At 49.4% G+C, this 122,617-nt stretch overlaps 4 protein-coding genes and 1 long non-coding RNA gene across 7 annotated transcripts; 2 read left to right on the top strand and 3 right to left on the bottom strand.

Annotated features, from left to right (window-relative positions):
• Positions 1-9,902: 9,902 nt before the first annotated feature.
• GJD3 (gap junction protein delta 3) lies at positions 9,903-10,748 on the top strand (the record flags this gene model as incomplete). Its single annotated transcript, XM_080924329.1, has 1 exon — positions 9,903-10,748. One exon carries the CDS (start codon positions 9,903-9,905, stop codon positions 10,746-10,748), a length of 846 nt encoding a protein of 281 aa, XP_080780455.1.
• Positions 10,749-15,482: 4,734 nt separating this feature from the next.
• RARA (retinoic acid receptor alpha) lies at positions 15,483-49,525 on the bottom strand. The gene is made up of 9 exons (XM_080924179.1): positions 49,359-49,525; positions 37,391-37,940; positions 23,319-23,467; positions 21,735-21,876; positions 19,648-19,808; positions 19,302-19,478; positions 18,252-18,456; positions 17,549-17,707; positions 15,483-16,914 (listed from the first exon to the last, which is right to left on the bottom strand). Exons 2-9 carry the CDS (start codon positions 37,566-37,568, stop codon positions 16,697-16,699), a joined length of 1,389 nt encoding a protein of 462 aa, XP_080780305.1. The 5' UTR covers positions 37,569-37,940; positions 49,359-49,525; the 3' UTR covers positions 15,483-16,696.
• LOC308426436 lies at positions 48,165-49,835 on the top strand. Of its 2 annotated transcripts, none has more exons than XR_013975207.1 (3): positions 48,165-48,406; positions 49,076-49,239; positions 49,697-49,835. It is a non-coding gene; the product is annotated as an uncharacterized lncRNA (long non-coding RNA). The 2 variants fall into 2 exon arrangements; XR_013975208.1 differs by having other exon boundaries at positions 49,076-49,314; positions 49,697-49,827.
• A 15,584-nt stretch (positions 49,836-65,419) lies between these two features.
• CDC6 (cell division cycle 6) lies at positions 65,420-77,495 on the bottom strand (the record flags this gene model as incomplete). Of its 2 annotated transcripts, none has more annotated exons than XM_080922751.1 (11): positions 65,420-65,509; positions 65,788-65,928; positions 66,850-67,052; positions 69,209-69,273; positions 70,865-70,965; positions 71,985-72,124; positions 74,349-74,455; positions 74,844-75,019; positions 75,509-75,708; positions 75,805-76,086; positions 77,302-77,495. In XM_080922751.1, 11 exons carry the CDS (start codon positions 77,480-77,482, stop codon positions 65,420-65,422), a joined length of 1,686 nt encoding a protein of 561 aa, XP_080778877.1. The 2 variants fall into 2 exon arrangements, with proteins under 2 accessions (XP_080778877.1, XP_080778878.1); XM_080922752.1 differs by having other exon boundaries at positions 74,844-75,016; positions 77,302-77,482.
• Positions 77,496-82,144: 4,649 nt separating this feature from the next.
• On the bottom strand, positions 82,145-120,894 carry WIPF2 (WAS/WASL interacting protein family member 2). Its single transcript, XM_080922754.1, has 8 exons — positions 120,758-120,894; positions 101,256-101,387; positions 95,792-95,924; positions 94,996-95,112; positions 92,935-93,591; positions 89,294-89,500; positions 86,327-86,428; positions 82,145-85,621 (listed from the first exon to the last, which is right to left on the bottom strand). The coding sequence occupies exons 2-8, from the start codon at positions 101,316-101,318 to the stop codon at positions 85,581-85,583; spliced, it is 1,320 nt and encodes a 439-aa protein (XP_080778880.1). The 5' UTR covers positions 101,319-101,387; positions 120,758-120,894; the 3' UTR covers positions 82,145-85,580.
• Between the last annotated feature and the right edge of the window lie 1,723 nt (positions 120,895-122,617).

Here is a 122,617-nt window from a genome sequence, read left to right as displayed (position 1 = left end):
GTGTCTGTTTTCTTTGGTCTCTAAAGTCTGGCTTGAATTTTTTTTTTTTTTTTTTAAGATTCTACACAATTATATGCTTACTTCAGCACAACAGTATTTATCAATCATTTATTAAACTAAAGTGGAAATGTTTTCAAAAGCACTTCTGCCTCCTTTCCTACTCCCACTGAATCTGAGGTAACATGGTCCCTGTTTTCAGTTTTATAGGTAGAATTCGGTCATACAGAGCTGGTTAGTTCTAGTGCAGATACAATGCTCAACCTATTACATGATGAATTTTTGTCTAAGCCATGAGGAATTGCTCATACCTTTTGAACATCATCAGAGGCTGGAAGAAGTCACCTTGACAGTCTCTTTATAACTCAGCACAAGCAGCAGGGTGAAGAAAGTTAGGCCAGTTACAGGAAGTCTTGACTTTCCTTGAGGATGCTTTCAAACACAAGATCCCTGGGAGGAGGCAGGACTGCTCAGGGTTCCATCTCCACACTCAGCCAGGAAGTATAATCCATTGAAGATCTGCATAATTTCAATTTGTGAATGCAGAGACCCTCTGTGATATTGTATTGTTTCTTAAGTGCTGTTATCAATGTCCTTTGTAAATATTTAATATGTCTGTCTATCCAGCTTAATTCCAATTATTTTGTACTTTAATAAATGTTGTAAACATCACACGTCATCCATTCCTCTTATTTAAACCCATATTACATTGTCTCCTAGAGTCAGGTCTCTTACAGCCATATTCTGCTAAGACTGTCAGCCTTTGGTGGGTGAAGTATGCGAAAGAGACATTGTGACCTAGATGGGTCCAGTTTTACTTAGAATCTTATACATGGCTGCCAAGATGTCCGTGTCCTTGGTGCTCAGGGAGTTAATTATAAAAATGCAGGTATTGTGCCAGGAATGTAGGTGGCTGCCAGCAAAGCCTGACCTCTGAGTGGGATCTCCAGGACTCACGGTGGAAGGACACTGCCCTCCATACAGGCAAATGACTTCTCCCCCCCCCCCAACATACACACACATAAATAAATAATTTGTTATTTGTAGGGGTGGAGAGCACTGAAGAGATGCTCAGTGGTGAAGAGTAGCCAGGCTCAATTACACATGCCCACATGGAGGCTCACAACCATCTACAACTCCAGGAACGGATCTGACCCCTGGCAATGTATACATGTGGCGCACAGACAGACATATTTGCTAGAGTTTCAATAACAAAGTGAGCAGTTATCTAAATGTTCGGGATCATAGGATCAAATAACAGAATTAAACATAGTAACTGCTAAGCACAGCTGTACCTGTTGACACGCTGGACCTTGCTGAGTGGAAAGCAGCCACCAAGGCAAGAAACCAAGTTGGCTGAGAGAAAACCACAAAATCAGAAAAGCCTTGCTCTGACTGTTCACACATTCTTCTGACGAGAGAGGTTAATAACTTGACTATTCACTCTTCCTCATGTTGCTAATATTCAAAGACAAAAGAAAAACCACCAACAACTCGATAGTTACAGACATTTAGACTTTTTTAGAGAATTTGGTTGTTTCTTATGTATATGAAGCATTACAGAAACATTTATTACAAACAGTTATTGAGAGAAGGGATTCAAAAACTGTATTAGGGGACTGGGGAAGTGGTTGTGGGCAGAGTTAGGATTGCAGCCCTCCCCATGACCTCAGCACTGGGGAGAGTCATAAACAGCCAGGGACCCACTGGCCAGCCTCCTAGCTGCAACTGAGCTCCAGTCTCAGTAGAGAGTCTCAAACGCTAGGCTGGACAATGATAAAACCACCAAGTGTTGACTTCTGGCCTCTATGCAGATGAGTTGCCCATACAAACAGACACACCAAAGCACACACACCGAAACCAAACAAAATAGTAACAAATGAGCTGTTCAGACCTATCCATGTCTAAACTTTATAATTCTACTTCTCCAGGTTGTTTGTACAAGGGCCGGGTGTGGTGGTGCGAGCCTGCGATCCTAGCACTTCAGTACTACCAAGAGGCTCTGAGTCTAGCCCATCTCAAGAGTAACTAGGCGGACAACAGAGCTAGAGAGATGGCTCAGTAGTTAAGGATTTAAAACTTTCTTATAGAGAACCTGTTCAGTTATCAGCACGTGCATCAAATGGTTCCCAAGTACCTATATTTCCAGCACTGACTGCTCTTCCACAGAACCCTGTTTCAATCCCCAGCAACCACGTGGCTGCCAACAAGAGTCTATAGCTCCAGTCTCAGGGGATCTGATGCCTTCTGGACTCCATCAATACTGCACACACGTGGTACACAGGCACTCCTGCAGGCAGAACACCCTTACACATAAGAATAACAGCTTTTTGTTATTTTGTTTGTTAGAAAGAAAGGGAGGGAGGGAAGGAGGGGAAAAGGAAGGAAAGAAGGAAGTTGAGCACATCCCAGAACTGTGGGCTCAGAAACTTTAAAGGCACTCTGGGGCTGGGGAGGTGGCTCTGGAACTTGGGAACTGATCACTGTTCTTAGGAACTGAAAACAATTAGGTTTTCTTGCTTGTTGAGATGGGTTCCTGTTTTAGCTGGGATTTGCCTTGATCCCTTCTACCTCAGGTACTGGGCCACCACGTCAGGCTGTTTGAAAGCCTTTGATTTCCTGCTACATTTCTAGCAGACAACCTCTGAGCCAATCCACTCCTACAGGTCATGTGTTCCTGTTCCATTCCTCCCAGGAATGGAATGAAGCAGCATCCAAGTCTTTGTGCTTAGCTTCTTCTATTTAATATTGGTAGGGACTGGGGATGGCTCAGTAGGTAGAGGAGCTTGCCACAGAAACCTGAAAACCAGAGCTGGATCTCCAAAAGCCAAATAAAGATGGAAGGAAAGAACTGACTCCATAGCAATATCCTGACTTCTGCAAGTTCGCCATGGGGCAGGGACCCATTCCCCACAAGAATGACTTCTAAAAGTGTTAGGGAGTTGGAGAGGTGGCTTAGTGAGTAGGAGCACTTGTTCCAGTGTCACATAGTGGTTCAAATCTACCTGTAACCCCAGGGATCTTATACTTTCTGTGACCTCCTCAGGGGACCGGCTTTCATGTGGTACAAAGACATACATGCGGGCAAAGCACTCATATACATAAAAGTAAAAATACAAAATGAAGCCAGGCAGGGTGACACGCACCTTTAACTGCAGCACTTGGGAAGCAGAGGCAGGTGGATCTCTGGGTTTGAGACCAGCCTGGTCTACATAGCAAGTTCCGGGATAGCCAGGAGATACATATGTATCTATATATGTATGTATGCATGTATGTGTGTGTATATACATATATATGTATGTGTATATATGTGTGTGTGTTTGTATGCATACTGATATATATATATATGAAGAGACAAGCACAAAGCTGAATGCAGAGCCTTTAAAATAAAATAAAAATGTTACATAAAACTTAAATGTACATATATCAGTAGTTCCTTTTTCAACACAGACAAAAAATACTTTCTATTATTGCTGAGTATTATTCCATTGTACGGGTTTGTTTATCCATTCACCTGTTGATGGATATTTGGGTCGTTTCCAGGTTGGGCCTATTATGAATAAAACTGTTGGGAATTGTGTAGAATGTATCCATTTCACACTTTTTTTTCCTTTTCACCATGGGTAAAATTCCTGGCAGTGGGACCTCTGGGTCCCTTGTTTAATTTTATAAACTGAAAGGCCGTCTTTTCAGACACAAGGTTCATTTATACCCCCTCTTACATTTTCCCTCAAAAATCAGATGGTTTTTTTTGTTTTGTTTTGTTTTTGGTGTAAAATGTCACATTCACTCACCTCAGGTTTCCCAAGTATATCCTCAAATCAAAGGACACACCAGAATATGTCATTTTAGCTGGAGGAAAGGAAGTCCAGTCTAAGGTCAACTTTCTAAGATCTGTCTGAGCTTGGCCCTTTGGATGCTGCTGGGAAGAGGTGGCTGTGGTCCACCAGTGCCTTAGTTTTGAGTGGAGCTGATTTCAGCTCTGCCTGCATCATCTTCCTCAGCAGATGCTGCAAAAGACCTTGGAGTGTTCTCAGGACACCAACGATGGGATCTTAATGACAGCTAGGACCAAGCTGTGTGCAGTGATGCGGTTGCTTGTATATACATACAGAGATGCAGGGGTGGTGTTGTTGTTGTTGTTTATTTTGAGACACAGTCTTGCTCTGTAGCCCAGGATAGCTCCTGTTTCAGCATCCAGAGTATAGAAATTACTAATCTGTGCTACCACCCGGCTGTCTGTGTCTTGAAGTTCACAGACACCAGCTATTCTGAGCTTTGGGGAGAGCAACTTTGAAATGTTTGGATTTTTTTTTTTTTTTAAGGATTTTCTTTACTTTATAAGTTTAGGAGGTTTGACCTGCATGTATGTCTGTACCACATATGTACCTGGTGCCTGAGGAGGACAAAAGGCAGCCTTGCACCCCTGGAACAGGGGTTATAAATGCTTGTGAGCTACCATGTGGGCGCTGGGAACCAAACCTGTGTCTTCTGTGAAGTCTCTCAATCACTGAGCTCTCTCTCCAGCCCCAAAAGGTGCTTCTTAAAGAGTCAAGCCCAAGCTGGATACAGGTCACTGGCAGAGTGCCCCCTCAGGATGCACAAGGCCCTGAACTCAGTCCCTAATGAGCACACATACAGACACACACACACACACAAAACCATGCTACTTGACCTTGTAGGAGGACTGCCGTGAGTTCAAGGCCAACCCAGGCTCACAAGATGAACTGGACAAAGTGATATACACTTTTAATCCCAGCACCTGAAAGGAAGATGCAGGTCTCTGCTAATTCGAGCTGCCCAAAGAAGAAAAAAATAAATAGAAATTTAAAAGATAGAGCGTAGAAAGTGAGATGACTCAGCCTGATGGCCTGATCCCAACACAGACACACATGCACACACACACACACAAACACATGCACAAACACATGCACAAGCACATACACACATGCACACAAACACACACACACACATGCATACACATATAAACGCATACACGCACAAATCTATAAACATAAAAACAAAACCTTTTTAGTCAGTCAGTAAGATGTCTCAGGAGGTGAAAGCACTTGCTACACAAGCTCCCTGACCACCTGAGTTTGACCTGAACTCTCCAGAGACATCATGTGGAGCAGGGCTTAGGCAATGACCCCCATGGTGTCTATTGCATGGTGGTGGAGTCTTTGTCCTTTGTGAGGAAGTCACTACCCTCTTCTCCGTTAGTTGAGCCACTAGTTGACAGTCTTACTGCTTTAGCCAAACCAAATAGTAAAATCTTCCAGAGCCTAGGGGGATATCCAAGCAGAGGCAGATGGGCTCTAACTGTAAAAAGAGCAGCACACAAGAGTAGAGAAGCAAGAAGGAGGAGACTGTAGCAAGTAAGGCATAGAGAACACTTGCTCTTATACCCTAGTGGTGGCGGTCAAGCTAACAAGTGTCAAATGCCTTTGGCATTTTTTAAAAAGTACAATCAATAAAGCAGAGTTCTGTCAAGAATGAGTAAGTTAACAGCCAGAGACAGACACTGTGCAGGCATTGCAAATAGACGGAATTACAGCAAAATGTGCCCAATGTATGTGTCTGCTTACAACACTGGGAGATGTGTTTGCCAGTAAGTTGCTCATCACAAGAGCACCAGACTTGGGGGTGTAATCTCCGGCAGCTCACATGCCCTCTGAAAGAAGGGTTTTCTGTGCTGTGAAATGCACAGAACTTACACTGTGCCGTGCACGACTGTTCCTGCAATTGATATTGTGTGAAACCTGGGAGGGTGGTCTTTGGGTGCTTTCAGGGGCCAATGGTTATTTTTGGTTGGGAGCCAGCTTGGGGTGGGGAATTTCACCTGGGCCTCCGCTCTCTAACTACATAAACATTTATCTGTATCTCTCTGTCCCGGTCTGGGGGCAGGAGGAATCTGCCAAAGACCAACAGTCTTCCTTTACTGCACCTCACTTGGTTCTGAGATGTGGAGAGTTCACTTGGATTGCAGTAGCCCATTGGTTGTTCATATATTTAAATAAAATGGTCTACAAACTTAAAAAAAAAAAAAAGTAGAGAAGCAAGGCCTTGCAGTCATGTGTCCTGGGACAAAGGGGACACAAGGCCACAGAAAGGGTTCAAAGGCTCAGGTGTTAGTGGCTTTTGAGTAAGTGCTTGTTGAAGTTTTCCTCTTAACCCAGCTAGCTCCCAAATAATTGAGACTAGACTATTATATTTCTTCAACAAGCTTTAAGGGCACAATGACGGAGCAGTAATACTCTATTTTAATTCTCTAAACTAATCTGGCCACCTCTCAGTCAGGATCCCAGTGAGCCCCTCATCTTAGCACTGATCTGGCTCTCTGGGTTCCAGGTCTGGACTCTCTTGTGTTCAATCCCCTCCTTCCTTCCTCTCCTGGCTAGGAGGAAGTCCAGCCCTTTGGGCTGATCAGCTCTTATTGACAAATCGGAGAATAAAAGGGGAGCAACGCTTATAGGACAAGGAGACAGGAGATATTTAGAATTAGCATCACAGTGCCACGTTTAGATTGCAAGGAGACACGGAGATAGAGAAATCGGCATGCAAATAAGGATAATCTTTACTGGGTATACAAAGAACGATTCACAATAACATTATGCCTACACCCAGGCACTAAGCGGGTTCCAAGGAGGCTACAAAAGGACCAGGAACACGGGAGATCTCCCGCCCTTTCCCCACCCAGGCCCCTGACCCCACTTGGTTGCTGGCCCTTCTGCCCAGGGCTGTACATTTTGCATGGAGAACAGGCAGGGATTGGGACACTTTGCGTCATCCTCCTGCTCACTGCCCTTTATCCATATTTCAGTGTCAACTGTGGCTCCCAGTGTTCTAGAAGCTGGAGTGACATGGAAGGAATCCCACGGAATCCCACCACTTACAGGCTTAGCTGAACAGACAAATAAAACATGTAATGATCAGTACAGAGAAAGGCAGGAAGGGATAGAAAGTAGGAGTTAAGTTCAAGTATCACTGGGAAGGCCAGGAAGGATTCCTTACAGCCTCGGGTTTTTATTGTTTTTCTGGCTTATTTCTTCCACTTTCAGAAACCCGGTCATGTGTCTGTTACAGACTTATTAGATATGAACATGTCCACGTCCCTGTGAATGTCCACGTGTGACTGATGCAGATCGAGGTGTCTGAGACACAGACAAACAGGGGAGCACCCTCTCAGCCCAGCCTTTCTTCAAGCAGGGCCAAGAAGGGCCAATGCCACCAGCCCTGGGTATTGTCAGCAACACCTTCCAGGCTGCTCGCTGCTATCTGGGAAGGGGACTGGGTCCTGGAGATTGTAGAGTCTCCTCTGGCATCAGGAGCTAGGTGGGGGACAGGCCAGAGTGACAATGGCTCTCCATCTACAGCTCTACCCTCGCCCTCACTTTCCCACCCCCTGCAGAGCCACGCAGGGTGGGGTAGGGTGGGCTCCAGTGGGTGGGGTCTGGTGGGCTTTTTCCAGCCTGACAATGCAGGAGCTATGGGGGCTGGGGCGGGGACCATTCCTGGGTCGTTAGTAGAGACGAGTTATGACCCTGAGCTTCCATAGCAGTTTGCCGGAAGCAAGTGGCAGGGGCGACGGTGCTCCACCTCACATCCTGTTTTCAGAATGTGGGGTTCCAGCACGTGCTATTTTCTTGGCTTTTATCCAGGGTAGCACCCCCACACCCAAGCCTATTTCTAAGGGACCCTGCAGGAGGATGGAAATGTTCAAGGACACACCCATGCTGGAGTTAACCCGAAAGTTTTTCCAGGCTGGGCTAGACCCTGGACTGAGCCAATCGATGGAGAACACATTTCCCATTGGGAACCCACTGTTAGCAGACAGAAACCCATGTGGGTCTTTGTACTGACTGGGGGAGAAAATATCAGAGTTCACAGGAATAAACACAGCCCAGCTCAGTGCTGGCCCCCCTCAGTCCTGTGCAATGCCTGGGCGGGGGTGGGGTGGGGAACACACAGCTTGAGAGGGCACAGTTTTCCCTTGCATGCTGTGAACATGTGTTCCAGAACCATTGAGGCCAAGTGTGAGTGTATGGCCTGCCTTTCACTGACTGCACAAATGTGACTCTCCAAGCCTTGGTTTCCCCGGATGTAAACAGCACCCTCCTGCCTGAGTTGCTGAAGAATGAGTGGGTGAGTGTGCCAGACAGAAGGAAAAGACAAAAAAAAAAAAATCTTCAACTGGGAGTATCTCTTCCTGACCCTCTCAGGCCCCCCATGGATCTTCTGTGACGATCCTAGACTGGTAGATACCACATTAGAACCCCTTGGTGGAAGCTCTTCTGACTGCCTTATGAGGCGCCACACTCCTCACGGTAAACCCGGACATCGCCGGGGAGGAGAGACCAGAGCCTTGGCTCAGCCATGGGAGCCAGCTGCTCACCACACCTTCAGGGTGTCCACATGGAGTTTTTCCAGGTTTTCTGTAACACAGCTGAGGCCTGATCACTAAGAGGAACAGCTACTCGGGGTGGGGTGGTACATCCCTAATGCCCGGGCACTTGGAGGCTGAGACAGGAGGATCACTTGCTTCAAAGGCAGCCTGGCCTATCTGTGAGGCCCTGGCCAGTTTGAACTACACAGCGAGACTCTGTCTCAGAACAAACAAAGATGGATCTCAGAGTTTAGCTGGCTCAGGTGACAGACCAAGAGATCTTAGCCCAGAGGACCTAGAGAGCTCATCCAAGGTCCAATAGTGGGGCAGAGCCAAAAGCCAAAAACAAAACAAAAACAAAAAAAAACACTACCAACAACAAAAACCCAACCCATCAGATATATGTTGTCCTCTAAAAACCGAGGTATCTTTCTCTGGCCCACAAAAAAGGGGGTCAGTCAGTTGTGGGGGACCTAAGACTTCAGTTCGGGGATTCTGTCAGGTGAGGGTTCCCATGATTGATCTCCTTGGCTTCCTCAATAAAAAAACAAAAAGCAAGCAAACAAACAAACCCTGTGTCTAGTTTGTCTCAGTTCATGGCCAGACTGAGACATGGCTTGGATGGGCACGGGGGTAAGGGATGGAAAGGGAGGGCAGGAAGGACCCAGCAAGGGGTGTGGCCCTGGATCTATTCCCAGGGTGGAGCCAGACCACAGGTCACCCTGTCCCTTTAAGAGAAGGGGGAGAGCTAGCCCCTCTCAGCCATACTTGTCCTATCATCCATCCCAGCCAAATCCAAAAAGGAAAATGAAAGAGGGACCCAGAGGAACAGGACCCAGCTGTCTCCCAAGGTCCTCCACTCAGCTCTAAGGCCCAGGTCCCAGGGTAAGTGGGGTTGGGGACATCTAGAGGCCACTGAGGGTCTACAGGGACGTGTTGTATTCTGTGTGTCTGGAGACTCTTGACAACTGCTGCCAGAGAGGAGAGGGGCTGTTCCCGGTCTCCTGGACTGAGGTTGGAAGAGAGGATGGAGATCCCTAGGTTGGGAAAACAGGCTTCTGTGTCAGCCTCCAACGCTGAAAAGCGTTCACTGCTACGAGGTGAGAGAGAAAGGAGACAGTGGGGGGCTCACTCGGCTTGGCCTCCCCTTGCTCCCAGGGGTCTCAAACAGAAGCAATGTGACATTCCAGACTCCAGTAGCCGCTCTTGCTCCTGAAAATCACCCTGGCGCAAAACGCGAGGCCAGCAAGGTTGGCTCTGCAGAAGAACCTAGAATCTTGCTCAGCCAAGCAGGCCCGGGCCAGGGGTTGGGGGGATCCCCTCTCAGCACCCCTCTATGCCCAGATGAAGGAACCCCATAGCTAAGGATGGACTATCCTCACACTCAGACATTAACTCATTGAACCCCACAAGATCTACTTCCCCTGGAGCCCTCCAAGATTAGAGATTGTTAAGGGACGGGGGTTGGGGGGGTTCGGTCGGTCCCAGCCTGACTACCCCCTTTCTCATCCCCAGCGTCATGGGGGAGTGGGCATTCCTAGGCTCCCTGCTGGATGCTGTGCAGCTGCAGTCGCCGCTCGTGGGTCGCCTCTGGCTGGTGATCATGCTGATCTTCCGCATCTTGGTGCTGGCCACGGTGGGAGGTGCCGTGTTCGAAGACGAGCAGGAGGAGTTCGTGTGTAACACGCTGCAACCCGGCTGTCGCCAGACCTGCTACGACCGCGCCTTCCCGGTGTCCCACTACCGCTTCTGGCTCTTCCACATTCTGCTGCTGTCGGCGCCGCCGGTGCTGTTCGTCATCTACTCCATGCACCAGGCCAGCAAGGAGGCCGGTGGCGCGCAGGCCGCCCCGCCGTGCGCGCGCGGGCGTGCCGAGGCGCCGTGCTCCCCATGCTCCCCGTGCGCCCTGCGCGCCCGCCGCGCGCGCCGCTGCTACCTGCTGAGCGTGGCTCTGCGCCTGCTCGCCGAGCTGGCTTTCCTGGGCGGCCAGGCGCTGCTCTACGGCTTCCGCGTGGCCCCGCACTACGCGTGCGCCGGGCCCCCTTGCCCGCACACGGTCGACTGTTTCGTGAGCCGGCCCACGGAGAAGACGGTCTTCGTGGTCTTCTACTTCGCCGTCGGGCTGCTGTCGGCGCTGCTCAGCGTGGCGGAGCTGGGCCACCTGCTCTGGAAGGGTCGCCAGCGCGCCAACCTGCTCCCGCCGCCGCCGCCGTCGCCCTCTCTGCCTTCACAGCGCGGGGACCCCGACCCCCTCGGCCCGCCAGCCTACGCGCACCACGCACTGGCCGGCGACAGCGAGGGCGAGGGCGGCAGCGGCCACAGCAAATCGTCGCTGGCCACCGTGCGCCAGGACCTGGCCATCTAGCGGCGAGATCGGAGGCTGAATGTCAGCACCTGGGGTCCTTGGAGGCTTCTGAAAGACTGCAAAGGACCCTGCCTGAGCAGAAGATGAGCAGAGGGGACCCCCTGAGCCGAAAATACGCAGAGGGGATCGTCGGGGCTCTGGTGGGGGTGGTGTCACACTTTCTAGTGCTAGTTTTAGCAGCCGTGTTGAATTAGGGAGGATCCTACGTGCTGTGATTCCAGGAGACAGGGAGGACACCCCCCCCCGCCCCCCAGAGAAGGCAAACAGGCAGTGGGTGACCAGATTGTTGCACCTGGGACAAAATCGACAGGGACAACATTCCCAGGTCCCCTGCTAATTCAGTGGTTCTCTGTGGGCTCTCTGTGCACACAAGCACACCTGGACACACTCACATAGTTTGGTTGCTCGGGCACAGTAAACCTCTGTGAGCTGTGTGTATTTGCATGTGTACACTTGTGAGGGTCACGCGTGTGTCCACAAGTATACACTTCCCAACTGACGGGAGATACAGATCTCGGTTCATGCCTGTATGCACAGACATGCACATGTATCCTTCCTGTATAAGCGTTGTGTACACACCTACACACACATTCTGTGTGTGCATCTGCCATCATCCAATGCCAGGGTCGGCCAAGATGGTCTCCTCCTTATTTACCTAACCCAGCCACCTGTGAGGGCATCAGTGCCCCCCTCCCCGTAGTCCCCCAAGAACAGAGCGTCTTGTTCAATCATCACCCTGTAGTCTGTGCTCTGTCCCCAGTGGCCAGGCATGGTTGCCAAGCCCCACCATGGAGGCCGGCTGGGAGTGGGGCTGGACTTGAAACTGACAGTTTCTGGTTGTTCTGGTTTACTTCATCTCTGGTCCCACCCATCAGTTTCTGTAATCTATAAACATGGCTGAGTCCTTTCCATCCTCAGAGAAAACCGCCCTTCAAAGAGAGATGTTTCTGTGTCCCCATCCCCTTGCCACTAGCCCTACCACTAGCCCAGATTTTGAAAGAGATGCCACATGGCTCCCGTCACCGCTCTCTGTCTGTCCTCTCGCCTGCCTTCCTCCTTTGTCACGTGTGTGGCCATTCCAACAGCATCTCTGGCTCTGAAAGATGTTGCCCAGACCCTGCCTTTGGCCACCATACCTCAAACTGTTCATTCTGTCCCACAGCAGCCTTCCTCTGCCCTTCCGATCCCCCAACTGAGCGCTTTCTGCATACCCTTACTTAGCCCTTGGGGGAATCCCTGTCCTTGGAGTACAACCAGCCTTTTCCCCAGGCTTCCTGCTCACAGAGCTCCCTTGGTTGGGGCTCCACCCCCACCTTGCCATCTGTCAAAGCAACCTGAAGTTTCTGTCCCCAGCAAGCATGCACACTTGGGATGTCAGTCTTAGATGTACCATTGGGTGCAGCCTTACCGTCCGAAGCCCTGTCCCCATCACTGCCAGCCTTTTCCTTTTGGACTGATTTGAAGAAAACACAGGTCTCTAGGCATGGCTTTCTCTGCTCCGAGCAAGAGTCAGGCAACCTGTGTTCCAGCCGTGCGCCATCTGGGCATGACATATAGTAAATCCATCACCACACTGAAGCCCATGCCCACATTCCCAGTAGACATGTCTGGCTCTCAGAGTCTTTGGTGGTTCTTGTCTATAGCCTGGAGCCCTCCGCACAAGCATACAAGTGGATGTCCAGCTGCCTTCCAAAGATAGTCACTCAACAAATATTGACAAGAGCAGTGCCATTCAATACAATTGCACACGAGACACAGTGTATATTTTTTATTTGGTTTGATTTTGATTTTTGAGATAGGATCTCTCTACATAGCCCTGGCTGGCTGGGAACTCACTATGTAGACCAGGCTGGCCTCAAATTCAATGAGATCCGACTGCCTCTGTCTCCGACTGCAGGATTAAATAAAGCGCCACCACGACCAATTTACAATGTAATTTCCAGTTTTCATTCAACCACATTAAAAATGCAAAAGGAAACAGGCAAGACTGATTGATGTAAGTAGTGTTGTTTTCTTTAACCCACTGAATCCGAAATAGTTCCATTTGAGTGCATCGTCAAGTGGAAGGATCACAGAGACATTTCCCGTTCTTTTCCTCACACCAGTCTAGATCGTACTTTACACATAAGGTACATGCCGGTTCAAACCAGCCCAGTCTGCACACATAGCCAGACGCTGCCACATGCAGCACACACAGATCCAGATGTCAGGCCGTAGGATGGTACCTCTGTCCTCGAAGAGTTTGCACTCTGGTGGGAAAGACATCAGAAAAGATAAGGGGACAGCAATGCTCCTGAGAAGGCCACTTAAGGGAACAGCCACGAAGCTGTTTCCAAGAAAAGCATTCGGGTGGTCAAGGCAGAGGTTTGCCAAAGTCAACGAACGGAGAGACTAGTGTGGCTGGAGTTGAGTGAACAGGGATGGGTGTGGTAGGAAGTGGCCAGCAACTTAGAAACAGCTCCACCTTTGGTTCCTTCGTTCGTACCACTCCATTACTGGCTCCTCCATCCCACGGGACCTCTGCCAGCTGCTGTCCTGCCACCTCCAGCTTATTTTCTGTAAGACACCAGTCACCCACACCTCTCCTTTGACTTCGTCACCAGCATCTCCTGTGTCTGCTCTTCTCAGCCCCTGCGGAAGCTGCCCAGGATCGCCTGTGCCCAGAGCTGCCCACAGCTTCTGCTCCCGGCAGCTCCTTCTGAACACCTGTCTTGTCAGCTTAACTCTCCTTTCGGGTGAATCTCGCTCCTGCCACCCCCGTCCCAGCCTCTGTCTGCAACCTTACCTTCTCCATATTCACTCACAACCAGATGTGAGATGCTGACAAATTCTGATCACGACAAGCCACCTAATTACCCCCAGACCCCACACAGACACGGGGACTCATCCACAAAGACCCCGGAGTCTCGATGGGGAAACACTTCTGACTTGGGTCCATTACCGATCTTCTAAGTCCCTCTGTTTCTGGAAGAGGAGTCTTGGCACAGCACAGAGCCCGTGTATGTGTGTCCACAATGTGAATGTGGAGGTCAGAGGACAGCTTGTGGAAGTTGGTTGTCTCCTTTCCTTGTGTGTGTCTTGGGGACCAGACTCAGGTTGCCAGGCTTGCTGCCTCCTCACCAGCCCTCGCACGACGTTTCCAGTTTCCCACTGGATGATCACATAGTCAAAGCCACTTGGAGGGCCTGGACAGACGTCTGAGCTCACTGTCCTTCCAGAGGACTGAGTTCAGTTCCCAACACTCACGTCAGGTGACTCCAGTGGACCCACCATCCTCTCTTACAGTCTGTGGGTATCTATCTGCATTCACACGAGCACACACATAAAATTGTAAAGTTGTCAGTTCACCTATTTTGTGTGTGAAACCATGTACCCCGTTTTAGTTTTTGAACATTAGCTAGATCAGTTTTTACATCCACCATCTCTTTAATTTCCCTATTTTTTGTTTGTTTTATGCTGGGGACAGACCTCAGGCCCTGCACATGTTGGAAAAGTACCTTACCACTGCTAACCTGGCCCCATTCCTGAGCTGCTGCTTCCTCTTCTCCATCTCCCCCTCTTCTTCCTCCTCCCCTTTCCCCTCCCACTCTCTCTCCAGGGTTTCTCTGTCTGTCCTGCAACTCACTCTGTAGACCAGGCTGCCTTCAACTCAGAGACCTGCCTGCTGGGATTAAAAGTGTGGGACACCACCGCCCATCCTGGGTTTCTTCCCTTAAAGTAACTTTAAAAAAAAAAAAAGATTTGTTTATTTAATGTGTGTGAGATGCACTGTCACCGTCTTCAGACACTCCAGATGAGGGCATCGTGGCTGTGAGCCACGACATGGTTGGTGGTATTTGAACTCAGGACCTCTGGAAGAGCAGTGAGTGCTCTTAACTACTGAGCCACCTCTCCGGCAAGTATCCTGGTTTTTGCTTTTTAGAGCAGGAATTTACTACGTAGTCCAGGCTAACCTGGAACTTGCTGTGTTACAGACCAGGCTGCCCTTGAACTTGCAGTAATCCTACTTCCTATGCCTCCCAAGTGCATATTGGTTCTTGGAAGCCTGTGTACATTTATTTCAGCTAAGTAACCTCGTTAAAAAACTAGTGAGGTATCCTCCCAGGGCTCCCGAGACAGGGCATTGAGCGAGCAGCTGCTGCCACCTAGTGGCTGACCTAGAAATGGCTAGTGCTTCCAGGGAAAGAACCCGTTGGCTCAGCTCCCCTGCCAAAGACAGAAACTCCTCAAAGAACCCTGAGTGCTGATCCCTCACCTGCCACAGTGTGTGTCACCCCAGGCAAGGAAGGACACTGCCCTCCCTGGGCGAGATATAACAGTAAGGAACGGATATCGCTCCAGCACTGTGTGAACAATCAAGTGTAGCCACTGGTCTGTCACTGGGTAACTTCAAGGCCAGAGCCAAGGCTGGCTTCTCTCAGATTGTGGGGAGCAGAGGGTCATTTCTCCTCCTGCTCAGCTCTCCTTCCCCAGAATCCCCTGCTGTGGGCAACTCTCCCCTACACCCATTTGAGGGCACTGCCAGATTGGGGCTATCTCAGCTCTGAGACCCAGACCCTACCAGAGGGCAACTTAGAGAAACACTGGCCAAGCCTTTGGCACTGGGACCCGGAAGCTGTACAAGTTCTCCATCTTGAGTCCCTTTCCCAGACAGTGAGAGGAGAGGGAGAGGCAGAGAGGCAGAGGCATTATAGAATAAATAGAGCTTTATTCTTTCTCCAGTGGATCTCAGTGGGAACCCAGCAGGAATAGGTGCACCAGTGGGCTCCAGGGTGAGACCCTACCCAGGCAGGAGGGAAGGTAAAGCCTGTTCCCCCAGCCTAGGGGTGTGGGGGAGGGGACCCCCTGGAGTCCCGTCCTGCGGGGCAAGGAGGGGGCTGAGAGGGGTTGGGGGTAGGCTGGGGGGATTGGAGGAACTCAGGCCAGGTGTGTGTGTGTGTGTGTCTGTGTGTGTGTCTGTGTGTGTGTGTTGGAGGGCCCCATGGGGTGCTGGTGGCTATGAGGCTGGGAGCTGGGGTAATGTGGACCCCTCAGCCGGCCCCTTCACAGTGGGGCTGGGGCCTGGATGAAGGGAGCTCTAACGGGCAGTGAGGAGTAACAGCCTAGCTTCGTCCTTACCCCGCGTCTTGGTGGGTAGGGGGACAAACCAAAAGCCAGGGTCCCCTCCTCCCAGGGATAGCTGCCCAAGATGCCCACACCGAGTGGCTGGGCAGAGGTGGGGAGGGGAAGCTGCTTCCCCCATAGGGTAGGGAAGGTGGCCTTGGGAAGTTAGTACTTCACAGTATTAGAGAAAACTGAGGAGAAAGAGGGAGGTGGGAGCATCCACTGGGAGAGGGGAGCCCTTCAGAGCCCTGTCCATCCCCAGGACCCGCCCCCTTCAGCTCTAGATCCAGCTCCCCCAAGACACAGCACAAATTCCTTCAGTATAAATGTGCTTAAAATGAAAATTCTTATTAAAAAAAAAAAAACAAAAAACAAAAAAATTAAAATAAAAACAAAACCAGCGAGAATTAATATCTGGGGGGGTCGGAACGCAGGGTATGTACATGGGGTCTCCCCCACCCTGGGCACCCTCTGTCACCATCCGAAGTAGGAGGAAGTTCCCCAACTGGGGGGTGGGGGGCGATGGCTTCAGTTCGGAGGACAGGGAGCCAGGTCCCGGCGTTTGCTGGTGATGAAGACGTGGCAAGCTGGGTGGGGGCTCAGGCCCAGGTCCTCACGTGGCTCAACGCCTGGCCCCTGATGCCAGCCCAGGCTGCCAGAGGACGGCAGTCCATTGTGGGTCCAGGCCTCTGATTACAGAGTCACTGCCTTCTCCCTCCTGTCCCCCGGAAAGGTCCCCAGTTCTGTCTGGAAGGACAGGCAGGGCTGGGCTGACAGGTCACATGGCCAGCAGGAAGGCAGAGAAAGCCAGGGCAGGGGTGAGGGCTGTCCATGAGTCAAGGCAGTCATGGGGATTGAGTGGCCGGGCTGCTTCTGTGGGAGCTAGGACTGAGGCTGGGACTACAGCTACCCGGAGGGGGGGCCAGGCCACCCCCGTCTCGCATTCCGCCCCCCGACTGTCCGCTTAGAGTGTCCAAGCCTTCAGAGTTCTCCAACATTTCTTGGATAAGTGGTGGCATGGAACCAGGGATCTCCATCTTCAATGTGATCACCCGCTCGGCTCCTGTGGGGAAGGAGGTGGGGCTCAGAGACTCCGCCCAGGAGGGAGTGTCCCAGGGCGAGGAGACCAGTGCGGCACCTGGGGACTCAGTTACCGGCTCAGGAGAAGTGTGGCGACTGGGTGGAACATTCTGAATTCAGGCTTCTACTGGTCTAGGTTTGGCCCCCGAGCCTTATGTCAAGGATTATCCAGCAGATACTTCCAAACACTATGGCCATCCCCTCCCCCCTCTCCCACACAGGAAACTGAGGCTCAGAGCTGGCAAATGCCTTTTCCACAGACTACACCCGACACGGCCTATTTTAGAGGTTTGTCTTAAAGTACCATGGGAAAGTGACAGCCAGGAAGCCACAGCCTAGACAGATGGGGACATGCCACTCAGATGAGGAAGACACCATGGAGATTCCAAGACAAGAGGTGCCACCTTGACTGTGGGCAGCAGGTCCCAAGCCAGTCCTGGGCCGGCCTCCCTCTAGGTCAGTGGTTCTCGACTTTCCTAATGCTTCATCCAACTCTTTATCACAGTTCCTCATGTTGTGGTGACCCCCAACCATAAAAATCATTCTGTCGCTACCTCAAATCCGTAATTGTGCTACTGTCATACTGCTCTGGGAAGGACATCATGTCTCAGACTCACCCTTGGCGCTGATGCTCCGAAGGTCCGTGATCTTCATCAGCATCTTGGGGAACATGTGGGGTCGGCTGGGCCTCCGTTTCCGGACATAGACTTTCAGTGCTTCCAGCAGTGGCTCCTGCAGCATGTCCACCTTGTCTGGCTGCTCCAGGTCCTGACGGTCTGAGCACAAAACTGTCCCTGAGCAGGAGCCCCAGCCCCACACCAGCAAACTCCACCAACCAGGAATACAGCTGCATTCCCAGATGTGGCCACTTGGGGGCGTATCTGCCCAAGCCACAGAGGGTAGAAGGCGCTCTCACACACACACACACACACACACACACACACACACACACACACACACACACCTGGGCGGGAAGGGTCTCTGGGGTGGTAGGCTTAGAACGGAGGGGGAGTGGGATGCTTAAAACCCCTCACGGCAGCTGTGTTGGTGGGGATGGACACCCCGGCCCAACACAGGTAGCTCTCCTCACAGAAAGCAGGGAATTCCCAGCAGGTTTCCACTCCCTGCCATTATTACTACAGCAGGGTGACGTGGTCAATGCAGAATAAAATGATCACTAACGTTTAACTGGGTCTCCTTCTTCACCCTCTAGTAGAGTGAGTGCTTGCTGCTTGAGACCCTGGTCTTGTGTTCCCAGAGACCAGACCTGCCCCTCCAGGCCTCTGCATGCCTCCTGAGAACCACCTGCACCTCACCCACCTCCACAGATGAGGCAGATGGCACTGAGCAGTCCCGTCTCAGCATCGTCCATCTCCAGGGGCAGCAGCTGATTGGCAAAGGCAAAGACCAAGTCGGTGAGGGGACCAAAGCCAGCATTGTGCATCTGAGTCCGGTTCAGGGTCAGTCCATCTGAGAAGGTCATTGTATCTTGCTCAGGCGTGTACCGAGTGCAGATTCGCAGAATCTGGGTGCACAGGATGTATACAGGTTCAGAGGCTGGAGCGCCCCCACCTCCTACCCCAGCCTCTGGCTCACCAGCTCCAGCATCCCCAGACGCCTCTCCCTGGCGAGCAGCCAGAGTGCGGCTGGCTGACAAGAATTTTCTCCAGTGATGGAAAGGTTCTGTCTGCAGCCAAGGCAGTAGCCACCGGCCCCATGTGGCCACTGAGCACTGGAGATGTGGCTAATGCAACCCAGGGACTGAACTGAGTCTAATTGTAATTAAATTTAAATAGGCGCGCATATCCATCGCTACTGCTCTGAGCAGCAGATCGAGGCCGTGCTGCCTTCGAATAGAGGAATCGGGAGGAAAGGAGTCTCCAGCCAGCAAGAAACAAGGCAGATCTGTTCCGAGGACCCTCCCATTCAGTCTCAACAGTCTGTGCCTCCTACATCTGTGCACTGGGGACAGGGCACATAATGCCCTTCCCCTCCCAGTAGCCTCTCCACACCTCTTAGTCCCCACCTAGGATGTGTCTCTGAAGGAAGAGGTGGTGGACTGACCCCTTGGGAAAGATTGCAGGGAGTCTTAGCTTTCACACGGACAGGTTTTATTACATCTGGCATCCTGCTCACAGCTCAGGCCACCTAATGCTACAGCACTCAACTGCAGCGTCCCAGCAGCAGACCTCGCCACTTCCTGTTCCCAGGAAATGCAGCTAGGCGGACAGGTGCCCACAGGAAAGGAAGTAGCCCATGTGACTGGTGGGCATTCTGGGAAAGAATCGGGAAAGTGGCTGGCTGGCTGGACCTCGTAGATAGACCCTACAAGGGCAGGAACACGGCTGAAGAGCAGGGGCAGACTCTCACCAGGATATCCAGGCAGGCAGCCTTGAGAAGGGTGATCTGGTCGGCAATGGTGAGGGTGGTGAAGCCGGGAAGCTGCTTGGCGAACTCCACAGTCTTAATGATGCACTTGGTGGAGAGTTCACTGAACTTGTCCCAGAGGTCGATGTCCAGAGAGACACGTTGTTCTGAGCTGTTGTTCTGGGGGAGGCAGGGAGAGTGAGGGCCTTGGCTACAACACCAGCTTCAGCCTGGCCCCTGCCTGCCCTCCGCCCAGCCTATGCTTCCTGACAGTGTAGGAGGAGACAGAGGAAGGATAGCGGAGGCCCTGGGAGTGCAGCACCCGGCCGGCTGGCACAGGCTGGCGTACCGTAGTGTACTTGCCCAGCTGGCAGAGGGCCGGGAAGGTCTCCTGGTGAGCTTTGCGCACCTTCTCGATGAGCTCCCCCACCTCCGGCGTCAGCGTGTAGCTCTCCGAGCACTCGGGCCTGGGTGTCTCTTTCTTCTTTTTGTTTCGATCGTTTCGCACCGCTGTGAGGGACATGGGTGGGTTAGAGGGTGACTGCTTCCGGCTCGGGGTCAGGCCCAGCCTATGCTGTCCACCACCCAGACGGAAACACAGACAGACAAACAGACATATACACAAAACGGTGCGTCACACTAACCCTCCACGTCTGACTCATATCCTAAATCTTATTCTAGGCCCCATGACCATGGCTGAGGTCACACATGTGCACACATGCCCTTGGCCATTATGTGGTGCCCTATCATGCATCCATCCCAGCCCACACACTCTAAGAACATGTGCCCAGGTTGGCAGTCATGCAAACCGAGTCCCTGCTCTGTGCCTGCCAGGAATCCTCGGGTGTCCCAAGCTCTGTGGCCGCAGTTTCCCTGGAGGATTCCTAAGACTGGCTCAAAGCAGTTCCCTGGGCAGGAAGGGAATAAGGCTCCCCAACCAGAGAATAGGGGGTCCCTGACAGAAGAATCTCTTGGCCCATTAGCTGGGGAGCTGACAAATCACTGGGGGGGAGAGGGGGGCGCTGAGCCGCACACACCACTCGGCTTTAAAGAAGAGACCGGGTCGTTACCAGCCGATTATCTCAGACACACAATCACTCACAGGGCCTCCATGGCGCTGCTGACGCGGGAGGAAGGAAGGGTGGGGGTGGGGGGGTCCGGGGAGGGGACGGGGTGGGGGGTGGGGGTGGGGGGGAGCTGGCATAATTTGGAGATCACTCATGTCGATTCTGCAAATTCAATAAAGTGCAGGGGAGAGAAGGGAGAGGGAGGCAGAGTGGGGGGATAATTTGGGAAGAGAAAATTGCAGCTGTGACAAGACGTTTATCATTCGGAAGCTTTAATTCCATTGAAATGGCAGCTGCTCAGCTCCGGGGCACAGAGCAGCCGGGAGAGGGAGAGGAGGGAGAGAAAGGGGGAGTTGTTGTGGGAAGGAGAGGGGGTCCCCACCCTCGTCCTGTCCTTCTACAGTTCAAAGAGGGAAGGGGGGCAAAGGGAGAAGGAAGTGAGGGCCCTTTTACCAAAAGGTCTCAGTTCTGCACGTCCCAAGTTGTCATAGACTCTGCAGAGGACCGTCACTACTTCCTGAGTGTGAGACCAGCCCTCCCTCCCAGTCTCTGGTGACAGGAGGCAGCAGGACATCCAGCCCCCAATCCTGGCTGGGGCTGCTGGTGCATTAGTCAGAACCATCTTTCTCTGCACCCCTCCCCACAAAGGGCTGGAGGGGGTCTTGCAGCCCCCTTCCCCCACCTCATCCCCCAAGGCTCAGGCTCCATGGCAACGGCCACGCAGACAAGGAGGCGTCTGTCAGCGTCATTTATCTCTGACATCATCAATCACTGGTCACCACGGCAACACCCATGATTCAACACAAGAGGGTCTCCCTGTCCAACCCTCCCTCTGTCCCTCCCTCAGTCAGGGCCTCAGCTGAGCCCAAACTGGAAACCCCTTTTCCTCTGGGATCTGAGAAGCCCAATTCTCTTCCAACTCTGGGCTCCAGGATTATCCAGACGATGGTTTCAGGGGTCCTATGTCAGCCCCCCTATACATACAAACCAGCTCACACCCTCTGGAGTTCAGGCCCCTCCCCTAAGATATAGGAGAGACTTGGATAAGCTACTGAACCACACCCCAAAGCCAAGCAAAACCCAGGAGAAAGCTGTCCTGGAGGCAGACACCCGGTGTACAAGCACGCAAGCATACATCCACTGTGCAAATGGGATGGCTCTGTGCATTCTGGGCTTTACCACCAAAGGACACATGGACACACAGCCTGCCAGACTCACAGGCTTGGGGCGTTATCTACAAAGCATCCTTAACTAGAAGCCTGCCCGCCTGCCACGGCACACATGTTCTCACATGTACACACAGGCACACACAGCACCCCTGCACGCCCCACCTTGGGCGGGGCTTGGCCCTCGGCCCTGCGACACTCACACTCCTTGGACATGCCCACTTCGAAGCATTTCTGCAGCCGGCAGTACTGGCAGCGGTTCCGGGTCACCTTGTTGATAATGCAGTTCTTGTCCCGGTGACACGTATACACCATGTTCTTTTGGATACTGCGTCGGAAGAAGCCCTGGGTGCAGGAGAAAGAGTCGGGTTATCCACACCCACAGTGGGAGCAGCCTGGCTGCTACCCCGAGCTTTTGCTATGGTCTACATAAGAGAGGCAGAAGAATGGGGAAATGAGTCTCCTGTACGGATTCCCTTTGGGAGAACCCAGGCCTGTCTCCATCCCACAGGCTGGCCTGGAGTCTTCCCCAACCTACATCCCTGTACCTGTTTTCTCTTTCAGAGAAAAAAAAAAAAAAAAAAAAAAAAAAAGACTCAGGGCTGAGTAGATCACAGAACACACGAGGCTGGAGATGGGAGAGGAGGCATCTGAAACTCACAGCCTGGGACTCGGGACACAGCAAGAAAAGACAGCAGGACGAGTGGGTGTGGTGGAGCATTTCTTTAATCCCAGCACTTGGGAGGCTTGAAGCAAGTGGATTTCTGAGAGTTTGAGTCCAGCCTGGTCTATATAGAGTTCCAGGACAACCAGAGCTGCATAATAGAGAGATCTTGTCTCAAAAGACCAAAAAAAAAAAAAAAAAAAAAGCTAACAAGGGACTGTGCACAGTTACACACTCATGAGGCTGAGAAGGGACAGCGTGTGGCTAGTCATTCATCCTCACAAGCAAGACAACAGAACATTTCACTACCTAGACAAACACACCAGACAGTCACAGAAAAGCCAGGCTGTCTGGGCTTCTCCAGTGTAAGTTAGCACGGAAACAGACTGACCGGGTAGCCACAAGACAGGACAAAGCAGACCGGACCAGCACATATACACAGTCTCACACAGACTACCCTTGACCTTGATCTTATACCTAGACATGGCTATTCCAGCCTGAGGTTCCTTCCAGGGCCAAGAACCCCAAGTACTGAGGATGCACAGCTTCTAGGCCCTTATCTCTGAGGGAAGAAACTAGAGCAGAGGCCCTGCCATCAGACAGGTAGAGGGACAATGTCTCAGCCAGACTGGCCAGGAAGGGTTAGCCACATGTGTGCCCAGAGACCATTGTGACTGAGGAGGAAACCCAGCAGCCACCAGGGAGCCCACAGCCTGGACACCTGAAGGGAGGCCAAGGCAGGGTGTCTGCTGCTGACTCTTGCAAGGATAGATACCATGGAGGCTTCAGGCACGGCCACTGGGGGCAGGCCTCCTGGGTCCCCAGCCAAGAGCCAGGCAGCAAGCAGCCAGCTCACCATGGCAACCTGGGAAACAGTGGCAGGGCCAGTGCACACCCTGCCAGCCAGAGGATAGAGACAAGGAGAGCGTGGCAGGAGGGAACTTCTGGTCACAGGGAGCGCTGCTCATTTATGGAGGTGGCCTTGCTTCAGGCGTCCTCCTCCACAGTTGCTGAAGAAGCAAAAGTGGGCGGCTTTGGTAACTGCCCTGCCAACTGCATACCAAGGACATGATGGTGGGGGCGGGGGTGTCCCATTTATCTAACCGTGACTCCCTCCACTCACCTTACAGCCCTCACAGGCGCTGACCCCATAGTGGTAGCCGGAGGACTTGTCTTGACAAACAAAACAAGGTTTGTAGATGCGGGGCAGGGGGGGTGGCGAGGGAGGGCTGGGCACTATCTCTTCCGAACTGCTGCTCTGGGTCTCGATGGCTAGGAGAAAAGGAGGAGACTTAAGAGACCAAGGGAACTATCCCTCCTCACCCTGTCCCCTTTGCCCGAGGGCAGGATTCAAAGCCTGGGCAGAGGCGGTTTCTGTAAACTCGGTGTCACCCCACACACACACCCCGTCCAAAGGCTGACAGTTAAAACATTCAGGCCCCAATACTCCTATGTCCCCAGGATGCAGTTTCAACTCCAGATCCATGTGTGAACACAGACACACACAGAGACAACAGCTATCATCGAAGGGTAAGGGATGACTTTTCAAAGCCTTAACACAAACAGCACCCTTGCCAGGGCTCCCCAAAGTTCAGAAGGAGTTACAGCTTAATGTAGATGGAGGGGAGGACAGGAGGCAGAGGAAACTGGGGTAGACAGGATATGTGGAGCTGGCCACTCCCGGCCCCTTCTGCTTTGCTTCCTTTCTACCTCCGCCCCCTCTGACAGCAGCCACGGCCCCTCCCCCATCCAACAATTCCCTGGCTAAGGTGGGGTCCAAGGCAGCACACAAGAATCCCAGAGGCTTGGGCAAAGCAGGAGGGCACTCCCTGAGATGACAGGGGGTCCTCCTGAAGACAGTGAAAGAGTCCCCAGGGCTCCTAGAAGCCCATCACTTTCCATGCCCCATGTCTATAGGGAGACACGATGACAAAGGGGGTCTGTTTCTATCAATGGTCTGTCTGTCTGGCCTAAATACTACATCCGGATTACCCCCCTCCGTTCCTGTTATTCAGCTCCAAGAGGGCAGCCAGGAGGGGTGACCCAGCCAGCGGGGGGCAGTCCTCCCTTTCCCTCTCAAGCAAAACCTCTGTGCCTGGCTCTAGGCCCATCACCCCAGACAGAACATGGCTATTTGGGTGAGAGCTGTCTGTGCCCCGGGCCTGGGCAGCTAAGGATACAGTGTAACAGATGAAAACTATAGAGCAGAGACATCCCAGATCCCCAGAGGGCTCTCCAGCATCCTCCTTTGCCACAACTATTTGTAGAGAGCCAAGGATGGGTGAGTAGTATCTGCTCTGCTCCGAGTCCCACTGAGCTCCATCCATTCCCAGTTCACATATACAGTGAACTATGTATATGAACTATATACATAGTTCCTGTGCTCAAGCATCCAACAGCATGTGTTATGTCAGGCTGTGAATGACTCCGGTGGCTGCAAAGCCCAAGCATAGGTTAGGACACTTGGGGACATGGGAGCCTGGCATACTACCGCCCTCCTACCTGCAAACACACCAGGGAACTCCGCCAGTGGCCTTGGCAGGACTTTGCTGGCTCCTACTTGGGCTTGGATACCAGCCGGGCCGTCCAGCATTGCTATAACCCACGTCCCCTTCCCTAGCCAGAGGAAAAGGGCTTATCCATGCCTACAATCCCCAGGGGTCCAGTGGACTGACCTGCTGCTCATGCCTACACAGAACTGCCCTGCCCTGGTTTTTCACCTCACTTCCTCCTCAGGAGGCTCGACAAGCAAATCAAACGGGGCGGGAGGCCTGAGAACAGCTGCTGGGGGGCGGGGTTGGGGGGGCCTGGGTGAGGCCAGGAGGCAAAGGGGTAAAGTGACAAAGGAGTCCTTTGTTGTGCTAACTTTTTCCAAGACGTAAAAGCAGTAACAATAGACAATCCAGATTTAGGGGGGCGTCAAGGACAAGGGGGGGTTTGCCCTGGCCTCCAATCCTGGTCAGCATTCCAACGAGCACAGGAAGCAGGCAATGACCTCCTCTCTTCCCTCCCCCTAACCCATCCTCTGCCCTGGACCTGCCTCTCCCCAATTCCAACCTTCAATATTAGCTAAACTGGAGGGGGAAAAGGACAGAAAGGGATGGGGTACAGGGCTGAGGGGAACGGAGTGCATGGCGCAGGGAGACAGGAGAATGAGGATGAAGAGCAAAAGGCCAAGGACAGAGCAGAGGGGCAAAGGCTCAGAGAAATGTGGAGTTAAAGCCAAGTCCAGAGAGTTGTTTATAGAGATGAAAGAGCTGTGCTCTTTAAAAATTGTTTATGGCAAGATGGCGGACATGACCCTAGGAGGGGGTGGGGGCTCGGTGAGACCTCTTTTCAAACCATCCCCAGCAGCTAGCTGGCTGGAGGGTTATCCCTGAGGCTGGAGCTCCGTCTGTACCCTACCCTCAATATATCCGCAACTGTCACCCTGGTAACTCAACCTCTGAGGGTTCCAGATCTAGGTTTTGAACTTCAATCCCAAGGTCCAGCCCCCACTTCCCCAGGCCTGTAGCCAGCAGCGGAGGGAAGCCAGTGTCAGCACCAAGTATGAAATGTGGGTCTTCTTAGCCCCTGCTGAGTTAGGACTCAGTAACAGTGTAGCGCAAGCAGGTGGGGGGAGGGACTATCTTGAGCTGGCCCCACCCCACCGGCTACCCTCCCTGGAGGCCCCAGCCCACAAATCTCTCCACTTCCTGCAGAAAGGCTGGGCTGGAGAAGGACCAGACCTCAGCTCAAAGTTTCAGTGCTCAGCCAAGGGCTGGCTGGAACCAGCCCAGGAAGCCCGGCGTCCCCTCTCGCCACCGCTGCCAGGGTGCCCCTCCCCCGCTCCCCTCCTGGGCGGGCGCACAAGGCGCGGGTCCCCACGCCCCAGAGCCGTTCGCAGGCTCGCTCGCGCTAGGGGCCAGTTTCCTGGAGGAGATCAGCAGGAAATCAGCTGGGCCCCTGGCCAGCGGCTCCCCTCCCAATCCAGCTGGCGCCCTTTTTGCAGCTCCCTTCACAGCCTTTAGAGGAGGGGGCGCGGAGCCCTCCCTATTGCCTGCCCTTCCTCCTCACGGGGAGACGGTGAGGGTGGCTCTGGGTGCAGTATAGCCCAGCAAGCTCAGTGCAAAGCCCAAACCTAGCGGTCGGTGGGTGATAAGCATCTCTCCCACCCCCCCCCCACTACGGGCATCCACGTGCTTTACATTCTTGGATGTCTGGGAGCAGGCGGAGGCGTGAGCTGCTGAGACTGGTGGGGGACAGATGGGGAGCCACATCCTGTGCACCCCTTGTCCTCTAGTGCACTGAAATGCACTAGAAATGGGGGCTGTGGGAGAGAAGCAAAGTCTCCAGGCCTTTGCAATACCCAGCAGGTCTCCACCCACAACCAACCTGCTATCTTCCCTCTGTTGGTGGAGACCGGGGGTAGGATTCTTCAAGACAACTAGAGGTGACTCCGGGCACCAGATAGTCTCCACACACTGAAATACTCTTCTGCGAGGTGGTAATACAGGTGCTAGCAGAAATGCAGTAACCACCCTGACTCGAGGTCCTTCTGAGCGCTCCCGAGTAACTCTACAGCCTTCACAAGGGGTGAAGGCTGGTGAACACAGCTCTAGCCAAGATACCCCACAGCAGGTTCTGTGTGCAGACAGGTCTCCACTTCCCCACGTCCAAGCGGTTGGAGGAGGGTGGGAGCACAGTGGGTCCTGCGTGGGCCGGCTCCCAAGTCCTCTGCAAGTGCTGGGCCAAGAGCTCAGCTGTCCTAGAGGGCTTAGGGAAGAGGTAGGAGCTGGACCTCAGGGCCTTAAATTCTAGCTTCCCCCAGTGCAGAGAAGGGAGCCTGAAGGCTCAGCCCAATTATTCCCCCTAGGGGTGGCTCCTTCCTACAGCGATGGGATAATGGGAAGGGTCAAGGAGCTACTTCTCACCTCTGCTTTTTTCCAAAGCCAATGATCACCCACCACTCTCAGTCTAAAACCTTACAGCTGATTCTGCCTTGGAGGCAAAGGTCAGGGGGCAGGACAATAGGAAAGGCCAGATAGAGGTGTCTTTGGAAGGGCAGGGGGGCAGCTGTCATTCACCTCAGGAGTTTGCGCATGGGCAGATTCTTTCCACTCCAGCCTTCTTCAATATGCTACCCCAATGGTGCTCAACCTTCCTAATGCTGAAACCCTTTAAACATGGTTCCTCATGCTGTGGTCACCCCCTCCCATCATAAAATTATTTTCAAGACTACTTCATAACTGTAACTTTGCTACTGTTATGAATCATACTGTAAATATCTGATGTGCAAAATATCTGGTGTGAACCCTGTGAAAGGGTCAGTAGACGACCCTCTCGCTCGGGAGGTGGGGGGGGTGCGCTGTCCAAGACTCACAGGTTGAGAACTGCTGTACTAGGCCATGAGACCCAGCCTTCCATTGCTCCCTGGCATACAGAAGGGCAGCAGCAGGTATGGGAAGGTGGGGGACCCTCCTGGGAAGAAATTGCTCCCACAACAGAGTGGGAGGTGAAACCTGAGCCATCTAACAATAATATCCTAGCACTGCCCAGGTGTGCACCCTGGGGCTGGCATACAGGTCTGGGTGTTAACAGAAGGCTCCCTCCCAGCAGAGCCTGAACCCGCTAGAACCAGGAGGGCTCAGCTGCCAGGGCATCAGGGTTCACATCAGTTCTCTCTCAACAGCACAGGGTTTGGCCTTTTTTCCCTAGACAGGATAACAAAAAGACCCAGGCAGCATAGATGCATGCTGATTGCCAGAGGACCCCTCAGGCCTTACAAACCAAACACCCCCTAGAGAACAGCAATTAAAAGACTCTTTACACCAGCTTCTCCCGTGTTCCCAGCATCAAAGCCTCCAGGTTGTTAACCAGGTGTCTGGGGCCAGACCTTTCCCCAAGATGGACTTGGTACCTCCGAAAGTAGAGGGGTGGGCTGGAAGGCAACTGTCTGGTGAATTCCCTTTCCACCACACCCCATTACCAACACCAAAGACAGGAACCAGTCAGTACCACCCCTACAGTGAGCAGGAGCTGGGGGCTGTAGCTACCACACAGGAGAAAGCTCAACCTAGGTTTTGGCAGGGGTGGGATCTCAGGAGATGGCCCCTCCTCTTCAGAACAGACAAACCCACAGCCAGGACCTTTACCCCACCCTCCAGCAGGCTGTGGATCCTAAACAAGAAGATGTAAATGGGGCGCCAGAGGCTGAGATTTCATGTCTCTTGGAGAAGGAACACTCAAAGTTACTGAGCCCTAACATGGATGTGCGCCAGGGTTACTGGTTGGAGGGCAAATGTCCAGCTGGGACATCTGAGTTACAGCGAGACAGACGGGAGAGCAAGTGAGGTGTAGAGAGGTTCCTACCGCCACCCCCACCCCAGCTCCTACGGTAGCACAGCGGAGGCCGGTACGTACAGTGGTTTGAGCCATTCCAAAGTGGAGTCCGGAGTGGGGTGGAGTAGGGACCCGGGGCAGGGAGCCCCTTCTCCTGGAGCAAACAGGCCCGGTTCTGGTTATAAAAGTCCACCACTAGGAAGGGGTTAGGGGCGGGGGCAAGTCCCCCGACTTCTACACTCTCGTACATCTTGCCCCGCGAAGGCTGGCGATCCAGGAGGGGAAGTCCTGCACGGGGCTCTCCTCACTCAGTCGGAGACGCCATCTGTGAAAATCGGCTGGGGGGGGGGTCCCTTCGCCCCGACGGGCTGCCCCTCAGCGGGGCGCCCAGTCCAGAATTGCCCGCGCCTAAGTCCGCAGGTCACTCCACCGGGCAGGTGAAAAGCGGGAAGTTGTGCAGGTTGGAAGAGGAGGTCCCTCGGTGCTCGCTCACAGGGAACGCCCGGTGGCCCCGAGAACTCGAGGCTCCGGTGTCCCAGGCAGAGTCCAGCGGCTCCCCAAGTTCGCTGGCCCGGGGCGGGATCAGGGCGGAGACGGGGGTCACTGAGCACTTCCTTCTGCCGACCGGGGCTCCCGGGCTTCTCCGTGGCTTAGATTCCGGGTCCGGGTGGGGGAACCCCCATACGGCCCCGCCTCCGCCTGGCCCGGCGGCGGGCCGCTCGCTTGGTCTCCGGTGTGCGCGCCACCCCCCCAAGCCCGCGCGCCCCCCTCTCAGGGATCCCAGCCCCTAGCCTCCGCCCCGCCCCGGCCAGGCGCCGCCCCTGGCTTAACCCTTTCCCTGCGGGTCTCACTGCAGCAGGAGTGATGCAGGGAAGCGAGGGCCAGAAGGCTGCATGTGGACCAAGAGTGGGGCAGCCTTCGAGGGGGAGCAGAGGCGGGAAATGCGCTGTGCATAAAACCAGGCTTGGTATGGATAGCAGGGTGCACCGGGAGGCAGGAGCGACGAGTAGAGGGCATCATCCTCATCCTAGTTCCGGCCTCCCTAATGCTTTTGGTCAGTCCCCTGCTGGGCGATGCAGCGGCGGGGAAGTGGGGTGGTCCCGATGTCCTCCCCCTAAATACGCCCCCCCAAGCCCCGGCTTCATTTGCCTAATGCAATGCGATTGAACTCTTGCTGAACTCGCCTGGCGGCGCCTCACCTCCAGGTGACCCACCCACTGCTGCCCGTGACATCACCAGCTTGCCAACCCGCCCTCCGGGCTCGCCCACTGGCCCCCTTCTCGGTCCTGTCCGGCCCCAAACTCCGAACAGGCAGGCAGTAGGCATAGGGCCCAGATGCAGGTGGCTCAGCGTTAGAACCACGAATGCAGCTTGCTGGGTGTCCTGGGTGTGACATTGTGCAGCTTAGGCGCTGCGTCTGAATGAGACATCCAGCTTGTGTCACTGTCTGTGACATCATGTGAGACTCCGACTGCCGGCTCACTCGCCCGAATACGACGCGGCAGAAATGAGCTGTTAACACAAACACAAGCGGGGAGCTCTCCTCCCACACTCTGCGTGCTTCCGGCGAGCAAAGCTCCGCCCAAGGGTGTCTCCCAGCCCGGGGAACCAGGATGGGCCAGCCCAGGACAGATAAAAGGAGACTTCCAGCTGAACCACTTCCTCCCTAGGGCTGTTTCCCTGGAAGAGAAGCCTGGGTTAGGTAGGTCTTAGAAAGAAGAGATACCCACCCAGGGAAGACCAGGCTATCCTATTATCTATTCTCTTAAAAGCCTGATCTACATGTTAACCTTCCAGAAGCCAGCTTTTGTCCATAGGTGAAGTCCAGAGGTCCGAATACTTGCACTTTAACAAATAAGCTATCTCTCTGCCCAAAGCCAACTTCTTTACAGTATGAGGTCATTTAATTCTCACAGCAACTCCCAAGAACCTTACAGACAGGCCTGGAAGTACAAGACTATATTATCCCAGCTAGTTGGGAGACAGAGGCAAAAGGGTCACAAATCCAAAGCCAGTCTGGGCTACAGGGTGAAGCAACATTCTGGGCAACACAGTGAAATGGTATTTCAAATTTGTAAAAAAAAAAAAAAAAAAAAAAAAGTAAAGAGCTTAGAGGGGCCTAGGGCTGTTTTCAAGCTGATAAGCAGCAAGCAGCACACACGCCTGTGACCCCAGCAGTGGACAGTGGAAGCAGGAGACTCACAAGCTCTAGGGTGGCCAGGTAGTGGTGGCCTGCTCCTCCAATCCCAGCACTTGGAAGGGAGAGGCAGTTGGATCTCTGTGAGTTTGAGGCCGGCCTGGTCTACAAAGGAAGTTCCAGAATAGCCAGAGCTACACAGAGAAACCCTGTCTGGAAAAACCAAGGAAGGATGGAAGGGGACTCTCAGGGCTGGAGTGGTTAAGAGCACTGACTGCTCTTCCAGAGGTCCTGAGTTCAATTCCCAGCAACCACATGGTGGCTCACAACCATCTGTAATGGGATCTGATGCCCTCCTCTGGTGTGACTGAAGAGAACAGCAGTATACTCATTTATATACATACATACAATAATTTCTTTTAAACAGGGAATTCTCAGCCACCAAAACCTCATGTTCCTACTGAACCAACTCAAGACAAATTTTAGTTTCTGATTGCCTTCCATATGGCTGTCCTGGTGAGCCTGCCCGTTAAAAGACTATGAATAAAGACAGAAAATAGGCCAATACATGTTTATATATACAACCCTGCAAACCCACAAGTTGCTACTATGACACAAACACAGTGTGCTCTTGGGGAAATTAAGTTCAAGGGTCAGTGGATAGAAACCCAAAGAAAGATGGAGTTCAGAGTAAAGCAAAGAGGTGGGTGGTGATAGTTAGCAAAGGTCCCACAGCCAGATGGTGTTCATCCTACCAACCAAAAACTCCAAAGGAGGCCAGGCAGTGGTGGCACATGCCTTTGATCCAGGCACTAGGGAGGCCAGCCTGGTCTAAAGAGTGAGTTCTGGGACAGCCAGGGCTACATGATGAAACCTTGTCTCAAAAAGAAAACAAAACAAACAAAAAAGAAAACAAAAAGAAAAATCCACAGAAGGTATAAAACCAAGGGTTAGAATAAGCCAGCCCAGACCAGATGGGCTTGTAGGCTTGAAGCCACAGGAAGGTTAAGTAAAGGAGAAGCTAGATTCCATTATAGTCCAAGAAGACCTTTCCAGGTTTTGAAGAACGAATTAACAAGATGGCAAGAATGTCCAGTTAGAGGCCAGGCATGCTGGCGCACACCTTTAATCCCAGCAATCAGGAGGCAGAGGCGGCCGGATCTATTAGTTTGAGGCCAGCCTGGTCTAAAGAGCTAGTTCCAGGACAGCCAGGGCTACACAGGAAAAACCCTGTCTTAAAAATGCAAAAAAGGAAAACAAAGTGCGGCTGCAAGTGGCTATGGTAATCCGAGCAGCAAAGGAGTGCTGGGGTCCAGGGCAAATGTGAGGTCTTGGCATGGATGCCCTTTACATTATTCTGCACAGCGATGAAGCTCCTGGCACCAGGGATGTGGCAGACCCTGTGCTCATAGCTTCAAGATGCTAAAGGGACCTGAGACTCTTGTCCTTCAGGGTCAGGCAAAGGTCTCCCAAATAACAAGGACTCGATATAAAAATCAGGGAGAAGTAACTTTATGGTACAAAGATAATAAGAGTTGTAAACAGAGAGAGAGAGAGAGAGAGAGAGAGAGAGAGAGAGAGAGAGAGAGAGAAGGTTCCTTGAAGGACAGGATTTCCGAAGCTAGACAGAGAAGCTGGGGTGAGATGTCTGTTCTGGCAGCCATGAGGTCGAGAAGCAGGTCAAGGAAGAACACGGTGTCCCAGGGCCATGACAGAAGGGAGAAAGGACTGGGAGGCTCTGGCCTGCAGCAGGGGCTGGGATACTGGGCAGCAGTTGCTGCAGGCTGTGGTCTCATCCCGCTCAGTCCCATGGCCCGTCCCCAGTCCCCCCAGGGTTTTATGCTTAGCAAGCCTTTAGCAGGTGTGGGCTGAATCCTCATGGCTGCCACCACCTCCACCTCCAGCCTGTGCCAAGCAGGGCTCCCTCCTCTGCCTTAGGGGCAGAGGGACAACATTAGGCTGGGTGCCAGGCAGACATCAGGGCCTGATACAGGGTGGCCATCTCCAAGACAATACCCAGCTCCACAATCCCCAATCCCCCAATGCTCTTCAAGGTACTTGAAGCTACTGCAGGCTACAACCAACAAACAAGCGGGCCACTGCCGCCTCACAGCAGGCTGCCTACCAGAGACACAGGAGAAGGGCAGAGATGCTGAGAAAGGTTGAATAACCTGCCCAAGGTTGTAGAGGCAGAGCTGACTTGAAAGACTCCTGGCCCTGGAGCAAGCAGGGAAGCAGGTATTAGACTTTAGGTGGGACAGCATTTTCAGCAACTTGGGGTCCAGCTGGGCAGGGAAGGACCTGAATTACTAATGCTACCCTACCAGGGCAAAGGGACTCCCCAGTCTATCCTGACTACAGAGGGATAGGAAGGCACTGTCCCAACATTATTTCACACACACACACACACACACACACACACACACACACACACACACACTACACCCCCAACAGAAAGCAAAGGCTGCACTGGCACAGCTCCATGGCACATATCCCTTGGCAAGAGGTTGGCAAGAGGTGAATATAATGCCTGAGGCCCTGACTGGCCTAAGAAGGCAGGTTTCCTTCCCTGTGTTCCCTCCCCCAATCTGTGCTGGAATCCTACCCTGAGCTAGCCTGGAAGACAGATAAATAGGGAGGGGCTCTATTTTCAATGAAAACCCTCTGTGAAGGTCTTTTGGCTGACTCTGCATTTTGGACCCCAAGAAAGGCAAAGCTCGGCGGTACCCGCCTCCTCAAGGTTGTCCTTCCTATTGTGCAGGCTGTGAGAAATCGAGGGGGAATGTTCAAGTCTGCAAACCTCAGGAAGTAGCAGAGCAAGGGATGGAGAGACAGGCACACCCCCTCCTCCTTCCTCTGGGCCTCCTTCCCAGGTTCCCCTAGGCCTGGGCTCCTGAGACAGAGAGGGGGAGGGGCCACATCCCCATATCTAGACAAATACACAGTTTACACGTAAAAGGAAAATCTGTTGCCACCCTTTGAGGTTCCTGTCCTAACTCCTCTATTGACTGCTTCCAACTTCCCTGCTCTCCCCACCTCACAAATTGCAACAAAATATGAATAACAAGTATGGCTTTTACACTCTGTTCCTTCAGAGTCTGTCAGGGGAGGAAGGGGGGAGATGGGAGGAGGTGGCCTCTGCTGAGTTCTGTATGCTCACAGGCTGCTAGAGGGCAGAGTAGGGCTGGGTGGGGGTGTGAACAGATTGTGTCCACGGCTTCTAGGACAGGATGGAGATCTTCCCTGGGCTCTTTTATCTTTCCAGTCGTAAAATCCAACTCGGAGAAGGGGGCAGGGGTGGAGGGGTGGCTTTCCCTGCACCCCCTACTGGGGGAGGTCAGAGGCAGGTTCTCCAGCGACCTGGACAAGATTCAACAATGGTGATAAGGCCCTGATAATCTCCGAGGGCCCCAATGTCCCCCCACAGTCTCCTTCTAAAGCTGCCTATCTGGGTGGCAGGCAACAGGCTTGCTTTACAGCTCCTGGGACGGTTCTGCTGTACTTTGGCTTCCTTCCTCTGCACTGGAGCACGAGGTGACTCTACTCAAACAGTTCAGATGGGTTTTTTTTTTAAGGTGCAGATAATGTCCCCACCCACAGTAGGTGCTCAGCAGCATCCCAATCTGCTGGGTCCCATGCCAGGCACACACCAAGTGTCCTCAGGGATGAGCTCGCCTAACTTGGCCCTCTTGTTATCTGGTAATGTCCCTGTGTTACAGACCAGGGAACAATGTGAAAAGATTAACACACAAGTGACAGAGGTGTCTATGTTTTTAACCTTGAAGCCCAAGGAATTCCAAGGGTGCATAAGCCAACAAGGTTCACCCCTTGGCCCTCAGGCCAGGAAACACAAGATGTTAGAATAGGAGCTCTTCTTTTCCCCCAAGGCATTGTGAAGGTCAACCCCCACCCCAAGCCTTCACACCAGGACACCTCTGCCCTAAATCAGGCCTGCCTACTCCCCAGCCCCAACATACAAACTGACATTCCCCTCCCCGGCTCTGGATTTGATTCTCTGCAAACACACCGGTTTCACCCAGTATGCACAAGCCATTAACCCCCCTCCTCAGCATACTCAGCCCTGACCCCGTCTTCCCAAAGAACACACAACCCTGACCCTCCTCACACTGCACAGAGAAGTCCAAACCTCTACAGTAAACAGGCTTCAGGGGCCAAGCACCGAAGGAACAGGAGTCCTGTGCTATCTCTGGGGCCTCCACCCTGGTTCCCTAGGAGACTCCCTGTAGGACAATACCTAGCTCTCCCCACAGTGACCTGGGGAGGCCTTGGCCCTCCCACAGGTCACCTGCTCGGTGAAGAGTACATAAAACACACCTAAGGTGCAACCTTGCAAGAGAGAGGCCATCTCCACAGCTATGGGGTGTGGGACTGGAGCAGGGAGCCTGGAAGGTCACCAGCTCCTGCTGCGCCCCTGCTGCAAACAGGGGGGGGGTAGGAAGCCCTCCGCTTCTCACCTCCAGGAACTACCTGACCCCACGGCCTCGTCCCAAAGGGAGACTAAAGCTGTACAACTTTTAGCTGTTTCCAGGTACCAGGAGCACTGCAGGAGGGGGTTGTCTGAGACCCATGGCCTCTGCTCCCTGGTCCTCCAAGGTGCTCAGAGGCTGGGGAGTAGGGAGGAAGAGACTGTTGTTGTTTACTAGAGGAGGGGGAGGGGTGGGAAACCCACAGGCTCACAGAGGAGGGGGGCAGGAAGAGGGCATTGCCTAACCTGGGTGGAGAAAGCCAAAGAAGGCTGCCATTTGCCCGAAATATGGGCACCCCACCCCAGCAGTAGGTTACCAGGGTGGGGGCTTGCCCCACCCACCTCTAAGAAAGAGGAAGGAGCTTGCAACACTCTGGGGGAGGGCAGAGAATTTACTTTTTCTCTCACAGGGGGGCAGATCCTAAATCCCCCTGAAGCATTCCTGTGAGTCAGGTTCATCTGTCCAGCCCCCTGTGACGTCACCGGAGCAGGCACAACAGTCCTCTTAGGCACCAGCTTGTAGGACTCCCTAACTCCTTTCCTCCTCTCTCCTCCTTCCTCTTTGGTTTGTTTTTGTTTTGTTCTGTTTTTCAAGACAGGGTTTTCTCAGTGTAGCCCTGGCTGTCCTGGAACTCGCTCTGTAGACCAGGCTGGCCTTATACTCGGGAGCTCCGCCTGCCTCTGCCTCGGGGTGAAGGGCATCAGCCACCACTGCCTGCTTTCCTTTCTGTCTTAAAAGTCCATCCTGAAAGAAAGTATAATTAATTCTTCCAGCTCCTATGTTTACATAGGTGTACTTGCCTAATTCCCAGCAACTCTGAGCTCCAGAGGTTGGTCTCCTCATTAGCACAGACTAGAAAACCAGGACACATTGGGGATTCTCAGACTCTCCCTTGTAAGGTGGAGAGGGGAAAAAAAAAAAGGCAGAGATTAAAGATGGAGGCTTAAGGAAACTGAGGGGGAAACTGAGGTAGCACTTATCCACTCCCTAACCTACAGCATAAAAGACTGGAACCTTAAAGGCGCATAAACTACCTGCTCCTGAAGGCTGGTGGGGCCTGGAAGGGAGGGGGCTGCGACAAAGCCAAAGGCGGCAGTGATCCAGGAAGCAATGGTGGCTGTGGGCAGACAGCCAGTTGTGGGCAGTGAGGCGCCCAGCCAGGGCCTGCCCCAGGGACAAAGAGACTCCCTGGCTCCGGGGAGCGAGTGCTGCCCCCCCACCAAGAAGGGGGCACTGACCCAGCCCAGCCGGGCACACAGGGCAATGGTGCCAGGCAGCTTGCCAATGGCTGTGGGAGGGGCAGTGGGTGCTAGGCAGGGTGCTTGGTCCCTGCCAAACCAGGAGAGGTGGGACACGTTTCCCAGGTCAGCAGCTGACCAGCCGGCTGGCCAGCCAGCCATGGCCGGCTCTGCAGCTTCCACTCCCTCCAGCCCCAGGCCAGGCCCAGATCCCTCCTCCTAGGCTCTGGCCTGGAGCCCAGCTGGGCCCTGGGGGCCAGAGTTACTGTAAGCGGCCTGGCAGGCCCCAAGCCTGGACTTTGCCAGCTGGCCACAGCCACTGCCACCTCCCACTACCTGGCTTGGCCAGCTAGGGAAAGGCACTGAGACCCCTGCCCAGCCAACAAGTGACCCTCATGGCAGAGGGTAGAGGCAGAAAACACAGGCCCTGCCAAGCCTGTGCATGTGTCCAAGGCCAGAGTCCAGGCAGAAAGCCCCCACGGAGTCCCTCCCTGTCCTTCTGGGGCGGGGGAGTTGGCAGGGGGAGAGCAAGGGCTCCAGCTGTGCTGAGCTGCCCTGAACAGTCTCTTGAAGCCCTTTCCCTCAGAGTACTGGAAGGGGAGGCTTGGAGGTGGGGGTTCATTCTCACTGTGAAGGGCTGTCATTTCCACCAAATGTTGAGAGGTTTGTTTATCCACCTCAGCTACTGCGTCCATTCCTCCTCAGAGCTATTTATAAGGCACTCAATAGCATAGCACCAGGGACACAGAGACAAAGGGGGACAACAACAACATAGGAAGAAACAAAATGGTTTCACCTCTCCTCTACCCCCGCCCCAATAACAAACCACCACTGATTGGCTTACGGACCATCTTCAAGCCCCATCCCCACACCCCTACACACAATGGTCACCCTAGTCTAGAAAAGACCTTGCCATTCATCTGTGTCTCCAACAGATGTGTCTAGGAACCCAAATCCAGAGGCCGGCCACCCGCCACACTCCCTTCCCCCAAGCCTCCCCACACAGACTTACTGGCTGGGGATGGTGTACTGTAGCCGCTAACTGGAAGCTGGTGCTGGAGACCGGTGAGTGCACCTGGTGGGGAGAGTCCACCCAGCATAGGGGGGAAGAAGAAGGCGTAGGGGGGTACTGGGTACCCACTGAGGTGCCCGCCCCCAGGTGTTGGGCAGGAACTGCTATTGCTGGCCATGCCAAGCGGCCACAGTCAGAAGGGCAGGCAAACAGTCTGGCAGGCAGCTGTGATGGGCTTCACGCAGTCTCTCTTCCTCGGGGCATGAGGCCTGGGCCCAGAGGGGGTTTGGGTGGTCAGCCCACCCCCACCCCCTTCTGTCCCTGGAGCAGCAATCCCAAGTTAGTCAACTTCAGTCTTCTGGATCCCCCTCCCTAGTGGGGGGGGGCAGGTGGATGGGGGGACGTCCCAAGAGTCTGTCCTTTGGTTAAGCAGTCCTGGGAGCTGACACTTTTGTAGGAAGGTCCAGAGTTGGTCTTCAGGGCATCAGAAAGGATGACCCTCCCAGAAGGACCCCGGCTAGCCAGCTGGGGGGAAGCATGTTCTGTGGTGCTGCCAAGAGAAGAAAGCACAGGTAAGTGGGTACTGAGCACACACACCGGGATTCCCCAACCTGGGCAGCCAGAGATTTTCCTGTGGCACCCAGCTGAGCAGACACCTGGCACCATGCCTGGCTGGCAGGGCCAGCCTAGAACCAGGCCCAGACACTGCTGGGGATAGCAGGACAGTACAGCCAGGCTGGGAATATGAGGACCGGACCCAGAGTACAGGACAGCTTCTTACCCAGAATGCTTGGGAAAGGGTCCACCATGGAACCCCACAGATCCCTGCAGCTGAGGCAGGCAGCTGGCTCTCCTTCCCCCAGTGTGGGTTACCTGAGGTCAAGATGCAGAGATGTGCTGGGGGGGGGGGGGGAGCCGTTTCCCTAAAGCACTGGCACTTCTCAGAAAAATGACTCCTCAGCTAGAGGGGCCCTTCCTTACACCACTTCCCCCCCTAAACCTAGCATCCCAGATCAGCCAGTCTGTCCCTCCCTTGAGGAGGAGGCCCAATTCTATGCATGCAGGAAAATGAATCTCCAGGTCTCCTAGGAAACATCTCCAATACAGAATGGTACAGGTGGCCCTGGGAAGACCTATGTCAGGAAGACAAGGCTTGTCCAGGATGGAAGTCCCCAGCAAGAGATACTAAGTTTAGACTTCATGGGACTTCCATCTGGAAAAGCAACACACAGAGGATGGGCTGGCTGGTAGGTGGACAGGGGGTGCAAGACCAGCTGCTCCCCTCACCAGAGTACACAGAGATCCACACCCCATTTGAACGGCTGAGGCCAGAGGGTACACACAGGTAACACCTTGGGGTAGGTGTACAGCTGTGACCTAAGGAGTCACTGACACAGACAGGCAGAAGCAGAGAGGAGAAAGGATAAGAGAGCAAAGAACTTTCCAAGCCTGTTTGAGTACAGATTAGACATAAATACATACCATGTACAGTCACATGTCTATGTGTGAGGGTGGATGGATGCACGGACAGACGGACAGAGAGAGAAAACACAAAAATAATCACAGCCAAACCAAAACCGGCTCCTCCTTCCTTCTGGTCTCCTCTCAGGTGCTAGGCTGACTGTGACTGGTCAGCTAACAGACACTAGGGATTTGATTCTGTTTGTAAACAACTTGCTACAAAAATAATGGGGCCTAATTTTGGGTGTCCAGCAACCATGCAGAGTCAGGCCCAGTGGCACACTTGAGCAATCTCAGGGCAGGAAACACAGCCAGCCTAACTGAATCAGCGAGCTCCAGGTTTTGTCAGAGGCACTGTCTCAAAAATTAAGATGGAGGGCTGCTGAGAAAGACACCCAATTCCAGCAACCGGTCTCCACACGTACACGCATGTACTTGTGCACACACAAGAGCCAGGTACGAAGGACTGGTTGGGAATGTGTAGGAATGAATCCAGACACTGCTGGTGGAAGGGCCAAACACTACAGCTGCTTTGCAGAACAGCCGGGCAGTTCCTCAAAAACTCAAACATGGCGCTAGGGCCTAGAGCAAGTCCACCCCTTTGGTATCCACCCAGGAAACAAGACCATGACGGTCAGGCACAAAAATGCTTGTGTGTGAATGCTCAGAGCAGGAGCACCAGGCATGACTGGGCAGTGAGACCAACCCAAATGTCTATCAATGGGAAACTGATCAAAAAAAAAAAAAATGTTAGATACCCAATACACTAGATCCTTTCTGTGCCAGAGAGAGAGACAGACAGACAGAGACAGAACAAGGAGTTGACACAATGGCCCAGCCCTGAGAACAGTGTAGTTGCCAAAGACTGTATGTTGTATGATTACATTTCTAAGAACATCCAGGAGAAGCAGATGCATAGATTTGTGGTTACCAGGAACCAGGGTGTGAGTGTAGGGGAAACGAGAAGTAACTGCTCGTGGTATGGGAGGGAGCTCAGGGGTGGTTAAAAAAAAAAAAGTCTTAAAATCGATAGTAGGTGCATGATTCCAAGTTCGTGAAAACCACGCAGCTGTACGCTGTTTGCCTTTCTGGCTTCCTTTTGAGAAAGGTCTCTCTTGAAATGCTAAACCATTCAGGCTGACACTGAACTTATAATCCCTCTGCCTCAACCTCCAGGCCACTGAAGTTACAAGTGTTGCACCAGCCACACTGGGCTCAAGATAGTATGCTTTAATGGATGCGACTTGTTGTGAATTAATCTCTCAGTAAAACCCTTAGGGAAGAAAGAGAGAGCGCGTACCCTAAAGAACCGTCCCTTTCCAACACTCTTCCTACACCCCAAATTTAGGACATACCAAGTTCCAAGCTCCTGGCTTAAGCCTGGAGACTGGGGGATGCATTTGTAGTCAGCATTTGGCTGGGGACCAGGATGAGGATGGGGGCGTTCTTGCAAAGGCCACTGTGGAATAGCACTGTGTCCTCTGTTGACAGTCCCAGCCTGTGCCTTCTCTGTCAACTGAGGAAGACAGGGAGATGGGGGCAGGTAGTGGCCAGCAGGCAGAAGCAACGGCTGCCCTGGAGTGAAATCTAAACTATGTTAAAGACCAGGATCTATCTCTATCAGAATTCATCACACCAACCACTGGGCCTCCTTCCCGTCACAGGCGTATGAACTCATGTCAGAGAAGCAAGGGAGGAGGGGCACCTATAGAGCCAGCTGCCTCTGACCCCAGTCTCTTAGTCTATTCAACAGGAACATGAGCTGAAGAACCAGGCGTACGGAGGAAGGGTGGTTGACCTCATCAACAAGTGTCTACTCTTGGGGGGTCTTTGTACAGATACCACACACACTTGCAGAAACTCACACATGCAGGCCAACAGAAAGTATCAGGCTGTGCGAGAGCATGCCTGCTGCCCCAGTCTGTGTCCAGGCAAGCATGTGAACAGAGGCAGCCTGGGGATAGCATCTCTCCAAACCAGGGCCCAAGCACACAGTGGGTACAGTTCAGGACTTGTGTGCATAGGCTGTACACACTCTGAGAGATATACAACTGTCACCTTTCAGTCTCCCAAAGTCCATCCATGTTTTGTTCCTAGCCCCTACACAGCCTACTGGACCCCGGCAGTACTTCTCATGTTAGGAGATGCTTCAATGTCTTCTCTGTGAGCCTGTGAGCCATCTCCTATGCTGCGCCCTTCCCCCATACCAACATATACCAGACTTACTCAACCCTCCTGTGGATTCATGTCTACACAGAGGCTTAGCTCCCTGCAGGTGAGGCCTAGGAAGCAGATGACCAAAGAGAGGCTAACGAGACCCATGGCTGAAGCCAGAAAACTGCTCACTTCAAACCCCAGGCATCCTGACCTTGCTTTTGGGGGGGGGGAAGGGTGATACCTAACTTGGACTTTTAGAATCCTGCTTTGCCCACAGAGAAGACTGATGATATCTACCTTAGAACAGGCTTCAAGTCTCTCCCTGAAGAGGTTAAAACTGGATCAGGCTTCAAACTACCAGCCCACCCTAAACACACACCTCCAGGGAAAGTCTGGAAGGCCTCAGATCCTCTAGTAACTAACACAGCTGGGCCTAAACTTCAGTACAAGGTTGTCCAGCTCCCTGAGTGAGGAGGAAGGGCTCTCCAGTGAGGGCAGGGACAAAGGTCACAGAACCAGGCCAAGGGCCAGGCTGACCAGGGAAGAGGGAGAGGCAAGGGCAAAGATGATGGGGTGGAGATTTGAAGGTCTTTTGGGAGCCATGACCCTCACAGAGATGCCTAGGCCCTGGCCCCTTGTACCCAGGCAAGAGAATTTAAACTAGCATCAAAGAGGGAAAACAAACTACCCACACCTAACCTCCACCCTATGCCAGCAAACTCCACTGTGCACAAGCACCCTGCCCTGAGAGAGAAAACCACAGACCTGCACCTCCAATCCACTGAGCCCAGCACTGGGGGGTTGGGGGGGATGTCATTGGCTGGTCCTTTACTCCCTGAAAGTTATCCAAACCCCTTTCCATCTTCACACACACACATACACACATACTCCTCATGCACAGTGCTCTAGAGTTTCACACTTTAGAAAAAAACAAAACAAAACAAAACAAAAAAAAAAAAAGTGAGAGAGTTGTGTGCAGCAGCCAAGAAGATGGGAGAGAAAACCTAGAGGTCTGAAGGGTCAAATCTCAGCTCTGCCACTCTGGGTGACCTTAGGCAAGTGGCTTAACCTCTCTCTAAGCATGTTTACTTGCCTGTGAACTGTCTCCCTTGGAAGCACCTAGCACTGCCAGGCGCAGGGAAAGCACTTAAGTCTCCCCCCATCCCCCACCTCTCTCTGTCACCTGGGGTCCCTGAGCCAGGTGGCTTCTCTTGGTTGCCTTGTCCCCAACCAGAGCTAGCATCTGTGGACAGGGCTAGCAGGAAACGTTACCCATTTTCTTCTGGATCTGCTTCCTCCCAGACGAAGGAGAGGTTTGTGGGGAAAGGGATATCAGGGGTGTGGGCAGAGGCCTGACCACAACCCTTTCCCAAATTCCCTTCTTACATTTCACAAACCAAAAAAGGGAAATCTTTGGATTTGGGGAGGGGACGAGGGGAAGAGAAATAGGCCATTTCCTCCCGTGTTCTGGGGAGAGAGAAGTTAGAGGCCCCCAAACCTAGCTGAGCCCCACCCCACCCCCAGCGTCCCTTTGCCCTCTCCACCCTACTCCTTCAAAACAAGGGTTCCCCAGAGACAAGAGTCAAGCTGATCTCTCTTTTATTTGTTTTTTTTTTTTTTTTTTTTTTTTTTTTTGACACAGGGTCTGCTGCCCAAGCTGGCCTCAAACTAGCTGATGACCTCCCGTTTCTCTGGCCTCTTCCAGAATCCTAGGGTGGTAGGCATGGATCTCCATTGACAGGTTTATGTGATGCTGTGACTAGAACACAGGGGGCTGTGTGCATGCTGGGCGAGCACTTTACCAAACAAGTTACATATCCAAACAGTTCCTTCTGAAGGGGCAAAGACTAAAGAGCTTTTAAAAAGGGGGGGGGGGATTTCCAAGCATTCTAGACAATGAATCATATGCAAAGGAGACTCAGAGCTCAAACTTAACTTGGGGGAGAGGGCCTCCAGCCCTGGCAGAGAGGGTACCCTTCATCCTTTGGATCCCCTACCCTGCCTGGAGTTAGTTGAGCTGGCCAGGCAGGGGCAGGGCCCAATAGGACCGATTTCAAACCAGAACAGTGGGCTAGAACTATTAATAAGCTTTCCAGGAAAAATACTTATGCACACAAAGCCACAACCCCTCCCCTCCCCCACTCAGCTTCATCTGCAGACTGGGTTGGGAAGAAGCCGTGACCATAACTCTTTTTTTCTCCAAGGGCCACCCCCCCCAACCCCAGAATGAATAATTTTCATTCTCCTCATAGGCAAACTCATCCTCACTGAGGAAAAAAAACTACCAAAGGCAGGACAGGACCAAGTGGAAGGTTCCCGTCTTTCCCAGCAGCCAGCCATACACACCGCCGGGAGTCTGTAAAGCTAGGCCTGGCTGGCAAACCTACCCCCCAGAATGTGAGGGTAGGCCCCAGCATGTCCTCCCGGGGTTCAGCAAGGTAAAAATACACAGTATCTTGCTGCTGGGTGCCAGTTCTGCCAACAGCTTTAAGATACAGCACCTCATCCCACAAGCTCTGATACATCTCCAATTTATACTCCACAAACCCCCCAAATTCTGCCCCAGCTCCCAGAAGCCACGGGTTAGCTGGGAATGACTGACTAGCCGGAAGATCGATCAGACAATAAAAACCCAGGGCAAGCTGGGCACACGAAAAAGGTCTAGGGGCTCTACCTCATACCCCAGAGCGTCTGAGGTACACATTCATTCATTCATTCATTCATTCATTCATTCAGGATTTCCCATGTCCAGGGTAGCTGAGGGGCCCATCCAGAACCAGGGCTGTAACTGGGTCTTCCATGGAAACAGAGAGTAGGTGAAAGGCCAGGGGGCAGCCCAGGCCTACAGGAAGAAGGGGGCCAACCCATGGGGAAGGAAGAAAACAGGAAGAGGAAGAAATGAGCCTGCCTTGGCCACAGCCAGACCACAGGAGTGTGTGGATGGTACAACAGTAACTTTGTCTATAGGGGACCAAAGCGGCACAAAGGGGACCCCCCAGGTTGGAAATCACCTATGTACACGCCCAGCCTGGCACGGGGCTTTCCCCACCCTCACCTTGGCAGCTGCCCCCTCTCCACCATGCAAGACACAATTCAGTCATAATTAGGGGGATGGGTGTGTGAGTGGAGAAGAAGACAGACCAACATCAAGTAGAGGTGGGCTCCACCAGTGCCCACTCATTGCCTCGGTCCAGCCCAAACCCCAGCCTGCTACACTCTGAATCCTAGGGCACAGTGCCAACAGAACTAGATGCTTACCAGTCCCCTCCCATCATCCCTCTCTGGGGACCCAAGCTGCAGGGAAGCCAGGAACACCCCCTCCTACCTCAGGATATCCTTTTGGCTGTGACCCCAGACCAGGCCTGAGTCAGACTGTTCCCTGCCCCACAACCCCACACCCTAGGACCCCCCAGGAACTTCCTACTCTACAGGGAGCTCCTCAGTCCAGCAAGAATCAGGGGGAATCTCTTCCCTTCTCCATCCCTAGCAAGCAGAGAAACCCACATTAGGTGGGAAAATCTGGTCACTGAGCTCTTGGGCCCTCCCTTCAAGTTCAGCGCTTGCTGAATCAGAGAGAGAGGCTTGTGTGGCTGTGTAGGAGAGCCGACCGGCTGCAGAACCACTCATTGTCTCCCTATCCAGAAAACACCAGGGACCCAGTGGTCCAGAGTCCTGCATATTCCAGATTGGATCCCAAGAACCCCCTCCCCCCCAAGGAGAGAGGAAGGAGAAGAGAGAGGAAGGTAAGGGTCTATGAAGTGTGAGGTCTGAAGAGGCAGAAGAACTCAGACTGAAGAGATGCAGCGACTAAATCAGTCTCAAACAGTCATGGCCACAAGTCAGTCTTCCCAACACAGTCTGAGTAGGTGTGACTCCTTTCCACAGACAGAAGTCTGAGGGCCCTAAGGGACCTGAATCGTCAGAGACCACACACACAGACTCAGCTTGAAAGGGCCCCCTAGTCGGGCCTCCCAAGTGCCCCCCCTCCCAATTGTGGGCCCCGAGGGGAGGGGCAGGTTCCCTCCCCACAAAAACCAGGGGTAGTGCCTACAGGCGGCCATCACCATGGCAACCAACAACAAACATCCCAGGAACCACAGTGGGACAGGAAGTGATGGGCACGTGACAGGAAGACTTTTTTTTCTCGCTGTTAGGGGGGTGCTGACAGGAGAGTTTGCAGCCCTTGGGGAATCAGCAGTCGTTCCCCAACATTCACCTAACCTGGAGCTGGAGAGAAGAGGGATCAGCTGGGAGGGTGGCCACTCCCCACCACTATGTGCACGGTCAGTTCATACAGGGCTCAGAGGGCCCTCCTCCACCTGCCACTCAAGGTTACCTCCTCCCCTCATCCCCCCTCCTCTCCACTTCCTGCCGTGACTGGAGATCAGAGAACTCCATGCCACAGCTTCCCCCTTCTCAAGTCTCGATTCCTGGGCGGAAGGTTTCGCTGTGGGGCAAGGGACAGAAGGGCTGGGGACCTGCAGTAGGACCCGAGGGGCAGATGCTCCAGGGAGAGGGACCGAGAGGGGCCACCTAATAGGTATCTACTCACAGGCACACAATGAGTAGGTCACCGTGACACACTGAGCCTGCTTGACCTTAGACAACGTTTTGGGGAAGAGGGAGCCAGGACCAGAGGACCTAACCAGTATCCCACGTACCCCACATGGGTCCTGTCCTGAGCCTACGGGTTAGGTTCATTTTGGTTTTCTGCCAGCCTCCAAGCAGGCAAATTCCCAAATGCCCAGCCCCTACCACTACTTCCCTGCCCTTTGTGCTGAGGAATCCCTGCTTCCTGCTCCAAGGTGCCCGCCCAGACGAGGGCACCTTGGCTGAGGTGAGGGAATGGAACCTCCCTCCACTCCCCTCCCCTTCTCTGCAGATGTCCCAGGCTATATTTAGCTCAAACCGGGCGGCCAGCCAGCCCCAGACTCCCCACCGGCCGGGAGAGCTGAGCTCCCAGTTTTTATGCAATTAAAACATTAAGAGAACCACCCCATCTGCCCCCTGTGTACACACACACACACACACACACACACACAACCCTGTCAAGGCAGCAGAACTCTAAGAACTCGAAGGAGGGCTGCCTAACTCTACAGCAGCCAATCTCGGGCAGGACAGGAGCATCAAGGCTCCGATTAGGTTGATGCTGGGAGGTGGGGGATGGGCTTTCCTAGTTTCAGCCACTAAGGCATATGCAGTGGAGGCTGGGGGCTGGCTGCAGAAATTCCACCTGTCATTTTGCAGCCCCTGACTGGCCAGCTCCAGTTACAAGGCTGGGATTGGCAACAGGTGCTGGCCAGGCTGGCAGCAGCCTAATCCCTCCATCAGCTCTTGGGACAGTGTGTGGAGCCTGGAGGTTCAGCAGGGGGCTTTTGGGGCAGATGCTAAATGGAAGGAGGTATCTCAGGGGAGTCTCGAACCTCTGCAGGAGGCAGCCCCAATATGATGGAGGAAGCAGGGAAACCAGGCAAAACCTACCAAAAGGCCCATTTCACCCTCCCTGTGATGCCAGGCCAGCGAGCATACTAGAGTGTGGGAGGTCTGTCTGCCTGCCTGCCTCTTCCTCCTCCTTACTAAATTCCTGGAACAGGCAAGGGAGGTTCCAGTTGCTGAAGAGAGAAGGCAGGCAGGCGGTCCCAGCTTTGGGGTGGGGTGGGGGGGCGAGGGAGATCCAAGGAGGGGTGTGAGGACCAGAGAAGGAGGCAAGATCCAGACAAGAGGCAGACGAAGGAAGAGACACCCACACCCAAACCAGACTAGGGACACACACACACCCACACTGACATATTCTCATACTCTGGGCCAGGTCCCCTCATGCCGCCCACCCTGCAGGGACACCCAGACACCCTCAACCATTCTTGCCAATTCCCAGAACACCTCTGGGACACACAAGGAGATCCAGACCCTGCCCTACCCCCACAGCCCACAGAAAGCAAGCGTGTGGGCTCCAGACAGCAGCAGGAGGGTGGAGGGAAACACAGGAGGAGAGACGGCAGGCGTCAGCTAGGATGCGTAGCCAAAGCCTCTGCAAGCCGGGGGTATCAGTGGTTATGATTCTTTCCCAAGACTTGGTAAGTCAAGACAACCTTGGTCATCTTGCCAGAGGCTCTTACCACAGCTTCCCACACTCCTAAAACCACCACCACCAGACAGGGGTGGGGTGCTGGGAGTGAATTATTGTACTTACTTGTCAAAGGGATAGGATTACCTTCCTCAGCCGCCCATCACCCTACATCCCAGGCAGTGCTCCCCAGCAGACCCTACAGAGGGTTCAGCTCACCGTGCTCCCCCACCACCCATTGAGAGGGAGTCCTTCTCTCCTCAGGCATCCTGGGGACAGGAATCTAGGCATTAAGGCTATCTCATGCCCACATGTCACATAGAAAGCAGAGCCAGCTTCAGAGAGCAAACGGTTAATGCAAGAGCCTGTGTCAATGTCCCCCCAAGCAGACCCGAAGGCTACTCAGTGTCCTCACCCCCTCACTAGACAGGCTGACAGGAACAACGTCATGGCGTGTGTGGGTGACTGTGCCCATCGGAGGAGGCACAGGGGTAATCAGGATGAGCTGCAGCTAGCTTCCTGCCAGGCCGCCACATGGTTAGGAGTAGGAGGTGAGCAAGGAGAGGGATCCCAGGGCGGTGGCAGGTGCACTCAGGGTCAGACTAGACAAGAGAGTCAGAGCTGTAGCAGGACAAGACTAATTCCCAGCCCAGGGACTTTTCGGAACCGCCACCAGCTCCTCTGCAAGTGGTGGCTTCTGCACGTACCCCAGCTTCACACCCTCCAAGTGCCCACAATCCACCATCATAGGCTCCCAAGGGCCTACTTGAGTCTGACCCCACTGACCTCTCCGATTCACGGCCCAGACTCTGTGCCAGCCCCTCCCAGTGAACCATCTTTCACGGGTACCAACTCTGGGATTCCATATCCCCCCTATTCCTCAGGAGGAAGACCTACATATCTAACTCCAAAAACCTCTTCTCGATCCCTCCCCAGACTCTTCTCCACCCCTCCTAGGGGAAGCCCCAAGGCTCCAGGCCACCCCCACTCCAATTTGGGGCATTCCCTGGCTTCATCTCCATACAAAGCCCTGGAGGAGTTGGAGGAGTTGGGAGGGGGGTTTGAGCCCTAATTTCCTCGCAGGACATCAGAGCCCTTACTGGATAATTCCTGCCACCCCAGCCCCAAGTTTTGCCTTGTGAAGCACTCAGACAAAGAAAAAAGATGACAAGCCTCAGTCTGGTCCCCACGCTAGGGTGATCAAGAGCAAAACTGAGAGTTGGGGTGAAGAGCAAAGGGAAGCAATTCTTTTGGAGAACATCCTCACATACAAGTGCACACGGTCCACAGGCAGAAGGTAGCAATCTGGCTGCAAAATCGGGAGCTGGCACCAGGTAAGGAGCAAGGGGTAGTATGTCTTCCATGCCAACATGCTGGGCATCCTATTCAAGACTGGATGAATAGTGGTGGGGGAGGGCAAGAAACTTCTCAAGACAGTTTGTTGTTGTTGCTTTTTAAATTATTTCCATATGAGTTAGCCCCCACCCCCAGCCTAGCACACTGGGGGATCTAACCCCCTTTCCCACGAACAGTAAGACAGCAGGGCAGTGCCCAGAGAGGAAAGGAGACACAGTTAAACTGATCTGCCAACCACCCCTCAACATACACACATCTGGCTAGCAGCTTCCAAGCCTCGTGGGTGGCACTAAATCCCAGACATCCTCAGCGAAGCAAGGTCGGCCAGTCTATTCTGTCCTTCCCTCACCCCAAAAGGCTTCTACAACCCCCAAGTAACACAAGACTCAGGCGCGTCTCACTCAACTGCTCTGGCTCCGGCACCCAATTCTGACGGCTCCCCCACACTCCAACCGAGACACCAGCTGAGCGGGCCCCGCCCCCCCAGCCAGTTCCCTCTGGTGGGGGTGGGCCCCTGGCTGATTCTCCCCAAACCACAGGGCGGCTCAGGTAACAGGAGAAAGAGTAGGAGGGGGTTAGTCCGTTGGGCATCTGATCTCTCCCCAAACAGGTTTCAAGAAGTCTTTTTGTTTGGTTTGGTTTTGAAGAGAGAGAGTTCCCGGCAGCGGATCCGCCACGGCTGGAGCGCCGGGCACACGCGCGGCAGACGGCCGCAGAAGCCTCAAGGCTGTGCGCGCGAAGACGCGGCGCAGACGGGGCTCCCCAACCCCGGACACGCCAGCGGCAGGCTGGGAAGTCCAGGAAACCCCAGGTTCCCGTCGAAACCGCCCGGTACCCAGTCCCCGCCCGTAACTCCCATCCAGAGCGGGCCACGGGGCCCCAAAGTGTGAGAGAGCCGAGGGTTCCCCAGGGTTCCAGGGGAGAGGTTACCTCGAAGCGAGGGGATGCAACCCGGCTGCGCGTCTGCGGGCAAAGGGTCTTCCCCAAGCTGGCGCCACGGCGCTGCCCGGCGTCAGGGGTGTGGGGTCCTCGGAGAGGAGCCGTCCGGGGGGCCGCAGCTCAGGGGCGCGGGGCGACGGCAGCGGCCATGGCGAGTCACGTGCAGAGGCTGAAACTTTACCCGGAGCCCTAGACTGGGGGGGCGGAGGGTATGGAGCTGGGGTGGGAGGGAGGCCCCCCTCCCGCAGGTCCGCCCCTGCATGCCGCGGGCCAATCACTAGCCAGGGGGCGTGTTCTCAGGCTCACACCCGCCCATCTCTCCTTAATAGACCCGGGGAAGGGCGAGTCTTAAAGGAGACGCTTCCAGCTGGTGGCTGGACCGTGGGAATCTGGGAGAATCCCTCCCTCAACACGCCAGAAAGAGATTCAGAGCGAGAAGGGGTGTGTATGAAGTTCAGAGAAAAGAATAAAAATACGACTCGGCGGAGAAAGAATCTCAGGGTGCGGTATCCTACACACACACACACACACACACACACACACACACACACCGCTACACACCCACACTCACAGGGACACACACATCACACACACATACTAAACCTGGGAAGAAAGGTGGTAAGGAGGTGGTGTAATATGGAGAACGCACTGACTCCTGCCTCAGCTGTCAAGTCTCTGTCTCTCCTAATCACAGTCCTCCCGGGCCAGCAGAAACTGAAAGCTATCTGACCTTGAGCAAAACACTTTGCTTCTCTGGAGCTTAATATTTTCTCATCTGCAAAACTGAAGTACAAAGGGAAGACCGCCTTCCCCATCCGAACATCGAACATCTTTCACCTTTCCCAAACACCTCTTCGGCTTGAGTGGGTTAGAGGAAATTTCTAGTTCAACTGAATCCCTCTGAGTATGGTCACCCCAAATCAGCTCTTGGGACGTTCACGAGTCCCCCTCCATTCTGGAAGACTCCCCACTTGAAAGTCGAGGGCAGTTCATACGTTTTCCAGGAGGACAGGATCTGAATCACACTCCATCTGCAGACCTCAATCCCCAACTGTCGCAAGCCCCCTCCAGGCTAGCCAGGGAGATTAAGGTCTCCACCTCTAACCTTGCACTGGAGGAGGGTGGGTCCCCTATACAATGCCTCCCTCACCAAGTTCCTGGGCAGAGAAGTGACAAGTGCCCCCCCCCCCACATCTCACTGGAAAGGGAAGTGCCACACACCCAGGCCTCCACCCTAGAGTCGCTCAGTCTAATCCTGGGTCCGGATTTTCAGACTAGAAACAGGAGGTCTGAGGCCCACAGGCCCACATAGGATTTTGTCCACGGTTGCATGAGTGTCTGAACCAGGTCTGGAACGGGAGTTATCTATCTGCATGTCTCTCTCTGGCTCTGCTCTGGCGGCCTTGGAAGGTAGCACAGGTCAGGTCCATGGGACACTCTGCCGGGGAGGTCGGACTCGAGGGAAAACTCGGCAGAGAGCTGTGCAGCGCTTCCCCAAACCCTGGCCGCCCGCTGGGCTAGAGCAGTCTCCCGCTCCCGTCTGGATTTCCGCCGGTGCGAACCACCCGCCCAGCCCCTCTCTCCCGCCCCGCCCCGTTCTGTCCCGTCCAGATCCATCCACAAACATGCGCTCAGCAGGCAAGAATGCGTCAATGGCTCCCAGATGTGGAGGCCGACGCTTAACCCATTCCCTTCCACGCACCCCCTCCAGTACCCCTCATCAAGCCTTGCAGCCAGAGCCCCCACCTTCAGAAGCCTTCATCCAAGTGAGGAACCTGGCTAAGAGGGTGGCCTAGGGCCAGTACACCTTGAGTTCCCATAGGCTCCTCCTAGCCTAGATCTTACCAGGTAGGTGCATGCATAGAGTTACACTGCCTCCCACATGGGCAGCCTTCAGACACACACACCTGCCAGCATATGGATTCAGGTATGCGGCGTTTTTCTTTTTTTGTTTTTCTTTATTTGAGACAGGGGTTTACTCTGTGTTGTCCTGGTAGTACTGGAACTTGCTCAGTAGACCTGGCTGGCCTTGAACTCACAGAAATCTGCTTGCCTCTGCCTTTTGAGTGGTGGGATTTAAAGGTGTATGCCCAGCGGGTACATTCTTCATGTACATGCTTCAGGCTTACCTGACAGCATATGGGTACACTCTTCTTGTACACACACTCTGGAACAAATGCAAAACCCAACACATTTGTGGTGTGACTGTGTACACCTCCAAGACATATATGCACACCCAACACCAGAAAACAAACAAACAAACAAACCAAGGCACCTACACACAAGGCCATGAAATAGAGTGGAGTGTGTTTCCAAATTGGTGCAGCTGTAGGTCCATATGGGGATGAAAGAGAAAACCCATGTTCACACAAACCAACTCCTATAGGGGTCTGACACATACAAGATTGAACACACAGCCTACACACTTTGGGAAACTTTCTTCACGCCCAGAGTACCACAGGTCCAAAGTCCAGCCCTACCCAAGCATGACTGCAGAATCAGAAGAGGTCCCTAGGTAGGGGGCCAGGAGTCATGAGTCCACAGCAGTAGCTGTGTTGGTCTCAAACCCCGTTTCTCACACCCTTCAGCCAGGAACCCTGTTTCAGGAGAGCAGGGTATTTAGAATATAGCAAGAGGCTAGCAGGAGAGAAGAGAGAGCCTCAGCACTCTCCTAGGGCCTCCACTATCCTTGCAAGCAGGAGACAGGCTATAGGAGTCAGGAGAAGCACCGCTTTCCCAAGACAAGAAGAATCTCTCTGCTGGAGAGATGGCTCAGCGATTAAGAGCACTGGCTGTTCTTCCAGAGGTCCTGAGTTCGATTCCTAGCAGCCACATGGTGGCTCACAACCATCTGTAATTTGATCTGGTGCCCTCTTCTGGTGTGTCTAAAAACAGCTACAGTGTACTCATATGCATGAAATAAATAATATTAAAAAGAAGAAGATGGGCCTGGAGAGATGGCTCCGTAATTAAGAGCCCTGAGTGTTCTTCCAGAGGTCCTGAGTTCAAATCCCAGCAACCACATGGTGGCTCACAACCATCTGTGATGGGATCTGATGCCCTCTTCTGGTGTATCTGAAGACAGAGATAGATAATAAATAAATGAATCAATAAATGTTCTAAAAAAAAAAAAAAAAGAAGAGTCATCATCCTAGAGGAGGCCAGGGTGGGCTCAGATAGGTGATAATAACTGTCCCGTGACAGCTCCTAGTCCTCAAAACTTGTGGAACTCCTAAAAACAGCATCAAGGCAGGTGTGGCTACATACACTTGTAACCTCTAACACCAGCACTCAGGAGGCTGCAGCCAGGAGTTCAAGGCCAGTTTGGGCTATGTAGTCATGGCTACAGAGTAAGACCTTGTTTCAAAACAGAAAGACCAAAGAATAGCATCCAGTCCAGTGTAGTGGTACATATATATAAAATCTCAGCATCTAGCGCTCTGGGAGTGGAAGTAGGAGGACGAAGATGTTTGAGAGAGAGAAGACAAGCTCATGCTTGCAAGCACTAAGCAGGACCTGAAGTAGGCATGGGGAAAGAATGTCTCTCCCAGACCACCTGAAGATAGGTAAAGTGAGAGGGAGGTACCTGCTAGAACCAGCCTCAACTTCCTCCTCCCCAACCTCCCAGGTTATTTATCCAAACAGTATACTTCCCAGTACCTTCTTTTTAAGTCTCCATCTAAGAGGGGTCCTGTTTCCATTGTATAGGATAGAAAACTGAGGCTCAAAAAGAAATTGTCAGGTTGGAGAGATGACTCAGCAGTTAAGAGCACTGACTGCTCTTCCAGAGGTCCTGAGTTCAAGTCCCAGCAACCCCATGGTGGCTCCAATGACCTCTTCTAGTGTGTCTGAAAACAGCTACAGTGTATTCACATACATACATTAAATAAACCTTTTTTAAAAACAAAGAAAAACTGATAACCAACTGGATGTAGTGGTTCGTGCATCTAGTCCTTAGGCCTTGGGAGAATGAGGCAGGGGGGTGGCCATGAGCTCTAGACAAGCCAGGGCTGCTACATAGTAAGTTCCAGGCCACACCTGGAATAAGAACCAGTCTCAAAACAATTGCTTTGCCAAGGTCTTACAGTTTGTGGATGCAGATCTGGAATTCGAACTTACAGCTGTCTGCTCCACACTCCCCCATTCCCCCCTCCAAATTAAACATATCCCATTCTATTCTCAAGCCTGCTACCTCTTCCTTTACCTCCACAGGGTATGTGGGGGAAGCAGTGTGCTTGCCTGGCTCTGCAGGTTTATAGTTAGGGCTAGGAGATGGAAGAGATGAGAGAAGACACTGGGGGCTACACGTGTAACCCTCCACCCCAACCCTAGCATGATGCCCACCTACCAGGCAGGCATGGCCCGGTGACTCAGCCGCATCCGGGGAAGATGCCAGGGCAATGACTCACCTACCGAGAAGAGCTGAGTCTGGTACTTTGCCAGCCCCGGGACAGAAGCGACTTAGTCACTACCAGGGCTGTGCTGCCCAGCAGGCATGGCCTAAGTGTCAGGGACAGGGGCCAGCAATGTCCTCCCTGGTTACATGCGCCCCCTGATGAAGGCTTCAGCATCCAGGATTGAAATGTGGCTCTGCTGGCCCCTGTCTTCACACTACTGCCCACGTCCATGACACCGGGTCTGCTCTAGTGCCAACAAGTTTAGTGAGACCCTCAGGCTGGACTGAACTGCCCCCTTGCAGCCTGCTCCCCCCCCCATCACTCACCACCTACTCTCTGATTTACCCCACCTCCTCCCGCCACCCAAGTTGTACCCAGGCTATGAGTCTCCTTTAAACATGTCCTGGCAGCACTCCTGCCCCCACAGCCCCTCTCACCCTACATACACACACACACACACACACACACACACTCCTGCCAGCAAGCAGCTGCTGAAGTTGTCGAGCAGGAGGGAAATCAAGAGGGTGGGGCAGGGGATTGAGTTACCAAAGCCAATGGGGTGGGCTGTCACCCAATCCCCCATCTCCCTCACCCATCTCCCTCACCCACCTGCCTCCCTCCCTACCTCTGGCTGGCAGCCTGCTCTCCCTTGAGCCCCTCCACCCCACTCCACCCAAACTAGGAAATAAATGTTCAAGGGTAGTTGTCATGGGAAGACCAGCCCAGCATATGTGTAAGAGAGAGAAGGTGAGGGAGATGGAGACAGACCGAACTCTGGAGTTCCTGTGCTCAGTGTTTGGGCTACAACCACTAGGTGTGTCTATGCTTGTGTTGAGAGACTGGAAGGAAGGCTCAGGCTCGGAGTAGCTCACTGGGTCCCAGTGGAGTTGGTGGGGCCCAAAGGGAGTTGACAAGCTGAACGGCCTCAATCCATTTACACTATTGATTTCTTACACAGTGCAGCAGGCTTGATGGGGGGCAAGATAAATCAGGACCCCAGAGACAGGGAGACTAAGTGAGGGGGGAGGGGCTCCTGCACCATAATTTGTGGCCCTCTCAGAGCTGCTAGGTGAGGGAGGTGGCCAGCCAGGAAACAGGAGGGGCTGAGTGACAGGGGGCAGGGTTGGGAAAGGAGGAGTTGGATTAAGGTCCCTAACTCCTCTCAGCTGGCAACACAGAGAGCTTTTGGAACAACTCTAGGGGGCGCTATTCATCTTATAATCCTACAAATGTCTTCCTCTGTGCCTATGCAACATGGAGTCCCTTAGGGAGATGGGATGCTGATAGAATCCCCAGAGATGGCTTTCTGGCTATTCTCTACCAACCAACGTATACCTATACCATCCCCTGCTCCCGAGACTCTAACCCCATAATCTGAGACCTCAGCTAATTGCGGTGGTTCCTTCCTGGGCTGGGGGCAATGTCATGGGTCCTGGGCATGGCAGGAATGAGTTCAGGAAGGGTTCTGGGGAGTCTAAGGATATGTGTCCTTGTCCTCAGTCTGTCCTCAACTCATCTTGCAACTGTGGACACAACCCCTTGGCCCTCTCTATGTCTCTGAGATGAAACAGCTGGACGGGATGTCCCTTCCGAAGGTGGCTCCCAGCCCTACAGCTTGCCAGCCTGGGACTGTGTTGGAAGCTGTCCAGCGCCTTCATTCACAACAGTGGCCACAGGCCGCCCAAACAAACCAAGCTGGGGTTTACAGAGACCCTGCCCAGACAAGCAGGGAGGGAAACGGCCCTCCCCCACTCACGTCCATGGTCTGAGGTTGTCCTTGCTGCAAACCAATGAAGGAAGCATAAACTATGTGGTAGAGACCAGAGAAGAGTGGTCTAAGCCACCTGGGCTCCAGTCCCAGCATAGCTGGTGATTGGTTAGGAGTCCTAGGGGGAAAAAAAACCCATCCCTCTCTGGTTCCCATCAGTGAGAGGAAGGGGCTTGTTTAGGTGGCAAGATCTTTTTCAGATCCGAGGGATACTGGACAGAGAAACCTGGGGGGTCCCCAAAGCTCTTCTACTGATCTGAGCTGAGTCAAGTCTCTCTCAGCAAGCTTGTTCCCCTGGCAGAGGTACTTCCTTGTTCTGTCTGCTGCCTCTGGCTTCTCCCCACTCCTCAGCCTGTCTTTTTACCCTCACCTTGGCCAGCCCCTCTGCCTGCCCCGTGCTTTTCTGCACGTTCCTCCTGCCAGGGGACAGACCAACTAAAAATAGTCCCCACAGCCTTTTCTCGCCCACAGCTGCCCAAAGAGCAGGAAATAAGGGGGGCAGGGAGGCCTGTGCCCTGCCCTCACCCACCAACTAACTCTCAGGTCAGAACGGTGTCCAGCACTCCAGTCTGGGGCTAGTGCCAACTTGGCCATCTCTGGGGCATCCCACACCCCTTCCCTAGAGGGGAAGGCCTGCTCCTAAGTGCTTACAATCACAGAGTTGCCCCTGCCCTGTGGGAGAAGAAGAAAGGAGGTCACTGGTCTAAAAGGAATCCTTCCCAATTTCTGACAAATCAATGCCAACCACATTGTGGGCACTGAGAAGGGAAGGCCTGGCTCTACCCACTGGTTTTTGAGGGCATAGGGAATTGGCATTGGTGAAGCGTGTACTAGTTTCCTTTATCCTAGCCCAACTAGAGGGGAAACAAACTAGTTCCCCAACCCCAATTATGTTAGCCCTTTGCTCCCCAAAATATACACGGCATAGATATAAGGGTTTCAATAGGTGCCCCCTCTGATAGCATAGTCAAAACAGCAATAGAAGACCTTGGATACCCACATGGAAAGCCAGAAACCTGGAGGCAGACACTGCCGGCAAGCTAAATCAGAGGTCATGAGAGAAGTTGGCTCTCACTGGTGCCACAGGCTACCTATACACAGTACCTGCTCTCCATCCCATCTGGGATTTCTGGCACCTCCCAGCCCTCGGGGAAGGACTTCTCCGTACAGGCGTACAGGCGTCAGGAAACCAGTTCAGAGACTCTCTGGAGGCCAGCAAAGGAGCCCTGTACAGTGAAGCAGGCGGGAAACCCAGGCGTCCTGGCCTCCAGCCCAGAGAGTAAATGAGAAAAAAATATCTTCAAGAGGAGGAAAGAAAACAGGCTCGATAGGAATACAGACAGACAAACACACACACACACACACACACACACACACACACACACACACTGCCCCTGCTGCAGCTCCCCCCAAGGGCTGAATTGAAGTAGCGAATACTACTCTGAACAGGAAGGAAAAGCAAGAAGGTGAAGCCATGGGGATTGGGGGGGGGAGTACAGCTTGGCCCCCACCTGCCATTTCTCCCCTCTCCTTATCAGAGTAGTAAAGTGCCAGCATTTTAAGGCCAGTTGGGGCCTCAGGTGTGAGAGCCACCCCAACCTCTAGTCCCTAGTCCCTATAGGTTTATTCCTGGGCTTCCTCTGGTCCCCCTTTCTTGGGATGAAGCCAGGAGTAAGCAAGCCCAAGGTGGTGCTGTTGGGAGTCAGGGGCAGCTCTCACACCATCCTCCCCACTGGCTTCTCTCCCGCCTGCTTTCAGCCACCACACATATCTCAGCTGTCCAATCCGATTAGGGCTCCTGCCCAGTGAGCCGGACAAGGAGGCCACTGGGCAGGGAAGAGCCGGACAAGGACGCAGACAGGAATGGCAAAAGGAAGGTGGAAAAGATGCTCCTGAACTGAGAGCTGTGTGGCCTTTGAAGAGAACCAGGGGAATCTGGTGCACAGATTTGTGCTGCATATGCCAAGCATCCTGGTGGCAGGAAAAGCTGCTGTTCTCAGGAAGTTCTGTGTCCTTAGGCAAGGCTCCTGTCCCCTGGGCAGTGGTGGAAGGAGACTGTAGGCAGAGAATCTGACCCAGATTTAAGGAGGGTTCCCACCCTAGAGCTCTGCAGTCATAACTAGAGTTTACACATTATCTCCTAGGACCTTTTATGGCAGGGTCACCACCAGGTAAGCCCAGGCAGTTATCCTTAGCAGTTTTACAAATATGAAGAAACTGAGGCTTGGCTGAGGCTGAAGAGGAGGCTATAAATGCATTTGGTTAAGTCTCTCAAGCCCAGGCCTTCGACTAGAAGTCTGCTGCTCACACCCAGCATCCCCATTCTTTTTTGCACCGAGAACACTGTTGTTCACACCCAGCATCCCATTCTTTTTGCACTGAGAACAGAACTAAGTCTAGAATCCATCCCATGGCTGACTCTTTTCTCCAAAGCTAAGCATCAGGGGGACCTTGGGAAACACAAGACTGTAGAGTACACACACAGCTAATTTCCAAACAGGTACGTGTCACCCACCCTCACAACATCCCCAAAGCTAAACTATGATGGGTTAGGAAGTCTTCTGTGTCCCTCCTCTACCAGCTCCCCCCAGGGACAAGGTACACACTCGGCTACTAGTTATTCAGACAAGACACCAGCCCTTCATAGAAACTCACCAAACCATAGTGAGATGTCCCCTGATCTTCAGCAAACAGGGCCTATCAGCCCACCACAGGAGAGGAAAACCAGCCAAGGTAAACAGAAGGTGCCATCCAGCTCTCTCCCAGAGAGCCTGCAGGAGAGCCGAAGCTTGGGGACCTCCCAGCTCTAGAGTAACACCAGGAGCCCTAGGCTCTGAAAGCCAAGGAGTACAGGGAACTAGCATGGCTGATCAGCCTTCCAGATCTGGTCCACACCCCCTTCCCCAGCCATCTGGACCGAGCCTGATCTGGCTTGGGCCTCCCTAGGATCTCTCCCCTTGGATACATATCATAACCTCTATCCATCTTCAACCACATGGTCTACACTCAAAGGAAGGGGCTTCTGCACTGAGCGTGGAGGTGTTGGCAGGGGCGAGAGTTCTAAGCTGAAAGGACTCTTTCCCTAGAGAACAAGGTCAGCAGACACTGGAATCTCCACCGCCTTTCTGCAAAGCCCTTGGGCACCCAAGTGTGTCAGGCACCTGGAAGGAGACCTGGGCTCCCTATATAGGGAGTGGAGGCAAAGTCTGAGCTCCAGGCTGGGAAGCCACGAGGAAGCAAGGGAGAAATCCCTCAGGGAGAGTACGGTCACCTTCATGCCCCCTCGCCACTTGTTCAGTCAGGCCACCTTCTGTCTAGGTGAGGTGGGGGTGGAGGGCTGGGACAACACTGCAAAAGAGGGTGCAAGGGCGTGGGGCCTGGAGAGACCTCCCCCCACTTTCCATTCTTTGCTAGAGAATACAGACTGCCTGAGGGGGCCAATTGCACGGAGGGGCGCTCCGGGGGTCTAGGGCTTCCGAGGTTTCCGACGCCCCAGGGTTTCCAGGCTCCCACCTCCCTTCAGTGAGCAATGTGGGGAGGAGGGATGGGGGAAGCCTGAACTGCCGAAGAAGGAAGCGGCCGGATCAGAAGCCGAGAGGCCCCAGCGAAAGGAGACCTAGGGAGAATTGGGAGGGGGCGTGCACGATCTTACCTGCTCAGGTGTGTGCCGGCAGGGGGGCGATGGGGTTCCCAGGAGAACCGGGGAAGCCCTCTCAGCTCGATTCAGGATTCCCCCCTGCTTCTGGGTTAGGCTGCTGCAAGAGGCACGGTTCCCGTTGGGTCCTAAAGCCCACTGCTCAGGTTGTAGACTCACCCTGCCCTCTTACTACCAGCCCCCACTTGGTTAGCGGGGTGGAGCGCTTAGGACTGAAGGAAGAAAACTAATCCACTGTTAGAAAGATAGAGGGTCAGAGACAACGGGCAGGGTCCAGGAGTAGTATCAGATCTCAACACACACACACACACCACAGGACATTTTCTTTCTGCTTTTCCTGAGCCTATGGATTTGGCCTCCAGTCATGGGGATGAGGCAAAGACCTTACTCTCTAACACTCCCATTGGGCTTATCTACCTACCAGCTACAAGAATGTAGGGAAAGCAATTTTCCCAGTAGGCAAACAAACACCTACTTTTCTCCTCTTTTATCAGACTATAGCAGTCTGTTCATCCCACCCCTTTACCTCTGAGTGCCTAAGAGGCTATCCCAGGAGAAACCCTTGGTCTTCAGGAAGAGAGCCAAACGGAGTCTCAATAGCAGCTGGAGACTATGGCCTTGGACTGTTAGACTAAGGCGCACTTCGGACCTTGGAGTGTGAAGTCAGGTATAATAGAGTCTAAGCAGGTGAGGCTAGGGAGAAGGGAAGGAAGGCTTTGGATACATCCAGTCCTAGAGATGACGGTTAGCAGGGAATGCCTAAGACACAGAACCTAGGTATCAAGCAGGGTCCTTGCTCAACCCTCAATAAGATCTTGAGCCTTTATTACTATAGGAATATGTTAAAGTGCATTTCCCCAGGTATTCTGGGGCAGAGGTGTCTTTAAACACAGTAGATCAACTTCAAGGTCACTGGCTTTGTAGTATAGGATGTCCAGCTTTCTCAAAGGTTGTCCTTTTTCTGGTCACCTTGAAAGAAAACTTGAGGCGTTGATGGGCCCAGATGGGCATCAGGGAGGTGGCTGAGGAGTCTTCGGAGTGATGGACTGGCAGCATTTTGCAAGGAGTGCTGAATACTATTTCCAGCAATGGAGGTGGAGCTGGGGTGGAAGGTGTCATGGGGTGAAGGGCCAGAAGACCAGAGTATATTTATTGAGGGAAGGAAAGAAACACAGCCTCTCCCCAGAAGAGGAGAGGGCAAGGGCAGAGCCTCCAACCCTCACAGTCTTGCAGGAAGAACTGGAAGGAGCTAGACAGCGAGTATGGAAGCCCCAGGGTGGAGTCTGTGGGGTGAGCTCAGGTCAAGCCTTTCACCCTAATGTGCCTCAGTTCTCTCCCAGCTGTTAAACAGGACTCCGGATTCTTCCCAGGCAGTTAATGAGTGTTTACCAAAGGGCTTGGAGCTCCTCAGACCTCAGCTGGGCCACCACGACAGTTACGGAGCTCAGGGAGAGCTGAGTGTTATTTGGGGAGGGGAGGAGTAGGGGAAAGGGAAGCAGACCTAGTCTCACAAGCTCAGGATGAAACCCAGCTCCAGAAGCACAGGCCCCGCTGCCACAGGATATCCTTGTACCCAGGAATGGAGGTCACCCTCCCCCTCTACCTAACCACCAAGGAACGTCGGCCTCCAGCTAGCTGTAGGCAGAACCCAGCCGGGCAGCTGGCCTTCATTAACTCCAGCTTTTTCGCCCCCCACTGTGAACCCACAGCTTCTACAGGCCGAGGCTACAGGGGGCTGCCCTAGTCTGACCTTGCAGCTGATACTGGGGTGGGGGGTACCACAGCAAAGGCCAAGTTTCCAGCTGAAAAGAAAGTCAAGCGAGACTCCTTTTTCCCACTGGGAGCAAGCAGAAAGGAAAGGAGTGTGGGGGTGAGAGGGTGGAGGTGGGGGAATTTAGGGCAAACAGCAGGCAGTGAAGTCAGCTGGATGGAGGCCCAGAAACCCCCACACCCTGAGGCCAAGTCTTACTCTAGCTTTGCTTTCAGCTAGAGTCTTGGCGAGGCCCCAAACTAGGGAAGGCCCTCGCTGCCCCTTTCCGCCTCCCTGCCCCCACCCTTATTAAATACACATTTTATCTCTCAGTATCTTCATTATCTTAACTGAAGGAGACAAGCAGAGGATGGCGGCGGCAGAGAGCGTCAGGGGAGGGGGGGTGTGGGGAGCAGGCGCACCCTTGTTACAAAGTGCTGATCTAGCTCTTTCAGGCAGTGTGGGAAACAGAGGAGGGATCAAAGCGAGTGAGGCTGATTCAGAACTCAATTAGAAATTAAAAAAAAAAAAAAAACGGGAGCCGACTCTCCTTTTGCCAGCCTCCAGCCTTTACCCAGCCCCTTGCACCAATTAGCTTCTACTGGCAATATCTGGACTGGTGGAATTGGACCATGAGACAGGAGGACACACACTTAGGCCTCATACACCTTTCTCTGTGGAGAAGGCATCAGGAGGAGACAGAGATAATATCCCTCACAAAGCTAAAAAGTAGGACATCAAAGGTGGCTTCCTCCCCAGTCCTCAGTGCCCAGAGCACCTTTCTGGGCACTCTCTCTGGGGAGTGAGGTTAACTTCTTGAGACCTACTTCTTCCTAGGTTGTAGGCAAGTCTCCAACCCATAGCCAAAGCCTCCCTGAAGCAACAGAGGTTACCTGAAGCAAATCAGGACATCCAACGGAGGGGCTGCAAGGCCCTGGGACTGCCCACCAGAGTAAGTCTCTGCAGCAGTGTTCACTTCCAGAACTGTTTTCTAGTGGGGTCGGTGGGGGGGGGGGGGAGGTTAAGTATCTTCCTTGTATCCTTCACTAAAAAGCAGTTAATGCACTTACCCCAGTAAGAGCAGGAGGACCATACAAATGTAAATAAAGTCTGCAAGGGATTCTCCCACACAGTAAACAACAGAACCGCCTCCCATATACCATCAATACCACCCCAATAGTCAAGACATTTTTGTGCTTGTGAAGGGTAAAGGTCAATTGTAGGTGTCATTCCTCGGGCCAGGCTTGTGGGGTTTTGTTGTCGTTTTACAACAGGGGTGTCTCTCACCAGAACTGACCAAGCAGAAGCTGGCCAGACAACAAGCCCCAAGGATCTGCCCGCCTCCTTAGGGCTGGAATTAAAGTCCTTGTGTGTCAATGTGTGGCTCAGTGTCCTGGAGATTGAATTTGGGCCTTCACCTTTGCACAGTAGGCACTTTGCCAACTGAACTGTCAAAAAAACAAAACAAAACAAAACAAAACATGGCTTAATGGCGGCGTCTTTCCAGCCCCAGCTCTGAGGATTGAATGCAGGGCCTTTCACTTATCAGGCAAACCCGGGAACTTTTATTAAATTGTCCGGGTTGGCCTTGAACTTGTTCTGCCTAACTGCGATGGAAAGCCGGTACCACCAGGTCCAGTGGTAATGTTCTCGTGCTGGGGGGGTGGGGTGGTGGTGCGGCAGCAAGGAGCAATAGGAAGGGAGGGAAAAGAAAAGGGCTCTGCCAAGTTTTCTGATTTCTGGGTAGCTAGGCTGGACCTCACACACTCTTGGAATTAGCTGGCTTCATTGAGCCAGAAATGTCAGAGGCATCTTGGGGCTGAAATCCATCCGTACCAACTTTATTGATTCTATGCTCTTTCCATAGCAGTACCCAACACTATGGAAGCCTAATCAGGTTCTTAAAAAATAATAACGATAATAATAATGATGACAAACCAGGATATACACACCCCTGTGTCTTCAAAAGGAGAAAATGTAGGTCAGCATCTTTGCCACTACTCCATGTGGCCTAAGATCCTGGCAAAAACTAGTAACCACAGGCCCATCCCTGTCCACTTAAAACTCCCACTACCTTCCCAGAGCTTCCAGCTTCAGTGAGGAAAAACCGGCAAGGAAAGGACTTTCTTCCTCTCCGCCCCGGCGTCTGAATTACACTTAAGACTTTACTGACAAACATACATCAGCCTCTGCTCCCACAAGGGCAGCGGAAGCCAAGCAGGGACTCTAAGTCTGCTTCACGCATCATTGACAGAACCAACCCTGTTCCAATTGCTGAAGTCTTAAGAACAGCAATGACCTAGAAATCGACAGTGGGGGACTGGGGGTGGGGGAAGAGCTGAAGGAAACTAACAAAACATTACACACAACGCCCCATTTCCAAATGGGGAGGGGGGAAGAAGAGGTAGAGAGGGGAAGGAACTTGGCCCCTTTGAAATCTGCAAATGTGATCTTGGCTAGAAGCCAGGGAGGATACAGCGCAGTCCCGCTGAGAGTCAAACCACGTCCCTGACTCAAGTCCTACAGTTAAGAGGAAGGCGCCAAGCCTCAAATACAAGGAGGCGGGGAGGCCGCTCCTTTCTGGGCAGGACCCCACTATGGACACAGAACAGACAGCAGCTGCCCACAGTGTGGAAACAAACTGTAAAGCAGTCACGTCTCTTAAGGCTGCAGCATCCAATAAAATGTAATTTAAATCAAGCCTCACATCTGTTCTCAATCCCATTCGGCCTCTGCTTCCCATCAGTCTTCGGACAATCTTTACAATTATGCTCGTTTAACCCTTACAGTCCCAGACATCTCCCAAACTTCTTGGGGAGAGCACTGTCTTCCCTGCTTGTGCATCTCCCCCGAGGGAATGAGCACTCTATTAAAATGTGTGAGCGCTTGACATCCAAGCTCCCATCTACCAACTGGACTCTTCTACACAGCAGTGGGCAGCGTGGTGTGGTTCTCTGCCCTCCACCCCATCCCGTCCCACCTGCTGCGGTTCAGATCACTTTACAAAGATACAGTAGGCGGGCTGAATGAAAGAGTGGCCAACAGATCTCCTGTGCCCATATCAAATTCCCAAACTCAGGGCCGGATCAGACAATGAGGCAGCAGCCTCGCCTAGAGAACATCGAAGGCTCAAACCGTTCACACACCAAGCAAGGTTTGCTGCCAGTCATTTTAGCCAGGTACGAAAGGAACAGCAAACCCCCAAACAAGTCAGACTCAGGCACCTTCCTGCCCTTTCCCTCAAAACCACCCTTGCCTGGGCCACACTTTCAAAGCAGTGTTATAATGGTGCCCTCTGGTGTCCCTGTCACAAACTGCCACTTAATGCCACAAGAAATCAAATACAGAAGTCTCAGTAACCCTATGGGTTCAGATGAAAATCCATCCTGAACTGCATCCTATTGAAACATGGCTTCATCTGAGGAAAGCTAACACTGTGGGCAAGTGCCAGTGGGTATTTCACACTGCTTGTTATTTTTAATTTTTTTGTTGTTGTTATTTCTGGGGTCTCTGTAGACCAGGCTGCCCTGGAACATGTCTGGAACAGAAACCCACATGCCTCTGACATCTGAGGACTGCGATGAAAGGTGTGCAGCACCGAGCCCTGGTGAGAAGGTATTTCCATATTAACCTCTGGAGTGTGGCTGCTTAAAGACAACCCAGGCCCATGCAATGGCATGGCGCATAGGCGCTCACTGCCAAGCTTGATGGCCCGAGTTCAGTCCTAGTGGTACACACTGTAGAAGGTAAAGTGCTTGACCCTGGTATGAACACTGTGGTACCTCTGTGCCTAAAAACCCACAAAGACAACAGATGCAGACCAAACGAAACTTAAAAATAAATACATTTAAATCTGTAGCTACACTCTTTATCGCCCCCACACCGGTCCATTAAAAAGTCCACTGCAGCAGCACTTGTCACAGAACGGAGCATCCTCCGAACAAAACAGCCTTTGTATCTCCACGCAGGCTTGTGTATTATTTTCTGGATCATTCTGTTTCATTCTTTTAAACTTCCAAGTCCTTTACAAAATATATCCTTTGTAGATAGAGGTAATATATATACACAAATTCTTCAACACAAGTCTGTATATACTTGCAGATACCGTGCCTAGGAACGTGAAAGGGAAAAGTACTAAACACTGCTTTAAAAGGGGTTGTTGGTTTTACTTTTACAGAGTCTCGTGTAGTCCAGGCCCAAACTCACTATGTAGCAGAGGATGGCCTTGAACCCCTGACTCTTATTTCTCAGGCATGTGCCATCACACCTAGCACTCGGTCACTTTTATGGGTTAAAAACATTAAGAGTCAAAGATATCAGCCAGTGCTAACACTCATGAATTAATACGCTAAAATTTACTGGTGCGGAGTAAAAAAAAAAAAAAAAAAAAAAGGCCGTGACAGTCTCCAAACTAAAATGAAGACTCCCCGGGGCTGCCAAATGCCAGTGGGACACCTGCAGGCTCCGGAGTAAGAGAAGTGTTCAGGGCAGGCCGGCAGCAAGGATGTTCCCAATGAAAGCTTTGCCTCTCAGGACATGCTCTATTTCCTTTTCTTCAATCTTCAGAGACACCTAGAAAGAGCAAAGGACTTTCTGTGATCAAGAGCACATGCACTCGCTCACCAGCACACACAGTTACACCCCCATCGTACTCCACTCTCCTCAGGCTGGCGGGTTAACCGCCGCCATCCCCAGTGGCCCGAACCACACTGCTCTGTCCTCACATCTTAAGCCCTAACTGGCAGAAGAACTATTCACCAGTCATTTCTAATCTTTACTTTGGTGAAGGACATGCTCTCCAAGACAGGACAAACAAAAGCAGGGGCACACAAAAAAGCCATCACTCGTACCTTGGTGAGGCGGCTCTCCTTATTTTTCTTTAATCCCACAATGCCCCTGGACTCCAGGAGTCCAGAGAGAGACAAACACTCAGACTGGTCGACAGCTGCCACCTGCTGTTTGCGACAGACGCTACTGTAGGCGTCATATAACTGTGAGGAAAGGAGGGAGAACAAGTGTCACTTAGATGCTAAGTCTCAGAACCCTACAGACTGAAAAACAAAAGCCCAGAAACCATGTCTTAAGTTACCTGAACATCCCACCTCCCACTTTTCACAGAATTTCTGTACCCCCAATACTTCATGGTTATCCTTTAAAAAATGTATTTTTATTTTGTGTGTTTTGCTGGCACGTATTTATGTAAGTAAGCCGTGCTCATGCCTAGTGGCCATGGAGGGCAAAATGGTCGTCAGATCCCCTGGAACTGAAGTTACAGATGGTTGTGAGCCACCGTGTGGGTGTTGGGACTGGAACCGGGGTTTCTGCAAAAATAGCAATTGCTATTAACTGTTGGGACATCTTCCCCTGATGTAGACCTTAGGAACAGGGCTTTATGTAAGTTCCCTGGGAAACACAGAAATGAGACAAAGATGGGTTCCATGTAGCCCTGGCTGGCAACCATGCTGTCTCTGACTCCTAGGTACCAGGTACTGTATCACTATATCTGGTAATGGCTAACTCAGTTTTTAAATTTTGGGGTAGGGGGTTAAGGGTGGTGAGACATGATCTTTCTACGTAGCCCTGGCTATCCTGGAACTCAATATGGAGATTAGACTGGCCTGGAGTTCACCTGCCGCTGTCTCCCAGAGTTTTGTTATTAAAGGCATGGCCACCACTGCCTGGCCCTAACTCATGTTTTTGAGATAATGTCTCACTACCGTGTAGCCTTGGTTGGCTTAGGACTCACTATGTAGACCAGGCTGGGTCAAATGTGCAAAAGCTTCACCTGCCTCTGCCTAAACGAAGCGATGCTAACATTCATTCTTACTGATAACCCATTTTTAACTCCCATGGTCCCGGGGATGACAGGTCTTTTTGGGAAGTAGCTCCACCTGCTGAGACTGGAAGCTTACCTTCCCCAGGGTGACCTCTTTGATCTTCAGCCGCCTGGTCAAAAGCAGCAAAGAGCAAACCAAGATCTTCTGCTGGAGAGGAAGGGAATCCTGTGTGTTTTCTTGGCTCAAAGTCACCCTGTTACCATCAACTTCTGAAATGACTTGGGATATGTGAGTAAGACCAACACGCTTGGGAACCGGCGACTCACAGGAGGATTTACCTGCAAAGTAAGCAAGCTTTATTTATTTAAAGATCTATTTACTTATATTATGAGCACATTGTCTCTGTCTTCAGACACACAATCCCGTTACAGATGGTTGGTTGTGAGCCACCATGTGGTTGCTGGGAACTGAACCCAGGACCTATGGCAGAGCAGTCAGTGTTCTTATCCACCAAGCCATCTCTGCAGAGCCAGCAAGCCTTATTTATTTCCTTCCTTCCTTCCTTCCTTCCTTCCTTCCTTCCTTCCTTCCTTCTTTCTCCTCCAAGACAGGGTTTCTCTTTGCGTAGCTATTCTCGAACTCTGTCCTCTGCTTCCTAAGGGCTAGGATTAAAGACGCACACACTCCCATCCAGCACTTTATTCAGTTTCTAAAATATTGCCTGTATATGTGTGGAGACATACAGTGCATGTTTTAGCCAGAAGAAACCCATGTGACTATGTAACGACACGGCAGAGGTTCTGTTTCTGGGGTGGAAAACAAGGGAAGAAACAGTCCCAGAAGGCAGGATTGTCTTTTCTCTGGGAAATAATGTTGTTTATCTTGTCCTTTAGGATGTAGTTTAATGTTGAGAAGACAACTCATCTACCCTCCTGAAGAAGCAAGAACCCAGACAGATGTCATCAAGCACGGCCAAGTGTCCCAGAGGGCAGCTGGGATGAAGCCTGGTGCTGCAGCACTTCCCTTGTGCAAAGCCCCTCAGTTGAACCTCAGTCTAAAACCCTGAAGCAAAGGCGACTGACTGACAGTCATGAAAGGAAAAGGAAAATCGGGAAAATTATCTAACGTTTTGAGTCAAACAGGTAGATAAGCATGGCCAGTCAAGTCAATCCCAGCTTTGGCTCTACACCCCAGATGGCTTTCCCAAATGACCTCTGAGGTTCATTCATGTGTCCGAGAAAACAGCACGGGTTAGCCTAGCATGTAGCACTGTCCCCAGAGCTGGAGGCTGGGAACTATGGTGAACACATGGGCCATGGCCCCAGTTTGGAGAAGCACAGCTGTGAGAGGGGCAGGATTTGCTCTCTAACAACCTAGGCCTGCAGTTACTTCCTGAGACGGTCTGTAGTTGCCCCACAACAATCTGTTTCTATTGCTTTACCACAAGCAGGAAGCTGCAGAAGGCTAATAGAGAAACCAGAGCTCACAGTCAAGTAGCAGAAGTTCCCCAATGAAAGGAACTTGGAAGTCTATCCTTACCCCCTCTACAATGGCAAAGTCCCTTCCTATCCCATTCTTCTGTTTCATTGTGTGAGAGTCCTTTTTATGTTCCTGCGCTGGCCTTGAACTTGTAGTGACCATACTGAATGATGGGATCACGGGCATGGCTCACCCTTGACATCTAGCCAGCTTCTTGTTGCCTGTCTTCAGTGCTGGAGAACCTAGTTATTTCTGTGCATTAGAAAGTTCCTTATATTTAGTTGAAGTCATATTTAGCTTTCTATAGTACTAGGCCCCACACAAATATCAGAAGTCAAAGGATGGGAATTAGGTTACTCTCATAATCTACGCTAGGAACCTGGGAGGTCTTTTAGCATCACAGGCCAGTGCTGATCTCAGGGCCACTGACAAGCCTGTGTGTTACTGCTAGGGGAAGGGAGCCTGTAAGGATGGGATAACTGTTTCTAGAGACTGACACTGGACACTAAGCACTGGTAAGCATACGGTTTACAGTTGAGTGACATCTGACAGTGAAGAAAAAGGGAACTCAGCCTTATTTGTGACAGCCACGGGGTCTCTGTGCTCTGCCTCGGCAGCCTGTCCTGAGATGAACTCCTGATCTGCTTGCTCACCGCATCCCTTTTCCTTCCTCCCTTTACTTAACAGGCATCACCTTCTCCTACGGAAGGACCTAAAGGGCACCCGACACACCCAGAGAGAAGGCAGCTGAACCCTGAAACCTCAGTTTCATTCCCAGAGCCTCGAAAGAAACCTTAATCCTCCAGCCTCACCACTCATGAAGACTCCTGGGAGCTCATTTCCAGCACCACACAGACTGACACTGGCAGGCAAGACTGAAATGAACTAGATGAAGCCAAGCCCTGCTCCCTCTTGTATCTGCCGAGTGAAAGGAGGTTTAACTGTCTTTCCCTCTCCCTCTCCTCGGCAAGGTAACTGTTTAGAAAGGCCGACAGGAAGCAGGTAAGCTACTCACATTCGGAGAGTGGTTTGAGGATTGTCTGGCTCCTGACATCCGACTCTACAATTTCAATAGCTCGCCTATAAAATAAATAAATAAATAAATAAATAAGTCTAAAATTAATTTAGTTTGAACCAAACCAAATACCACACCAAGCCACCACATCCCAAAGTAGGTACATTAACTAAAAAAAACCCAAGAAACAAAAATAAATAAATAAAATAAAATAAAAAAAACCAAAACAAAAACCCAACAAGGTCCCTTACAAGTTTGGTGCCCAGCACCCACAACAGGCAGCTTGCTCAACCACCTGTAACTCCAGCTCCAGGGGATTTGATGCCCTCTTCTGGCCATCAGAGGCACTGCACACACATGTAATATGTAGACACAGTAACAGCACACATACACACAGCTAAAAAAAGTAAATATGGGCTGGAAGATGGCTCAGTGGTTAAGAGCACTGACTGCTCTTCCAGAGGTCCTGAGTTCAATTCCCAGCAACCACATGGTGGCTCACAACCATCTGTAATGGGATCTGATGCCCTTTTCTGTGTATGAAGACAGCGACAGTGCACTCACATACATGAAATAAATAAACAAATCTTAGAGAAGAAAAAAAAAGTAAATACACATTAAGAGACCAGCTTACATAGGAAGCTCCAGACCAGCCAGTTTACCTAGGAGACCCTGCCTGAAAATAAACTGGGTTATGTTGTAACCTAAGGGGGACGTATCTGACTTCCAAGAATTTAGGAAATTCTACTACTCTTCTTGCTTTTACTGATGTCAAGTAGGTTGTCACACACCAAGCCAATAACATTTTAGACAAAAAATGTCCTGGGCAGACAGGATATATGGTGTGGGGGCTGCACAGTGCTCCCACACAGCAGACCCAAAAGGGGAATCCTCAGATATAGGACACATGTTGGCTAATCTCGCTGACCCGCATGGCCATTACTCATAGATGTCGTCTTTACTCAAGTAGTTTGCTGACTAGGGCAAACTTTCAGTCTAGAGCATGCCATCTAGCAACAGGAAGAGCTTCCTCTCCCACTGTTCTTTCTATAAAGTGCTTGGCCCACAGGAGGCCATGGGCAGACCTGGATCTTTAGTAAGGCAATAGGGGTAAGTTGGACCAGCGGGCCAGCACAGCAAGGATCATTTTAATGGACCCAGTGCCCCTACTGGGAGGAAGAACTTTCATCAGTCAGCACACAGGCTTTCCCCAGCAGGAGGGGCTGGGGACAGAAGAGAGAAAGAGGTCTAGGGTAGGACTTGGGGGACCACCAACTGGAAGGAGGAAGCGGTGCCCACAAAAGCAAAGGAAAAAGAAAGTCTAAAGGCAAAGATGGTTCAGGTCCATAAATAAACCTGCTTGAGACCAGCGAATGGAAAAGCAAACTGGAGTCTCTTTTAATACAAATGTAATTAACCAATCTATAATCACCACGGGGAGTGCCGGCAACATCTCATTTGTTTCTCCCTCTGTAGGTAATGGACTGATAATGTCTCACACATTAACGCGGTGGAAAACCAGTGCTCCCCACTGAGAAACAAGTCCTCTTTTCTGAGCACGAAGAGAGGCAGAGAGGAGCCTCTTAAGTCACATTCATCTGAGCAACACCAGATCAACGACATTTCTTTTTTAATAAAAACAGCACCATAACTCACCTGCAAACATCCAGCGCTTTACGGATGTCCCCCGAAACAGCAGACACTTTGCGGGCACAGAACTGAATCGCAGCACTGTCCAGAACCTGGTCTTTTGATACCTTTGGACAAGACCCAGAAGACATTTGAGCCAGGCTTAGTTAACACTGGCCCGAAATCCTAACTACAGCAGGAGGATCTAACGTTGAGTTAACACAGTGAGACTGTCTCAAATAAATAAATATATAGAAAATATAAATTCAAAACAAACAAAGCTCAGTATATACTGCCTTGCACGAGAGGTCTCATGAATCCCAGTTCTGGTAATAAATAAAATGAAGTTTCTTTACGTTGCTAAATCTAATCATATACATATTTCACAGACTAAGTAATCTGGGGAGTGGGGGTGTGTGTGCTCAAGGCTGAGCTTAACAGTACTGCAAAGGACTAAATCCAAGTGCTCTCCTCTTTAGTTCTAAGGGACACACTGCACGGATTTAAGAATTTTACAGAAATGTGGTGTGGAGGTTTGTGAATGGCATTAAAAAAAAGCAATTGAATCTACAATTTTCAATAGACCCGCCTTTGTTTTGCTTTTTGTTTTTTTGAGACAGGCTCTAGGTAGCCTTGGCCAGCCTCCAACTCAAGTCATCTACCTGCCCGTTTCCCAAGTGCAGGGACTAAAGACATTCACCACTACCCGCAGCTCATAGGCCCCATGCTTCAAAATTTATCACGCGTGTTTATTTCTGTTCGGAGCGGAGGTGGGGTGGTAGAGCCACAGCCATGGAGGTCAGAGGACAATTTCCAGGCTCCTCCTACCACCTGGGTCGCAGGAACTGAACTCAGGTCCATCATAGCTGCTGACCAGTGCCTTTCCCTGTGGAGCCACCACACTGGCCCAGGCCCCACCTTTTAAAAGCCATTAAGGAAGCACGAGCCCTCTCACTCAACAGTGAGGCAGCCAATAAACGAAGCCGTGTGAAGAAATTCACATAAAAACGTTCTCACTCATTATGGTCCGTGGGAGCTTGCCACACACATTAATAAAGCAATCAAACGGAAATATTTGAAACCTGTGGTTAGTTTTGCATCAGAGATTATCCCTGCAACAGCACTTGGCATAGCAGGCGGTACTCACCTGAGTAAGTCTGTCCTGCAAGATGGCCGCTATCTGATTCCTGGTGTAAGGTGGGAAGTTCAGTAACTGTGGCTTACAGTTTTCTCTAGCTTCAAGTCTTGGCAGAATTCTGTCTGTGAGATCTAGGGTATTAGCAATACCTGACAAGGTAAATAACAATTACCACGGGCAGTAAAATCATCCTAAAAGGAAATTAAGTCCCCTAAGATTCCCAGGCTTAACCCAGCTTTTCAACTGTTGCTTTCACTTGCTCCATACGCTAAAAAGTGAGATGGGCCTACTAGGTAAGACGTGGACCTACTAGGTAAGACACAGTGCTTACACAGGTATACTGATGTGCGCTCATAGTCCCAACGCAGGGGAGACTGAGACAGGAGGATCACGGTTTGAGGCTACCCTGAACAAGGGATCTTGTCTCCAGGAAGGAGAAAAGAGGCTGGGCAGGCAGATTTCTGTTGAATTCACTGCTAGTCAGGGTTGCAGTGAGACTCTTCCTCAAAAATACAAATGTATTGAGCCAGGTGTGGTGTGCCTCCACCTTTGATCACAGCTCCTGGGAGGTAGGTGGATCTGAGTTCAAGGCCAGCCTGGTCTACAGAGCTAGTTCTAGGACAGCCAGGGAAAAGCAGAGAAACCCTGACTTGAAAACCAAGACAAGGGGCTGGAGAGATGGCTCAGCAGTTAAGAGCACTGACTGCTCCTTCCAGAGGTCCTGAGTTCAAATCCCAGTAACCACATGGTGGTTCACAACCATCTGTCATGGGATCCAATACCCCTCTTCTGGTGTGTCTGAAGACAGCAATAGTGAATTTGCATATATAAAAATAAATAAAATCTTAAAAAAAAAAAGAAAACCAAGACAAACCAAAAAACAAATCTATTGTTGCAAAATATGGTATTTTGGGCTGGAGAGATGGCTCAGTGGTTAAGAGCACTCACTGTTCTTCCAGAGGTTCTGAGTTCAAATCCCAGCAACCACATGGTGGCTCACAACCATCTGTAATGAGATCTGATGCCCTCTTCTGGTGTGTCTGAAGAGTGTACTTGTATAGAACAAACAAACAAACAAACAAACAAACAAAAGTGGTAGTTTGTTTTCTTTTGAGCACATATGTGATGAGAACGGAAGCCAGGGCTCTGTACATGCTAAGCACATGCTCTCTCAGCAACTCACACCCTTCACTGCCCATGTCACTTTGCATGACTGTATGTGTTGGATGTACACATGTGCATATGTACTTCAGTGTGAGTGTAGGCGGAGTCCAAGCTGACATCAGAGGTTCTCCTTCCGGGTCCTTCACTTTATTTTTTGAGACAGGATCTCTCATGATTATGCAGCAAGCACCTCGCCTAATGAGCCATCTCTCCAACAGCTGCATAACAGCACCACAACTACTACTACTAATAGTAATAATAAGGGGGTTGGGGGCTTAGCTCAGCAGTAGAGCGTTTGCCTAGCAAGTGCAAGGCCCTGGATTCAGTCCTCAGTTCCAAGGGGGAAAAAAGTAAAAATGAAAGGATCAGGGGCTGGAGAGACGGCTCAGTGGTTCAGAGCACCAACTGCTCTTCCAGAGGCCCTGAGTTCAAATCCCAGCAACCACATGGTGGCTCACAACCATCTGTAATGAGATCTGATGCCCTCTTCTGGTGTCCGAAGACAGCTACAGTGTACTTGTATACATTAAACAAACAATTCTTTTAAAAATATAAAAATAAAAGGATCTTGCTACGATGCTCTAAATCATGATCTTCCTGCTTCATCCTCCTAATAGCTGTGACCACAAGAATGCACTGTGGCGTGAGGCTTCTTTGTCATTTTTATTCAGCACTAACAAATGCGCCTTCTATTAACTTAGTACCGTAGTAATTTTCTTATTTTGTTAAGACAGAAAGCTGGCTTATAGATTTGTAACTGCAACTTAGGGGATCAGATGCCCTCTTCTGGCCTCCATGTGTATTAGGGATCCAAGCAGTACAGAGCTGCATCTGGGCAAAACACCCATACACATGAAATAATGAGAGGAAACTAGCGTGCACAGGGAAATGACATGGCTCAGTGTGTTAAGCGCTGGCTATGTACAGGTGAGGAGCTGGGTTCAGATCCTCGGAAGCCATGTCAACTCAGGAGACAGAGTTGAGATCCCAGGACAAGCTGTCCAGCTAGACTGAGGGAGTGAGCTCCAGGTTCAGCAAAAGATACTGCCTTGGTAACTAAAAACTTGACAGTGAGAAGCTGAAGACCTGTGATATCAACGTCTGGCCTCTACACACACGTGTGCACCAACACACTTCACACACGTAATAAGCTGAACAGATTTTAAACAAGTAACAAAGTTTCACATTAACCACCAACTGAGCACTCACCAATGAGTACCAGTCGGGAATCGCTTAGCCACGGCCACTCAAACAGTGTGTATAATACATCCTGCCCTTTGCTGTCCAGCTGATCCATCTCGTCCAACACCAACACACTACATAAAAAGAGAAATAATCAGCACCAGCCACATTCTCAGTCTTCCAAGTTTGATCTGAGCTAACCTTAGGTTGCTTGCCTTAGGTTGGTAGGACAACAGCCTCCATCACCGACAGGCATTATCCAATTGCTTTCAAGGAACTAGCTTAACAGTTACACTTTAAACTAGGCCTGGCAGTAATGATACACACACGCCTTTAACCCCAGCACTCAGGGGGCAGAGGCAGGCAGATTGCTGTGAGTTTAATGCCAGCCTGGTCTACAGTGCTAAAAGACACACAAAGGAAGCCATTTGAAAAAAAATCAAACCAAACCAAACCCAAAACCTACCCCAAACAAAACAACAAAACAGTTAAAATTTAAACTCATGTAGCAGAGACACTCACATCATGGGGCCCCTCACGGCTGTCACGTGCTTTTCCAGCCTCCTCATCAAGTCCTTCCCAGCTGCTTTGCACAGCTCCTCCTGACCAATCTCCTGAGCAATAGCTGGGAACACAGCCTGGGCACTCCTCAGGGACATGCAATTCAGCATGATCGTTTTAAAGCCTTTCACTTCCTTCTAGGTTAAAGAAAGAGACACAAACATAGGAGTTAAGTTGGCTTCAGACAACAGCTTCCTCAAACCTGACCAGGTCTCGGAGAGCTAACAGGACACAAGAGCAAAGCTCTACTTTCTTTGGAAAGATCTATAGCCCGAACAGACAACATTTCTTACTATTAGGCAGCATTTGATCTCCTAACCATCTATTCTTTCTTAGCCCTTAGTAGTCAATTGTTGGGGCTGGGAAAGATAGCTCAGTGATGGCTGCTCTTCCAAAGGACCCAGGTTTAATTCCCAGCACCCATATCGCAGCACATAACTGCTTAGAACTGTTTAGATCCAACATCCTCGCAGAAACATACTTGCAAGCAAAACATGCGCACATGGGGACACACACACACACACAACACACACACACACACACACACACACACACACACACACACACACACACACACACACACACACGTTTCAGCAAAGTATCCACAATTCAGATTCTTAGGGTACCTTGAAGTCTTGCAGAATCCGGTTTAAACAGGCAGTTTTCCCAGTTCCAGGAGCACCAGAAAGGTAGAGACTTCCAGCTTTTTTCCCACAGATGTGTTTCTTCAGGAAATCCCTGATGACACCCATCTCCTGTTCTCTGGCAGGCAGCCGATCCGGGATAGCTGTATTCAGGGCAAGCTTTGCTTGCTGATAGCAAGTGCCTGCGCCAGAATATAGGACAATAAGACATAGCCAAAGGTGACCGGGTTTCATTCAGACCCTCGGCACAGTCCCCGTGCTACCACATAAGGACTCACCTTCTTGCTTGAACAGTCTTATACGTGCGGATTCCTTCTCTGGTGGACATTTCTGCTCAGGATTTGTTTCCCTCTCTTGACCTCTCTGAGCTGAGGAAATTATCTGCTGTTGTTGAACTCTGTCCTGTTCTTTTTGGATGGAAGTCTTAACTGTCAGCTCATCATCGAATATTAATCTGCACCCCTTCCGCATATGTGAGCGAGGGGGGCCGTTCTCTTTCTTGCCCAGCTTTGGTGGAGAACAGGGAGATAAACGAGGAGTGTTGCACAGGTTGTCGTCACCTAGAACATGAAGCAGAACATGTCACTCACCACAATGCTGTCAGCCCCTAAAACACTATCTGTAGAATGTGGTCCTTCGAAGGGGAAGGCAGGAAAGAACCAGAGACTTCTCCCACATTCAGAAAGAGGTGAATTTCTTTCTTTTTTTGAGACAGGATTTCTCCGTGTAGCCATGGCTGGCCTGGTAACCCAGGCTGCCCCTGAATTCACAAAAGATCTGCTTCCCTTTGCCCTCCAAAAAGGCATTCACCACCATCACTGGCAAGAAATGTCTCACCAAGGAGCCAATGTGGCCACCAGATGGCGCTCCTGAATCTTATCATTTGGTAGTTCCAGTGGAGTGAAACTCATCAACCTTGGCACTACTGACATCTTGGAATAAATAACTTCCCTCTATAGGAAGCTGTTTGCGCACACTGTTGGATGTCCAGCAGCCTTGTTGGCTTTTACTCACTGTTCCAATGCCATCCCCTCAACTGGAACAATCTTCAGATATGGCCAGTCATCCCCCACTAACAGATGCTCCCCATACACATCAAGGAGCAGTACAAAAACTCCGCCTGGGCATGCAAAGAACATATAAGTTCTTGGGTTCAATCCTTAACATCCAGCAGCTGTCCCATTAACACAGAGTGCATGGTAGTGCGAGAAGGACCTCAAATTTGAGGCAATCCTGGGCTACAAAGTAAGTCTAGGCCAGCCTGAAGTTAGAGATCAAAAAAACCAAACCAAACCAAAAAACCCCAAACAACCAAATAATACATCCAAAAGTAGAAATGATTAAATACTATTTAAAAACAAAAATAATTTTAAAAAATTAAGAATCTCACCTAATTGCTTTTTCTTTCTCAAGACGGGTTCTCTGTGTAACCTAGGCAGTCCTAAAACCCATTCTGTGGACCAGGCTGGCCCCAAACTCAAAGAGATCCACCCGCCTCTGCCTTCTAAGTGCTGAGATTAAAAGCACTTACTTGTTTCTTCTTCATTTCACAACACTATAACTTCAAGGAAAATTTAAAGGACAGAACCAAGAAAATGTAGAACCTAGGTTCCTCGGCAAAGATCTCTACTAGTGAACAGCTTAACTGTGAAGTTTAGTACACACTTGGCAGCCATTATGAAAACAAATACTCCTCAGGTTTCATCAGCCAGGCATCTCAGCACCGCGGCTGAGAGCTCAGTTGAAAAGTTGTACCCACAAAGTGTACCACTTACCCAAACGTTTTCGGGGACTGAGAGGCAGAATTTTTGTGTCGGCACATGGCGTGGTGGGTACAGGCTGGACGTTCCTAAGCTTTACCTCTCTGTCACGGGAGTTTGTTTTGTTCAGGGTCTTAGACAGCTTCTTCTTCGGAAAGCCGATGGTAGCTTGTGTCTGGGATCGGGTTTGAGGCATGATGGCCACACAACTGGATACAAAGGAGAATCGGAAAAGCAAAGAGGAAAAACACAGCGAGTTTATTTATACTGGGGACCCCGCACGCCACAAATCATGTTAACATAGCATTTTTAACATTTAGTTCTGCTTCCCAGGCAAAGAAGCAAATCTATGTAATAAAAGGTAACGTCTGTCTGCCTAGGACGTGTAACATTCCGTTATACACATATTACACACTTCAGGCTCTTACACTTAAGCGATGGCAGACGTTTATCTCCAGTGATTCCTATAACTAAAGACACACGAGACGTCCTTAGCACTGGTTTAGTTCCAGACCCTCACATTTAAGCTCTCCCAGGCAAAAGCAGTGCAGCTCCGTCCTCCTCTGAACTAGCCAGCACTCCACAAAACTCTCAACCCCACCCTACACCGTTTCCTCCCAGCAGCTAGCTCTCTGCTCCTTCCCAACACTCCATGCTCGAACCGCTGCTAGAGCTCACAACCCCCTCCCTGACCCAGCCTCAGACCTCAGGCGATTTCCGCTCTCCACCGGCCTTGCTCGAACCAGCCTCAACTCCCTGGGCACCAGACCTCACGGAGCTTTTCACTCTTCGGGGCTGTGTCGCTCTGTCCACGCTTTTCGTGTCTCGATCACAACCGCAAAGATTCTCCCGCCACTAGATCCACTGCAGCTGCAAACTCAGCTCGCGCCAAATCCACTCTACCGCAGCGTTCCCGTCTCCCGCCAAAGCCCAGCCTGGCTTCTGATTAGTTGTCACTAATCACCACGCCTTCGCCGGGGGCGACCGGCAGCCAATAGGACAGCCCCAGGTCTCAGAGCCCAACACGAAGTCACACCCACTCGCCCGGGAGGGTGTTAACCTCTGAGACCTCCCAGGAAAGGCGCGCTTTCGACCTCGCCACGCCGCAATGCCTTGCGGGAAATGTAGTTTTTTGCCTCACGCAGTCTACTTCCGCATTTTTATTTCTATTGGGGTTATCTTTGTTCCTCTTCTTTGCTAAATGTACCTATTTTCATTATTCTGGTGGGTTAGATTAAGGGGGCTGCTATAGAAGTGCTACTCTTTGAGGGGCGGTCCTGTACGGCATGAAGCAGATGAATGCGTAAAGTCAGTTTTCTGTGAGGAAGTCGAGGTTTGAACGAGGGTTTGGGGTTGCGGGGGGGGGGGGGGGCAAGTTCTAGACCTATATAAGCAAACTGACATCATCTCACCGTTTATTCACTTTCACTTGAGAAGTAAGGAACAAGTTCAACACGAAACGTAAAATTTCAAGGCAATACATTCCTAGTGCCTTCTTACCATTTATCTACCTACACATCGTAGGGAATGAAATTATGTCCCTTTAATTTGAAAATCTTTTATGGCCAAGCACTAGGGTTTCAGAGCCACGGAAGACAGTTATTGGAGAGGCAAGCTGAGCGTTTAATGAAAAATGTAAATTAGAGCAGTCATTTGCAGGCAGGCCAGGCTCCAATGTTAATAACCCTCGGGTTCTTTGAAGACCAGAACCCAATTCTAGGTAATGGTAAAGTTTATGGGATCTTGTTCTTGGTTTTTTTTTTTTTTTTTTTTTTTTTTTTGAGGCTTTGCTGTCCTGGAACCACAGAAACTAGGCTGGCCTCAAACTCGGAGATCTGTCTGGGTCTGCCTCTCAAGTGCTGGGATTAAAGGTGTGCACCACCACACCTAGCTATAAAATAACTTTTTATTCTCCGATCCCAAATAAAATTTACATAAATCTAGGAATAGGAGAGCAACAGGAAAACCATCAGCTAACTCTTATTTGAAATAGCTGGTAAGAGCCAACGAGTCCTTTAAGTGTATAGGGCTGAGCTCAGTATTTTACCTATCACCGTAATTAGTCTTTATGAGCACCCTAGGTGGTTTTTATAACTAGTTCGAAGAGCTGATATTTTCATTTAAAAGTCTGACTGAAAACTAAACTCTTGACTACTTAATTATAGAGGAGGATTAGACAGAGTTGGGTTCTAAACAGATCAAGATGGTCAAGGGGTACATTTTGTCAAGGTTTTCTAGCAGCCAACAACTCCAGAAGAAAACAAGCCGCCACGGATGGGAGAAAATACCATGGAAGGGAGACTTTCAGCTCTGATGCTGTTTCTACCAGGACAGTGGAATCTGAGACCACCTCTCCAGCTTATATCCTTGTAACCTGAAGACCTAAAAGCTGCCCACAGTCTGAAATAGCAATATATGCCCAGTCAGCTTCAAAGATAGTAGTACATGACCTGAGTTACAGGGGAGGGAGCAGGGAAGTTGTATTTATTGTGCATATTACAGCCTAAGAAAGCAGTCACAGGGTTTTTTGGTTTTTTTTTTTTTTTTTTTTTTTTAAGCACCAGCTCAAGAGAAGTTTGCAGGCAGGCAGGTCATGACTGACCTGTAAAAGGTTACCTGCTGGAGGCTTCTCCTCCAGTAACCTCATACACAGAGTTCCTCTCTGTACCTTTGTACTCAGGTTCCTGGCTGGAATGTGTTGCTTTCCTTCCTGGTCAGCCCCTATTAAAGTCCTTCAATTCCCTGCATAACCTCTTCTTGTTGACTAGGCTCTACTAGACTATAGGCTTTACCGGCCAAGACCAGGTCAGCTATGTGTATAGGAATCTATAAGGAATGCCAAACGGAAGGAATAATTTTTATAGCTATAAAGCACATACACAGTCCTTTAAACCTCAAAGCCATGGACACAGAATACATTTAATTATCTGTGAAAACAGATCAGACTGGATGCCGGTGGTGTCAAAGGTGAAGCCTTTCTTGTAATTCTTCTCTGGTGTGGTCAGGATCCTGAGATTAGCATTTTACCATCTACAGAGTGTTGAGAAGCAAGAGGAAGGCAGATTCCTTCCCATGAGTTGCGGTTCATGGTCTGGGCCAGGAAATACTTAAGAGGCACATTCACAGCACCCACAGCAGTGCCTGAGCAATCAACACGGAGCAGGCTGGTGTTCTTATCTCTTAACTCACAGAGGGTCACAGGGCAGGAATCAAGTCAAACTAGAAAGACCTGTCTGGCATCTTTCTGAGCATGTGCAAAGGTACAGGCATGGACCAACAATACTATCTGAGTGAGATAATTTACAAGGGTAGAAGTTGAGGGTCATTTAAGCAAGTGCCATATGCAGGCTATTAAGTCAGAAAGAACAATGAAACCAATAAATAGTTTATTATTCATATTAATAACAATAATGGGTCAAACAATCAGGAATTCAGTTACTCTGGTAGTAACCCTTCCCTGGCAGGTTTTTCTAATCTAGTTTCCCAGAGAGCAATCCACACATGCACACACACACACCCATTATACCTAGCTAGATTCCCTGAGAGTGATCCACACACACACCCATTATAAACCTGGAGGGAAGTACTGGCTGCTGTACTAGCAGCAAAAGTTCAAGTCAAATCCAGTGGATTCTATTGCAGTAACTGTCAGCCACAAACACAAAGGAGGCCTGGTTGAATTTTAACACCTCAAGTCAAAGCTCAAGAAGACTAGCTAAGATTCCAGCTGAAAACGCAGTGAAGGCGTGGTAGTGCACACCTTTGAACCCAGCAGTGGAAGAAGCTAGAGGATCAAGGCCAACCCAGTGAGTTCCAGGTCAGCCAGGGCTACACAGAGAAACCCTGTCTTGAAAAACAAAGAGAAACAGCACCCACATACAAATGGATTCACAAGATGAGGGCCCTGCCCCCACCTTTTCTTCCACTGTCTGGTTGAGACAGCCTCAAAGCACAGACCCAGGAAGAAGGGGTCACAAGAAACAGAACCCACAGAAAGGAACCTCCAGGGCTCCTTGAGAGAAAGGCAATGGGGAGTTTGGCAGCAAATACAAAACAATCCCTGGTCAGCCAGGCCAAAATGGTGATTTTTAAAACACATAGGCAGAGAAAGCCCTCAGGAAGCTGCGGGTACTTCCAGCGCACACATCCACATGGCCTTTCTTAAGGGAGCCTGAAATCAAACTGCCTGCTATGCTTGCCCAGAGGAGACAGTGGGCTTCCTCCTCCCCCCATCACTCGAAACAGTATTGCTCATGACAAAAATACAGAGTTTCTTTTTTGTGTTTTGCTTTTAAGGTTTAATTAAACTGCACAGAAAGAAGTGTACCAAGGAATCCAACCTGAGACCAGATAATACATTTTATGCCGGGGGTGGGGGGTGGGGGGTGGGGGTGGGGGGTGGGGGTGGGGGTGCAGGAACCGTGCTATTGTGGAGCAGCACTGTAACCCAAACAAAAATTCCAAAATAAATCACACAATAAATTATTTTTCAAAGAAACTGACCCACATGCAGATACACACGCTCTCGCGCACATGCACACACAGCACTCTGGTCTCTTACTCGGTGTTGACTGTAACTTCCAAGCTGGAAACTGGGAATGGAGAAAAGTTAGATATGAAAAAACAAACGGGGGTGCGCTAAGTCCCTCTGCTACCAGGTAAGTCGGAGAACAACCAGAAAAGAAACCCACCAAGCTGTAAGAAACAAGCAGAAAGGAAACAGCGGTTGTCAAGGAAGGTTTTAATTAATGACGTCAGAGCGGGGAGGAAGAAAGCACAGAGACCTAACACAAGTAAAGGCACGATGAACATGGGGCGGAGCGGAACCAGACCCTTTCTTTAGTTAAATGGTTGCTGTTCTTTGTTTTGGGGGAGGTTTGTTTTTGCCTGTGATTGAAGGTGGTTATTTTTTTTTTTCCGTTTTGTTTCCAAGAAATTAATCTTGAAGGCAGAATTATCGGGGCCTCCTCTCTTCTCTCTCATTCCCTAAATTTGGGTGGTTTAACAGAGTTCCCCTGACCACATCGCTAGGGACTGAGAGTCACAGGGAAAGCTTACACCCGGAATGTGAAGAATCTGATTTGTAGCTGATGGCAGGTTGGGTTTTCAGAAGGACAGTGCAGTCATGCTATCGAAGGGCCTGACGCCCTACACTCCACCCCCAGACAACGAAGGACCCCGGAGTCGCATTTCTCCCACACTCCAGAAGCATTCAGCCTACATATTTTTCAAGTGATCAGGAGAATTAAACATACCCCAACCCTGAGTTGCTCTGCAGAAAATCTATTTACAGTTATCCCCACCCCCCTCACATCTCCCTGGAGGTAAGTCCCGGTTTCAAGACAGGAAGCCACTGGGTGAGGGGATTCCCCCGGGGCAATGGCCAGTGAATAGTTTCTTTGCCTTTGCTAGGAAAGGGGGCAGGGATGAATTCCTGGTGATGACCGCCTCACATCCATCAACTGGGATAGCCCTATGGGTTCACACAAGTGGTCAAGGCTGTGAAAAGGGCAGAGCTCTGCAGCTGCAGCAAATCCCAGGAGAGAGGAAACCACACCTGGAATATGAAGTACTTTGGTCCAGGTTTGGTAACTGGAGAAAAGGGAAGAGGGGCGGGCATCTAGCTCATCTGAAAATCAGAACTACTGCCTGGAGTCAGGCAGGGCAGTAAGAAACAGCTATCAAGTGTTTCCCATTAGGGAAAAATCCCACGAGAGCTGTTGACAAAGCTTCTGGCTGCGTAGCTGGGCAATGTCTCTCCCCTTTGGGAGGGGATAAGGGAATTAAAGGGACTAAGCAATTGCCTCAACATGAGACCACCCAATCTTCCACTGAAGAGACAACATTCCCATGAGGACATAAAAGGACAGTTTCTAAGGGGAAATTTTCAGTGTTCTCACAGCCCACCCACCTTACACCTGTGTTACAAGCTTTGTACAACATACAAAATAGACCAACAATTTTGAGGATCACATTCCCATCTTCAATAGCAAATATACATGATAAATTTGTTATTAACAGCAGGACCAAATGATGAGTAAGGCAAAGACATTTAAGTTAGGTGTTTCATCAACATGCTCCATCAACTGGAGGAGCAAGTTCACTTAGATCTAATCCCAGGCCTGTTTTTGGTGGTTGTTCCACCAGGCAAAGACAATAAGAATAAAATCAATACCCACATGACACAGTCTGAATCTGGGGAATAGAAAGGGTGCAGGTCAAGTCGAGGAAGGTATCATCAGCCCGAGCAAAGAGCTGGGGTTTGGCTTTATTTGTAAGTAGGGATGTGTGTGTGTGTGTGTGTGTATGTATGTATGTGTACACACACATATATTTTTGATGTTCTATGTTTCAGTAAGAGAAAATTTTCACACTTTGATACATTGTACAAAAGGCATCAGCTCCCATTTCAACAACAAATGGGAAGACTTCACAGTCAAGTTCAACACTTAGCATCTACCCTGGAATCCTCCCAGTGTCCGCTCTTCTCCCTCTCTTAGCTCTGTTCACTTAGGAGGCTGGGAGCGTAACTGCCGACAGATTTAAGAAGGATAAATAGTGAACAGTTAACAGTCTGGTGAGATTGAACCACTGCCTGTCCCCAGAGTCCAAGTGGTCCAGGAGCTGGCAATGGTGACAATAAATAAACCAAGTTAGGCACCTTTGCCAGTTCATAACACACAGTCCTTAGCCTGAGTTCCACTAGATTAGAAAGGTCCCTATGAGCCAGGTGTGGTGGCGCACACCTTTGGTCCCGGCACCTGGGAGGCGGAGGCAGAGGCAGGGTGATCTCTGAGTTTGAGGCCAGCCTGGTCAACAGAGTGAGTTCCAGGACAGCCAGAAACACACAGAGAAACTCTGTCGGGGGGGCGGGGAATGAAGAGTAAGAATAAAAACAAGAAAAAAAGGTCCCTATGACACTTTAACCCTGTGATATACATAGAAGTCTTTCACTCTTTCCCCTACCCAACTCAAAAAACAGCCTGGTCTCCCCACTGTCATGCAAGATTTGAGCAGCTTGTGCCCAGGTCAAGGACCATAGGAAACCGACTTGTCTGGACCAGCCTCAGTTGTGACATCCTGTGCTATTTGCCTACAACCTGGAAGACAAAAAAACAATGTATTGCTGGCCGCCAGGGAAGACCTGCCTCCTGGTCTTTGTGCTTCTTGGTTTAAAGGACTCTGCATATCCTTCCGAAGCTCCCTTTTCTACTCCAGGGCCTTAAACCCAGCAGTCTCAGGAAGGTGGGTGGCAGAGAAAACAGGAAGAGCCCGCTTTTCAAACACATGAGCAGTTTTCAAGATCTTACTGATCCTGAAAAGTCAGACACTCCATGTAGTGAGTGCTTCCTGTTTCCCTTAGTCTCCCTGGAGCATTCTCCAAGGGTGACCACTTCAGGGTTAACCAGAAAAAATCTGAAGCCATCAAGAGGCTGTGGTTAAGGCCCCTATCTTTTCATGTCTTGTGAGAAGTCTGTAGGGTTTGTGACCTGGGAATGGACAATGCCCTCAACAAAAAGCAACTCTTCTTTTGAGGGACTGGGAAAGGACACCCTTCAGCCTAGCACCCTGGGGAAGGGGCAGGAGGCCCCAGAGCTTGGACAGCCCTGGCCCTTAGCTGCATAAGAGCTGACTAGCTCTGAAATGATCCTCAGTTTATTTCATGCCCTTTTATTGTTCAGTTAACTGATTAGTACTTAGTGTGTATGTACAACTCATCTCTTGGGATGGGGGAAGAGGGATGAGAACAAAACCAAAACACTCTTAAAAATGAAGAAGACCCATTTCCTTGTCCTTTCTGTAACCTGACCTTTAAAACAGATCACTTCTCTGCAAACCCTTCCTGCATCATGGAATTCCCTTTCCTCAGAAGTCTTGGCCACACCAACCTCCTAAACTATGAACTATAATGCACACAACACACTTCGCCCTGGGTGAATGACTGAGACAGGGGTTGTATTTTCAACATGCCCAATGTGAGTCCATTCACCATAACAAGGCCCCTTTCCCTGGAAGAAGCAGGAGACTTGGAAGCTTTCTCCTCCTCTGGCTAGCAGGGCTTGCTGGAAGAAGGTGGTTATGGGCATGAGGCCCTACTGCCAATAGGAAGAGTCCAATCACCAAGTCCAGAGAGGAGATGCATAGATGGAGCTGGGCTGAAAGGATGCTCAGAGTCTAGGGTTGGTTGCACTGGAGAAACACTGTAGGAGCTCTCATGCAGGTGTTAGGGGTTGGGGGACCATCTGAGAAGAGGAGGTCCATCCTTTTCCTGAGGCGCAGGACCACGCCAGGCTTCACCTGAGAATGGGTGGCAGAGGTGGGGCTCCACGGGCAGCTGGAAGAGAAAAAACAAAAAATATATTTAGTGAACATACCAGACTAAATAACATTTCTGAAACGAGACAGCCTCTTTTAAAAAAAAAAGATTTGTTATTTTTTTTTGTTTTGTTTTTAAGATTTATTTATTATATGTAAGTACACTGTTGCTGTCTTCAGACACACAGGAAGAGGGCATCAGATCTCATTATATCTGGTTGTGAGCCACCAATGGGTTGCTGGGATTTGAACTCAGGACCTCGGGAAGAGCAGTCAGTGCTCTTAACCACTGAGCCGTCATTCCAGTCCAATTTATGTTTTTAACGTATGTGAACATTTTATAATCTATTTATTAAACCAGAAGAAGTCATATGATCCCGTGAGACTACAGATATAGACAGCTGTGAGCCATGAGTGTGCTGGGAACTGAACTCAGGTCCTCTGAAAGAGCAGCTAGTGCTCCCAACTGCTGAGCCATCTCTCCAGCCCCCACGACAGGCTCTTTAAGTCGATTTTTAAAATCAGGGACTAGGGCTGGAAAGAGGGCTTGGATAAGTAGGTATTTGCTGCCAAGCCTGTGGACCAGGGTTTAGTCACCAGGACTCACTTGGTGGAAGGAGAAAACACATACTGACATCTACATGTGTAGAAGTACATTTGACTTCAAAGAATACACAAACCATGCTGCATACAAACACGGAAGTTTTCTCTACTCCCCTCGCACCTCGGTTTGTTTTGCTGGGGTATACTCTTTGAAGATGCTTATATTCTTCTGGAGCAGGGAAATCCTCCACTGGATGGAAGGAGTACTTGGACTCAAAATCATCTGTGAAAAGAACAGAGGTTTTTTTGTTTTTTATTTTAAGATTTATTTATTTATTATATAAGTACACTGTTGCTATCTTTAGACACACCAGAAGAGGGCATCAGATCCCATTACAAATGTGGTTGTTGAGACTTAAACTCAGGACCTCTGAAAAAGTACTCAGTGCTTTTAACCATTGAGCCACCTCTCCAGCCAAAGAACAGAGTTATTAAGTCATCCCTCCCACACAGACTTTTGACTTCTTAGGAACCTCCCTAGTTAACTAATTTCCTCTGGGTTCTGCTAAATGGAGAGCCCACCCTATCCAGCAAACCAAAGATCCCACGCCAGCAGAAGCATTGTCCTACTGCATCTCATGCACAGTGGATATCCAAAGATCCCTACTCTAAGGGCCGGGAAGGCAGAAGAGTCAATAAAGTGCTTGTCATGCAGGTGTAAGAACTTCAGTTTGGATCCTCAGTACCAGGGTGAGTATGGCAACAGGAGCCTGTAACCCAGGATGTGGAGGCAGAGAAAAATAAGTTCACCGGAACTTGCTGGCCAGTCAGCAGGCCAACTGTGGAGCTACAGGGTCAGTGAGAGAACTTGTCCCAGAAAAGAATGTTGGGGAGAGAATCATACACATGCACACATACACATGCACACATACATACAAAGAAAAAAATATTCATTTTTAAAAATTGTGTATGTTGATTGTTTTGCCTACATGTAAGTTTGTGCATCATGTATATTCAGTGCCCACAAAGACCAGAGAACATCAGATTTCTGAGACAGGAGTTCCAGACTGTTATAAGGCCCCATGTGGGTTCTGGAAATTGAACCTGGATCCTCTATAAAGATTAATCAATACTCTGAACTACTGAGCTTTCTCTACAGTCTCTTTATTTATGTGCTGGATGGTTTTATATCAACTTGATACAAGCTACAATTATCTGAGAGGAGGAAACCTCAACTGAGAAAATGCCTCTGTAAGATCTGGCTATGAGGTATTTCATTTTTTAAATTAGTAACAGATGGCAAAGAGTTCAGCCCATTTGAATGGAGCCATCCCTGGGCTGGTGGTTCTGGGTTCTATAAAAAAATCAGGCCAAGCAAAGCATATGTAGCAAGCCAGTAAGTGCCACCTCTTCATGGCCTTTGCATCAGCTCCTGCCTTCAGGTTCCTGTTTTGAGTTCCTGTCCTAAATTCCTTCAATGATAAACAGAGATGTGGAAATGCAAGTTAAATAGTTCTTTTCTCCCCAAATTGTTTTTTGGTCGTGGTGTTTCTTCACAACAGCAGTAACTCCAACTAAGACAAATTATTACTGTTGTTGTTTTTTGTTTGTTTATAAGATAGGGTCTCACTTTGTAGACCTGGCTAGTCTCCAACTGTGCAGACCAAGCTGGCCTCAAACTCAAAGAGCTCAGCTTGCTTCTGCCTCTCAAGTACTGGGATAAAGGTGTGCACCACCGTGACCAGATCTAGCACCAGACTTTCTAACTCATAACCTAAAAGTGTTTTAAGTCAATTCTTCACATCTTTCCACCCAAATTCAAACACCATCAAAAAGGAGTTAACGTTTGCGTGCTGGCAGAAAGAAGTGTCACTTTGTTCTAGAAACAAGGTGGGCTGAATAGATGTTGTTATGGGAAATGAACTGAACTAAATTAACTTCAAATGGGAATATATGTCTCTAGCTGGTGAGTTTTAACCAGAAAGTTTTCTTTAAGCAAGGTGACCCCATACTGCTCTGCAATACATTTCACACAGCCATGTCCTGCCCCACTCTACGTTCTATGAGCCTTCACAGGATTCAAACAAAAGTCAAACAGATACACTTTGTTCAAACTTCAAGAGTTCCTTTTCTGCTTCAAAGCGTACTGTTTGTTTGTCTAGTTAGGTTCTTGCTATGTAGTGTAAGCTAGTTTTGAAATTTAGGATTCACCTGACTCAGCTCACCCTGTGTGCTGGGATTATAGACATCTGCCACCATGCCCTATTACATTTTGAAGATTTCTGTAATATGGATGTATGTTCAAAGCAAAACCCTGGTGTACCTGTTAAAACAGTCTAGAATGTATTGGTGGGTAGCAATAGAGGAACCCATTAAAGAACATACAGTTGAGAGCTACAGGAAACCTCATGGTCTGTTCTACAAGTCTTCTTCAACAGAGGCCTGACAACACCTCTGGACATCTTGTCTTGTGGCTCCATTCCAAACTGTGAAGTGCTGAACTCAGGAGGTGAACTCTCTTAAGTAGAGTCCTCAACAGTCACAACTTGGAAAAGGTGATCCGATTCACTATACATCTAGTCATTTCCCAATTCTGTACATAGTAAGAGTAGAGTCCAAAGAGATGAAATGACTTCCTCAAAAAACTAAGGCTGATTCATCACTAGCCTCTTTATTTTGTTTTTGTAGCACTGGGGCTCAAACCAAGGGCCTCTGTAAGCTAAGCTTATTTCGAATTTTGTGTTTTTTTTCCTGTACTGTAAGGGATTGAACCCAGGACCTTGCACACATTAGGGTAGTGCTGTATCATGGAACTTCATCCTGAGCCTCTTGAGTTTAAGTAATCAGTGTCCTCTCCTTGGATAGATGATTCTAGAACACATATGAATAAAGAAGATAACCAGATCCTTGTGGAGACTTAAGAGTGACTTTTGAATTAGCATGGCCCCTGATGACTTGACTTCAATCTGTTCATGTAAGAACAAGGACATCAACAGACTCAGAGTAGAAGTCAGGAGAGGACCTGTTGTGAATGAAGGGTACTGTTCTGGGCATTTTCCATCCCCTCGGGCAACCTGGAGGCTAAGGCATAGAAGTCAGTGAAGTCACCACCAGAAAGAACTAGTAGACAAAACCACTAACTACTTACCCAAGAAGGAGCGGACAGTGGTGATGGAGTCTCTATGGCCATTCCTCAGGGGTGGTGGTGGAGGAGGGGGTGGCCCAGCTGGTGTCCTTGAGGGTGGAGGTGGGGGCTTTCCTCTGCTTGGTGGTTCTGACCCATGCCGGTAAGGTGGTGGAGGAGGGGGTGCATCCCTGGCACCATTTCGGATCATGGGCGGTGGGGGTGGAGGAGCTGCAATTAAAATCCAAAGCAGTTAGGCTGGGGTTGGAGCTGGCAAAGAAGAGAAAGGTTTGGTAGACAGGAGCTAAGAAAGCATCCTGGGGGAAACTAATGAAGAAATGAATGTGAGAAATGCCCAATGACACAGATGCACAACAATGTTTCGATGAAATAAGTTCATTGTTATACACCGACTACAAAAAGTCAAACGGTAGCAGGCAGTGAGTGGAGGCGCTTTACAGCCTTTACAGCACTTGGGAGGCAGAGGCAGGTGACCTATGACTTCGAGAGTCCCAGGACAGCCAGGACCACACAGAGAAACCCTGTCTCAGAACAGAACAAACTAACAATCACAGAAAATAAGAGATTTGGGCTCTAAGGGAAGTCTCCAGCTGCCTTGTCATCTAGCGCTGTGGCTGCCCATCCCCATCTGTCTGTTTAGTTTTCTTCTGTTGGGGTTTTGTTGTGGTTTTTGCATTTTTAAGATGGATCTCATCTTTGTTTCTTTTTTTTTCCAAGACAGGGTCTTTCCGTTTCCAAGACAGGGTCTTTCCGTGTAGCCCTGGCTGTCCTGGAACTCACTCTGTAGACCAGCCTGGCCTCAAACTCAAGAGACCTGCTTGCCTCTGCCACCAGGGTGCTGGAGTTAAAGGCTTGCTCCACCATGGCCCAGCAATAGACCTCATCTTAATCTAGGCTTGACTCAGACTTGTTACACAGTCTAGGCTGGTCTGGAACTTGTTACTTCCTGCTCAGCCTCCACCAAAACAAGTATGCATCATCAGATGATATTGTTATAATGTGACTTAACAGAATAAGTCCATGAGCCAATGTTTAGACACCCTTCCGTACGGCAAGCTTATCAGCACACTCCATTTTTATATGCTCCTAGCTTAGAAACAAAAGACAAACTCCAGAAAAACGAGATCTGCTCAGTGTCACATAACAAATACAGCCACATTCAGAAGACCATAGACTACTCAAGCACTACTGCTCTGGCTCCTGATGGAGCTGTGAAAAGCAGGAAGTCTGCAGACACTCCAACCATCCCACCTCAGCACACATGTCACTTTCTTTTTCTCTGCTCTTGTACAGAATGGTAGGAAGATATGGGATTTGCTCACATTAAGTTCTTTAAAAACTCTCAAGTTAAAAGCTTTATTTATTTTTTAGATTTATATGCTTCATGTGCATGCATGTTTGCCTGCATGTGTATGTGAACTGTGTGCATGCCTGGTGCCAGCAGAGGTCAGAACAGTGTTTTCCAGTTCCTCCCAGAACTGGAAATTGCAGACAATTATGAACCGCCATGTGGGTTCAGGGAACAGATCCTAGGTCCTCTGGAAGAAGACCCAGCACTCTTAACTACTGAGCCATCTCTCTAGCTGTACCCGATCCACTGGGTGTAGTTGTTTTTTCTTTTAACCCAAACTTCACAGAAACCTGAGCTACCTGATGGTATGCTATAGGCAGGGAAATACCACATCATCAGTGTCTCAGGTTATTGTCTGGGGCATCCCCTAAAAGGCTGCTAGTGAGAGCTCTTGGCCTCTTGTTCTCTTGCTCTCCCCACCCCTTGTCCCTCCTCTCTCCATTCCCTGCCCCCTTCTCTCTCCACATGCTCATGGCCAGCCTCTGCTTCTCTACTCCTCTTCTCTCTCTCTGCCTCTACTACCCTCCTCTTGACTCTCCTCCCATGCCCTGAATAAATTCTATTCTGTACTAACAACAACAAAGACTGCTAGGGAGGGTACATCTTCATCAACCTAACCAGGCAGCAGAACAGCACACTGGCTATTTACTAGCGTACTTTTTGTTTTTTGAAACAGGGTTTCTCTCTGTAATGCCCTGGCTATCTTGGAATTCTTTTAAACCAGGCTGATTTTTTTTTTTTTTTTTTTTTTTTTTTTTACGATTTATTCATTTATTTTATGTCAGTACACTGTAGCTGTCTTCAGACACAGCAGAAGAGGGCATTGGATCCCATTACAGATGGTTGTGAGCCACCATGTGGTTGCTGGAATTTGAACTCAGTGCCTCTAGAAGAGCAGTCAGTGCTCTTAACCACTGAGCCATCTCTCCAGCCCAACCAGGCTGATCTTAAATTCAGAGATTCTCCTGCCTCTCAAGTGCTGGGATTAAAGGCAAATGACACTAGGCCTGGCTTATTTTTTAATTTGTATTTAGTTATGCTTATGTATGTGCCTACACTACATGACTGTATATGCACTTTATATGTACAGGTACCCATGGAGGCCAGATGAGGGCATCAGGTCCCCTGGAAGCGTAGCTATAGGAAGTACTGGGAACCAAGCCCAGGCCCTCAGGAAGAGCAGCAAGGGTCCTGGCAACCACTCTGTTTGTATACTCAGACACATTCAATTAGGCTTCTATACAGCTTTCTTAAGTGGTTTTTTTTTTTGGGGGGGGTCACAAACAGTCTCCCTGTATTGTCCAAGCCAGCCTCCTGATTCCACCTCCAACCCAGCTGGCACCCATTCCTTATTTTTTGAGCCACCTCAATTTGTTTCCTCTTTCACCAACCAATTCTCGACTGATGCTGCACAGAAGGGGCCCTGTCACTTAGACAGTGTCAGTTCTAGGGTCCGACTGCCCTGTCTGCGCACTGCACACAGAGGACCACGTCCTTCATCTTGGAGTTTTTCTATCATTCTACCAAGCTCATGGGCTGTTGTGTTGCCTTTTACTATTTAATACTTTATGTGCGCATGAGTGTTTTGCTTACATCTATACCTGTGCACCATGTGTGCCTGATGCCCTCAGAGACCAGAAGAGGGCATCAGCTCTCTTGAAATTGAAGTTCCACACAGTTGTGAGCCAGCCGGTGGGTGCTAGGAAACTAACCCTGGTGCTCTGAAGAGCAAGGGCTCTTAACCACCGAGCTGTCTCTCCAAACACCAAGCACACACAAACACACATCATTGTCTTGTTTTGTTACTATTATTATTTTAACTAAAATTTATTTAGAACTAGTTGTGCACACCTTTAATCACAGCTTTCTGGAGGCAGACGGATCTTTACGAGTTCCAGGCCAGCCAAGGATACACATAGAGACCTAGTCTCAAAACCAAAACAATCCAAGTCTTCACAGAGCCCCACACGCTGTTCCAGGGAGAGCTAGCGCCCCACTTTCACTCCTGCTGTCCTTGCCCTCACTTCACAGTGACCTCCCTGTTGTCCCAAGTGTTCCTCCTTCAGATGTTTTCACACTGGCACCACACAGGCTAAGCCTTTTCAAACTCTAACCCTCTCCTCTAATTCAAAATATAGCATTATTTTATATATTTACCAGGCTGCCCACAAGTTCTTTTCTCTTTTCCCTAACAATTACCAAAACATAAAAAGGCACCCAATAAAATACTTGAATTCTATGGCAGAGACATTTTGAGAGCAAGCAAAAAGATAAAGGGCTTCCAAGCACTCACCTGCTCCCCTGCTAGGAGGGTCTCGAGCTGGGGGAGGTGGTCTGTTACTCAACAAAGAGGGGGTGGCTGAGGTGGGTGGAGGAGGTGCAAGGCCTCGGACGGGCCCTGGAGTTTTCCTATGCAAAGAATTGTGTCTCTGTGGCAGCTCTGGGGCTGACTCATTGGTGGGGCTTGAGGGCCCATTGGGGACCCCAGGAGGCTGGCGGTAAGGCGGTGGGGGAGGAGCCAGAGACTGGCCACTGGGTCCGGTTCTGACGTTCACAGGGGAAGGAGGTGGTTTTACAGGGGGCGGAGCAGGATGTCCTTCTCGACCAGGGTGCAGCCTCTGTCCAGGAGTTGGAGGCAACGGTTTCTCCCTGTTGTAGGCTTGGGCTTTGTTGCTGTGCAGAGGCAGAGGGGTGGGGGGCGCATTGGCACGCCGCCCTGGAGGTGGAGGTGGAGGGGCAGAGGAGCTGTGCTTCATTCCTGTGCCACTGGTAGTGTTGGGCCGGGAGAGGTCTGGTAAGGAGGGTCTCTGCATCCGGGGCAGTTCTGGGAGGGAGGCGCGGCTGCTGTCAGTATCATCATGAGGACGACCACTGGCTGCAGATATCGGAGGCCTTGGAGCAGCAGCACGAGAACTGGGGACGTGCAGGGCTGGCTTACCAGTTGGAGTCTCTGCAAACACACCAGACAACACAGTATGAAGAGTTAAAGCCACCAGTCAGCTCCCTAGCTCACCCTGCCTCCTCAGTGCAACTTGCACAACAACCGAGTACCAGCACAACTCTTGGGCTTGTTTGTTTTCCTGTGGCCCTGGAATCTAACCCAGAGCTATGCAAGACACTCCTCCACTAGGAGCTAGGTCTCTAGCCTTAGTGCTGAGTTTCAAAGATGTTGCAGTAAATATTAAATAGAAATCTGGCTTATTTCTTTATCGGCCCCGCCGTCTCACTCCGCAGGCACTCAGTCCGCAAGTCGTACTCTGCACGGTTCCCTTCCCAGGCAGTTCACTCCACCCACCCTAGTGCCTCCGTCCTGGGTGGAATTACCACCCCGGCGTCTTCTTTCCCCCACAGCCTGGCACAAACATGACTCTAAGGCCCAACAGATTTTCATACAGGTTTATATATTCAATTCTCAATCCATAAGGCCTCTATCCAATAAGATTTCATCCTATAGACAAAGATACAAACTGCCCTTCCATATGGGATAAAAGACCTTTAAAATCCTTAACCTAAGGCCAATTAAGTCCACCTGGATCCAGCTCATCCTTCCCGAGCTCCATCTTCATCCTCCTCTGCCCTCTTCTCTATCCCTTCTCCCCCTGACCCTCTCTCTCCACCTTCCCTTCCCCTGCCCAATCACCAGCTCTCCCCTTTTTTACTAATTAAAATGGAAAGAAGGTTCTTTTTTTTTTAAGATTTATTTATTCTATGTATGTGAGTACGCTGTCACTGCCTCCAGACACACCAGAAGAGGGCATCAGATCTCATTACAGATGGTTGTGAGCCACCATGTGGTTGCTGGAAATTGAACTCCAGACCTCTGGAAGAGCAGCCAGTGCTCTTACCCACTGAGCCATCTTTCCAGTGTTGGGAAGAAGGTTCTGATGAAGTCACCTGAGTAGGAGACTAGGCAGCCATTCTTGGGGAAGTGGAATTAACATCAAAATACAAATGGCTGCAGGACAATCCACAACACAAAGTACTGAGAACTGAACTTAGGTCTTCATACACAGTAGGCAAGCCTTCAACTCACTGAGCTACAACTCAGCACTTAAAATCTGCTGTTTCTCTAAGGTAGGTTCTCTTTGGTTCAGGCTGTCCTCAAACTTGGGATTCTCCTGCCTCAGCCTCCCAAGGAGGACTGCAGACATGCACCATACCACCAACTCCATTTCCTTTACCTATGTTAAACACATCTTTATTTACCCCTCATCTTTGCTTTACTCTACTGTGGAACTACTCTGATTTTCTTCCTCCTCCTACCCTCAACCCCAGGCCTCAACCTAAGACACACTTGGAACAAGTCAAAAAACTTATAGTTGGGAGATCACCTGCAAGATCATTTTTGAGATACCTGAAGCATCCTTGGCTCCCACAGGTCGGAGCTTCGGCACTCCTCCTTGAAAGAGACCTCCCTTGGGCTGCAAAGCAGCAGCTCCAGGGCCGTAGCCACCACTACTCCCTTTGGGCTCTGGAAGACATGGATAAGGGTTTTATGTCACGTGCTCTGAGCTGCTGATCATTCCTCTATCAAGGCTTTAATTTTCAAGCATATCAACCTTACTTCTGCCCCTCTATCAAGAAGCAGCAAAACAGAGGCGCAGCACCACCAAACACACAGACAAACCAAAGAACATGCAGGCCTTACAGCTGCATACATCTACCTGAGGATTATTAAGACAAGCAAGCAAAATGAAAGGACGAAGGGACAAAGGACCCATCTTTAAGGTGAAAGAAAACAACTCAATTGAAGATAAGTTCAACAGAGTTCCCTGGGCTCTCTCTCCTGTACAGCTAGCTAGTGGCTCAGGGGGATCAAGTGTGAGCAAACTCTCCTGAGCCTACAAGAATGGACATGTATAACAATCAGAAAACCATCCTTGGTTTCAGCCAAGAAGCTTCCAGGAATGTAGTGGTCTCCTGAGAGAACAGCCAAGGATGTGCCCTGACAAACACTACTGCAGCAGGGGAGGAGTTTTAACTCAGTGTTAGGAAGAACTTCCATGGTATTCAGCTCTGCAGCTGGAAGGAAAGTCAAGAAATCCAGGACACAATTTTCCCACTGAAGACACTACAATAAACATGATGGTCCAGAGACGTCTCCCAAGCCTGGATCCTAACTCTACCCTAGGAAAAAAGCCCAGACTCACTCTCGATGACAGGAGCGCTCCGATCGTTAATGTTGGTCACCTTCTTCAGTTTGGTCCCTTTGCAAATGTCTTGTAAGAGGGCGCCTCGATTCCGCTGCTCATCTCTACTGAGTTTGGGCTGTTCTGTGTTTGCCTGGAGGGAGAAGAAATGTTAAGTTTACCCCGAAGAGCTCCTTCTATCACAAGTCAAGGGTTCCATGAGATGCCGATGTGGCAGACCTATGTGCCAAGCAGCAGTACTGATGTGCTCCACCTCTCTTCCAGCTCCCCGCTTTGTTCCATGTAGGATACAGACCTCCCTCCAATCACCAGCTTCTGAGAGGAGGGCAAGACTAACCACAAATGTAAGTCTTGGACATGTTAAGAGAGCACTATCACCAGCACAAGGTTTTTCTGAGCACCCACTATGCCTCAAATATTGTGCTAAGTACTACTTAGATGACCTCATTTGAAACCTGTAGTACCCCACAGAAAGGCATGATTACTGCTATTCACGTTTGAAAGTGCGGATCAGAAGCTGAAGTTTCCGATGATCATGCAATTAGTAATTGATAAAAAGAATTCACACCCCAACCCTGACTGCAGAATCTTGTCCCAGCATAACCTGCCACCTCCCTACCTCTCCGTCCTCTATGCAGAGTTAAACAGCAGATCCTGATAGCCCTCACACAAAACTGAGGAAATAATGGTTCTGGGAAGTCAAGGGCACATGGTTAGCAGACACTGAGCCGACTTGTCAGACGGTTTTTTGTTTCCTGCGTTTTTAAAATTTTTTATTTATTATTTATTTTGGCTTTTCAAGACAGGGTTTCTGTGTAGTTCTGGTTGTCCTGGAATACTCTCTGTAGACCAGGCTGACCTTGATGTCAGAGATCTCCCTGCCTCTGGATTGCTGGAATTAAGAGTGTGCTAATTTTTTATACTTTAAAATGTTATTTGTCATTACTGTGTGTGCCCCTCTGAACATGCAGAGGTCAGAAGACAACGTTTTGGAGCTAGTTCTTCCCTTCCACTTTGAGTTCTGGAGACTGAACTCCGGTCACCAGAGCTATATCTGTCAAACCTGTGCTGAGTTTTACATGGTTGTACTGGCTCGTTTGTGTCAACTTGACACAAGCTGGAGTTATCTCAGGGAAAGGAGCCTCCCTTGAGAAATGCCTGCATGAGATCCAGCTGTAAAACAGTATCTCAAGTAGGGATCAAGAGCGGGAGGGCCCATTGTGGGTGGTGCCATCCCTGGGCTGGTACTCCTGGGTTCTGTAAGAAAACAAGCTGAGCAAGCCAGGGGAAGCAAGCCAGTAAAAGCACCATTCCATGGCCTCTGCATTAGTTTCTGCTTCCAGGTTCCTGCCCTGTGTGAATTCCTGTCCTGACTTCCTTTGGTGATGAACAGCAATGTGGAAGTGTAAACTGAATAAACCCACTCCTCCCAACTTGCTTCTTGGTCATGATGTTTGTGCAAGAATAGAAACTCTAAGTCAGCGCTGGTACAATTGCCTCAGAGTCTCTGCCTCTTTCAACCCCCTTCATCTTTCTCTTATGTCCCCAAGTCCCATCCTTAGCCTCCATCTACATGTTTCTAAGCAAAGCCAAGCATAGTTTGCACACTGTATAAAGCCCCCAGATCTGTGTAGGGAGACATGTTCATGTGTATGTATGTGTGAGGTCAACCTCTGGTGTGATGTCATGTGTCTTCCTCACATTCTCTCCACTTTGGCTTTTTATTTGTTTGCACTGTATTTTAGTTCTGAGACCAAGTCTAACTGCATAGCCTTGGCTGGCCTACACTCAGAGACCCACTCACCCCCAGTACTCTCAGCTTCTTTTTTACTTAAACAAGTACTAGAGTCAACTGAAGCCCTCCTGCTTGTGAGGTGAGTACCTTACTAACTGGAACCTGTCTCCCCAACCCTCCCAGTTTTCCATCTCACCCTCATGTCTGACTTCAGCTTCATACACACATCAGCAGATACAAAACCTCCCCAAATGAATATCCTACACACACCTCAGATGCAACACCCCACCGTTATGGTTCTGAATGCACTGGCGCGTGCGAGCATGTGTGTGTGTGTGTGTGTGTGTGTGTGTGTGTGTGTGTGTGTGTGTGTGTTAGTGCTGGGAACCAAACCTGGGGCACTGTGCAGTCTAGGCAAGTGTTCTACCACTGAGCTATAGTCACAGTTCACCTGTTAATTTTAACACCATTAATTATGTGTAGAGCTGTTTTTTGTTTTTTTCAGTTATTCCATTTGTGTCTCTGTGTGTACACGTACATGTGCACTCACATGCATGTGCTCACATATGAAGGCCAAAGACAACTTTCAGGAGTAAATTCTCTCCCCCTACCATGGGATCAAACTTAGGCTGCTAGGTTTGGCAAACATCTTCAGCTGCTGAGCCATTCTGCCAGCCCACAGGCAGAGCCTTTTAAGCTCTTAATGAAACTGTAAATTAGAAATGAAAACTATTCTAAAGCTGGGTATGGCAGCACACACTCCGATAACCATAGCCGGATGAGACTGCAGGATCTGGAGTTCAAGACCAGCCTGAAAAACAATGAATGTAACTATGCACAAAGGCTCATGGTGTCTTTCTTTCTCTTTTGTTTAAAAAAGAGATTTATTTATTTATTGTATATGAGTACACTGTCACTGTCTTCAGACACACCAGAAGAGGGCATCAGATTCCATTACAGATGGTTGTGAGCCACCATGTGGTTGCTGGTTTTTTGAACTCAGGACTTTTGGAAGAGCAGTCAGTGCTCTTAACCAGTGAGCCATCTCTCCAGCCCAGGCTCACAGTTTCTAATATAACAACTAAAGCCCAGGAAAAGCCTCGAATTACAGAACCTTAGCATATAAAGATGTTTTACAAACTGTGGTAGTTTCAATATGCTCGGTCCAGGAAGTAACACTATTAAGTGTGGCCCTGTTGGAGTAGGTATGGTATTGAAGGAGAAGGTGTGTGACTGTGGAGGTAGTCTTTGAGAGAGCTCCTAGTTGCCTGAGGATGTCAGTCTTCTGAGTGCTTTCAGTTCAAGACATAGAACTCTTGGCTCCTTCTCCAGTATCATGTCTGCCTGGACACTGCCATGCTTCATGCCATGATAATGGACTGCAAGCCAGCCCCAATTAAATGTCCCTTATAAAAGTTGCTTTTGTCATGGTGTCTCTTCTAAGCAATGGAAACCCTAAATAAGACACAAAGCAACAGTTAAAAAATCCAAGGACATGGCCATACTGACAAAAGGAATTAAATAAGAAGCAGATATTAAATTTTCAGCAACATTTAGGATTAAAAAGAATGCAGGGTCTGAAGAAATAGCTCATTTTGCTCCACATACAGAGGACCTGAGTTCAGTTCCCATTACCCATGTCAACTGACAACCAGTTGTAACTCCTGCTCCAAATCTGAGATTCTACTATGGCCTCCTCAGAAGATACCAGGCATATATGCTGTGCATATATACAGGCAAGCAAAAACCATTTATATGCATCATCTGTATGTTTTTTAATTACTAAGAAAGCGGCTAAGAGTCAATATAGTTTACCTATTAAGTTGTTATAGTTTACAACTGTTGACTATGAGGTTCATGACAACAGGACCACTGCTCAGTACTCTACAATGCCGGGTATGGAGAGGAAAAGTGCAAAACCGTTCAGATGAAAGCTGAGGATAGTCAGAGGTTGAGCCAGCAGGACTAGTTACATTCAGACAAGCTGGGGCTGCACAGTAAAACCCTGTCTTAAGCCCAAAACAACAAAGGGTGCTGCATGGTAGTATACGCCTTTAATCCTAGAACTGGGGAGGCAAAGGAAGGCAGATCTCTGAGTTTGAGTCCAGCCAAGTCTATACAGTGAGACCTGGCTAAAACAAAACAACACAAAACCAAACAAAAACCTAAGGAGCTGAAAAGAAGGATCAATGGTTGAGGGCACTGGCTGCTCTTCCAGAGGACCTGGGTTCAGTTCTTAGCACCCGCATGACAGCTCATCACCGTACTCCGGTTCAGGATCTGACAGTCTCTTCTGGCTTCCTAGGATACTAGGCATTCATATGGTACACAGACACATGCAGGCAAATCACCTGACATAAAAGAAATCAGTTTTTAAAACTGTAATGAATTAACTGGGAGCAGGAGAGAGGAGATGGTAGCAGAGAACAACCACCTCAAATCCGCATCCTCTCCTCAAGAATGTCAGAGAAATGAGACTAACCTATTCGGAATCTGTTGTCGTTGGTTTTGGTTTTTGGTGACAGGGTTTCTCTGTGTAGCCCTATCTGCCCTGGAACTTGCTCCGTAGTCCAGGCTGGCCTTGAATTTAGGGATCCACTTGCCTCTCACTTCCAAGTGCTGGGATAAAAGGCGTCTGTCACCACTGCCCAACTGAGACTAACCTATTTATAGAATAGTTATGGGGACTGGTCAGAAATGCAAACCAGCTGAGGCAGACAGGCTTGTTTGTTCTCTATCTACATTGCCTGCTGCTAAATGTATCTATGAATGAGACTCCAAGTATCTGCAAGAATCCAAGATGTAGTTGGGTAGTTGCTCAGGTTTACAATCTACAAGGAAAGAAAAAAAAAAAAAAAAAAAGGATCACATTGGGGCTGGAGAGGTGGCTCAGTGGTTAAGAGCACTGACAGCTCTTCCAGAAGTCATAAGTTCAAGTCCCAGCAACCACATGATGGCTCACAACCATCTATAAAGGGATCTGATGCCCTCTTTTGATGTATCTGAAAACACACCAGCTACAGTGTATTCATATGCATAAAATAAATAAATTCTTAAAAAAAAAAAAAAAAAAAGATCACACTGCAAGTTACAGGCTAGTCTGACCTATGTAACAAGCTCTAGGCCAGTCATATAGTAAGATCCTGTCTCAAAATTCAAGGAGAAGAAAATTTTTAGTTAAAATTTAAATATTTATTAAAAGTATAGATGGTATTTAAAACAATTAGTGGATACAGTCATTACATGTCTATAACCGCAGCAGTTAGGGGAATGAGGCAAATTTAGGGCCAGCCTAGATTACACAGCAAGTACTAGTCCAGCCTAGACTACATAACATATTTGTTGTTACAAACAAAAACAAAACTACAAGAGAGATAGGTGCTGGAAAATGGCTCTTGCAGAGGATCCGGGCTCCATTCTCAGCAGCCATGTCTGGCTGTACACTGCTGCTTGTAATGCTGTTCCTGAGGATCTCAAAGCTCTCTTCTGCCTCCCGGGGCACCAGGCATGCATGCGGTGCACATATATACATGCAAGCAAAACACTCATCCGTGTAAATTTAAAAAAAATAATACAACAAAAAAGAAGGCTCTCAGTGAAAGAACAGTCATGCAGGAAAATCTAGAAGTTTTAAACAAAAAAGTCTGAAAAGAAAAAGAACAGAACAATACGAAAAGTCCACCAATTTACTTACAGGTTTGAAGATAGCCCAGTGGAGAAATTACCTACCTGATTAAACGTGGGAGGTGGGGGAGGACCAGGCGGGGGTGGGGGTGGAGGAGGAATTGGCATTCTTGCCCTGCTCCCAGTTGGCACCGTTCTCTCTCCGTCTTTATTTTCAGCGTTAGGTCATTCATATACCTGTAACCAAAACCAAAATTCAAAAGAACAGCTTTATAATTAGAGGCTCTGAGTGCCCAGGAAGCCTAGGGTCTGACAGGGACCAGAGATCCTGAACACTTCATCCCCTACATTAATGCTCTGTAATATTTGTTTTGCAGTGCTGGGAATCAAATCCAGGGCCTCATGCATGCTAAGCATGGGCTTCACCACTGATCTCTATTCCCAGCCCAACTTAAAACAAACAGCAAAAACAACCAAAAAACTCAACTGTAGAAGCTTTAGGTTCATAGCAAAACAGAGCCAGAAGCACCAAGAGTTTCTCTGTAACTGTGCATGCTTCTCACTACAGCACAACTGTAACTGTTGACTGTTGGGTCACACAGTAGGAGTATGTTTGATTCTGTAAGAAGCTGTGAAGCTTCTGGATTTGCACCAGCAATGAAGAATTCCTGTTGTTCCACATCTCTGCCAGCACTTGGTGCTGTCGGTTTGGATCTTGGCCACTCTAGTAAGCATGCACTGTTTAGTTTGCAATCTTGCTTTAATTGGCAGTTCCCAAGGAGCTTGGTGTTGATCATGTTTTCATAAGCCTACCTGCCACTGTGTATCTTCTTGGCTGTTTAAATCCTCTGATCAGGGTAGGTGTGCTGGGCTTGAAGGTGTGTCGACTCTATGTTCTACTAATGAACCATTCAAAAATCCTAGCCTTACTTTTTTTTTAAATTAGACTTTTCATTTTACTGTTGGTTTAAAAGCTCTGTGTCTCTAATAATTTTTTTTTTCCAGTTTGTGGCTTGCCTTCTCATTTTCACGATTTTTTTTAACAGCCTTTTAAGAACATAAAATCACTGGCAGTAGTGTTCCATGCCTTTAGTCTCAGCATTCAGGAGGCAGAGGGTGAGGCCAACCTGGTCTACAAACCAAGTTTCAGGATAGCCAGGGCTACGCAGAAAAACCCTGTCCTGAAAAACGTGTGTGTGTGTGTGTGTGTGTGTGTGTGTGTGTGTGTGTGTATGTTTTCATATAGGATTATATATATTCTCTATACATGCACATATGTATGTACAAACACACATATGTATATAGCCGTATGTACAAACACACACATAAAGTCATTCTCAGTTTGAAAGGCATCCAAGAACAAGCTTTGACTCATAGGCCACAGTTCACCTGTACCTTGGAATAGACACACCCATGAGACTTGATTAGAGAATAAATACCACATGAGAAATTAGCTATACGCTTGGTCACAAAACACTTAGAATTTGAAACCTACAGTTATCTGCCCATTACAGTTTGCCTGAGTTCTCACAGGACTGAGCTGAGGGACTAAGTCATTACTCTGGCTAAAGATAAGCAGAGAGCTCAAGAACACCAAGTCCTCCAAAGCTTGGTCCCAAGAAAAATCTCTTTTCTTCATCTCCAAAAATGGAAGCCAGAATAACATGGGCACAAGGGCTACAAACTCAGATAGGAAAGATATAAAATAAAGGGCTAGAGAGATGGCTCAGCAGTCAAGAGCACTTGTTGCTCTGTAGCTCCCATACCAGACTGCTCACAACAGCCTGTAACTCTGTCTAGTTCCAGGGGATCCAATGCCCGCTCTGACCTCAAGGGGAACCCACCCACATGCAGCACAGACACACAGAAAAAAAAAAGTAAAAATAAATCTTAAAAAAAGAAACAAAATAAGGTCAATTAGTCTACAGAGGTACTGCCTCTAAACAAAGCAACTAATGTGCTTAGGGCACAGGGAGTTTGCAGTAGTCCACAATACAGATGGGAGACCGGGTGGACTAAGCCAAGCCTAAAAGTCAAGCTAGCATGGCAAACCACAGGAAGGCCTAGTTTTGAACTCCTTACAGGGATATCTGTAGTCCACTGTGAATAAGAAGTATTTTTAATAGTCTCTCAATGTCCAGCAGTGAAGATAGAAAAGAGGAACTATCCTAAAGGTTCTCTAGACCAGGAACTGTTGTAGGAGAATAGAACTGATCAGAAATTTGACTGACAAATCTCCAACTCCTACCAACGTGTGTCCCACAGAGCCAACTGTCTCAGAGACAAAGATCTGAAGAACAGTGAGTGCTGCATGGGCATTCTCAGGAGGCTGAGGCCTGTATTCTCTTTGAAGCTGAGCAGTGGTGGTGGCTCTGCTCAATCCTTAAGGCCACCACAAAGGGGAAAAAAGATATTCCAACCAGTTGTTCTCTAACTTCCACACACATCCAGGCAGGGACTGGGAGATAGCTTAGTTGGTAATGTGAGTAGAGTTCCATCCACAGAACCAACAGTAAGAAGCTGGTTACAATGGGTAATGGTGGTGCACACCTTTATTCCCAGAGGCAGGTAGATCTCTGACTTTGAGGCCTGGTCTATAGAGTAAGTTCTAGGACAGCCAGGGATATACAAAGAAATGGTTTCAAAAACACAAAGCTGGGTATGGTAACAAACACTTATTGTCTTGGTGCAGAAGAGACAAGCCAGGAGAAGCCAGCCTAGGCTTTGACAAGTTCCAGGCCAATGAGACTGTCTCTACATGAGGTGAGCCGATTTCTTAAGGATACACAAATCGTACCTGTGTATGTACGCACACACGCATGCATGCACGGATGCTAGCTACCCTCCAAGGGAAATACCATTTCAGTTCTGGTTCCAAAGTTGAGTATCATAGCCTCCTTTTACCAAGATCTAACCCTTCAGTTCAGAGGTTTTCAACCTGAGTCTTGGCCCTTTTGGGACTGCACACCAGTTATCCTGTATAATAGATATTTACATTAGAAATTACAACAGCAGCAGAGTTAAGTTATGAAGTACGGATGAGGGGCTGGAGAGATGGCTCAGCGGTTAAGAGCACTGACTGCTCTTCCAGAGGTCCTGAGTTCAAATCCCAGCAACCACATGGTGGCTCACAACCATCTGTAATAAGACCTGATGCTCTCTCCTGGTGTGTCTGAAGATAGCAACAGTGTACTTACATATAATTAATAAATAAATCTTTAAAAAAAAAAAGAAAGAAAAAACAAGAAAATGAAGTACGGATGACATAATTTTATGGTTGGGGTCACCAACTGTATTAGGAAGTTAGAGGACCACTGCACCAATTGTTTATCAATCTATGCTAGGAGGAGCAATGCCCAATGCCTGTGGTCCCAGCTACTTCAGAAGCTGAGGCAGGAAGATTACCTAAACCCAGAAGGTCAAGATCAACCTGGGCAAAACAAGACCCCATCCTATTCAATGTCCCCAAACAGATGCTTAGCTTCACTAAAATACTAATCAAAGTGGTAAATCTTCATATGTAGAAACCCTATTTCCATCGACTGCCTCTGTCCCTGTCCCGAATGATGAAGCTTCCTGGCCGGGAGAACAAAACGGCTGTGGTTATGGGGACGGTCACAGATGATGTGTGGATTCTGGAAGTGCCCAAGCTGAAGCCAGGCCTGAAGTTGCATCTTCAAGGCTGGGGGTAAGATTCTCACCTTTGACCAGCTGGCCCTGGAGTCTCCCAAGGGCCGAGGCACTGTGCTCCTGTCTAGTCCTCTGAAGAGCTGAGAGGTGTACCGACACTTTGGCAAGGCCACAGGAACTTCACACAGCCTCACCAAACCCTATGTCCATTCCAAGGGCCAGAAGTTTGAATGTGACGGAGGCCAAAAAGCCAGCCACGGCTACAAAAACTAACCCTGGATCTTACTGTTAATAAAAAAGCTCTGGATGTTAAAAAAGAAAAAAGAAAGAAAAGAAACAAAACCCTATCATCAAGGGGGCAATTTTAAAATAAATTTAAAGGGTTATTTTCCAAATCCAGAAGTGTCCTTCTGTAGCCAATATGCCAATAACACCAAAGAAGTCAAAAAGGAGCAAGAACTTCCCACTCACAGCCAATCAGGAGCAGTTAGCTTACTACGCCACAGGCAGAACACAATCTCTTACTGGAAGGAAGATGGAGACTTGGGCATACTGGGATACCTTCTAGGGTTAAAAGTCACCACATGGAATGTGCCTGCCTGTCCACTTTCCTTTAATGTGACTCCTAACAAACAATAAAGGCCTGATATGGTGGCATGTGCCTTTAAGCTCAGCATTTAAGGCAGAGTCAAGTAGATCTCTAGGTTTGAGGCCAGCCTGCTCTGAATAGCAACTTCAGGCTAGCCAGGCTGAATAGTGGAACCATGTCTCAAAAACAAACAAATCACACACAGAAAACAACAAAATAACCCAAAACAACAATAACAAAACAAGAGAGCTGAGAGATCAGGAGTTCCTTACCACAGTGCTGTAATGACATCTAGTACTCAAGACAAAGAACATCAATTCAGGAAGAGCAGGAGCTGCCCAAGAGTAAGGACACACCTGTCCAGGAGATCACCTGACAACAGGAACCAAACAGGTTCCTGCACTTAGTTAGGAACTGGTGTCCACAGAGAACAAAGCACACGGCATGCATCCTGTGTTCCAGGTAGGTCAGACGAGCAAAGCGTCCCCCAGTGCATTTCTAGTGTATCTAAAATCAAGGAAGCGGTCAAGAGCAACTTTCAGGTCTCACCTATTTTTCCCTCACTACTCCATTACAGGGCTACAGAGTACAGAGCTGTCATCTCTCAACAGAAAAGGGACCAATGCCTTTCTGAAATTCAGCCGAGTCAAATGTCTGACAGATTTCTATTACATGCACAGCTGGAGTTAAAATGCCAAGGTGATTTTGTGAAGGGGCATGTAGCACTCTTGTGGTGGCTGGGAATTCAACTTTTGTCCTCTGGAAGAGTGGTGCTCCCCAGCCCCACCCTAGGTTTTCTAAAACAGATTATGAATGGGCAGGGTTTTTGTTGCTGTTGATTGGTCTTTAAGCAATGTTCTAGACAGGAGTATTGGCATAGACTTTTTTATCTCTGGACTCAGAGACAAAGACAAATAAACTTCTGTGAGTTTCAGGCCAGCCCAATCTACACAGCAAGTTCTAGGCCAACCAGTGCTACCTAGAGAAGACTGTCTCAAAAAACAATAGATGGGTGGATAAATTTACAAAGTCTCACATAGCTGGGGCTAGCTCTGGGCTCTCTATGCAGTCAAGGATGACCCTGAATTATTCTTTTTTTTTTTTTTTTTTTTTTTTTTTTTAGTTTATTTATTTATTTTATGAGTACACTGTTGCTATCTGCAGAAACACCAGATGAAGGCATCAGATCTGTGAGTCACCATGTGGTTACTGGGAATTGAGAACCTCTGGAAGAGCAGTCAGTATTCTTAACCACTGAGCCATCTCTCCAGCCCCCGACCCTGAATTCTTGACCCTCTTCCCTTTGCCTCCTGGATTCTGGGATTACAGGTACATACCACAGCTGGTACCAGTATTCCGGATCAGTGATTTTTCACTGTTGTAACGAACACAGAAGCTGGGCAGGTAGCACTCCTGTAACCCCAGCACATGGGAGGCTGAAGCAGACCGCAAGGGGGGTGACAGCTTGGTAAAACATTACATAAGCATTTTAGAAAGAGTCTAAGACAGAGAGAGGCTTAGGAGATAGCTCAGCAGGTAAAAGTATGCCACCAAAGCCTAACAACCTGAGTTCAATTCCCAGAACGCATAGCAGAAAGAAGGAAAGGACTCCCTAAAGTTGCCCTCTTGGCTCCAGATGTATATCTGTACTTGCACACACTACACATGCACTCATACATAAACAGAATAAATTGGGCTGGAGAGATGGCTCAGCTATTAAGAGCACTGACTGCTCTTCCAGAGGTTCTGAGTTCAATTCCCAACGACCACATGGTGGCTCACAACCATCTGTAACAGGATCTGAAGCCCTCTTCTGGTGTGTCTGAAGACAGTGACAGTGTACTCATATACATAAAATAAATAAATAAATCTTAAAAAGAAAGAAAGAAAGAAAGAAAAGGCCTAGGGTGTGGCTCATTTGTAAAGTATGCACACTGCTTGCACAAAGCCTTGAGTTTATTCCTCAGCAGAAAATAAATACATAAAACATAGAGCTGTTTCTATAAAGATGCTCATCAGAGAATGCAAATGCACTCAGTGCCAGAGTCAACCAACACAGCTTAACTAACAAACACAGGGATTTCCCATAACTCGACACTACACCTCCTGACTCCCAGGCGATTGACAGCACCCAAGGAGTAGGGCTGCAAACACATTTCTGTTTTGCTGGCTAGCAGTGAAGGACAAAGCAGTTTTCTATGAATCTTACTATATACCATGGTTAAAAACAAACTTCAAAGCCAGACTTGGTGGCACTTGGGAAACAGAAGGACGGGAATTTGAGAGCAGCTGGGATTACATGAGACCCTGTCTCCAAAGCCAAAAAACCCAACTTGAAAACCTCAGTGCTGTGGCAATCCACGGTAGATGATTTATGTGTGCTTTCAGAGTGCAGCCATTTCCCACTTCACCAGAGACATTAACACATTCCTGAATTTTGACAGTTAAATGATAGAGTACCTCAATGTTCATAATTAATATTTCCTCCCCACCCACATATCCCAGCAATCAGGGAGCTTAAGAGATACTACTAGTAAGAAAAGTGGAGTCACACATTAAAATTTATTACTGTCAGGCAGCTTGAAGGCTAGGGAAGGTCAAGATTTAGGATACTGACTGACTGAGCTCCTTTACTGAAGAATTACTTGAATAAATTCCTCAACATGGAGGGAACATCACACAAAGGGCACACATTCTAATTTAGAAATTCAGACCAGAAATCCAGAGCCAGACAGACTGAAACTGTCTGAACATAATACTGGCAATACTAAGGAAAGCCTTTGGGAGTTTGCCCCCTGAGATATAAGAGGGCATCTACATTTATAAGGAACTCTCCTAAAGTTGGGTTGTTGAGCTCACCTGTAATTAGTCACATCTAGGACATTTGTTTAAGAAAGAAACTCAAACACAAGGCCTTAACCCAAACAACCTGAGAAACTTCAATGTGAAGGAGTCCAAGACACAGAAGCACCAGTAACCACCTTTGGCACTGAGTGGACACATCAGCAAATGAATGTGCTAGTTAAGTATGTATTTTCAATGTCCCCTCATAAAACATTAAAATCACAATAAAGGGGGATTTACTTTCTAAAGGTACCAACCAAAACCCAAAACTACCAGGCTGAAATACAGCTCAGTGGCAAATGCAAGACCCTAGGTTTAATACCTATCATTAAATTAATCAAAAACAAGAACAAAGAAAATGGGGAAAGAAATCAGAGAGAGAGAGAGAGAGAGAGAGAGAGAGAGAGAGAGAGAGAGAGAGAGAGAGAGAGAGAGAGAGAGAGAGGCTGAAAAACTGTAACCCAGGAGTGCAGGTGCTTTGGCAATCACTAACTACACAGAAAGAAAAAGGCTCAACACTTGGCAGTGGATCACAAGGAAGAGATTTAGAAAGAGCTCACAAATACAGAGTCCCCTGGAACCTAGGGAAGACAGGTAGCAGGAGGCTGAAAGTCTGTAAGAACCAGATCCTTCCTTCCCTCTGCCACTGCTGAACCAAAGACCCTTAACTAAGGGCCAACCAGTCACATCTAAGGACAAGAGGGTAGCAATGGAAGCAGGGGTGTTAGGGCAGCCAGATGACTTTACTTGGTGATGGGTAAAGGTTCTTACAGCCACAGAAAAGACCTGATGTCTAAACTGGGGACACAGTTCGAGAAAAAACTGACTCCACTTGACGTCCATACTCTGGCATTTATGAACATAAGCATGTACACACACATACACACAGAGACTAAATGAGTAAACGTAAGAAAGAAGTTTAAATGACAGAATACCAATGAAGGAATGGCTGCACTGGTGGTACAGGCTTGTTATCCTAGCGCTGAGGTAGAAGGATCATGAATTTGAAGTCAACCGGAGCTACACAGTAAGACCTTCTCTCTCAATAAAACCAAAAACAAGACAAACAGTAATAATGGGGTTAGAGAGATGGCTCAGCAGTTAGGAACACTCGCTGCTTTCCCAAAGGACCCAGGCCTGGTTCCCATCATTCACATGGCCATTTACAACTGCCCTTAACTCTAGTTTCAAAGAGTCAGAGCCCGTTTCTGGACTTCAGAAAGACACCAGGCACGCACATGGTACGAGACACATGCAAGCAAAACACCCACACATAAAATAAAACATTTATTTAGAAAATTAACAAAATTTAAAATATCTTTTAAAAGGAAAAGAAAAAAACGTTGAAAAGCAGTAAGTGAAACATACACAGGAAATACTGAAGGCTGCACCAGCTCTGCTCTAGGTCTAACAGGAGCTGACCAGAGAGGTGAGGAAAAGCTCACCAGGCATTGTGACAGCACACACCTTTGGGAGGCAGAGTCAGCGGATCTCCGTGAGTTTTTGAGGCCAGTCTAGTCTACATACCATAGAGAGACCTGTCAAAAAAAAAAAAAAAAAAGAAAGAAAGAAAAAGTCGGGGTGGGGTTGGAGGAGCTTTACCTCCTATAATACAGGCTCAGAATACATACGTCATAAAAATTAAGAAATGGAGTATAATGCCAGTCATGGTGACCCAAGACTTAATCCCAACACTCAGAGCCAGCCTGATCTATCTACATAGAGAGCTCCAGACCAACCCACTATATAGTGAGATTCTGTGTCAAAAACAGTGGGGCTGGAGTGATGGCTCAGTAGCTAAGAGCTCCAGGCTGAGGTTGTAGGCACATGCAAGGCCAGACTTGTTACACAGCTGCTGAGAACCAAACATGACCTCATAGCAAGAGCCCTTAGCCACTGAACCAACTCTGTAACTATAACGTTGGGTTTTGGCTTTGTTTCTTTTAATTTCAAGCTTTGTAATAGGTTTGATTCCCCCCCCCCCACTTTCTTAGAGACAGGGTTTCTCTGTGTAGCTCTGGCTGTCCTGGAACCTACTCTGTCAACCAGGTTGCTCTTGAACTCAGAGATCTGCATACCTCTGCTTCCCAAGAGCTCTCTTTGACTATAAACTATGTATTCTTACTGTTTTAATAAAATGACAAGCTGCACGTAGTGGCACCTGCCTATAATCTAGCTCTCAAGAGGCTGAGGCAGGAGTGCTTCCAATTCAAGGCCAGTTTGATCTACATAATGAAATCAATCCTGGGGGCTGAACATAGAAGCCTGTAATTCTAACACCTGGAAGGAAGGGTGTAGTGATCAACGGCTATAATCCCAACACCCACGTAGAGGAGGCAGGTGTACCACAAGTTCAAGGTCTTCCCCAGTTACAAGGCAAAATCACTCCATTTATTTTCTTATTCATTTAAGTGTGTATATTTATGTGTGATCCACAGTGTACATGGAGGGGGCAGGGGTCAGAGGACAACTTTATAGAGCTAGTTTTCTTGGCTCACCTTCATGTGAGTTCCAGGTACTAAACTCAGGTCACCAGCAAGTGACCTCTAAGCAATCTGACCAGGCCCTATTTTTTTTTTTTTTTTTTTTTTTTTTTTTAGTACTTATTTGGATGTGGGGAGTGGGGTTTGTGTGTGCCATGCTGCATTGGAGAAGGTTGGAGGACAGAGGATCTCTGATCTTCCCTCCTGTGCAGGTCCTTGGGAATGCTCAGGTTGTCAAGCTTGTCAGCGAATGCCTTTACCTACTGAAATGTCTCACTAGCCCCTGCTCTCAGCTTTTTAAGGTTAATTTACTTTTCAAGATTTCAGTTTTTATTATGTGTGTTATATGTGACTTTATTTTTTTTAAAAAGGGAGAATATAAACAAAATCATCACACAAAAATAATGACCAATGGTTCAAGTCAATCCTAGACCCAGTACCAAAGCAAATAAAGAGTAGAAAAATGTATCAGCAAAATGGCTCCACAGGTAAAGGTGCTTGCCCCTCAAGCCTCACATCCTGTGTTTGATGGAACCCAGGTAAAAGTAGAAGCTAAGAAACAATTCCATAAAGATACCCTATGACCTCTGCACATGCACCAAGGCATATTTATATCCTGTGAATGCTCCACAACAGTAAAGAATTAAAAGGATATTCAAAAGAATTAAAAAGATTTTCAGTCTTGCTTGAACCTCTAATGGAATTGGGCTGCCCACAGTGACCTGGATCTCTGCCACAGTCTGGGTGTAACCACAGAGTGATCAGTGGCCTCAGCATCTACCCTATCAAGAGGCCAAATATGTGAGCAACCTCCATATTTAGACACTAAATGAAATCATGACCAAAACGGGTGTGGCAACACACAACCATAGTCCCAGAGATTCAGGAGGCTGAAGCAGGAAGTAGCTTAAGCCTAGGAATTTGGAGCCAGCAAGGACAACCCAACAGGACTCATTTATTTAAATGTTTAAAAAGTCAAATATAAGGGCAAAGGCAAACACAAGGAAAGGATTAGAAAGCACAGTAGAACATGCCTGGGATCATTGATCTCAGAAGGCTGAGGCAGGAGGATTACATGATGGAGACCTATCACTGACTGTGGTGGTTTGAATATGCTTAGCCCAGGAGGGGCACTATTTGGAGGTGTGGCCTTGTTGGAGGAAGTATGTCTCAGTGGGATGGGCAAGAAAGGAAATCCTCCTCCTAGCCACATGGGAGCCAGTCTTCTCCTAGCTGCCTAGTAGCTAGTCTGCTCCTGGCTTCCTTTAGATGAAGATGTAGAACTCTCAACTCCTCCAGTGTCATACCTGCCTGGACGATACCACACTTGCTGCCATGTTTCCTACCTTGATGATAATGAACTGACCTCCGAACCTGTAAGCCAGCCTCAATTAAATGCTGTCCTTTATAACTTACCTTGATCATGGTGTCTCTTCACAGCATTGGAAACCCTAACTGAGACACTTTACCACTTCTAAGGTCTCTTGTTTTCTTATTCTTTTGAGATACGGTCTTTTATTTTGTAGTCCTCAGTGGCCTGGAACTCAACTTTGTAGACCAGGCTAGCTCTGGACTCATAGAGATCGCCTGTCTCCCTCCTCCAAACTGGAATTAAGTATCTATATGCCTATTGTTTTTTGTTTTTATTTTTTTAAATATTTGTTTATGTGAGTACACTGTAGCTGTCTTCAGACACACCAGAAGAGGGCATCAGATCCCATTACAGATGGTTGTGAGCCAACACGTGGTTGCTGGGAATTGAACTCAGGAACTCTGGAAGAGCAGTCGGTGCTCTTAACCACTGAGCCATCTCTCCAGCCCCGCCTACTGTTTTTTAAGGGTAGCATTACACTGACCAGACCTAGAGTTCCAGGCCAGCCAAGGCTACATAGTGAGAGTCTGTCTTTAAAAAAAAAAAAAAAAGAAAGAGATCTATTACAAACAAGAAAGGCAGAGACCTCATCACTGATGGCAAAATAGGCTACTCTTACTGTAAGCTATCCATATCTCTTAGAAGTCACTGCCCATCGCCATCAGAGCATCCTTCCTGTGCACACCCCAAACACAAAGCAGAAAGCCCCCACAAAAAAGCCAGTAACAAATTCCACTAAGAAAAGGCCTGAAAGAAACTCTAAGCAGATGCTTCATGAAACTGCTGATGGACTTCACATAGAACGAGATGCCATGCCTCATTTCAAACAATATATCTAGTCCCAACTCACCACAGATAATCTAAAGACAGCACCATGACATTCCTTGTAGAAGTGTCTCCTCTCACATTTTAATATCCCTGAGCCACCAGAAATACAGGCACTTCTTACCGAGATGCTGGAAACACTTGCACACTGACACTCCTTTATCACCAGTGATGGGCTAAATCAAGAGTCTACTTGAAGTTATGAAAGCAGAGCAGGCTGATCCAATTACGTAAGAAAAGTACTCAATCACACAGGACCATCTGGGCTTTGAATACTGTGATTTCTGAACGAAAGTCAGCAGCTACAAATGCTTTTCTGACAGACCAGAAGAGGGTATCTGATCCATTACAGATGGCTGTGAGCCACCACGTGGTTGTTGGGAATTGAACTCAGGACCTCTGGAAGAACAGACAGTGCTCTTAACCGCTGAGCCATCTCTCCAGCCCTACAAATACTTTTCCACTGTTAGAATGACCCCAAATAAAAATTCTGGATCAGGACAGCCCTCCCCTCAGGGTACTCATTCACTTGCACACTTGACAAGACTTGTGTGTCCTGTGGAAAATCCAACTCAGATGATTGGATGATAGAACACTATTCTCCCAAATCCATATAAGAACATCTGTATTCTCTGCTTGGCCCCAAAAGATTCAGAAAATCCGTCAAGATTCCCTACAACTACAGATCTTTTGTCTCCTTGATAGCCAATAATAATCCCAGCATCCTCCATAATCTAAGAACTGCTCCCCAGTAATCTTAAAACCTAATCCAGCCAACCAGGCTTAATTTACAAAATTGGGAAAAGTTGAGATTAAAGGGACAAGCATTATTAAGGGAAATTCTGGTGGAAAACAAGATCCAAAGACCAAGGTGCAGACAACTTCAGCAGTAACCAGCACTATGGAAAGAGTTAACTACAAGTTTCCTGACTCTGAGCTCAGCATTCTCTCAAGCTGCAGCTGGGGGTATAGCTCGGAGGCAGAGACTTGCTTGGCCTGCTTGAGGCCTGAGTCTGGTCTTCAGTATCACAAAAATGAACTAGTCAGCTGACTGAAGTGCCTAGGATGAGTTACATTCTCTTGCCCCGACCTCTCTGCTCTTCACCTGGGCAGTATGAGGGCCTTCTTTCCTCAGAATCCATTCCTTCCTCAGGACCTTCACCTAAATCACCCTTAAATCCTCCTTCATCCTTAAAAGTCATTCCCTCCAAGTTCTCCCCTGACTGCCCTCTACTCAGCCAGCCTGGACTCCCCATTAGCTGCCTACACGGGGTACACAACAACAGTTAATCACTTCTTTAATGGAGGTCTTTTCTACTAGACCATAGGCAAAAACTCAAGCCAGTTTGCTGGTGCTTGGCACACATTAGGGGAAAATGTCCTTATTTCCCATTAACTTAAGAATTACTTCAAAGGAAACAAACAAACCAACCAACCCCGAGTGTAGTGGCACCCGTTTAAAGGCCAGCTTGAGCTACAACACCCTGCCTCAAGAAAACAAATCAAAGGGTTAGAGACGTTTCCACTGTTAAGAGCACATGTAGTCCTCCCACATGACCCAAGTCTAATCTCTGCCTAGCGGCTCCCAACACCTATAACTCCACCCATAGAAACTGACACCCTCTTCTATCCTCCACAGGCATGTGTGAGCGATCATGTACACACATGTAATTCCTTTTTAATGAGATGAGGGTTGGGTTATAGTTCAGTTGGTAGAAAATGAAGGAGACGAAGCAAAAAAAAAAAATCTAAAATCAATTTCAAAAGCTAAATTCATTGTGGTAATTTTTGGAGCATAGTTTGTAAAAGGCTGCAAAGTTTGAGTATCAGGATAGGGCAAATCTATTACTAATGGGGGATAATGACCAACACACAACAAAAAACAAAAGATGCAACCTGGCAGTGGTGGAACAGGCCTTTTTAATCCTAGTGCTTGGGAGACAGAGGCAGGAGAATCTCTGAGGTTAAGGCCAGCCTGGTCTACAGACTGAGTTCCAGGACAGCCAGAGAAACCCTGTATACTGGCTGGTTTTGTGTCAACTTGACACAGCTGGAATTATCACAGACAAAGGAGCCTCAGTTGGGGAAATGCCTCCATGAGATCCAGCTGTAAGGCATTTTCTCAACTAGTGATCAAGGGGGGAGGGCCCAGCCCATTGTGGGTGGTGCCATCCCTGGGCTGGTAGACCTGGGTTCTATAAGAAAGCAGGCTGAGCAAGCCAGGGGAAGCAAGCCAGTAAGTAATATCCCTCCATGGCCTCTGCATCAGCTCCTGCTTCCTGACCTGCTTGAGTTCCAGTCCTGACTTCCTCTTGGTGATGAACATCGATATGGGAGTGTAAGCTGAATAAACCCTTTCATCCCAACTTGCTTTTTGGTCATGATGTTTGTGCAGGAATAGAAACCCTGACTAAGACACTCTGTCTCAAAAAAAAAAAAAAAAACAAAAAAACAAAAAAACTAAACAACAACAGCAATAAAAAAAAAACAAAAACACAAAACATGCATGCTCCCTTTGGCAGCACACACACTAAAATTGGATCAATACAGAGATTAGCATGACCTTTGGGCAAGGAGTTCATCAAATTCATGAAGTGCTTCATGTTTCAAAAAACAAAAATTACAGGTAGTATTAACAATGTAGCTGCAGAGATGATCAGCCACTGAGAGAACACATTGCTCTTGCAAGAAGATCTGAGTTCGAGTTCTAATACCCAGGTCAGGCAGTTCCCAACTCCTATAAAGATGGAACAGTGGACTGGGCTGAAGGCAAGTCAAAGGTAGAATACATTATATACTTCCCCCCAATGCTAATATTCCTTGCATGTGTTAGGCAAGTGTCTTCCACTGAGCTAAGCCTTGGATCTTGCTGAACAGCTCAAGCTGACCTTAAGCTCAACCCTCTGCCTTTGCCCCTGGAGCGCTGACACTGCAGGCAAGAGCCAACATGCTCAGCTTCATTTATTTTCTTACTATTTGAATTCTGTACTACTTGCTTAAATTATAAAGCTTGTTTTTTGAACAAGGCTTCCTATAGCCCACTCAAGATAGATATTAACAGCAAGCCCCACCACAACTGGCCTAACATATAAAATCTGCAAAAATAATTTCATCTTTATTATTCTTTTTAAAAGTGGTGTGTGGGGGTGAGGGGACTGGAGAGATGGCTCAGTGGTTAAGAGAACTGGCTGCTCTTCCAGAGGTCCTGAGTTCAATTCCCAGTAACCACATGGTGGCTCACAACCATCTGTATGTAATGGGGATCCGATGCCCTCTCCCTCTTCTGGTATGTCTGAGACAGCTATAGTGTGCTCATACATGAAATAAATAAATAAATCTTTTTCAAAAAGTGGTGTGTGTGTGTGTGTGTGTGTGTGTGAGTATGTCTGTGTGAGTGCCGAACACACATGTGGGTGCCTCCAGCATCCAGAAGAAGGCAATGCTGGATCCCCTGGATTTAGAGTTATGGGCAATGGTGAGTCACATCTGAGAGTGTTAGGAAAGGGCTACACTGTGAGACCTTGCCTCAAAAGTCATAGTGAGGTGGCTACAGTGTTTGCCCCTCTACCATGTAGCCTGATGACCTGAGTTCAAGTCTTGGAGCCCACATAAATGTAGAATTATGTGCATCCTCCACCTGTTCATCCACACCCATACTGCCCCATCTCTCTTACCCAGGAGTGCACACAGACGTACACGCACACACTATTTTAATAAGTAGGGATGAAATCTACCACATATACCCCTTTTCAGGAAAGAAATATCTGGAACACAAGCATGATGTTGCCACAATCTAGAATCAAAGCTCTGGACCAGAGTCAAAATCTCCATAGCTAAACCTACTGGCTTTTTCTCCCCACCTTGGGAGAGGGGTGATGGGACTCACCCTCCCACTGAGTTCCATCATCATTAGCCATCCTATCCAGTTTTTAAATCTGAGTATTAAAGACAGAATATTCTATGGCCGGTGGGATGGTTCCATAGGTAACAGCACTTGCCAGGTAAGCCTTGGCAACCTCTCTTCAATCCCCAGAACATAAAGGCGGGAGGGAAGAACCAATTCCAGCAGTAGTCCTCTGACCAACACACATACTTCTGTCCCCCCACACACACCAACCCCCCTCACACACACCATGCATATATACAATAATAATAAATAATATGTTTAAAAATACACTAATGATGAGAAATAAAGTATGTATTCAAAGACAAGAGGATTCATTTTGGGGTTCTCTCCAATGCTACTGGGGCTATTGCCATATATTAAAGAAGACATCATCATAATCTGCCCCAAGATCCAGTACAGATAACGTCATCTTCAACTACTTATCTCCCGAAAAGCAAAAGATTATTTACTAGGTAGAACACAGTCCAAAAGCCTAAAAAGCCAGGCAGGCCAATTCCTAGCTCAGCAATCTGAGTGAGTACTCTATGCCTCCACAGAATCTCTTTGCATAGTAGTAAGACTAACTTAGATAGTAACACATCTATGAGCAGTTTTTCCTCTAATATCTCTAAATTCTTTAGATTACCCCCTTTGGGTTTTAAAACAGGATCTTACTCGGCAGCCCTGAGTGGCCTTGAATCTGCTATCATCCTCAGCCTCCTAAGTGCTGGGACTATCAGCATGAACCTCAACACCTGGCTTCTACTTAACATTTTCAGTATCTTGTCATAGACAATGCCAGCAAACACTTCCTGAAGCTGGAAGTGTAGTTCAGTGGTGGAGCACTTGCCTAGCACAGGTGATTTTATCCCCGGAAACTGAGAGAACGTAGGGGCGACACAGACCTGCTGAAATGTTCCTAACTTCAGACTATAGGGCTCTTCTGGTTCAAAGAACTGGGAGTGAGAACATGGGAGTGGGAAACACTGTTTTCCTCATGCCCTGGTCTTGCAAAGTCAGGCAAATGAAATGATTCTGCAGTCAATCACCAGATAAAGAAGAAATAGACTTGAATTTAGAAGAAAAGGATTGCCAAACATTCAGCAAAGAGTTCTGCCTCTATTTCCTTGCAGAGCAGCCCTTGCAATCTACCAGTAGACTTCATTTCAACATGGGCCGCCCCATCCACTCTAATCCAGGGCATATTCCCCAAGAGGCGGTCATTCAGCCCGAATTCCGCCAGCTTCTGCTTGGAAACTGTGTGAAGAATAGTTAACAAGAACTTACTTTGAGAAAGAGATCAACAATCACACTCCCAAAGAAAAGAAGTTATTCGGCAGAGGGATGCATGTTGCCAAAATGTTGGACAGAGCTTCAAGGTCCCAGTTTGTGTCTCTGCAACTATTCTTTGCTTTGACAGAATCCATTCTCTGGCTCAAGAAACCCAGCTCAGCTTCTGTCCCTGTCCCCATTAGAAACAGTCAAGAATCCTTTCATTTTGGTGGCATCAAGCTGTGACACAGACAAGATGCCCACCAGAGGAGGAGGGGGTGACCTGCCACTTTCTACTTAGGACTATTTGAAGCAGAGCAGTGGAAAAATGTGACAGGATGGGAAAGACTGAACATCACTGTACTAAAGGAACAGGCCATTGCTCTACAAGTTAGAGCAAAGCTCTCTTAAAAATAAACCAAAAAAGCCTGGCAGTGGTGATGCAAGCCTTTAATCCTAGCACTCCGGAGGCAGAGGCAGGTGGATCTCTAAGTTCAAGATCAACCTAGTCAACAGAACAAGTTCTAGGACAGCCAGGACTACAAAGAGAAACCCTGTCATATGATCTTACATAAGTTTTTGCCTCTAAATATGCACATTAACTTCTGGAGCTCTTCATGAGTCAGTAGGAAAACTAGGGTTTGCTAGAACAGCCTGAATAGCCCATGAACTCCAGAATTACTTAAGGGAAACAGGAAAAACATACTCAAGTATGCCATGGAGCAGAACGGGAGGCTGCAGTCAAGCAAGAATGTGTGATGATATTCCCTTCAACAGAACAGGATCCCTTTTCTTAAAGTCCAAAGTAAAACTTAAAAACTATTCTGGCAGGAAATGGTGGCACATGCCTTTGATCCCAGCACTTTAGAAGGAAGAGGCATGAGGGGGTCTCTATACATTCAAGGCCAGCCTGGTCTACAGAGTGAGTTCCAACACAGCCAGAGCCAGGGCTACACAGAGAAACCCTGTTTCAAGGGGGAAAAAAAGTAACCTATTCCCAATACCCTTACCCTCCCCCTGAATCTCACCTTTGTGTCCACATAAGTAATCAGCACCAACTAGTGTAAACACCATTTCTGATATCAAGAGTGAGAGAGAGGGCTGGAGAGATGGCTTGGTGGTTAAGAGCACTGACTGCTCTTCCCAGAGGTCCTGAGTTCAATTCCCAGCAACCACATGGTGGCTCACGGCCATCTGTAATGGAATCTGATGCCCTCTTCTGGAGTGTCTGATGACAGCTACAGTGTACTCACATGCATTAAATGAATAAATCTTTAAAAAAAAAAAAAAGAGTGAGAGAGAATTAAAACTGCCCAATCTCTGGCAAACCTATGTCAGACCTCAGAAATGCCAAGACCTTCAGAAACACTTCTAGGCTAAACAAGTTCACTTACCAGCCAAGTATTATAGCCAAAGAAAAAGCTAAAACAGAATGTTAAAGGATTGACAAGAAAGCATCTAATCCTGTCTACAGCACACTCCCAACCAGTGACTGCAAGGCAACACAGCTTCACTGACTGAACCAAGGCATGTGGCTCAACTCTCTACAATCTTCAGGTAGGTAGAAGATGAGGCAGTGCATTCTTCAAGTCACTAAGAGCTGAATTCATTCATTTCAGACTCTGAAGCCCACTACTTCCTCTTGGTAATAACAACACAGTAACATAAAAATTTCAACTATTAAAAATATTAAGATAGTGGGTGTGAGAGATTGATTGCTCAGTGGTTAAGAACACTGGCTGCTCTTCCAAAGGTCCTGGGTTCAATTCCCAGCAACCACTTGGTGGCTCACAACCATCTATAATAGAATCTGATGCAGATCTCTGTGAGTTCCAGGACAGTGAGGGTTACACAGAGAAACTGTCTCCCCCCCCAAAAAAAAGTGAATTTCAGGGATCGGATGTAGCTTAGAGGCACAGTCCTTGTCCAGCATCTATGTGGATGAGGATTTAAACGCCAGCAGAAGGAGGGCGGGGGAGAGGGGGACAGAGGTAGATTCCAGTGCACACCAGCTTCCTCCAGTTCCTTGTTTCAATATTATCCCCCCCCCCAGTATATGCCTTCCTGATCATTCTTAATCAGTAACTCAACCGTGCACACAGCCTACGTTTAGCGCCTTCAGATTTTCATCTTCCCTCATCTCACACCGCTGCAACAGGAACCTTCAACTCCAGGTGCTCCCAAGCGCATCTCAGGCATTTCTCCGACTCCCTCTCATCCAACACTCTCAGGATCTTCTCCTCCAGCGTCAACAGCTTCTCTCTCAACCATCCTTTTCACCCAAATCAATCCCGAAATGTCACACCATCCTCCTCAACTCCAGAGCATCCTGCCAATGATTACCTTTCCCAACAGGTCCTCCCTTCCCCATTTCCCCCTCCGCGCACCGCTCCCCTCCTTCCTCACCCAGAGTTGCCTCTTACTCACCTCACCCAACCCTTCAGAATCTCTAATTTCCTGTCTCTCAAAAACCTCCCCTTCTGCCCATTTGCTCAGTCGGTACCCGTCGCCCTCCACCGCCCTCCACTCGGACGGCCCACGCCCCCTCTCCAGGGTCCCCAGGCCCCGCCCCCAGGCCCCCTCTCCGCCCCAGGCCCCTCCTCCTGTGTCCCCTCCCCCCCACAGCCCCCCTTCCCAGCTCTCCCTCCCACTCAGGTCCGCAGGTCACCTCAGCGGCGGACTCAGCCGCCTCGGCGTCTTTCCCACCTGGCGGGGGCTGCTCCGGGAGCGAATCCTCCGTCACCTCAGTCCTGGTTTAGTTCTGCCCGTTCGCCCGCGGCAAGCTCTCTCTCTCTCTCTCGCCGCCGCCCCTTTTACCAACCCGGAAATGGATCCGCTCCCACTGTCCCCAGCGTCCGCGAACAAAATGGAGGCGGGGGAAAAAGGAGGAGGGAGCCGAGAGTCGCGAGACGCATGCGCCCTGGGAAGCCTGCCCTCTACCGGCGCACGTGGGGGCGGAGCGCTACCATCTTGAGAAGGTCGGTAGAGGAGCTCCGCAATTAGAAGCCAGGTTTGCATCTTGGAACTGCAACTGGGGCCGCCTGCGAGGCTTTCAGTAACTAGTGATGCCAAGGTTCAGTCCACGAGATGCTTATTTAATTGGTCAGATGCGGCCTGAACATCTAGACCTTTAAAATTGCGCAGGTAGAGAACCACGTTTTTTTCCTGATTACTGTGTGCGCGCGCGCGCGAACACAAACACACACACACACACACACACACCATAAGCCCTAATATGATCTATAATACCCTTACAGAGGCCCAGTAGACAAACTCCGGTTGTCATAGCAACAGAGAGATGAGCTTCTGCTAACAAGTCATTGGTTAGGTCATTGTAATCACGGAACCCTATTGTGAACTCCTAGGTGCTTGGATGAGAGGGGAGTCCTTGTCCTTTGCTGGGTTCCATTGCTTAACTCTGTTGCAGATGACTAAGGATGTCTTCTTCATACACAAGGCTCGCCACCACTCCAAGCAACCTCATTGTTTCCCTATGTCTCACTGCACCTCAAGTCAACCCAGTGACCAGGGCTGTACCTCAAGTAAGAAAACAGTATTGGCATTTAATCCCCACTTACTGTGTGCTCTTGAGTGTCAGCTACCTCACAGTATTTGTCCTTTCTATTTCATAGAGTCCTTGAAGGCTCATCTGGTAATGAATGGGAAAGCATGTGATAAGCCATAGGCTGTTATTATTTTTGTTTTCCCTCTGTTCTGCCTTAAGTGCTGGGCCCCATCCACTAGTGCTAAATGTCACGTTGAGCAGCTGCTTTGGGCCATTCACTGAGCTAGGTACCTGGAGATGGTTCTAGAGGTGACTAAGGCAGACAGAGCTTCTGCCCTCTGGGAACTCACCAAGCTGGTGCTAGGTGCGCTGGCTGGCATGTAAATAAACCAGCTGACATCCAAGTCAGCGTGTGATTAGAGTTGTGACATGTGCTGGGATGTCACAGGAGTGATTAATTTCCGATGAAGAGTGAGAGAAGATTTGTATATGATTTGAACTAGCCCTTGCAAGAAGAGTAGAATTTTGCCGGGCTCCGTAACACGGAGGAGGCAGAGGCAGGCGGATCTCTTAGCTGGAGGCCACCCTGGTCTACAGAGCAAGTTCCAGGACAGCCAGGGCTCCACAAAGAATTCTCTCTCAGAACACCGAGAGAGAGAGAGAGAGAGAGAGAGAGAGAGAGAGAGAGAGAGAGAGAGAGAGAGAGAGAGAGAGAAGAAAGAAAGATGAGTGGGAGTTCATTACTAGTCGTTGAAGGCAAAGAACACTTGACAGGCAGAACGGATGCAACAAAGGTGAAGACACTCAGGTAGCTGCATCATAATAATCTGATAATGGAGTGGCTGGACCAGAGGTGCAGTGAATCTGCATCATTCACTAGAACCTCTGAGTTATTTGCTTCAACTCTTTATTTCTTTAAAGATTTTTATTTATTTCATGTATGTGAGTATACTGTACTCTTCAGACACACCAGATCTCTTTACAGATGGTTGTGAGCCACCCTGTGGTTGCTGGGAGTTGAACTCAGGACCTCTGGAAGGTCAGTCAGTGCTCTTAACCAC

This window comes from Micromys minutus (assembly GCF_963924665.1).
Source record: "Micromys minutus genome assembly, chromosome: 10".
NCBI lineage: Eukaryota > Metazoa > Chordata > Mammalia > Rodentia > Muridae > Micromys > Micromys minutus.
The sequence above is the reverse complement of the archived record's forward strand: the minus strand, read 5'-3'. Positions and strand labels throughout refer to the sequence as shown.

Coding starts and splice junctions, on each gene's coding strand:
- RARA (XM_080924179.1), bottom strand. CDS start 37,568: ATGGCCAGCAATAGCAGTTCCTGCCCAACACCTGGGGGCGGGCACCTC. Junction 21,877..23,318: donor GCGCCTGTGAGGGCTGTAAG/GTGAGTGGAGGG, acceptor TCCTGCACCCAG/GGCTTCTTCCGACGCAGTAT. Junction 17,708..18,251: donor CATCTGCCTCATCTGTGGAG/GTGGGTGAGGTG, acceptor TTTTGTGCTCAG/ACCGTCAGGACCTGGAGCAG.
- WIPF2 (XM_080922754.1), bottom strand. CDS start 101,318: ATGCCAATTCCTCCTCCACCCCCACCCCCGCCTGGTCCTCCCCCACCT. Junction 95,925..101,255: donor CACCTCCCACGTTTAATCAG/GTAGGTAATTTC, acceptor TTCTCCCTCCAG/GCAAACACAGAACAGCCCAA. Junction 89,501..92,934: donor CCCTCCTAGCAGGGGAGCAG/GTGAGTGCTTGG, acceptor TTTTAATTGCAG/CTCCTCCACCCCCACCGCCC.